The sequence below is a fragment of the Panulirus ornatus genome, chromosome 1 (assembly GCF_036320965.1).
Source record: "Panulirus ornatus isolate Po-2019 chromosome 1, ASM3632096v1, whole genome shotgun sequence".
In the NCBI taxonomy this organism is placed as follows: Eukaryota; Metazoa; Arthropoda; class Malacostraca; order Decapoda; family Palinuridae; genus Panulirus; species Panulirus ornatus.
The window spans coordinates 28,713,891-28,858,069 of record NC_092224.1 but is presented as its reverse complement, the minus strand read 5'-3'; the positions used below and the strand labels follow the sequence as shown (position 1 = coordinate 28,858,069).

The following is a 144,179-nucleotide window of genomic DNA, read 5'->3' as shown; positions in this document are numbered from 1 at the left end:
CTTTCAAAATTATTCGCCGTTTCCCACGTTAGCGAGGTAGCGCCAGGAACAAAAGAAGAAAGGCCGCAGTCGCGCTCACATCCATTCTCTGACACACCACTCTTCTTACCTACAGCGCTTCGTCTACATGTATATCTTCACCCTCGTCTCCACAAGGCAATGATCAGACGTCCCACCAGCTGTCCCCATCAACACATTTACATCCAAAAAGTCTCTCTTTCTGAACTCCTATCAATTAACATGTAATCCTATAATGCCTGCTGGCCATCTCTCCTACTCATATATATATATATATATATATATATATATATATATATATATATATATATATATATATATATACATACTTGTGTACGTCCCTCTTTTTGAACCAAGTATTCCTAACCACCAGCCCTTGCTCAGCACAAAATTCCACAAGCTGTTCACCAATTCCATGTGCTTTACTGAATACCCCAGTCTTCCCTCAGTTACAACCTCAACTGCTACATTACTGACCTTACCATTTAAATCACCCATCATTAATACCCTGTCTGTTGCATCAAGACTGCTGACGCAACCATCCGTTGTTCCCAAAAACACTGGTCTCTCATGAGCTTTATTTTCACCTTCAGGTCCATAAGCACTAGTACACCACCAATCTCTCACAATCCGCCTTCACTCTTACCCAAAACATTCTACAGCTCACTTCCATACACTCTTTCACACACTCCCATAACTCCTGCTTCAGATGTAGTGCTACCCTCTAGAACACGTAGATTTCTTTCTCCTCCAACCCCAGGAATATCATTAATAACAATAAAAATGATAATAATAATAATAATAATAATAATAATAATAATAATAATAATAATAAATATAATATAATAATAACGATAATAATAATAATGATAATAACAATAATAATAATAACAATATAATCATTACTCATAACACAACCATCTTCTGTTCTGGACTGCAGTATGTAATTCAAAGTCAAGATATAAATTCCATCTACTCCTGCTGGTCCAGCTTCATCCAGCATAGAAGCATACACCCACCAGCTCCACCTAAAATGCCGTGGCACCTGACATCTGTGTTAACATCATCTGCCTCTCCACAGCTACATGTAAAGTGTACATCTATTAGTCATCCATTCATATGGACGCTTTTCTGGCTTCAATAACCTCAGAGTTTCTGATCTCTTCCCCAGTCACCACAAAGTGCCTCAAAAAAGGATCCACTGGTCTGTTGTTCACATGAATTCCTTCATGTGCCTTGGCATATCTGTGGTGGACATAGGTGCTGGTGTGCACCCTGGCGACCTTGCTAGCCTTCTCTCTTACTGCTGGAGGGGTCAGGAGAGAGCCAATCTTTCCAGCACTGAACACGCTTGGTCTAAATTCCATTCTGTGGCTAAAGCTGTGTCATTACCAGTGCACTGTACTGGGCGAGCTGCCTCTCTACCACCCGGTACACTAACCTCTCAAGGAGCACAATACACACTATACATCCTCGAGTTAGAATCACCAGTGTCCGGGTGTAGCTAGCTCTTTCAGTACCACTCCATTCTCTTTTGACATATTCCATCAGTACGTCAACTCTCACGTCCCGTGCCATAACTCATGTAGGGAAAGCCTCGCGCTTCCAATATTCGAAAAAAAAAAATATATATATATCAACTGGAAGAGAACATCTGTCATCGGGTAAACGGCCTCTTGAGCGCCACCAACCCCAAGTCCTATAATTTGGAAGGTGGTGGAGACAGTGGGGCGGACCGACCCCGCCGCCACATGAGCCCAAGTCCTTAATAGTGCGTCTGTAGCGTGATGTGTGTGTGTGTGTGTGTGTGTGTGTGTGTGTGTGTGTGTGTACTGCCCCTCAAGCCTCGGGAGGGTGAGGCATGGCCAGCGCAGCCCAACTCACTCCAGGTGAAGTCTACTGACCCTCCCGCCCTTACAACCACGACAACACCCGCCACCTTCACAGTAAATCCATCATCACATCCTCCAGCTAACTTACCCACCTGTCTGTTGCACTGGACAGTTATCTTAACCTGCATCACACATCACTGTGCTGCTTGGGCTCCTCTGTGTCCCCGAGTCTGCTAGTTATTCCCGTACGAGGAGCTGCAGCCAGGCTAAAGCAGTGCCCTTTTTTACACAATCACACCAGTAGATTAGGGTTATGTAATAACTATATTTGGGCCGTCCAGTAATATCCACGACGAGGACCTGCACCAGGCTTCCTGGTGGTGTACTTCATCACTGGAGCAAACAGCCTCCTGTTAACCTATCCCCTTTTAAGGACTGGGAAAAGTGTTGTTCATCAAGTACTATTACTGTCAGATTCGTAGAGCCGGGTACAACACACACAGACAAGTAAAAGTTTACCGTTACCAGTTAATCAACCTGATTGAACCCTGTGAATCAAAGGCTGTAACCAGTTGAGACTGGACAAAAAAAAATACTCGAGTACAGAATTGATTAAGGCGAGGTCAGGATACGAGGGGAGGTGAGGGTTGGTGGGAGTGGCTAGACGTGGCTACTACCGAGACGAACCCAGCCACGCCCTCCAGCTGCCTGCCCCACTCCGTCCCTCACACACACACACACACACACCTCCACTTCTCTCCTCACTAACAAACACACCCCACCTCGCACAAGCTACGATGAAACGTTAACGATAAAACTGATATAACTTTTCAGGAGAAGGTGCAGCAGGTGCGCTCCAAGACCTCTCAAGCTAAGGAGAAGGTGCAACCTTCAAGTAGGACGGCACAACCCTTGAGCACGACGGTACGACCCATGAACACGACAATACGGTCCTTGAGTAGGACAGTACGACCCTTGAGCACGACGGTACGATCCTTGAGCACGACGGTGCGACCCATGAGCACGACGGTACGACCAATGAGCACGACTGTACGAACCATGAGCAAGACGGTACGACCCTTTAGCACGACGGTGCGACCCATGAGCACGACAATACGATCCTTGAGTACGGCGGTACGACCCTTGAGCACGATGGTACGATCCTTGAGCACGACGGTACGACCCCTCAGGATAACGGTATGACCCTTGAGAGTGAAAGCCTGACTTCTGAGCCCTGATCAAGTGAAAAGACCAGGCCATCATACGTCGTGCTAATGAGATGACGGCATGGCACTGGAAGTCCTTCAGCCATGGATGGATGGAATGTAACCATCAATTAAGTGGTTGATGTCATCAGGTAAAAAAAAACATGAACAACAATTAATTCAGTTCCCTCCATTGTTTGCATCCAGGAACTCACCACTTTGCAGTAAACATCATGACCATTACATATAGCCTCCAAGAACACCAGCAAATTATCCTCGTTTCACAAGTGAACGTTAGGTAAACTAACTGCTACCTTTGTGACGCTCGATAAGTGATCGTGAGCCAACAATGGTTGCTATCTTTGTGACGCTCAAGCTAAAAGTCACTTACACATGAAACTCACGTCTATACGTAGCGGTGGATATTCTCAAGAGGTTGCTAGTGAACAGCAAGCGTCCGTCCGTCCCTCCGTGGTAGATTCAGTAGACGCCGACTCGTCTCCAGCTTCGTATAAAGATGCAAGGTAAGGTGGGAGACGCGCAGAGGCATACTGGGCCGTAGATGAGTGTCTTAGTTACGGAACTGACACACACACACACACACACACACATACACAAGATGTCCATAAAAAAAATACCAACACGTATCTGACCCAAACAAGAGCATGTGTCATCAGTTCAAGACTTCTTTTTATGTCACTTTGTAGCCTTTCAGCATCCTCTATTGATGAAAATCCCATCAATGGAGGATGCTGAAAGGCTACAAAGAGACAGGAACGATGTTTTTAACTAGGCAGCCCAGAACAACATGCTGCTCTTCAATGGGGCTAAGTTTAAACTCCTCCGGTATGGCAAAAATAAAGAAATCAGAAGCAATACAGATGACCAGACAGACACAGACGCTACCATAAACCAGATGAATAATGTGAAGAAAAAAAAACTCGTCGTAATGATGTCTAACGAACCTAACCTTCAGCGAAACAACGGATGCCTTAACCTTCAGCGAAACAACGGATGCCTTCTTGCAGAAGGTTGGTGGGCTCGATCCTGCGGACTTTAGAGTAATGTGAAGAAAAACCAATGTTCACATGATTCAGGACGCAAATTCTTTTACGACCTAAATATCGCTGTATTCTAACATCAGCCAACACGGAGAACGAAATTTCAGACTTATATGTTCTGAGATCTTTTACGGCCCATGTCAGAGTTGTGAAAGCAATAAATTACTACGAACGGCTGGAATCTCTGAGGCTATAGTCCCTGGAACGTAGACCGGAGAGGAATATCATCATCTATACCTGCAAAATCCTTGAAGGTATAGTTTCCAACTTACACTCGAAAATAACATCCTACTGGAAAGCAAAAGTGCGATATGCGCGAAAACAGAAAACACCTTAAACATACGAAGCCAAAGACTCTTCAACACCTTGTCTGCAGTCATCAGAAACACCATGGCATGAACGACTGAGGAGCTTAAAGGTGCAACTGGACAAGTACCTACAAAGTGTACAAAACCATTCAAGCTTTGAGGTCTATGGAAGCCTCCGGGCTACGGCATCCAACAGCTTGATGGACAAAGACCCAACCTAACCCAACCCAACACCCTGGGGCCCAGCCCGGGATACAGGGGTGAGAAGACCTCCGGATAATTCAACAAGTATTCATCAGTTTGGCTTCCTCACTTACGGGAGTGTGTGTGCTGCTTCCACGTTACACGAAAGTAACGCCATGCTACATATATACAAGGTTACAGGACGACATAACACGAGCAAAACTTTCTTTGTGTATCACATAAACGGGAATCACACACACACACACACACACAAACTACTGAAATATATCCACCAAATGGCTGAACCTACAACAAAATACAAGCAGACGCTGTGTCACCCCCTCACAACCACTCGACCTGTGAGGGTCCCCCAAGTGTTCCAGATAAACACGATGCCCACATATATATACGCACCACTCTTGGCGGAGGCTCTTGACAAACTGATAATACTAACAAGGTTCATTATACGTCTAATTGTACAGTGTACATCTTCGCTCACGGGAAAAACCATTGCACACACGCAAACACAAACACACACTAGTGTGATATCACTAGTCAAAGGACACCTTTGGCAAAGTTGCTTCATCGTCAATAGACTAAAATGAGTACAATCTCGTCGCAAATCTTCAATCTAAAGAAAGAAGTCCATCGTTTCCCTGCTACTGTTGGTAGCGCAGCCTTGAAAAAATGCACGCGTCCTGGGGTTAAATATTGGAATTACTCATTGATTGGTTGACAGACGAAGGATTGACAAGACTCCAATTCGCTTATTGTGTCGTATCTCGATGGCGATTGACCACTCGCCAGCAGCTCCTTGGCAAGATATCTCACATCTGATAGTCTTGAATAAAGGAAGGTTTGGGTGGGGACTCTACCCACGCTGCTGCACTGCTTCCACATCACAGTGCCTGACCGGCAGTGGTGTGAAAAAAGGACCAATGTTATCTTCACCTTTCTATTACATGAATGACCGGAACTCGGCCACTACGAACAATTTTTTTTGTTCATTACTGTGAAGAGCTGAAATCTCTAAGGGCCGATATACTCCCTGGAGCGCAGACGGGAGAGGTATATCATCATCCACACCTGGAAAATCTTCTTAGACTGTATGGCTCCCAGCTTGCACTCGGAAATAACATCTTACTGGCACGACAGGCATGGAAGACTTTGGAAAATACGACAGGTCTCTGAAACGCAAAGGTGCGATATGCACAAAAAAAGAGAAAACACCTTAAGCATCCGGAGCCAAAGACTCTTCAACACCTTGCCAGCCACCATCAGAAGAAACAGGATGGGATGCACGGTGAAGAAACTGGAGGGTGCAATGAACAAGTGTTACACACAACCTTAAAGAGGCTGGAGGTATACATACAATTATATATATATATATATATATATATATATATATATATATATATAAAATCCGCTGCCAATGAGATGAAGGGCTCAGGCGGTATAGTAACAGGCGCCTCTCTCACGACCCCTGCAAATTTAAGGGAGACTCCTTTGGCTACATTCTCTCGTGTGACTACTGCCAGTGACAGGGAGGGCTCATGTGGTAGTGTACTGGACCCTCCCAATATCCCACCCAGCTAACGTAAGGAATATCCCGTATCTCACCTTTGGAGCATTCTCCAAGTGAGTGGGTTGTTGACATCAGCATCCCAGGGTGGTACTACCGTCCTGACTGAGGAACGTTGAAGTGGTGGCCGGACCATCTTACACCCTCCATGTCAGGACTGCTGGTCTAACTTTCTGTCTCGTCAACACGGGACTACCGGATTAGTCCTGCAAATCTTCTTACAAGCACTACACGGCTATCCAAACTTCACTTCTTTTCGTCGCATGAGTTTCTCTTGCCGTCTCCTGTCTGCACAACATGTTTTTAGATGTAATCATGACCGAGTCCAACAAACCTATGGCCCTGAGACCTCCGCATCATGGGGTGCTAAGAATAGCTAAGTCCCCGCCTGACTCTACTGCCAATGAGAGGGAGGGCTCAGACAATAGTAGTTCCAGCCCCTCCCACGACACCTTCCCTCTCCAATAGACCTATCCCTCTTTTTTCTATTCACTACACCAACATTCATGGTCTCTCTAGTAACATTTCCCCTGTCCAGTAACTCTTAATATTTCTCTTTGAGACCCAGTCATCTACTGGTGTTCTCACTCGTCCCTCTCTCCTATCTAAACAATCTCCACATAGGATTCCCGTTCAAATGTACTGTCCGAGCTTATTCCAACATCAAAACACCTGTTACACGCCTCGATGACTTCAAGTCCCCGAATTTTGATGTTATCCGGTTCAAGGTCCCGTCTCTCAACAACCACTGTTTTCCTTTGTTTTGCCTACTGCCTCCCTAAGACTACAAGTAATCTTATATCTTAACTTCGACTCCATAAGATGGCCGAGTCATTGACGAAAACGACTGTTAGCCGTGGTGAACCTTTACACACACACACACACACACACACACACACACACACTTGAGAACAGTTTCTTAGAAACCTGTAGACACTGATTGTATATCAAACCACATCAAGTTTCCATGATCTACGAGTCCCTGCTACTACAACGAGTCTCCGCACTTCATTAGTTTACTGTGAAATGCTCTGTGCACGTGCAAACCCTCGTGCTCATTACGTAGTCATGTCAAGGCAGTTCTCAATATAGGCAACAGCATGTCAACTATTACTGTCGTCATGCGAACAACCAAGTAGCTAGAATGTAAGCTACTCCAACATCCTATAATGTGTCAACCAATTTTCTTCTGGCTATCAAGCGCCCAGGTAAAACAGTCCTCTTTCTTGCTGTATCATCCCTACTATTGCTTGTATACACGTCGTTACTATCATCCCTACATCACCTTACATTACTGCAGTGAAGTACAAAAAAAAAAAAAAAAATGAAAGGCTACAAATGAGACAGCAGAAGAAAACCATCCATTCATGGAGGGTAAATCGATATACCCGTGGTATGCCTTCAGTGTTCGCTAGGCTAGCAAAAAACGGCATTGCAGTTTGGATTTAGTACTAATGACGTTCGTTACCTATACAGAGTGTGCCTTGGTTATCCTTAGATATGGAGTCCATAGAATATAATATATATATATATATATATATATATATATATATATATATATATATATATATATATATATATATATATATATATATATATATAAGCATCACTCTCCGGTACGTCCTTCAGCTACCCAAACACCAAGAGCACAGTACAGAGAACACTGGTGGCTGTCTGTCTGTCTGTCTGTCTGTCTGTACTGCCCGCACGTCTCTACACCACCACAGACTGGCAGCGCCATGGTCTCTGATGGCTCCCATGTTTTCCGACCATACACACTCAGACGTGGGTCTTCCTATAACTACCGCGTCAGAAACAATGCGACCACGAACCACACGTTCGACAAAATCGACTTCGAATTAGTTTTAGATGTGACGAGCTTTTGGTTATCACGTTAATGACATGATGAGGCAGCCAGGAGCCAGTAATGACGATCCTAACATCACATTACAACCCACTGACATCCCAGCCTGGCTGAGTTGCCACGGCATAAATATAAACTACTTTTTTCTTGCTTCACCTGCTTCCTGTTGCTCCCACCGCCGCCACCCACCTGTCCCCCACCACATGAGCTAGGTCTCGCCCATCCACCCATCGCCACCCACCTGTCCCCACCACATGGGCTAGGTCCCGCCCATCCATCCACCGCCACCCACCTGTCCCCCCACCACATGGGCCATCTCCTTCCCACCCACTGCCGTCACCCATCTGAACCCACCACATGAACTAGGTCCTTCCCAACCTGTCCCCACCACATGGACCAGGTCCTCTCCAACCTGTCCCCACCACATGGACCAGGTCCTCCCCAACCTGTCCCCACCACATGTGCCAGGTCCTAAACCACAGCTGCCCACCTGATCCCACCACATGGGCCCGGTCCTTCCCGCCCTACCCACCTGTCCCCACCACATGGACCAGATCCACCCCACCCACCGACTCCTACTTGTCCACACCACCTCTCACCGTCCTTCCGCATAACAATCAAAATACCTCAAGTTTCCTCCTCCTCTTCTTCTTGTTCCTCAGAACACGACGCACCAACATGACTCCCACGCAGATAACTGAGTCAGCCACCTCCATGTTTTCACAGGCCATTATAAATCTCGACGGCGAACAACAGGATACAGTCATTAGCTTCCCTGTGACCTGATTCATGTCCGTCAACAGACTCGTTCACTTCATTCTTAGCACGACTCTACCATAGTCCACATTCCTTATACTGCGGCTTCACTACACCACCGCAACATTAACTGATCGGTTATTTTTTTTTTCTTTCGGCGGGGTCTGTCCCATGCGAGGTGGTGTTCGGGTTTATCTAAACTTTAAGGCGACCTCAACACTGAAGATGGTCACATGTACTTGCTGGTGGGGTGGGTGCTCGAGCTGCTGTGAAGGCGGAGGGAGGACACGCCCAGCTCTCCTGCGTAAGGGAGGGACACACCCAGCTCTCCTTACCAGTCTGCCCAGCATTTAACATATTGCAATTTTTACAAGGTATTCTGTAAACACATCCCGCACAATTTTCCGGCGAGCTTTTGATTAAAATATTCTTTATAGTATTGTCATTGCTGAAGTCCACATTTACATTAAAGGATTTAAGCCATCTAGGAAGTAATGTAGAATCATCACGAAAAGGGAGAACTAAAAGATTCTTGGTATCAAGGGGAGGTTTGGGTAACTCTATAAAATGATTTCTTTGCCAACTAAAGGGATTGATCAATAGAAAATCTAGGATGCTTCCTTTAACTTGGATCCAATAGAATATATCTTCTCAAAATCATCATTAATTAATTCCAGGTTGCATGAACGTAATGCCCTAAGGAACATTGATTGGAGTGATATTCTAACTCAGTCATGTTGAGCTGAGTAATAACGAATGTGCGGTGTGTGTGTGTGTGTGTGTGTGTGTGTGTGTGTGTGTGTGTGTGTGTGTGTGTGTGTGTGTGCGATAATTATTCCTCTTATCTACTGAAACCAAGAACACTCAATAGGCTTTCGTAACCATTTCAACGTTTTGCTCATTCAAAACTGAAATCATCCGTTACACGAACTTTACCCAAACGACATCTATAAATCATTCCCAAGTTAGTGCTGAGCTGACGCTGCCCAGGACCCTGTGCTACTAGGATGAGAAACGAACATGATGCTCAGTTCAGACGAGTGGTGAGGACTGTCGTGAACATGACAACTTCAGACTAGAGGTGAGGCCCTGTGGTTCACACGAAAAGTTCGGACAACTGGCGAGGCCTAATTTCTACAAGCTAAGTTCAGACGAGTGGTGAGGCCTGTGCTTTACATGCTAATTTCAGAAGAGTGGCGAGGCTTGTGCCAGACATGCTAACTTCAGACGAGTGGTGAGGCCTGTGCTTTACATGCTCATTTAAGAAGAGTGGTGAGGCTTGTGCCCGACATGCTAAGTTCAGACGAGTGGTGAGGCCGGGTCTTTACATGCTAATTTAAGAAGAGTGGTGAGGCTTGTGCCCGACATGCTAAGTTCAGACGAGTGGTGAGGCCAGGGGTCTACATGTTGATAGTTCTCGGGTTTATCCGATGTAAGCTGGAGCCACGTTCAATCTATTTACACAGATGCTTCACTAGAAGGTAAAAAACTCATTTAATATTCAGTAACGCAAATGAAACTGTATATTCGAAGATGGCTTGATGCCCCCGCCTTCACCCACCCTCACGCAATCCTCCGGACAAAACATCTCCCGCACGTTTAAATAACGATAAGTTAATTCCAATCTGCATTTATACACAAGATGTGTGCTACTGTTACTTCTAAAACGCAGACCTAACATAGGGAGGTTTATCCCTCGATACAAAGCCGACGGTCGTGGGGAAGGTTAAGGCGCTGTTGTGCGAGGACAGAGCAGAGCGGGAGGGCTGGGTGGCAGCAGTGAGGGTGGGTAGTCAACACAACTCAGATCTCCTCCTCTCCCTCCCTCCCTAGTGAGTGCCCCCATCCTTCCGCCAGTCACAGCCACACCTCCTCAACCACCTTCGCTCGCTCCCCTGTTCACACCTCATTACACAACACTACGAGGTTCCACTTAAAACTTTAACCTCAATACCTTTCTTTTTTTTTTTCAAGTTTCAATCAACGGTTTACTTCAGAGAGAGAAGCGATCCTTTCGTCCCACCACCTGTTAATAGACGGGGATCCACCACGGCAATGCTGGGGTCTCTCTCTCTCTCGCTCCCAAAGGTCCTCCCCCTTGCACCGTGTTAGGCTGGTATTATATCAACAGAGATCTGGGGATTACCTTAACATCAAGGCTCGGCGCCCTGACGAGCTTCGCAGATGTGAATCGTATGGGGGAAGAAATCTGATCTTTACCCTTTGCTCTTGAGGACCAGTTGTTTCCGGCCAGACATGGAAGAAGCGATGACCCGATCCAAAGTCAACGGCCCAACGCGTCGGTTGAATCAATATCTTTATTTACTAACCCTCGCGCTATGAGTGTGGGCACGTATCTCCAGACGGCAGTAGTAGCTGTGCCGAGCTACCATCATCATGAGCCAGCTACACGTGGTGAACAGATGGACGCCCTTGATCGAGTTACTTGTGTACAGGAGAGCATGAGAACGCTATAACGAGAACCTGACACAGCGTCATTAACCACATGTTACAAAGTGTGTGTTGCTGTACGGAGCCTGGTTTATATATATACGCAGGTCACAAGTGTAGCTGTATCAACTGGTTACTAAGGTCTCTGATGTCTCTATGTTACTTATAAACAAAAAAAAACTGCATATATGGCTAACACTGTTATAACATTTATACACATCACTGTCTCACACATGCGAGTGTGTACAGACGAAATCTTAAGCTTGCTCTTGTATAACAAGATATCAGGTCCCAACTTCTTGGCTGACTACCTTATAACAACGAATCCCAATAACATACACAGAGTCACTTATGCTCTGCTCACCTTAAAACACATTAATCCTGGACAACCAAAGCCATTTAATAGTTACGGTGAGCATTATCAATTCTACGACTCACCTTACGTATCCTAGCATTAACTTTAACAAAAAAGGATCACTGAAGTGTCTATCGTACGCTATCAAGTTGCCCTAACTCTACATCCAACGAATCTATGGGATCAGCCTCAGGCAGGACAGGTCAGTGTAAGGAATGGGAAACCTCTTGTTTCACCCACACACGGTTCTCCTCTCATTCTCGACCACCTGTTCGAACAGCCATTTCGATGCTTCATTGTTTTTAGTTCTCACGATTTCCAAGTCCCCAATCTGCGAACCCAGGCATCAAAGCACACCATGTCATCTATTTGAAAGCATTCTTTACGCCTAAAAAAAAAAGAAAAAAAAACAATTCACGAACCTGATCCATCATTCAAGATAGCCTGGGTTCGACTCCCGAGCGCTGAAGAGTGAATTATTTGCATCAACTTCATGCGTGCAGTGCATACTAGAGAAACACATAATCCTCCAAATCTTTTAATCCTCATCTAAATTCCGGGTAATGGCTAACACACATATACCAGGATTGTTACAACAAAGAATTCATTGCTGAGATTTACCATCTTTTAATCTTTAACTAAACTTCTCTCACATATGAATTACAGTAATGTCTATGAAGTACAATACCGTTTTCTCATTTGGGTCTTGCCTGTTCAGTGCACATCTCTACCACGACTTATCATATACCCTGACACAACACCAATCATGTCACACAACACTTTCACCACTCGTCATATGTATCACAAACAACAGCTGGGTTAGGCCAGTATTAGAAGCGCAGTGAAGGCAAAGACCAAGAGGAGTGAAAAATCAATAATAATCACGAGATGTGCAAAGCCATGCCCAACTATCTATATATATATATATATATATATATATATATATATATATATATATATATATATATATATATATATATAATATATGAAATAAAGAAAAAACAGAATGCTTGGCTTCAGAGCAAGATATATCAAATCATGAAATAAAGAATACTATACTTCCTATTTTCAACGTTCTTTGTCAGATCTCAGAATGTTCTTCTCTGTTCATTTCTGATCACACAACTATAGACGGAGAAAAACTAAAACGAGCTCAAAGAACAGCGACAAACCTAATTTCGTAGCTCTGAAATATGCATTACCAGAGAGAAAACGATCTAAAATTCTATTCTCTGAAAAAAAGGAGGGGGCAGACTCCCCGAAGTTTAGAAAAAAAAAGTTTTCAAAATACTAAACAATTTGGGCAACATATCCTAAGGAAATCTCTTCATTTTAGAAAGACTTTCAAGACTAGAAATAACAAAGTAATACCAAGGCGAAGAATTGTAATCCTAACTTGGATTAACCTCTTTTTTCTTGGTTGCAGAGATGCTAGACACTAGAATAAACTACCAGGTAGATGATGTCAATGGTAGGATTATCAATACCCTTCAATCACAGGCAGACAAATACGGCAGTGAGATCAATTACGTGTATCTAAATAAGGTTCTTCGAGAAGAGAGAGAGAGAGAAAAAAAAAGTGCTTAAAATACCTGTCAATATATAACCTTAACTTTTTCTTTCATCTCAGATCTGAGTCGTGTCTAAGAAACTTCCCTGCAAACTATCCATGGCAGTATACCTGTCCATACTACATTGTGATCCTTGGCTTTTTTTTTTTTTTCCTAGCCGGCTGTTGTGCCGGAGGGAGAGGTGGGTGGGTCGGTGCCTTTAGCTTTACTACCCTGTGCCTGTCTCTGATAGATTATCTTCCTCCAGCAGGAAACCTCATGTTGGACCATCTTTTCTTCTGACATCTGTCTGTCCTTCCCGTGTATTACCATCCTCCTCTGGCATCACTAATACGGCCAACACAGACACCATTCCTCCAACGAAGATTGCAACAATGATATCACACCAACCATCACCATCACTGTATTAATACAATCAGATTATATCTAATACAATCAGATTATAACACCAGGCCATTAAAACGTCTATCAGTACCGTACCAAACAAACACGATCATACACTAGCTCTTAAAGTCATTAGTCCCAATGAACACGACTGTACGACCCTACAGCACGACCGTACGACCCTTGAACACGATGGTGCGATTTAGGGAGGCGGCAGAAGTAAGTAAACTGTGAACCGTGTGAAAGCTGCTGACCACTTGGGAAGAGACAAAACCAAGAGAAAATAACCAGTTCCGCGTCAAACGCTGACATCATCATCATCATCATCATCATCGATTGAGCCAACCTTGTCCTCTCTCCCACGACCGTTCCTGCGTCACTTACCTAATAGCCATGACTAAATCCCCTCCCACGACAAGCAACACAAGACAATAATAGCCTCAGCGGCGCAACAGGGCATCTCTGAAGCATTCCGAATGACAGCTTTCGTCCACGGCAGTCTCGCTGAGGTAAAAGAGGGAGGGCGACCTCGCACTTGCCCAGGGGAAAGGGTTTACGTAGCCAGAGGCTCATTCTGACCAGAGTCCAACACGAGGTCCCCTTTGGAGACCAATCCAGTACTAGCGTTGCAACCCAGGTCCTCCACTCAGCCACCACATTTCCCCCGTCTTTACATACTCTGCACTCACTATAAAAGACCCACTATAACCTTGACCTATTCTAGCCCTGCCCTAAAAGACTAGAACAAGTGCAGAACTCAGTGATGCAGCATCATCAGTGGTACAAGATTAATCGGTCGATATCCACTCCGCCAGTCGGGAGGTATCGTATAGACAACGTTGGGACGCACAGAAAAATGGCACGTGCAGGGACAAACGAATACGTTCCTCTGCTGTGTGAGTGAAAAGGAATTATAAAGCTAATCTTAAAGAAGTCTAAAAGAAACAGCGTTCGCCAGGAATCCACCCCACCGTTGTGGAAGAAAGTAGAACACGGTATGGGAAAAAAAATAAAATAGGTTTCTTGGAGATTATTAAACAAGAGAATACAAAATGAACAAACGTAACAGCAGGTTGACCCAGGGTGTGAGCACACACAGCCCGACGGACGGACGGACACACATGACCTTTACACGATGAAAAACGTACATAAAACAATGCGTTTCTATGTCATCATTAAACTCATTAACTGATTTGATGGTTGGCATGTGTGTAATTACTTATTTCTGCTGCGCGGGGAGGGAGCACGAATTTCTAAATTTTTGTATGCATTTCACATTCACAATCTCCTCTGTGTGTGTGTGTGTGTGTGTGTGTGTGTGTGTGTGTGTTATGGGAAGAGCTTTACGCCTGTGGTGCCTCGTCTCTTAACCTTATATATATATATATATATATATATATATATATATATATATATATATATATATATATATATATACACACACACACACTCCACCTTGCCCCCGGTACCCCTTCACAGACTAGCCCTAAAAGGGTGGATGCACAGCAGTACTGGCTGCAAGCTGGGTTTTCCTTTCCGGCACTCGAACCCACTCCCGTTAGATTGGTGGGTCGTACCACGGAGCCTCAAGTATGTGTGTGTGTGTGTGTGTGTGTGTGTGAAACATGCATGCAGGGCCAACTATAATTGTATACAAGAAAACTGGTATTTTCTTAACATTTACTTAACAGTGTAAGTGCTGCGTGTATGTAACTGTGTCGTGACCTTCATTGCTGCAAAGCATGTCAGCAGTGTCATACGTCAACATGCAAACGCGAGAAAAGGTCAGCTCTAACATGACCGTTTCCCAACCCTAACGCCATATCTTCTCCAGTTTTGTTTCTATAACCTTATCTTCTTACGCCTAGTGCACACGACTGACAACACGTCGCCCCCGATATATCACATCGATCCAATTAATTCTATCCTAAGCACGCCTCTCACCCTCATGAATATTCATATCCCTACTTCTGACTCTTGGATCTTTCTTAAAAGTTCTTCTTCGCTCATCCTCTCCATAAATCCGAACCACTTGAACATACAACTTGGTCAGCTCTCTCAGTCTGACTCTGACTATCTCCACAACTCTCTTACTCTGGTATCCCTTATATGATCAACTCGCCTCACAACACATATCATCCCTGGCCATTTCATTCCCACTTCCCCTCCTATATTTAGAGATCACCGTCCAGAACATCCCTACAACACTGACGAGACTAGAAGGCCTTCAAACATTTTTCTTTTTTATCCTAAAGGACGTAAACATGTTTACCAAATAGCATCCTACCTTCGTCTCTTCGATGTATATCAACTGACTGTTATATTTCTCTCTTGTGTCTCCCCTGATGATGTGATTATTACACGAAAGTGCACTTGGGAACTTTTCGTGTTTCATTTTCCCCGTGGACTCATAGGAATATATATATATATATATATATATATATATATATATATATATATATATATATATATATATATATATATACCTGCTCGCCCTCACCCATTCCCGACGCCATCCCGTGCCACAGGAAACAGCAAATGCATGAAGGAAATGAAAATATAACATACACTCTCCCTTCCCCCACACCCAATCGCCGCATATATATATATATATATATATATATATATATATATATATATATATATATATATATATATATATATATATAACAACAATGAGAATGACAGCATCAACCTGAAAAAACTAATAGCACTCAAAGACCACACTGCCAACAAAGGAGCCGATGAATATTGAACGGTCACAACGAACTGTAAATAAGGGAAGGTCAAGTCCAGCCTGTCTCTCCTTGTTTGTCTCGCTCCGCCGAATCATCTTATTCACTTTTAAAATAAGAGCATATTGCATGATTTTCGTAATATCAAAAGGAACCCATCAATCTCTACATCCGAACAAGCGATCGTGGTTGGTCCCAACACCACCGCGGCTGGTGAGAGCAAGCGGGCGGACGGGTACGAACTCGTTGCTTGGCAACACTTGTTGCGTAGCTGGACTAATGGAGACATCGGCACGTTCACCAGGACTCGCCGTTTAAGCCCGTCTTGCCCTCCACAAGCAACACCACACACTTAACACTATAAATCTGCTATAATCTGTACTTTAAGAGAAAAGTCTTGAAATTATTCTCTGGATACGATCGCTGCTCGACATAAACTGGCATGAATATTTTGCACGATGTGTTGTCCATGAAAGCGGTTTTCAAGACCCTTGCTCATTTAGTTTACCAATTTTTCTTGTCTATCGTTGGCTGATTAACCCCACTTTCCATCAAAGGGCTCTCATTTCAAGAGATAGAGATCTGGTCAGTGGTAAAATCAGGTGTCATGAATTCGAGTCTCTGAGAAAGGCGACTTGATAAAAATATTGGTGATATCTTTTTATACCACCAGCTCTTTGTCTACACCGTTGCATCCCGTTAGGTCAAGGTATGGACTAGGCAATACGCCCACTTTGTAAATATTCTGAAAATGAAAATACAACTTATAATTCTTGTTAATTCTATGGAAAACTGGGATGAGAATCAAGTTATGACGGCAAACTCTGCATTTCTTAATTTCCAAGCACTGTCGGCTACCTAAATACTTCAGCCAGATGACCAAACAAAATCATGGATGAAATTCGACGCGTCAGTCCGCCTGCTACCAGGGAAGGCCATGTATCTTGAACATTGTCAGGCGTTGTTTTATTTGAATTAACAGTAATGCTTTAACGTTATCATCATCATCATTATCATATAAACCTAGGATCCCTTCTCTATGGGCTCCTTCCTACAGATTCAAAGGTGCACTACAATCAGTAGCATGTAAAGGATAGATTCCCTTTTGAGAGAGAAGTTCTTCGACGAGATCGTTATCCTTTAATATACACTAAGGTGCCCTTTTCCTTGCAGCGTAACCAAGAGCAAGCGGAGTCCGGTAACGCCATGCCTTGACGTTGATGGTCTTCCATGGCCCTGGAGAGCCTAAATAACCAAACCAACTAATAAAGCGGCTAATTACCTGTCACATGGCTCGGTAGACACTAGGCTACCCAGAAACATTAGGCACTAGGCTACGCAACCAGTAACAGACTGATTGCCAATAGCATGATATGGTTACAGTATCGCTAGATCGAATGGGATAAACATTTCTAATATCGGTTATAATACTAGTGAAATGAATAATAATAATACCCACTATAAAATAGGTAGACTTTGTATGTAGGGATGTGCGAGACACTTACTACATTTCTAATACAAGTAGACACAAAAAAAAAAAATTCTCGAGACGAAAAAAAAGTTCAGCGGCAACAGGTACCTAACTTTCATTTCTTGCAGTTTCCTAAAAACACAGCCAAAAACTTTCGCTGCAGAGATGCCGGCTTTAACTCTCTCTGCAAAGCGGGTCCCATCTATAAGTCAACATCTTACGAAATGTGCCTTTTGCTATCACTTTATAAAAGAAATGAAAATTTATCGTAAAATTTGTTTGCCTGATATTTTCACTGGTTATTTCACCCAATGGTCTGTCCGCAAAGTATATTTCTATAAGTAATTCATTTACGTTTCATCCTACTTTAATACATATGATTGACCAACTGAAGAAAAGCTTTGGAAAATAACGAAATTCATGCAAATATTTATTCTGGTAAGCGAAGAAATCAATGTCAACCAAGTCCAAAAGCCGATCAACCTAGCCTAGCCACCGAAAAATTCCGCATTAAGCAAACCGTCTACACACACACTTCAGTAAAACCTACACCACAATTACACATTCTATAACTAAGTTCCATTTCTCAACTGTATCGTCTTCCTTCCAACCCATTCCTTATCTCTCCCTCCTAACAACCTAGTTAAGAAAAATCATACGAAATAGAGAGATGAATGATGATTGTATCCCTAACCACAGAGGGCTCCGACCCCAGCTCCCTAACCTATCCTCCTCATGTGAGACGCAACGGAAAAAAAGAATTCGAAACTAGTCAATATATATATATATATATATATATATATATACATATATACATATATATATATATGTATATTCCTCCAAAATTCGTAAATTCTTTCCCTTGTCTTTTCTTTCTCCCTTCATATTCCTCTCTATACATCAATTCAGGTCCGTCCTTGATTTAGACTTCTGTCCGTGACTGAAGCCTCCAATATATATATATATATATATATATATATATATATATATATATATATATATATATATATATATATATTCCTATTACGAAAAGTTATGCTGTTACATGATGCTCAGAAATCCTATAAGTTCAAGACTCCTTTCTAGGCTAAGTATGCAGTTTCTAGATTGTATTGTTCACGCGTTATCATGCTGACAAGAATATTACCACAGACAGACTGCCAAAAGTAGGGTTGACGACACGTCCCCCATACATTTACGGTATTGGCAAGACATGGAAATAGTAATGGTAAATGCAGGAGGGTGTGTGTGTCGATAAGTATTCAAAAGTAGGCAGACAAAAATTGAAAAGACAGCAAGAGAGAGATAGATCATCCTTACCTGTCTTTCGAAAGTGAAAGAAAATTGGTTGCATGACAGTGTTTTATGAGCTGGACAATTCCCACCTCAGTGACAGTTATCATAAGACGGCAAAGTCATTGATGAAGTCATCTTTGGGAATGGTCTCTTGAAAACCTGCACGGATAATGTTTGGTCGTTTGTCAAGGCACAAGTTTAAAGCATGAACTTACTACTAAGACGAGTCTTCATACTTCATTGTACTTTTGTGCCCGTTGAAACCACATTCCTAAGTGTACGGCCATGTCCACGCAGGAATCATTGGTAATAACACATCAATAAGACAGCAATGTTATGTCATAATACTAACAACCAATCAGCTGGAATGCAAACTACACTATCCCTAAGAGTAACAATCAATATCATCAATCAAAAATCATGTTTGGATGATGATTCTTCAACTGTCATTCCTCTCCTACTTTGCATAATTACTGGCATTTATGAAATAATCTTATTAAAATATTGTGAACCTGCTGTGGACAGAAGTTTAAACTGGAAAGTCCGGGAGCACAGGTTATAATCAACAATAAATGTAGTCAGCCTTCAACAAGTAATAACTAATATCCTGTAAGTAAAGTGAGCCTGAGCTGTGCCAAACTACTTCATATCAACTTTTGTTAACTGTACGATATCCTTTCAAAATACCCTGTCGCAGAAATTCTTTACACAATACAGGAAAAATTCGATGAAGCAGGAAGTTACAAGCCATGATTGCCTAATTCTAATCCACCCTCGATCTCCCAAAACAAGTACATTATCAACCCGCCGACATTCTTCATAAATAAAACGTACTCCTGTTTTGGTTTCGTGTCGGTGTCCTTATCCTAGTCTTCGGAGATCAACCCCACAGGCCAGGCTGGGCCCAGACTGCTATCCGGATAGGGTCGTTGGTCGACCAAGCTGTTGGAAGCCGCAGCCCTTAAGCCCTAAAAGCCCCTACAGCCTGGCTGGTCGGTCTGATACACTGTCCAAGTACTTGTCCAATGCACTCTTGAACTCTGCTGTTTCATCAAATGGTAGCTGCCAAGGCGTTCAAGAGTTTTGGGCCCGAGCGTTTAAGACGTTCTCTGTGTGCATAACGCACCTCTGGATTTCAGAGTTAGTATTTTACAATGTTCCCCATCCCTGTCGAGCCATTAGGATGTTATTTACGAATATAAGTTGGGAACCATACCTTCTAGGATATTCCAGGTTTAGATGACATCTCTCTCCCGTCAGCGCTCCAGGTAATACAGCCTCTGAAATTTCAGCAGTTACCATTAATCTAGTTCCATTACCACATTAATAAGGGCTGTGAAAGATCTCTGAACACTGGACTTCCCCGCCTCAGAAATAATACCAAAAAATGGTACAGTCACAGATGAAGATATCTATGAGAAAAAGCTCGTGGAAACCTTTAGACCATCCCAGTGGCGAACTGATGTAACACTGTCCAAGCTGGTCTTTCGCATATGTTCTGCAGTAGATCGATTTGTGCCAGTAACCCCGGCAAATTTACTGTGCACCCCATGCTCATCCTATGAGCGGTAGCGCAAAAGGAATACAGGGGTCACAAATGGTCTTAATCAGACCCCAGTGGGTTGATGCTACACAAGATATTACAATTCGTATTTCACTACATACATTACATGGTTTCACATAAATTTTACCGACTAGATGCAAAAAGTGGAAACTATAAAATTTCAGGTACCTTTTATTAACAAGGTGGGACATTTCTTGCAGGGTTCGTTTAGATCTATCCCTAAAAGCCTTTATTTTTTCACACTCTAAGGCATAGCGTTCTAGTTTGTGTCCAAATCTTTGACCACAAACTCTACAGTTCACATGATTAACACCTCTAGATAGGAGTCGAAGTTACCCATCCCCGATGTATCTACAACGAAGGTCTATGGGGGTCTGGTTTCGGAGCAGTAAACACGACAGCTGTAAAATGGAATGCTCCTGGCATTAACTCGACGAATGGCAGAGAGAGAGAGAGAGAGAGAGAGAGAGAGAGAGAGAGAGAGAGAGAGAGAGAGAGGGGTAACATCTAGTGTTATGCAACACAATTGGTCTATAACTCGAAGCATGATCTGAATTGTACCACCCGTTATAAATAAACCAGCATCGGCTCTCTCTCTCTCTCTCTCTATCTGAAATACGTGTTAGTATCACTGAGTTCAGTGCTACGAACACAAGCCATTCCCTCAACCACAGCAATCCTTTGCCTGTCTCTGTGTAGGAAGTAAGGCCAGCCGTCTCTACATCTCTGTTTACATATGAATGCCATCTCATCTCTGGCTCCGAATCATTAGTGGCATTTCACTCTCCACAAGTAGACTGTGTAATGGAACAGTCAAAAACCCCTTGTTCTTTTTCATTTATCTAAGCTTTTATCACAGACGTCCTTTAATCAACTTATAAAAAACACTTCCTGGATGATATGTTCACTCTTGCAAAACGGAAAAAAAAAGTCGTAAATACCATCCATCTTGCATGAAGTCCAGAAAATGTGAATAACCGACGATGGATAAGAACACCAATTTATTATTTAACTTAATATTCACTTACCTACTGTGTATGACAATACCTATCCTTCATAACATTAATCACACTCATCCCGGGTCATTACAAGTCTGTGTAAATATCCCCGTGATCATTATATTGTACACGAACAGGACAAAATTTTCTTATAAGGAGTTGAACTCACCTCTTATTGAGCTATTAACTGATAACACCAGTCACCAGCTTGGTACTGATGTAAATGGCACACGAGGGAAACAGCTACATCTTTTTTAAGCGTCAAGATTCACTTCTTCAAGTCATAACACTGCGAACTTCAACCGGCCAGGAGAATCCTCCATAACAATATACCACTGAGTAAATAATTCTTTTCGGTATTGTACTTCAGAACGAGAAAATTGAATAATTTAAGTCACACTGTCGCACACCTATTCCTGCTGCACCACACCTCCCAACACTTCGTAAGGTAAACTAACTTTCTGCCATCAGCCAACTCTTGAATTTGACAGACGATGCCGTTATTACATATAACTCTCTTACTCCTTCAGATATTTAGAAAACATAATTCTATAGTACAGATAAATAACTACTGTACATACACATAGGCTTAATAACTCCCTATGAACAAAGTATATAACTTCAAATGAGCGCATTTCTGTTTCCGCCTAAGTTGTATCGTACGCCCGCCACCTATACATTGTCGCACCGGCACAGCACATAATTCGTTTACTTTAAAATACTTTATACCCTAAGTACATACACACAAAACATTTCAATGATAATGTAGGTGAAGGACACATAATTATAGGTCCATGGAGGGAAGTACAAAGAATAGAGTAGGTACAATATGTCATCATAAGAAAATCCTACAAGTGGGCCCAGAAAAAGGGATTTTCATCTCTTCGGAAAATGGGAAAATGAGTATCAGTGCACATTCGGAGACAAGACCGATAATACACAAGAATACGTTCATATTAGCATATAAGTATATACTACCAGTAAACATTTAACTACATTATATTGTATCAAGAAGACGATAATGGATATTATGGATTACATAGCGATACAAACTCTATGGCAGCTAGATCTCCCATTCTGTCATACAGTGTCGAAAAGAACCTACCTTATGACGGGTTTTCAGCAATCCAGACTCATGCTCTCCTTACAAGGACACTTGATTACTTCAAGTTTAGGAGAATACACCCACTGAATGCGAATGAGGATGTGCATGGTACAAACACCCAGATAAAAAACTTGCGCGCACACACACACACCGTAATATCTCAACTGTGTATTTCCAGCCGAATGGCTGCCTAAATTCAATAAACCATCTCTATTTATTTATCTATTTGTTTATCTACTGCACACACAAACAGGATGGTAAGCGAAGCTGTCAAACATAAACTTTTCAGAGATAGTAGACCACTAATAATCAAACAATTGAGATTTTCAATTATAAAGAGATTGGACTCTTTTGGAGACGAATAGTCCTGGCGACAAGTTCTGAGTGTGTATATAGGATAATTCCTTAAGCAGCGCGTTAAAGAACACGCTAGAATGAGATGGACTGACGCAACATCATACTAGATCGTATGAAAACAATACCTAAGGGAACCGAGAATACACCAATGGAAAAAAGTGATCGTGTAATGCTTCGGTTTTATTAAGAATTATATGAGTATGTAAATGGAGCAGTGATGAAACCAGATTCAAAGATAAAGGTATATATACATAAGTGTGGAAGCTATGCAGAACTACAATTTCTAAACCAAAAACAGAGATATGGTGGCCAGTAGCCAGGAACCTGAACATGGTGATGGAAACTGTGAAATTCACAGTGAAGAAGCATGAATGTGGTGACCTTTAACCTGTAATGTAGAGGTGAGGTTGAGAAATTGAGTATTAGTAGTTCGATGAAAAATGCCAAAGGGCGAAGGGGCTTCGAAATTTGCTGTGAAGATATGGGCGACGCTCCAGCCAGCATGCATATATGTAAATGGAACAAGAAATCAGTTGAGCAGGATGAAAAAAAAAAAAGAACATAGAAATTCAACTAAGGAAACTGACCAGAGACTGATACGCTGTTGATGAACTTCATCCCAGTCAAGTGTAGGATAGCAATGAAGGGACAAAGAGAAAGAGCGTCTCAATATGAATTGATATCATCTAGTTGGAAATAAGCTGCAGGAATATATATATGCGAGAAGGACTCCGGAGTTCACATTGTCCTTAACCTGTCGTCAGAGTCCCACGTTAGGATAACTGCAAATGAGACAAGTCTGTCGTCTGGCAAATATCAGAATATCATTCATATATATATGGACTAGGAGATATTCAACAAGCTGCTCACATCCTGCATAAGGCCAAAAGTAGAAAATGTTTGTCAAGTTTGGTAACAGCGTTCACATAAACCCAAGGGACTAATAAAAGTGTTGCAGAGAAGGGCAACAATGATATTAGAATTATAAGAGCTGAACTGCAGGGAAAAGCTTAAATTTGTCCACCACGGAAGAGAGAAGGGCAAGGGGTGACCTGATCACAACCTTCAAGTTTTTAAACCAGCTAGATGAAGGAGAGAACAGTTCTTCGAGAAATGCAAGGACGGAGAAACTGGAGGCCAAAACTTGTAATCAAAGAAATTATTTTTCAGAAAAGATGTAAAAATGCACTTTTATACTGTAATAGTTGAATAATGTAATATACTGAGTTATGAGCCAATGAATGTGGGCATCATCCAGAAGTTTAAAAATCTGTATGATCGAGAAACGTCCAGAGATGAGACTCCACGGATGTAGAAGTCCCTCCGCGTGTACACTGCAGATAGGCAAATACAATTAGGTAACCACACACACATGCTCGCACGCCCATGAACACCTGTGAGCTCTCACACTGCTAAAGGCAGGCACAAACGTACACGGACAGAGGCACAGAGAGAATCAGCTTCTACGTAACTCGTTCAGACAACGAAGTAAAGAGAGGGAGTTACTACATAATCCATTAGACATTCGCAAGAAAGAACTGAACCACTCCTCCCACCCCCTTAGTGTATGATGACTATCCCACCGACCGTCCAAAGTAATCTTTACTGGACCGAACTTTCCCCGGGAGTAAAAATACGAGGCTTTCGTCAAATGTCGGAGGTTAGTTGGAGAAGGCGGAGCGGACAACTGGGCTAGGCTGCATAACGTTGCCATGGTAACATTGGACGGTCACCTCCACAAGCACACTTTTACAGAATGTAATAAAGCTGTTGTTGCTGGACTGTAGGACTAGTGCCCGGTTATATTACTTACCTCGTAACGTTCTATACCGAGTCCTGGCTAAAAGAACTTACAATAACGCACCGTAAGCTGTGTCCACCGACTTCCTAACGGTTAACACCGCAGTGCCTTCCCAGTAGCCATGGAATAATATATATATATATATATATATATATATATATATATATATATATATATATATATATATATATATGAGATGAAGAGACCGGCAGTTTACTGTTACAGGACCAGTGTAATAATGTTTATGTTATGGGAGGCCGGCAGTGTTGTTTATGGCATCGGGTAGTGTCACAGGTGTTGTCAGTAGTATTAAGCTGTCACCAAACCATATTTCTATAATCAGTGTAATCATCATTATTACTATTATCATTATTATGTCTGTAAACGATTGGTTTCCGTGCTTTAACTCAAGTTTCCGCGGACTCATCGTTCTGAAGTTTTAGAAGTGACATTTGTCCAAAATTACAAACCGGGTTCAATTTTTGGTGTTCTGGCCAAGTTTCAAATTTGATTAAAGTATTTGCGATATATTACGTGATTCGTTTTGGATAGCGAAAGCGAATATTGATATACCACCTGGCCCTAAAGACTAAGAATAAAAGTACGTCACTTTTCAAAAGTGTACAAAATTAAGGTTGCAAAAAATATCATATAACCTCGTGTGTGATAGAAGTGGTAGTTATCCATAATAACAAAGTCTTTACTCCTAAGAGATAAAGATCAAATAAAGAAAATAAAGGCCTATTTTTTTTCTGAAGTTGCTTAAAACATTGTGTTGCGTCAACGCGAGTCCAGTGAAAAACAAATTACAGCTTCCACACTCATGTTGGGAATCCGGCAAGCAATTGTTTGTGCTGACTTGCTGCGACAGTAACATTCCCCCGAAGGCAAAGCTGTTTACTGTTCATAATCTCCTGTGCTGACTGTAGTCACCACAGGAGAGTGTAATTGTTTACCGCATGGGAGGACAGCATCAGTGAACTGGATTATCACATATACCAATGGAGCTGTTTCTGGAGTGGTGATATCAGGCTGTCAGGTTTTGGTGTTGTGATGTTCATTTGTTTATAGGGACGAAGTGATCAGGAGAATTGACTCGCTTGTCCTGGCTTTGGAAACTTTTCCTAACAGTTGAGCATTTAACTTCTATTCTACTTTAATTTGCGTGTTCAGAGAGGCAAGTGTTGTCTGGTTATTACATAAACGAGACAAACTAACAAACAATTCTCATGATCTGTCACATTATAGGTATGGTGGCAGTTTCCTGATGTGCGACGTACGAGGATGCAATAAGGCACAGAACCCAAGTACCAAAGGAGCGATATCGACTGCCACATTGAGGAAACTACAACACACACACACACACACACACAATGTTATCACAGCCAAGCTCAAGCTCTCCGAGAGGAGGAACCATCATTCGACAGTATACACTCCTGTCTTAAAAGACACTTCCCCTATGCACCAGTTGACCCAAGGGGTTCATGACGCAGTCTCATCCTCCCCATCTGCGCCTGCGTCAGGTTATGCAGGTGTAAGAACCCAGATTAACGCCGTTCTAGATCCTGTTACCATGAATTTTTCGACCGCGTTTACCAAATCTTGTCAAAATCTTCTATGGATAGTAAACTTTAATCGCCCATCACGCCCCTTTTCTAAGGTGCTTCCATTACAGGAGAAATATGGTGACGTCAGACCCGAACGACGGCACACCTTCGCCGTTTGGTAGTCAGTCAGAGTCGGATGTCAAAATCGTCTGCTGCGAGACAGCCACGATGCTAGGACGAATCCAGCTACTAACCTTCATCATAGTTCTAGGCTTTACACAGCCTCGAAGCAGCACCTGCGCTGTGAGAACCCAGGCTCGTAGCCTTGCTGGTGATGAAGCCATGATCAAACTGGATCTCTATATAATGCTGTCAACCTGGTAAGAAACGTCGCTGTTATTAGACATGCTAATAAATCAATTCCTTCCGTCCTCTCATATGTATACACATGCACCGCAGCGCATCATCTACTCTCCTCTACTGGTAACCACAATATCAATTCGGCTGAAAGTGTCCCGTAAAACGACATCTTTGCCATTCGTCTGTTCAGCTTAATCTTTAAACAGCTTGTCCAGTGAAGTGATCAGTCAAGTTCTTAGAAGATAGCATCTCGTAGGTGCTGTAGAGTTCCTTCCTGCTGACCAAGAATCCTGCGATTGAGTTTGGGAAATCATAGGGTCTCCCCTGTAACCCCTGTAACTCAAAACATTGCGGACAACTTACCTGATAAACAGATACAGAAGGGCTTCAAGCTATTAACCCTGGAGACTAAGGTTTGTTTGGTAGGGCCCCCGAGTTCCAGGGTCAGCGATCTGGTCAGTTTGGATGGATAAGTTGGAAGGACTGAAAGATGAAGGAAGAAAACCTGGAGTGATGGATTACGGCAGGTGGTGGTGACGAAGGGCAGCAGCTGCTGCTGTGGAGGGTTCCGACGACGCCTAGACGACGACGTTCTTTTAAAGACTTCGATCTAACGCTCATTCATCTGTGGTGATGACCGGTGACGAAGCTGTGGCAGACGACGTTCGGACACACGACACTGCTGTAGGAGACGACGACGTTCTAAAAGATGACGTTCTAGTGGACGACACCACGGGAGACAAAAACGTTCTGAAAGGCGATGGACGCTGTAGGAGATGTCTTCCTCACAAACATTGTTCCGGGACGACGTTTAAACACGCCAAGTTCTAGCAATCACCAAGGCGGATGATACCGCAGTGGGCGGCCGACACTCTAACAAACACACATGCTGACGTACGAAGTTCGAGAACACGACATTGATAGCCCAGCGAAGCCCCTACCGAACGACACCGTTACCGGGCGTTGCATTCTGCAGCACTGAAGTAGACGACGCTGCAGCAGACGACGTCCTAGCAAGTGAAACTCTCATGGGCGTCACACTGACAGACGACTCTCCAGCAAACATGACTGTAGCAGACGACTCCAGCAGACGGCGTTATAGCAGCCGACTCAAGCAGACGATGTTGCGGCAAAAGACTCCAGTAGACGGTGTTATAGCAGACGACTCCAGCAGACGGTGTTATAGCAGACGACTCCAGCAGACGGTGTTATAGCAGACGACTCCAGCAAACGATTTTGTAGCAGACGACTCCAGCAAACGATTTTGTAGCAGACGACTCCAGCAAACGATTTTGTAGCAGACGACTCCAGCAAACGGTGATGTAGTAGACGACTCTAGCAGTCGATGCTGTGGCAGAACAAGAGCTCCAGCAGACGGCGAATCAGTTTGCTATGTGGTTGCCAAGGGTGGGATGATAATGTTGGCTTATATAGGTGATGACTTGCATGTCACTACGGCTCGGGTCTCCCCAGCCATGGCGTTCTCACTACCCCTCACGTCTCAGGATAAGGCCTCTAATCCTCTATTTCTAGAGAACACTTTTATTAAACGCTGTATATACATGAAAGACCCTTGCAGCGAGCCTAAGCAATGCTTAGTTTAGACTAAATTGGTGTTTAAGTTCAAATATGAACCTGGCATTGAGAACAATCTCCCATTCATCAGTGGTGAAGACGAAAGCATTTTCACTTCAGTTTGCGGAAAGTCTCTTAACCTCAGCCGGTCCTGCAGGTGGCCGGCGAATGCCCTGACCCTGCAAAGCGAGTCCTTCATTAGAATAGCCTTTATAAACTGCTCAAGCTGGGGGAAATCCAGCGTCAGGCGGATACTGTAAAACACCGACGAAGAAGCCGAGATGAAGAAGCACTTTAAACACAGCCATGAACAACTCTATACTCTACTTCCATAACCATGTAAGTAGACTCCTGCTTACTGAGCTGATGAGTAGATATTTCGTCAGAAGCTTCAGTGAGGACGTCACTGTTGTCGATCGTGACGCCTGATCACTTACTGCAAGAACACCAAGATCATCGACCTGTTTGTGAAAAGCTGGAGGTTTCATGGATCACATTGCTTTCACCACCACCACTCCTCTCTCTCTAAGAGACTAACAACACACCTGAGAGGGGAGGTGCTCCTAAAGCAGCAACATATGCTCCAGCAACACACAAGGAATCTGAGCAGAGACGACCTGACAACCAGAATCATAAAAGCCTTGAAAGGCGTTCAGCTACGTAACAGCTGAACGTCTCTGGTACTGATGCAGACTGAGAAAGGGAGTGGGAACTACGAGTAACAACACAGTGCTTTACATTACCGAGTAGTATAGCGTCGGAGCGAGATTCTGCTGCTGCTGCTGGTGCAGGAGTAGGTATGAAGGCAAGATGATGTAGGCAAGTGTGGCACGAGTCCCGTTGTGCTCATGTAGTAGCAGGTGTGTGCCAGGAGTCCCGTAGGAGGTGCGTCATTGCCTGGGTCCCATGGTGCAGCTGCAGAAGCGGTGGCCTGCCAAGGTCTCAACGAGGCTGGCTGTGACAGGGGAAGGGAGGCAGTTGAGGTTTCGTAGTTCGGAAAATAGTCGGCAGTTGTTGGGTTGCACCACGGGTGGTAAGGCATGTCCATTGTCTTGTAGGGACTGCGGTGGGAGGCGTTCACGATGTGCCATCATGGAGCTCTTACCAGCACAGGAAGGAGTCAGAGTCAGGTACGAGGGATGCTACTGAGGAGAGAAAAGCTCATAGGTGCTATTAACGTTTTGGCCCATCTGGAGAAGTTCATCATGCGAATTATAAAGTTTGTGGCCATAAACTAAAACACTATGTCAGAATATGAAAATATAGAGTCCTTTAGGGACAGATCTAAACAAACCCTAAAAGAAATGTCACATCACCTTATTACATCTAGTCGGTAAAACATACCATATGAAACTGTAATGTATGTAATGAAACACCTGTTGTCAACTGTAACATCATATGTAATATCAACCCACTGGGGTCTGACTAAAACACTGTGTGACCCCCGTAATCCTTTTGCGATACCGCTCACAGGATGAGCATGGGGTGCGCAGTAGATTTTGCCGAGGTTACCGGCATAAATCAAATCAATGGATTCCCGTGGGGGAAGATGAGCCTAGAGTTTCATGGCCCAAACTGCTCAGGCTGCAGCATCGCACTAAGCTGTCTGAAGCCAGTGACTGACTGACGCAAGTGGCTGCTGCAGTGGTATGCACGAGGCTAAGTTAAACAAGCCTGGCAGCCCATCCCATTAGGACAGACCACGGGAGGACCATGACCTCCCGTAGCAGAGGTCAAGACTAGCTACCAGCTCTGAGGTACCTGGGTGGTTCTGCTGGATCCTACGAGTCGACATAGGGCCGCTATCAGTCGCCTGATAACCACCGTGGGCCAGGTGCATAGCGCAGGTCGTGAATGATGCCACCACTACCGTCAGGTCGGTGTCAGAGAGGCTAAGATTTATGGACCGACATCGGGGCTACAAACCAGTCGAGACAAAAAGGAAGCTAATGATTATGGAAGCCAGAGCTCTTGATGCGGGAGTGGTCATCTGTCCTTAATAGGTGGGTGAACTGTTAGCCTTTAGAACCAGCCAGCAGCAGCAGCTCTCACCTCAAGGATACAAAGAATGCACTGGGCAACGACAACTCTAGGCCAATAAGAATACTCCGTTTTTCTGGCCTCGTTCATCATCCCACCGCAAAGATGAAGTCTTACGCCTGCAGACATCGAGGAGTATCTGAAGCTGACATTTATTTGCCTGAGGACGGGATAAGGTTCCTCAGTTGTTGCAATACAGTTTTCTATGTTCATGATCTAAAACTCTATGAAATATAACGAACTCACAGGCAGCTTATTTTCAGCTTCCTTCAGGAGATTAAAACCACTATTAAAGTACTGAAGAAACAATGAGGAAGTTCAACAATGCTAAATATGCTCTTGTCTTTCACAAGACATGTTTCCAGAGCATACAGATCAAACACACACACACACACACACACACATATACCGTCATATATCATAGTCAGACACATACACACAAACACACACAGCTGCCCACACAAACAATGAACTGAAAAGTTCAATGCGTGTATGTTCAGAGAAACAACGGCTTAGCCACAAGCTTACGCTTCACCAAACACACCTGGTTCGTTCAGCTGAAAACCCGAGTGATACACGAGTCTCCTGCAGAAGAGATGTTTACACAAGAATTGATCCTGTTTACCGAAGGAGGTACATCGTCAGTACTGCGGTAAGCAACTCGCCCGGAATGTCTTGTTTTATGGTCATTTCAAATCGACATGAAGTCTGCATAAGAAATAGCGATTATGATTTGATGTAAGCTTATTCTTTACTCCCACTATTTATAATATACGATGATAAGGTTAACATACCTGAAGAGAATATTCTAAATTCACTCAGGTTCTCAGTATTAACCCCCTATGTAATTTGTCTCTCTTTCCACAGGGCTGACTTTATACTGGCTTCCCTGGAGAGCTGGTGATGGCAGACGGAGGGACCCTCGAGCTCATGAATATTTAGTAGTGATTACGGTGTGGTCTTTGTGGGTGGGGCTTGTGTTCCCCCAAGTGGCGAGGCCAACACCCACCCCTCTTGTGAGGCCCGTGCTGGCCAGAGGTGAGGCCAACACCCACCCTCCAGGTGAAGTACATGCTGGCCAGAGGTGAGGCCAATATCCATCCTTCCTGGTGATTAGAGCTGGCCAGTAGTGAGGCCAACACCCACCCTCCTGGTGAGGTTCATGCTGGCCAGAGGTGAGGCCAATACCACCCTCCTGGTGAGGCTCGTGCTGGCCAGAGGAAAGGCCAACACCCATCCTCCTGGTGAGGTTAGAGCTGGCCAGAGGTGAGGCCAGCACCCACCCTCTTGGTAAGGCTCGTGCTGGCCAGAGGTGAGGCCAACACCCACCCTCCTGGTAAGGCTCGTGCTGGCCAGAGGTGAGGCCAACACCCACCCTTCTGGTAAGGCGAGATTAATGCGTACATCTGGACGTAAGGCAAGTCAAAAACGTACTGTCATCCATACAAAGATTTCATGATAACAGAAATTCAGTTGTGATCCGTTCCAGTTTATCAAGCTGTTTGAACATGTTCTCCATCTAGGAATACGCCTCCATTTAGGTAGAGTGCATGGACTTCTCACTCTCCTCTTCCACAACAAAGACTTTTCATACAAGTGTGGAATAAAACATTATAAACCAGGTAGTTCTATGCGGCCACGAGGATCACAACTTCCATACCAAACTTGGCTTCCCTGACTCCTATTTAGAGCGAGCAAAGTTTCGGTACATGTACTCAGATGTAATATAATTGTCAGGAAATATTTGACCGTAGCCTGTAGGCTTGTTAAACTGTAGCTTCGATGACTGTAGGTTTGGTAAACTTTCGGTTCATTGATTCAAAATTTGATAAGCTGCAGCTTCGGCGACTAAAAAGGTTCGGTAAACTGTGGCTCAGTGTTCTGGAAAACATTGAAAAAACCGATATGAAGGAAGGTTCACGTAGGATGAGCAAGAGAAACCTATGTACACACTCATCGATTACTGAAGACTGCAAACACGTTTCGTTATGCTTCTATACTGGGTCGTAAGAGGAAATCTGCTATCAAGCCAAATCATTTACTGGTTCTAAGTGTTCTCATGTCATAATTTATCTCCATGGTAGGGAATTCTTCCTTTATAATGGGATCACTTCTAAAGATTTGATCAACTGTAGATAAAATGGACACGGACCTACATGCTGATAATACGCATCTGCTTACACACACACACACACACATATATATATATATATATATATATATATATATATATATATATATATATATATATATATATATAATCGTACTCTGAAAAATTAACTAAACATTTCCACTTACAAACGTTGCAAAAACTAGTATACGACTATCAGTTCTCCATGTAAATGACCATGTTAAGTTACCCCACGAATTAAATAAAAAAAAAAAAATGAAGACAATTCAGTATAAAGAATAATGAGCCATTGAAATAGCTGTACGGAAGATTATACGAATGTATGTAAAACAGATAGTTAAAGGAAGCAGTGACGAGGTTTTTACCAGAAGGCATGAGTACGAGTGATGATGTGGTCTTAAAAAGCACGAGTAACGTATGTAGCCTAACCGAATTTTTAAACAAGCTTGCTTAGTAAGCATTTTCAATATATTATACAGTATGATTTAAGGGTCCCACGCTCTCGATATCTCGGCAATAGGTATGTAATTTCTTGTAGCAATGGTCGTGAAGATTTAGTATAGATGGCGCTGAGCAGAAGATTCGAGATAGCAGAAGGGAAAAGGAGACAAAGAAGGAAAAGTTATGTATGCAGATGGCGGACGGATCGCCTTGGTTGAATTGTATTTTGGAAAGGTTTTTGACGAGATCTTCCGGGGAATCTCTTTATATTTCAATCTGATCGTTAAACTAACAATTATAGTGCCTCACAATAGAATTATTTTACAGTATTAGTACAATAAGTACAAGGCAGAAACTTATAAATACAAAGTTCAGTGTCAACTGTAAACTGTATGAAACAGGTGAATATAAAGAATTTATGAAAATCTATGGAGAGAGAGAGAGAGAGAGAGAGAGAGAGAGAGAGAGAGAGAGAGAGAGAGAGAGAGAGAGAGAGAGAGAGAGAGAACGTTAGCATCAAGAGAAAACCGTCAACTCATTCTAGGGGTGACTACACACACTTAACACCCAAGATCCGTTCAAAACAACCCTAACTGCCATCGAGTTGTCGACGGCTTTAGTCACGTTTCATATGCTCACGTTTTTACGTAAGACATACATACCATTTCAATATAGATGCTAGAAGAGTTGGAGAAGTTTTAAGCAAACAAGGGCCATCCTGGTACTGCTCAAGAATGGATTAATGATCCCAGTGGCCAATACCAGGTGCAAACACGAGATTTGAAAAAGCCAAAACAAAATATGGTTACGCTATTTCAAAATATCAAAGTCTGATATATATATATATATATATATATATATATATATATATATATATATATATATATATATATATATATAATGAGACGAAACTGCCCCACACACAAAACACCAACAGCAGAGCAGAATACGCAGGGCTCGCCTCGCCTCGCTCAGAGGATATCTAAATCAAATGAATTCCTGCATAGGTCATAAAATACTTTTTCTTTCAAACTATTCGCCATTTCCCGCATTAGCGAGGTAGCGTTAAGAACAGAGGACTGGGCCTTTGAGGGAATACCCTCACCTGGCCTAATTCTCTGTTCCTTCTTTTGGAAAATTAAAAAAAAACCGAGAGGGGAGGATTTCCAGCCCCCCGCTCCCTCCCCTTTTAGTCGCCTTCTACGACACGCAGGGAATACGTGGGAAGTACTCTTAATCCCCTATCCCCAGGGATACAACCAAAATAAATATGCGGGTCAATTTCCATTCAAGACTAAATGAAACCTTATTCACAACATTAAATACAATATTTCCAAAAGTTCACAAATTGCTCACATCCAGAGTGTTCACTATCAGCACAATCCCAGAAAATTAAATTAAATCGCAGCGCAGGTCAGTGAGGCCAAATTTACTATGCCAACGTTTAAGTTCCATAAACTTCTTTACACATTAACCCTTAGCACTAGCACTACGTATTACACTCCAAGTACTGCTCTAACACTAGCTCAAAACATAACTGCCTAACTACTTTATGGTACTTCACTTCTGGATGCCAGCCTAAATACTTGGTCAAACCGACCCTTCCTCGTAAGCGCGTGTTCCCCTAACTTAGCACCAATATCCGCCGAGTCTAGATACAGTTTTTAATATTCTATGCTACTCCATAGAACCGGTAGATCTTAACTGGGACATTTCCGCTCCATAGAGCGGCCGTAACAAGCGAGAACCTGCTCTACAATCCTTGTACTATGCGTCCACTCGCGGCCAGCGTTCCTCAGACCACGCCACGTTAACAACACTAATTCTTAATTAACGTCAAAATTTCCACCACACGTAATGGACTTGTTATAGTCGCCTTGTGCGTACTCCTAGGATACCAACCCGACGGACAGGGTCCCCGCCAATACGGCACGCGCAAGCCTACCAAGCTAACTTCCCTCTCTCTCTCTCTCTCTCTCTCTCTCTCTCTCTCTCTCTCTCTATATATATATATATATATATATATATATATATATATATATATATATACATTGTGTGTGTGTGTGTGTGTGTAATGAGGTGAAACTGCCCTCACACAAAAATAACACCAACAGCAGAGTACACGAGGCTTGCCTCACCTCGCTTAACGAGAAAATTTAAATTGTTAAATTCCTGCATAGGTCTTCGAAACAAAAATATGCAGAGTTATTACCATAAATATCACAAGACTAACCTCTGCCAAATACAAGACAATAAACACTGGTCAAATTCCTTTCAAAATTTCTCAATCTAAATCACATCGCAGGTAGTCAAACCTTACTAAGCCATTGGTCAAACCTTACTATGCCAGTCAGTTTAACAGCTCTCGTACTTTTACCCTAATTGCCTCTGTACTTAAACTTCTCCATATATTAACCCTTAACACTAGCACAGTATACTAAGTCACACTCCAAGTCATTTCTCAGCAACATATTAATATAACTCCATATCAATATGCCTCCACTCGAGCATTATTTACTTCTGAATCCTAGCCTCCAGAGTACTTCGTAAAACCGACCCTTCCTCTTACCCGCGCGTTAGGCCAGCATTGCGCCGAAATCAGCGCAGTCTAGCTACAGCTTGCAATATTCTATGCTATACCACAGAAAGGGGTACATCTCACCTGGGACATTTCCTCTCGCTAGGGGATCCCTTGGCCTCACTGCGACTATCCGTGACAATTACACTCACGGCCAGCGTCCCTCAAACGACGCCGCTGCCCGTTCGCAAACACTGATTCCTGTCAAAAATACACAATATCCTCACTGCCAGGCATTCCCCATATCACCACAACAATCTATGATTCTCTATGCACCATATATATAACCTTGTTCCACAAACTCTACATACCTGCTTAACGACAAAATTTCCACTGCAGGCAATGGATCAAGTGGCTTTACGGTTGACATGCCCGTTCTCAAGTCTACCAAAGTACTACCAACCGTCAGGCCGTCGGACAGACCGAAGACTATATGTACAAAGATTAGGAAACTAGAACCTTAGGCGTGCGAGTGTCCGCTGTAATCACAAACTCTTGCAATAGATGACGCTGGTGTCGGTAAGAAATATTGTCTGTTTACTGAAAATGTCGATAACTGTAGAGCTTCGTTTGCAAACACCACCATGTCTCACCCATGTTACCTGTGTGGAAAATGCAAATAAATGCTTCCTAATTTCACGTTTCATTGATTTCCTCAAGAGAGACGGTGAAGTAGATAGATCGTCCATATATAAAACAATTCAGATGGTGTATGAATATACAGTAAAATAAAAACCTAACTTTCGAGTTGCTCGAGAGTCAAGTATAACTTTGTTATATATAATACAGCAGAGGGATCTACAGAGTGGGTAAGGGGGATAAGATCCTGGGTGAGTTGAGGGTGTGAGGAAGAGGGTAAAACTGGGTATGTTCAGGGGCATAGGAGTCTGACGGTGTGTGGGTGCGACCTGCCCGCCCGAAATGATAAAAAAGGTATGTGTTGGAAATGAAAAATAAAAGAAATATAAGGATTCCTGAAGGTAATGCGTAATGTGAGGAGAGTCACATTAGGAATGACACTGCCAGGAATGACAGTGTGAGAGTCGTAGGCAAAATTTGACAGAGAGGAGAGCAAGTGGTGGTGAAATGGATCGCACATTTGGAGGGAATGAGTGAGGAGAGACTAAGAAGAAACAAAGGGCAGGGAGGAGAGGGGGTGGGGTGGGGGGAAGCAAGAAAAGATGGAAGGATGGAGTGGAAAAGCCTGTGAGTTATCTGGGCCTGAAAATTCTCTTCGTCTGTTCCTGACGCCACGTCACTGACGTGGGAAACGGCGAATGAGATGGATAATCCGGTGATATCTGGCCTTAAAAGTATCTGTCTTTGTGCCATACCAACAAATTTTGTTCAGCATATCATTAGGACCTGATAGTCTTTACATAGCATTAGGTGCATACTTCCAGCCTTTACATAGCATTAGGTGCATACTTCCAGCCTTTACATAGCATTAGGTGCATACTTCCAGCTTCATCGCTGGAGTAGTTGAATGTACCTAAGAACGGTCGTCACCATCAGATGAAAACACTGATGTTGAGCCGAATTGCTCTTAAACTATCCGTGGTATTAACACTCGGTTATGGACCAGTAACATCACGACTATCATATGGACCAGTAACATCACGACCATCGTACCGACCAGCAACATCATTTCAAGCGTATCTGTCTAGATATCGCGTAGCTCACGCACACTGCATCAGACACCACTCGCCTTTTATCATAATCGTTCGCCACATCACCACAGGAGACAAAGAGCGTTTTCTTTGAAATGTACTCGTTTTCTATTTCCAACTGTTTAGATATATTTCAAGAAGCGATTTCAGTCAAGATATACATTCCAAGCAAACCACCTGAAGTAATAATTGAATAAAAGGACAGGGGGGGGGGGGTAAAGAGAGAACAGCTTAGTTCTAATCAAAACTCCGTGTTGGCAACTTCGTATGGTGAAGCAGCTATCACAGTGGGTGGAGGCTCAGTCACACCCGGCGAACGGGCTCCTCAGTTGCTTGTGTATATTTCAAAGGTGTTCTACTAGCCACTTCCGTTACTGAAAACTCTTACTACTGTCTTGAGTAAGTTCATTAATAAGTGTTTTAGCAAATGAGATGCGTTATTTGACTTTCTTTTACATGTAAGGCGATAAATGGACTACAGTCAGTGCCTAATCACGATCAATGTGCAGAAGCACGACGCCAAGGCACGATGCACTGGCTCACGTAAACACGGCTCATGCAGGCAATAGCCACGAAACTTAGGCTGCTTTCAGACGCATCAGCCATCCGTCGTATACAGCACGGAGGCCGTGTATTTTAGATAGCCGCCCCTTGCGCGTATGACTAAAATCGTGAATGACACGGCACGACCGCGAGACGTCCCTAACCGTCAGTTGGTTCTAGTCGGTCAGTCGTTTAAGGATGCTCACGAACAATAGCTGTAATTGTACTATCTAAATAAAAAAAAAGTTACGGGGCAGAAAAAGGGGCTCATCTTTAAATATTGCGAGACCAATGGTTGGATGTTTCGTCACCTTGTATCAAGGATTAAGAAGTGACGAGGAAAAGTTTTTCAAATACTTTAGAATGTAAAAAGCAAGTTTTGATGAGCTCCTGAATCGACTGAGCCCTCTACCTCTCCAGTAGAATAACAAGGTAAGAGATGCCATCTCATCAGCTGAAAGACTTGCTGTGACATGCTTACCAAATGGCGTCCTAGCTACGTCCCATGTTGTATAATATTTCTCTCTAGTGTCTCCCCTGATGATGTGATTATTACACGAAAGTTCACTTGGGAACTATGCATATATATATATATATATATATATATATATATATATATATATATATATATATATATATATATATATATATATATATATATATATATTATTTTTATATTATACTTTGTCGCTGTCTCCCGCGTTTGCGAGGTAGCGCAAGGAAACAGACGAAAGAAATGGCCCACCCCCCCCCCCCCATACACATGTATATACATACGTCCACACACGCAAATATACATACCTACACAGCTTTCCATGGTTTACCCCAGACGCTTCACATGCCCTGCTTCAATCCACTGACAGCACGTCAACCCCGGTATACCACATCGCTCCAATTCACTCTATTCCTTGCCCTCCTTTCACCCTCCTGCATGCTCAGGCCCCGATCACACAAAATCTTTTTCACTCCATCTTTCCACCTCCAATTTGGTCTCCCTCTTCTCCTTGTTCCCTCCACCTCCGACACATATATCCTCTTGGTCAATCTTTCCTCACTCATCCTCTCAATGTGCCCAAACCACTTCAAAACACCCTCTTCTGCTCTCTCAACCACGCTCTTTTTATTTCCACACATCTCTCTTACCCTTACGTTACTCACTCGATCAAACCACCTCACACCACACATTGTCCTCAAACATCTCATTTCCAGCACATCCATCCTCCTGCGCACAACTCTATCCATAGCCCACGCCTCGCAACCATACAACATTGTTGGAACCACTATTCCTTCAAACATACCCATTTTTGCTTTCCGAGATAATGTTCTCGACTTCCACACATTCTTCAAGGCCCCCAGGATTTTCGCCCCCTCCCCCACCCTATGATCCACTTCCGCTTCCATGGTTCCATCCGCTGCCAGATCCACTCCCAGATATCTAAAACACTTCACTTCCTCCAGTTTTTCTCCATTCAAACTCACCTCCCAATTGACTTGACCCTCAACCCTACTGTACCTAATAACCTTGCTCTTATTCACATTTACTCTTAACTTTCTTCTTCCACACACTTTTCCAAACTCAGTCACCAGCTTCTGCAGTTTCTCACATGAATCAGCCACCAGCGCTGTATCATCAGCGAACAACAACTGACTCACTTCCCAAGCTCTCTCATCCCCAACAGACTTCATACTTGCCCCTCTTTCCAAAACTCTTGCATTTACCTCCCTAACAACCCCATCCATAAACAAATTAAACAACCATGGAGACATCACACACCCCTGCCGCAAACCTACATTCACTGAGAACCAATCACTTTCCTCTCTTCCTACACGTACACATGCCTTACATCCTCGATAAAAACTTTTCACTGCTTCTAACAACTTTCCTCCCACACCATATATTCTTAATACCTTCCACAGAGCATCTCTATCAACTCTATCATATGCCTTCTCCAGATCCATAAATGCTACATACAAATCCATTTGCTTTTCTAAGTATTTCTCACATACATTCTTCAAAGCAAACACCTGATCCACACATCCTCTACCACTTCTGAAACCACACTGCTCTTCCCCAATCTGATGCTCTGTACATGCCTTCACCCTCTCAATCAATACCCTCCCATATAATTTACCAGGAATACTCAACAAACTTATACCTCTGTAATTTGAGCACTCACTCATATATATATATATATATATATATATATATATATATATATATATATATATATATATATATATATATATATACACACACACACACACACACACACACACACACACACACACACACACACACCATTTCCCGCGTTAGCGAGGTAGCGTTAAGAATAGAGGACTGAGCCTTTGAGGGAACATCCTCGCTTAGCCCCCTCCTTTGTTCCTTCTTTAGGAAAACTAAATACGAGAGGGGAGGATTTCCAGCCCCCGCCCCCTTCCCTTTTAGTCGCCTTCTTCGACACGCAGGGAATACGTGGGAATTATTCTTTCTGTCCTATCCCCAGAGATAATAGCAAAATATTATGAAAAATTTAACACATATATATAGCATTAATCAGATGGCCTTGATAAAGGCATGCCGTTTCCACTAACAAGAAATATACAGTTCTCCAAAATGTTTATACTTTCTATATATGAAATTTATTTCCTCACGTATGTAGAAAACATTATCTTAACCGCTCCTTGTAGATATAGATATCATTGCATCCATTTCGTCTGTACTTTTTATCACCTCCTTGCACTTCTTCCATCTCGTATAAAGCTCTAGGAATATTCATCGCTATTATATAAAAGATTGTGCATTGTATTCAACACTTTTAGTCTCAGTTGGAGTTCATCTTGGTCAGTCTGAGGCCAAACCTTACCATCTTGATCATATCAATACAATCTACTGCCTCGGGGAACTTTTAAATGACTTCTGGAATTACTTTCTACCAAACTTTACAAATTACGTTGCATTTCCATGGCTGGAAGCTGTGAATTGATGCGTACAGTTTTATGTTGCTGATTATTTGCTCTAAATACAGTTTCATGGGATTTTTTTTTCTTTATGCATATGTGGGGCAAATACAAGTACAATGTCAAACATTTAAGGCTTTTTCGATCATCCCGAGTTTTTTCTACACTTGTTGAATATTGAGTACGTTGACATATATATATATATATATATATATATATATATATATATATATATATATATATATATATATATATATATATATATATATATGTATATATATATATATATATATATATATATATATATATATATATATATATATATATCATCATTGTTTTGATAAAGGTTTAACTAATGTTTATCTTTTCTCCAATTTAAGTGGCTGACCAAACGGTAACCCCGCCTAATTCTGCTAATGTAGAGTCTTCAGTGACTACGTGTTGCCTAACCCCGTCTTCCTACATAGCTGTGAAAGAATCGTTAGTAAAAGAAGTCCTGCGACTTGACAAAGGAGACGGCGCTCGACTGTTATCATGGACGGTGGAAGACGTCAGTGATAAGGGTAGCGGCTACATCAGCGACATCACCAGTGTCAGAGTCAAGTACTCCAAATCTACGGGAAACCACGAAGTGACCTACATCGTCAAGTTGAAGAAGAAGAGAGAAGATGGCATCGCCACCGACATGGACAACATCACGTTCAACAAGGAAGGATATTTGTTTACCGAATTCCTGCCACTAATGAATGCTGAGCTTACCAGTGCTGGACTGACACCTCTACAGAGTGCTCGATGTTATCTCCCTCGGTGGGAGGAAGGTGAAAATCAAATATTCCTTGAAGATCTAAGAAGTAGAGGTTTCAAAGTGCCTGATCGCACGAAACCAATGGACATGCCTCACGCAACCCTAGTGTTGCAGGAGCTGGCAAAACTTCATGCCGCCTCCCATCTCCTGCAGGAGAGAACACCTGAGCTGGATCTAGCCGAAAAGTTCAAGTTCCTTACTTGGGAATGGTACAATTATACAGAGAATTCGCGAAAGAACTTTCACATTCTAATCACGGGTTCCCTGACAGTCACATCAGGGCTAGCAAAAGCTGCTGGTTATGAAAATGCATCAAAATGGTTCGAGGAGACGGCCCAGCGAGCTACGAGCGTAGTAGAAGAGCAGTTAGCCAGCAACCGGCGCTTCGATGCTGTATGCCATGGAGACTGCTGCGTACAAAACCTTATGTTCAGGTTAGGAATGACACATTAAGTTACCGTCTTGTTTTCATCACTTTGATTTTCGATTAACGTATTGTTGTAAAGGAATGACCTGATCTAGAATCACTCCTTGTGTAGTAATGAGCATCTTTTAATCACAAAGAAAAAAAAGGCTCAACTTTTGTTTGTTTACAGAGCTGCATTTGTGAATCATCCTTTCAATTTGTATAAGGTACGCATCCACCAATACGTTAATCCAGTGGTATAATGTGCTATTGTGAAGAGTGAAGCCTAACTAAATAGATCCACATGGATATGCATTCATGTTGTCTGGGATGAAAGTTATGAGGGTAAAATCGCCCTTCAGTAGTTCATACAATTCTATTTAACGTAATTTTTCTATACATGTGGCACATGTTTCGTGGAGACAATCCTCGTATCAGGTGGCAGTACTTAACAAAGTTATTTAACTTCCAACATCACACTTGAGTCCCTCCGTCCAGCACCAATCATTACAGACCAACCAGTGTCAGATTTGTCTGGCAGTAACAGTTGAAAGCGAGAGTGATTAAGGAGTTTCACGTAACGGGGGTTGATCTGGGTAGCTGGGTGTGTCTTGAACAAAAACAAAAGTTGTTCAAGGCACACCCAGCCTCGAAAGACCTCAGTGATCTGTTGCTGTTTGAATATTGTTTGTATTTTGCCCTTGTACGTGACCGGCCCATCCATACATATGTAACTACTGCCTCTTAGATACACGAGAGGGTTCATGTATGCTGGAGTATCAGAATGATTCAACGTAAGTATACAGATAAGGCCCTGAAGGAAATTAAGAGGAAAAGTGTGAGCTTATAGGTGCCATAATGTGTGCTGGAAGATGCACAGCACTGTGCTTGGAGGTTGTATTTAGATGATGAAGTGTGGACTCGGGAAGTCAGACTGATAACTGAAAAAAAATGAAGAGAAAGTTGAAGGGTAGAGTTCTAGGATAGCACTATATCACAGTATGCACAGAGACCGGATTAAGGAAGAATGATGGACGTTGTGCATGAATGAGGAGAGAAGATTTTGAGTAAGGTAGTAGGATAGACTGATAGGGTGAAAGAACTTTTAGTATGGAGATAATGTGAAAGACCGGAGTGCTTTTGTCTCAGTTTTATTTGCTTTTGTGATAGTTAATGGAGATATAGCAAGAAGTAGGTAAACAATGTTATGAACCAGAGTTGAGCATAGACATCGGCAATATTACTCTTTATTGACTAGGGCAATATACACTAACACTTCTATATAAACCCACAGGTACAATGATGAAGGCGAGCCTGTGGAGGTGATGCTCTTAGATTTCCAGGTATGCCGCAAGTCATCACTCGCCACCGACTTAGTCTACTTCATCCTAACTAGTCTTGACGAACCGGAGAGGACTGCCAATTTGGACGAGTTACTCCTCACCTACCACAATGCCTTCAAGGCGGTTGTGGAAGCTGGTGGTGTAGCCATGCCCTATACACCCAATGAGATCAAACAAGAGTATCATAAGAAGAGTGTATTTGGCGTGATGATGGCTTCCATTCTTATTCCTCTCTTGGTGGGTCAGACTCAGGAAATTCCAGATTTCGATAGCGCGACGGGTGGCCGCTCTGGAGAATACGTTAAACAGTTGCAGCAACATTATGCTAAAATGTTAGAGGACAATCCGTTGCTGCGACCTAGGCTTGGTAACCTGTTTGAGGCCATGAGTCGTTTTGGAATAATTGACTAAATTAGTTGTCTCGGGAGACCGAGCTACAAGGAACGCTGTTGCTTATACTAACAAAGTAAATTTCGCCTAACTTGAACTAACTTGTTTGACGTAGATCGTTAATTAGTCCTCATTACCACTAGAAAAGTCTTATTTGATTGCTTGTCATATTACACGAACTTAGACTTCCATCCCACTAAAAAGTGTTGAAATGTGCCTTAAGAATTTTATGAATCAAAAGGTGTAGTTTTTTCTTTGTCTTTTTCGTTGCTTAAAGATAATTTTTCAATGTACGTGTACATTTAGTGTTCAGAAAGTTATATTCAATCTTTGGTTTGTATAAGGTTATTACACCATAATTTTCTAGAATATTTCTAAGCTCCTGAAAGCACTTGCATAAAAGCCGCAGTTTTATGAGTTGTCTCAAAGCAACAGCTTTAGTGAGATTCCCATCCATGGTCCATGGTGTTAAGACACAGTTTTGGAATGATATGTCAAATCTAATGCCTTATCTTACTTTAGTGATCTATGCACAACCATGTGTTTGTATTCAATATTTATGCATATAAATTTGTACCAAAAGTAACATTCAGTGGAGAAAGGTTACGGACTGACGGTATTGATATTGGTTGAGCGGTAAACTTTGGTTGAGTGTGAATAAAGCTGGATGACCGGGTTAAGTGTTTCTGTTCAAACCTAACACGATATTCTGAAGATTAAATATCGGCTTTCACAATACTATAACTCACATGAACTCCTTGTTGATACAGGTATTTGATTAACTGTATGTTTATTACATATACAATATCAAGAATTCTACGTTTTCTTTTTACGGTACATGTACTTTAAGCTTCAGTTGTTAGCCACTTTAATAACTGACAATATACGACTCAGTATTATGAGAACTGTACATCGAAGTTAATTCACATTAGCTCTCTTCGAGGTGTAACTCCGGTAAGGTCTCTTGATAGACTGAATATATTCCCTTGCTATATCATATGTTTTCTGTATATATTCCTACTGAATATGTCCTCTTGAAGACCTTACCGGAGTTACACCTCGAAGAGAGCTAATGTAAATTAACTTCGATGTATCTTCTCCTGGCCCTCTTCTCTGTTCCTTCTTTTGGAAAATTAAAAAAAAAAAAAAAAAAACGAGAGGGGAGGATTTCCAGCCACCCGCTCCTTTCCCTTTTAGTCACCTTCTACGACACGCAGCGAATACGTGGGAAGTATTCTTTCTCCCCTATCCCCAGGGATAATATATATATATATATATATATATATATATATATATATATATATATATATATATATATATATATATATATATGATACATTTCCTAAAAAGAAAAGTTTTCCGTAACCGTCATTGCTGTGACGTGTTGCTTCCGTAACCGTCACTGCTGTAATTATATGTTATTGTGGTCAGGCTGTATCAGTTAAAAGATTCATGTTTTTAATTGATAACTAGAACGAGGTTTTTCTCTACCAAAGTTTACGCTGAATCTCATTTTAGTTCAATCACTTCTCACCATGCTACTATAACCACATTCCCATGAATCTTAGCAGTTTTACGTAAAGTTTGCATACGTTTCTGATGTTCCCTTTAAAATCTCAGTTGTACTTTGTTATTAGATCAAAGACAAATGATGAAGTGAGGCCCCTTATCATTGTCGTAGCCAGTGAGGGGGGAGGGGGTAATGCAACCCCCCCAATCATAACTACTGCACCTTCGTTAGTATCGTAATACTTTAAATATTATCAGAAGTGCACAACCGAAAAAAAATATTTTTTTCATAGTTGATCCCTGTTTCCTGTGTCAGCAATATAGCGCCAGGAATATGCAGAAGAAAGGCCGCATCCGCTCATATCCATTCTCTATTATGTGTAGGGTACCGAAATCAAGCTCCCTATCACAACCAGGAACCACAGGCCTTTCCATGGTTTACCGCGAACGCTTCTCATGCCCTGATTCAGTCTATTTGACAGCACGTCGATCCAGTATACCACATAGTTCACATTCACTATATCACTCCTGCATGTGCAGGCCCGTCGCTCAAAAACCATCCACTTTTGACACGTATCCTCATTGTCAACTTATCCTCACTCATTCTCTTCATATGCCCAGAAGATTTCAGCACACCTTCTTCAGTTGTCTCAGACACACTTTAACATACCTCTCTCTTACCCTTTAATAATTTACTGGGACAAACCATCCCACACCACATAATGTCCTCAAACGTTTAAGGAGGATATGTTTGTCAGTAATGGATGGAACAATGGGAACAAGGAGACCAAATTGGAAGTGGAAGGAAAGCATACGACAGTCCACCACAAAAGTTGGAAAGATTATTCCCTATAATATCAGAAGAAATAAGAAAATGCATGGGGCAGCTACATAAACATCTAACAAGAAACTCGGTATGCGGTTGGATTTATTCCTTGATAAATCTAAGGCAGACCATTATTGTCTGTGCCAAGTAGCGAAAAGAAACAAGACTTATTAATTATGCAAAGTGCGGAGTGAGTCCTATGTGCGTCTTTTTTTTTTCATTGTAGGAACTTGATGGAAATAGGTTCTCGTATCTGCGTGGTCTCGGTGGATCGGCCATGGGCCCACCGCTGGACATACCTGCCGCAAGCAGAGCTCAAATGTAAGAAGAATGGCATGGGAATGTCTCGGGGGTAAAGTCAGAGGTGGAGCAAGGGCATGAACCGAGAGGCAACACTACTGTGGCTGTGTTGCTGATTGGTTAATTAGGATTATCAGTGTAAGTATGGATCATGATCGGGTGCCCAAGTATTGTTGGAAAGCATATATAGTGCCACTGTATAAGGGCAGATGGTACAAAGATAAGTTTGAACTATAGATGTATAAGTTTATTGAAATTACCGAAAGTACCCGTACGTTGTACGAAGTGGTGATTAAGGTTAAGGCATGTACAGAGCATCAGACTAAGAAAGCACAGTGTGGTTTCAGGATTGGTGGAGGATGTGTGGATCAGGTGTTCGCTCTGAAGGATGTGTTTAAGAAATACTTACGAGAAACAAAAGGATTTATATGTGGCATTTATGAATCTGGAGAAAGTATGTTAGGGTTCACAGTAATGCTTTGCAGATTGTTACAAATATATGATGTAGAAGGAAAGCTGCTAGAAAGAGTGTGGTGTTTATCAAGACTAAGACGTGTGTGTAGATAGGTAAAGAGGAGGGTTAGTAGTTCCAGGTGAGTGAGAGAGTATGCAGCGAGGGTGTATGTCACCATAATTTAATTTATGTTGGATGGTGAGCGACGTAAATGTAAGGTCCTTGGAGAAAAGGGTGGGTATACAGTGTTGAAAGTGTGGGAACCTGGGAAGTCAGTCAGTTAGTTGTTTGCTGGTGCAGATTTGAATGAGAAACTGCAGGAGTTGGAGTCTTTGTTTGGAAAAATGTAAGAAAGGAGATAGTTGAGATTAAACATAAATAAAATTGGTAAGGTTACTGGGGTTAACAGTGCTGAGGGACAGATTCTTGGGGGTTTGAGTTTGGATGGAGAAAATTAAGAGGAAGTAGAGTGTTTTAGATATCTGCGAGTGGACATGGTAGCAAATGGAACCATGAAAGGAAAGCGAGTAATATGGCTGGGGGGGGGGGGGGTGAAGGTTCTGGAAGCATTGAGAAATGTGTGGAAAGAGAGGTCATTATCTGGGAAGGCAAAAATGGGTATGTCTTAAGGTATAGTAGTCTAGATGAAGATGTATAGATGAAAGTCAACGGTTATAGATGAGAATGTATGGAGGTGGTGGTGATGTGTTGGAAATGACATATTTGAGAGTAACATGTGTAAAGGAGGGTTGATCGAGTAAGTAGTACAAGGGCAGAGAGAGAATTGTGGTAATAAGAAGTGTATTTTTGAGGGAGCAGAAGAGGGTGTGCTAAAATGGTTTGGATATATGGAGAGAATGAGTTAGGATAGGTTTACAAAGAGGATATGTGTCGGAAGTGGAAATGTGTGGAAAGGGAGGTCGTTAACTGGGAAGGCAAAAATTGGTATGCCTTAAAGTATAGTAGTCTAAATGATGTTGTATAGATGAAAGTCAAGGGTAATAGATGAGAATGTATGGAGGTGGTGGTGATGTGTTGGAAACTATATATTTGAGAGTAACATGTGGTGTAAAGGAGGGTTGATCGAGTAAGTAATTCAAGGGCAGAGAGAAGTGTGGTAATAAGAAGAGTATTTTTGAAGGAGCAGAAGAGGGTGTGCTCAAATGGTTTGGATATATGGAGAGAATGAGTGAGGATAGGTTGACAAAGAGGATATGTGTCGGAAGTGGAGGATACAGAAGAAGGAGACCAAATTGGAGATGGAAGGTTGGAGTGAAAAAGATTCTGAGTACTTAGGGCCTGAGCATGCAGGGGATAGAGTGAATTGCATTTATGTGGTACTCATGGGGCGACGTGCTTGTCAAGGAATTACACCTGGGCATGGTTAGGTTAGGTTAGGTATTTTACACATGACGGCTACAGAATGGATGAGCGAATGAAACCTTTTCTTCTATTCTTAGCGCTACCTTGCTAACGAAGGAAACAGAAAACAAGTATGAAATTAAAAACTAATAAATCCCATGGTATTTATTGGTATTCAATATTATACTTCATCAAAATAAAAACTCTAAAATATGTATGACTCATGTAGCTGCTTGATACAAGTGCAAATTTTTGAGGACAGAGTTATCAACCCTCATACATTCTTATTCTCTTAAAGAAAGGGACTTCATTACAATTCCATGACTCATCATGATTACGTGGTATAGAAAAGCTCCTTTCAATTATGTTTTCACAAATTTTTTTTAACAAATGTTTCTTCATTTGCACTACCTAACAAACATGGGGAGCAGCAATCTGCACTTCAGATATTCACAATGCTATGACATTTGTACAACTAGAATTGAGATTACTCTCAAAATATTCACAAACCCATACAAATGGAAAAGTCCATCGAACCTATCCACACAAATGCAAGGAAAAGTAAGCATGTCAGATCAGAGTAATTCAAAATCATAATAGAATCTTTAGATATAAGAAATACTCATCATTCAAAATTCTATGTGATCAATACCTGACTATGCTTCTGTATAATTTTGATATATCTTATGAAATAACCATATATGGCAAACAATTATAGGGAGGAGGGAATTTTCTCTTTTTAGTAAAATCTGTATATGCCGAGATCTGTCCCAAAATCTTTAGATATTCAAGTGTATTCCAAAAGTCTCATAATGCATGAAAATTTTTGCATATACAAATAAAAGTGATAATCAATGATCTATAACACTCTAATTCTACAGTGGAAATTGTTTTTACTGTCTCTTCAGCAAGTTTCATTTATTTGCCACTACGTATTTACTACCGATATTTAAAAAAGAAAAATCCATTGATACGCATTATGCTATCCCATGTACTAACTAATACAAGGAAGAAATTCCTGTAATACAATACAGCTTTCACAGCAACTACTCTTAAGAAATACTGATGTTGTTTTGAGGAAAGACAAACCTAATTTTGCATAGTAACAATATATGAACACAGGAAATGCTTGGGTCACAAGTCAGGGAGGCTCTATTGGATACTAACATAAAAAAAAGTCCTCAAGAAAAATACCTAACAATATATGACACGTCCCAAAGATAAGAAAATTATAACGCTGACATCCAGTATAACACATCCTATGGATGTGTTATACTGCTCCAGATGTAAAGACCACCTACTCAATAAACCTCATATACTCACACTGCAAAAATAAGTAACTTGGTATGGTATTAAGATAGCAAGCTTATATGATAGACAGTAAAAATCCTAGTAGAATCAGTGGTAGTATTTCCCTTTGTAGTAATCATTTCACAAGCAAACTGCTAGAGACAAGTTTCTCCCACATGCTTACAATTTGCAACTGGCAAAACTTTATTTTGGTTGGGGGGTCCATCATTACCCATTTCCCTACTCCTGACTGGAGTGCAGCCCTGAAGCTACAGGAGCTCCCTAGAAAGGGTTCCGGAGTTGAATGATTATGTACATTTTCTCTCAAGAGTGACAGAGGTTTGAACAAGCAGGAGGGTGAAAGGCATGCATGGAATAAAATGAACTGCACCCAAAAGGGGTGCAGCTTTAAAGCTACACAAGCCCCATAGAAGGAATCCTGGGGTTGTATAAAATATATGGAACAGTCCCTAGGGCTTGGCTGTGAAGGGTAGGCTCTGGTTTCAGTTATAAAGTGGATGTGTGTAGGAAAAGCTAGTGTTCATTTGATCCATAAAATAACTCTAATCATTAAGGTGGGAGCAGCAATCAACTATAAAATACATATATAATCATTACATAATCCCACGGAACAGACATCACAGACATAGGTAGATAGATATACAACCCTAGAAGCCCTTGTCCAGGGGTTCCAACAGCTTCAAGGTTGCAGGACAATCAGAAGCAGGGAGAGTGATGGATTCTTTTAGAGCGAGTTCTCCAGTGAGGTTGTTTTTCAATGATAAAACCTTGCTGTACATGACTTCACTCACAGAATAATAACAAACAGATAGAGTCCAATAACACCTTTATACATTTTTTTCATACATATTTGCCATTTCCTAGTGATTGATATACCATCAATATGTGGTATACAAGGGGCAATGTGCCATCAGGGGACTAAACAGGGCATATGAAACAGCTGGGCAAACCATAAAAGAGGCTGTAAACCTAGTTGTTGATGGGGGTGCTCTAGTTCCAGGGCATCATTGATGCCAGCTAGAGTGGATGTGAACAAATGAGGCCATTCTTCACCTGTTCCTGGCACTAACTTGTGAACAGCAAACAAGTAAAAAAAAAAGAAAAAAAACAAAATTCTATCCCTAGGAGCAGGGAAGAAAATACTGCCCACGTATTCCCCTCCAGTTTTACTTCTCAAAAAGAAGGAACACAGAAGGGGGTCGACTGAAGATTTTTCCCTCAAAGCCTCAGTCATCTGATTGTCCAAAACATATGTCTGTCTTGGACAATCACATGTTTACTAAATGGCATCCTAGTTACATCTCTTCGCTGTATATCAACTGACTGTTATATTTCTCTCTTGTGTCTCCCCTGATGATGTGATTATTACATGAAAGTGCACTTGGGAACTTATCGTGTTTCATTTTCCCCGTGGACTCATAAGAATATACCTGATCATGTGCAAAATTGTGATCCTTTCCAACATGTATATATGTGTGTATACGAGTGGACGGGTCTTTCTTCATCTGTTTCCTGGTGCTACCTTGCTGATGCGGCAAACGGTGATCAAGTCTAATAGATACCAAATATATAAGAGGATATATATGTCAGAAGTGGAGGGAACAAGGAGAACCAGGAAACCAAATTGGAGACTAAGGGATGGAGTGAAAAAGATTTTGAGCATTCAGGGCCTGAACAAGCAGGAAGGGGAAAGGCATGCATAGAATAAAGTATACTGGAATGATGAGGTATACTGGGGTCAATGTGCCATCAATGAACTAAACCACGGCATGTGAAACGTCTGGCATAAACCACTGAAAGGTCTGTGGGGCCTAAATGGGGATAGGGAGCTGTGGTTTCGGTGCATTACACATGACAACTCGTATATAGATGTCAGCTAATGTCGACTTTCTTCACCTGTTTCTTGGCACTACCTCTCTAATGCAGGCGGTAGCAATGCCGTGTCTATGTGTATGTGTATATATGTGCATATATCTGTATGTGAGTGTCTTTCTTTGTCTGTTTCCTGGCACTACCTTGCCAAAGTGGGAAATGGCACTCAAGTATGAAAAAAACATACATATAAGATAGTGGACTCCATCGATTTCAAAATTTCATATCATTGGTTTGTTAAGCACTTAAAGATCAAAATCAGTTACTTTTCAAGTTCTAATATTTCAGTGATAATGCTGAGATGTCTGAAACAGAAAGCCTACATTTGTTTTTTCATTTTTGTTCAAAGGGAAAATTTTCAAATGACATTTTCAACAAAAAAAAAATCTCTGATGAAACCAGGGTGGGCTATTTGGGTAAAACACCATAACATAGGAATTGCATACCAAATAAACACCATGCTCATTTTGGAATAAAGTTGAGACAAAAGACAGTGGGTTTATATGGCACCTGAAGAGGATTAAGAGGTGGTTGTGATCCTGCCCATGCAAGAAGAGAAGGGCTTAGATATAATTTGGTTGAAAAGGCTTCAGCAGTGTGGCCTTCTCTGTCAGGAACACCATCTGGGAGGTGATAATATTTCTCTCTTAAGCTTCTTCTAGACTTGTATGAAAAGACAATGGAAACTGTCAAAGTCAGGGTAAACAAGATGGGAGTTTCATCATGTTTACTACTTACATAAAATTATAATTTTTGTCTTCCTCTATCAGATATCTAAAAGCTTAAACCAAAATTGCAATAATGTATATAATAAGGCTAGGTAGTGGTTGGTAAGCAACAAATGACCAAGGAGACATACAATCAGTACTACCAGCCTAGGTATCGGAAGGGTTAAAGTGGCTGTTCAGCGAGCCAGCACTCCAGTTGTCAAGTTGAACTCTTCTGACCCAGGTAGCTGTCTTTTCTTTCCGCCTTATCCACATATGGACTACTAGCATAACGTCCACAAATATACAATCTCTCCTTGTCATTCATAATGCTTGACAACACTAAACTCACACAACTCATTCTTCATAACTAAATTTTCCTGTGATAAGCATCATGCACTAACCCTACCTTTTAGAAAAATGGTAGGAGCAATAGATATAATTAGTTGGTAAGATCATCTATGCATGAGCATTTGGAAGAAGTTTGTAGAAACAATAAGCAGGATCATTAGGTAGAAGTAGTCAGTAAGAACATTAGGTAGGAGCCTCTGCGAACACTGTGCTAAAGATGCCCTCTGCCAGTGGCGTGTTAAGGGTGAGGCACTAAAGGCAAGAAGCAGCACTACAGTTCCTTACTTGTGGATTTCCAGTTGGGAACAGGTGTCAGAGATACAGATAGATAGATAGAATAAGGCTTTCCTGTGTTAGGTTTTATTTGAGGAACAAATCTTATTACTCCCTTATGGTGGGGATATCATATATCTGTCAGCTCGGTACAGTCTTAGATGCCACATGACATAAATAGCCGCCTCAGTTTTCCTGTGGTATTGACAGTGAAAGGATTCAGTTTCTGTTCATTGTCCTAGTGCTTTTCCTCTACCAATGACTAACCATGAGCCCTAAAAAGTTGTCCCAGAAAGAAAAGACTGTATTCTTGCTTGGATGCAAGAAAATACATCCAAAAGTAAGGTTTCAAGTTGTAATGGAAAGGCCAATTTAATCATCTGTACACTTTGTCTCCTCTCTGATGTCATCCCTTCCTGAGCAATCTAGGAAGACCAGACCAGACCCAAATTTTTAGAGAGGGATGACCTTCAAAGGAAAGAAAAATGGCCTGTATTCTTGTTGGGAAGCAAAAAAGTGTTTGGATAGTGAACTCAACTCTGCCATTATATCATGAAATCTTGTTTTTAGAATGAAATCTTGTTTTTAGACAATCGTTTCCAAGTTTTTTTTTTTTTTTTTTTGCTTTGTTGGTCTCCCGCGTTTGCGAGGTAGCGCAAGGAAACAGACGAAAGAAATGGCCCAACCCACCCCCATACACATGTATATACATACGTCCACACATGCAAATATACATACCTACACAGCTTTCCATGGTTTACCCCAGACGCTTCACATGCCTTGATTCAATCCACTGACAGCACGTCAACCCCGGTATACCACATCGCTCCAATTCACTCTATTCCTTGCCCTCCTTTCACCCTCCTGCATGTTCAGGCCCCGATCACACAAAATCTTTTTCACTCCATCTTTCCACCTCCAATTTGGTCTCCCTCTTCTCCTCGTTCCCTCCACCTCCGACACATATATCCTCTTGGTCAATCTTTCCTCACTCATTCTCTCCATGTGCCCAAACCATTTCAAAACACCCTCTTCTGCTCTCTCAACCACGCTCTTTTTATTTCCACACATCTCTCTTACCCTTACGTTACTTACTCGATCAAACCACCTCACACCACACATTGTCCTCAAACATCTCATTTCCAGCACATCCATCCTCCTGCGCACAACTCTATCCATAGCCCACGCCTCGCAACCATACAACATTGTTGGAACCACTATTCCTTCAAACATATCCATTTTTGCTTTCTGAGATAATGTTCTCGACTTCCACACATTCTTCAAGGCTCCCAGAATTTTCGCCCCCTCCCCCACCCTATGATCCACTTCCGCTTCCATGGTTCCATCCGCTGCCAGATCCACTCCCAGATATTTAAAACACTTCACTTCCTCCAGTTTTTCTCCATTCAAATTCACCTCCCAATTGACTTGACCCTCAACCCTACTGTACCTAATAACCTTGCTCTTATTCACATTTACTCTTAACTTTCTTCTTTCACACACTTTACCAAACTCAGTCACCAGCTTCTGCAGTTTCTCACATGAATCAGCCAAGTAAGTACACATGCCAATTCTTCCTGGGACAACTCCTTAGAAGACCTATGGGTAGTTACTGACAAGAGGTAAAGTATCACAGTATAGATACAGCAAGCACACATTGCATCCCCCCATTCTCAACATCATGAGGTAAATAAGACAGAAATTCTTGTTGTTGACATTTAAGACTATACATTGTTGCCAGACATACTATACATCTGGTAGCCTTAATTCAAAGGGTAATTGTCAAATTTTTCTTTTATAGAGACTGTAGTAGTCTATCTATCCATCAATCTATATCTCTGATGCCTGTTCCCTTCTGGAACTCCCTCAAGGGGATGGCCATGACATTTGTCTCCATAACTAGTTAACTCTAGTGCCACTTCTTAACCTTTTGTGGAGATTATAGTAATTCAAAATAATATTTCTCTAAATATAATACTTTCTTGTAATCTGATAAAATCCCTTGATAAGCCTAAAATAAAAATATCAAAATTAATTTACTGGATAACTAAAAGACCATGATGAGAGTTATCAACGAACAACACACCCCTAACACTTCTCCTTAATCATTTAACAAGTACGGATGAAGAATCAGGATCAAGTTTAAGGCAAAAAATACAATCAAATTCAAGGCAAGCCTTATCTGTCACCTGGCAGAGGGCACATGATAATTTGTTCACCAAACATCACTAACAACAGCTGAGGTCATTTTAAATACTGGTCACTCTAAATCATCCTTCCGATTATTTAACCAAAACAACATGAATACATATCTATAAAGTCATCAATCAGGAAACTAACAAGAAAATGAAAGACCTACAATTCCCCCAAGGTCAAGTCAACCAAAAAAATCTTTATAAGACACCCAGTCTAAGTGAATTACAATTACCTTCACAATATACTTAAGTATTGAAGAAAAAAATACAAGCATATTAAAATTATGGCAACCTTGATGATCAGTATGTTATGCCATTCAGTACTTAAAAAAGCTGAATCATATACAGCCTCAGTAAAAAGCCACTTTCAAGTAACAAAGTCAGCTGAGCCTCAAACCCTGCTGCTCCGCTGCATGTTCACAAAATCTTTTTTCACTAAATGATCTTCATCAATCAAGATAAATTCAAGAAAAATATAACTTTCCTCTGTATACTCACCAAAGCAAGAATTTGCCTACTGTCTATCGATGTCTAAAGATCTATGAGCAAATTTTTGAATTAACAGTTTTTTACCCTTTGTAAAGCAAACCACAGGGAAAAAAAATTCGACTTACTACAAATTATATGATTTTTTTTTCTAAACTAAAAGGGAACAGAGTGACCAACTAATCAGATTATTGGAAAACTGGAGGTTACAGGATGTGCACAATGGACCCTAAACATAAGTCTCTTACTGACTTCAAGGGGCTCATGGCTTCAGGATAGACCTAAAAAACTCTTTAGGCGTAGTGGTAAGTAGGTGTCCTATCAACCCTCTTAAGACCATTAGATATGTAGTTCCTTAATTCAATAGTACAATGCGGAAAATGCATAATAAGCATTACATAGAATCACTTTCCCAAATATCTTATACACTGATGCCCATGATTTCACTCCTAAGTTTACTTTTAAAACATCTCTGCCAAAAAATATAAAAAACTCATTTTCATCCAAATACCTTTTACGATTTTTAGAACTAATATGAAGGTAATATTTGCAAAACACTGTATGAATACCTTTACAAACTTTGATACAATTTAAAAAACCTTAAGAATAAGTTATATCTTTTGGACCTCCTCAAGAGTATCACTCATCCCTCCATTTATATTCTACATATTTACATTATTTGATTTTCTTGCTTTTACTCTTCCTCTTCGTGCTCTGTTTATCTGCACTCTTAGCACTGAGTCTGCTGAATGAAAGATCATCACATACAAGATTTTTAGCTAATGCTGAAGGATTATCTACATTAAGCTTGCCATCACTTTTTGGTCCCTTTAATTTGTTTCTGCACTCATTTTCATGTGCACCATCATCCTCTTCTTGTAAGTTTTCATCATCATATTTTGTAGTATTCTCTTCATTACTGCTTTGCTTCTTTAAAGGTTCTCTTAGTTCTCCATTTTTATCCTGTTGGTGAAAAGATACATTCATATCAAATTACTGGTCAGCTGTATGTTTTGATGATACTTGTGTTGGAGAAAATGGACAGTACAAGTTTGTGTATCTCAAGAATGAAAAAGTAACTAACTAGTTTAAGGTTAAGATTGGGTAAGACAGTAATAAGTCACTAAGACTTAAAAAGCTTTACCCAAACAGAAGTGAAAAGCAACGTCTAAAAGAAAAAAGTAGCATAACTAATGTATGCTGAAAAACAGCAGAATCTTAGTATAAAGTTAAAACTATGCTGATACTATCATTCTGGTATAGTTGTGCAAGTTAGGAGGATTGTGTTATACAAATATGAATTCTAACGCAAGCAATAATGAGACTAAAACACATGGAAATGGGGAGTCGAAATTAAAAATATGGTCAAACAGAAAGGTTCAGAAGTCACACATTTCATCAGTATATCTTGGATCAAACGTGGGATATGGGCTAAGCTAACTGATTCAGTGCTTATATCACACTATAATCATTCTCCCATCATTAACCATCTATGAACTGAAGGTAGCAGTTGGTAGGCAACCAACAACTTGGGAGATACATTACAAGTACTACCCACCTTGGTATTGGGAGGGTTAGTGATGGCTGTGTTTTGTGCCATTATTTCAACGGTTGTCAAGATGCACTCCTCTGACCCAGATAGCTGTCTTTTCTTTCTCCTTCACCAACACGTGGACTATGGGCATTACGTCCACAAACATACAATCTCTCCTTGTCATACATAACACTTGACAACACTTTACTCATACAGCTCATTCTTCATAACTCTATTTTTTCCTGTGGTGAGCACTATGTGCTAGCCTTACCTTTTGGCAAAATGGTAGAAGTAACAGACAGAAGTAGTAGGCATCAACATTTAGGTAGAAATATGTAGGAATATCAGACAAGAGCATTAGGAAGAGGTAGTTAGTAGGAACTTTTGGTACAAGTCTCGGCAAATCAGTGAACACTCTACTTGAGTTGCCCTTTACTAGTGGCCTGTTAAGGTTGAGGTGCTAAAGGCCAAGCAGTGGCACTGGAGTTCACTAGTTATGGAGACTTTATTGCTGTGGCCACCCACTTGAAGGAGTTCCAGGGATTAGGGAAAAAGATCGATCGATAAGATATGAATTCAATCCAATCAGTGACCTATCATTATCATTATTAAACCAGGATCCCTTTTCCAGAGGCTCCTACAGGCAAATCAATTTAGATGATGGTTATAAGTATAAATGAAAGGAATTCTGTGTACTGTTGTAAAAAAATGTCACAAATATTGCAGCTACCTTATTCTTATGAAAAGGATAATCATGATGCTTTCAAAATCCATCTATTACAAATACCAAGGCTAATTAGGAGTTGCAACCCATTAAATAATGTCTAACTGGTGAATATTACATCTCAAATCTTCAATTATACACAGTAGCCAGAAAACTATATGGATAAAGAAAGCTATCACGTTCATAAAACAAAGCATAAAAATGAAGGGGTGGAAGGAGAGGAAGAATGTGAAATTCCTACGGAGAAGCAGTTAAATTGATGTAAATTTTTTTTTCATACATATTCGCCATTTCCTGCATTAGCGAGGTAGCTTTAAGAACAGAGAGCCAAGCCTCAGAGGGAATTAGTAGTATAAAGTATGTGGTGATGTGAACCTTAAAATTATATGTAAAGATTAATGGCTAAATGTGCATGACTAGAGTGGATTATTATGACAGAAAAAGTTGGCTTTGAACTTGAGAAAAACTCATTTTTAAACCACCCTCCATGATGTACATCTAAAGAAGCCCAGTACTTTTGCTAGCAAGTTGGGGAAAATGCTTCCCTTAACAAATATAATGTGTCCCAAAGACCTGAGTGAAACATTCTATTCTATCTAACCATCATTTACTGTCATTACTCCATTCACAATTTGATAGATGTTTTGTACATACAGCCTCTGTAACATCACCCACATGTCCTCAACCCAAGCACAGAGTGTAACAGTGAACATGGACTTCCTCCTATATTCAAAAGAATTCATACCAATCCTACTCACAAAATTCCTCGACTGTATTCAATTCCTGTTATTCCTCAAGCATCTTCATCTTGAATATCTCACCACTAGTCAATTCCCTCATTGCAACGATCCTCCGTTTTAACTTTCAGTCCTGATATACATCTTTTTGGCTAACCTACCCCCTACCATACATTCTACAGGATCAAACCATCCTAAAAACTTCCTTCCATGTGCCTTTCTAATACTGTAGCTTCTAGAGATCACATAACCTTCTCACTTCATTGTTCATTCTACCCAACCACCTAATTTGGACAACACCATACAAATTATTAACTTCTTTCTTATATTGGACTTATCCTGACATACATACACTTAAACTTTACTTTCATACATCAGTGTTGGGAAAAGTACGACTATATGAGGGATTCTTGAACACACTATACTATCTTTCCCATTCACCTCAACTCTCGGTGCATCTCAGTTTTTCTCTCTTGCATGACTGTACTTTCAACTTAAGTTTTCCAACCACTGGTCTTACTAAACTTCATTCCTAAGTATCTAAACTCATCTACAACTTCCAGCTCTTCACCATGCAAACTGATCTTACACTCAGATCTCCCATACCTTTCAAAAACTAGCATCTTAACTTTTTTTGACATTCACTTTCATCCTCCTCCTACATGTCTTACTGCAATGGCCTCACCATTCTATCCAGTTCTTCTCATTTTGCTAACAACACAGCATCATCTACATAAATAAAAACAAAATCTTTCATTCCATTTCTTGATGGCTATGTACTGCACAATAATCTTCCTAATTTGCTCTCACCTCCAATAATGTTCAAACAAAAAAAGAAATATTAAATAACCATAGTGACACTGCAAAACATTTAACCACTCCCACATCTATTGCAAACCGCCATCTCATACCATCACTTTCTTTAACAAATGCATTTCTTCCTTTACAAAAGTTCTCAACATCATTCAAGTCTTCCTTGACCAAAATAGAGTTAGAAATCATATGGACACTTTTCAACTCACATTATCATGTGCCACTTCCAATTTCATTAATGTTGTATAGACCCTTTTCTTTTTCTGTAATACCTAACATCTTTTGTGCAAGAATCTGGCTTAAACATCCTCTTCTCTTCTTCAACAATGGTTCCAGTAATCGTTTGAGTACAATAATCATTATCTTATTATATATCATAACAACTATACAAAGGAGACATCCCTCCTTAATTCATTCAATCATTTACTCTTTCCTTTATACAATGAAACAATAAGCCCAGTCATCAGACACTCAAACACTTTTCCATGCTTCTAATTAGTTTCACCTCCACTCTTCAGCATTTAACTCAACACTTGACATATATCACCAGTATTTCCCTTTTTTTCAAATCAAGAGCCTTACTGTTCTTCTTTCCTCCCTTGCAATGTCTTCCTCTCCCACACATCTGTTGCTTTTATAATGTACTTCTTGTTATACAAATAAACACATCCTTTTTGCCACCATTACCATCCTGTTCTTTGAAATACTCTTTCTACCTCTGATCCCTTTATACCATGTCACTAGCATTCTCCTTGACTTGTCTAATACTGTACACTCTTGTTCCCTACACATACCTCTCCTGCTTTTATTACCATCTTCCAATCCTCCTCTTACTTCACAAGAAGGTAAATATGATTCAAATACAACAAATATGGGAAAATACCAGTAACATGAACTCCTCAAGCAGCTCATCCTCATCATCTTCATCTTCCTTCATCTGTAATCCCTTAAGACGATTTTCTTCAGCTTTAATATCTTGCCAGAGGACCTCAAACTCATCATTTACACTTATACCCTTATGCAGGAGTTCCTGTTGACTTTCATATTCCTCAATCTGCATCAAGAAAAGAAAGCATATGAGTTACTGATAATGACAAGCTCAACATACCTGCTTACTTCTCCCATTTAAAAATGCCTAAATATTATATAATCACTTTAACAGTTGGCTATGTAGCTTTCCTATATACCTCTCTCCATATTCATATTCCAGTCATTTTTGAAACATAATAAAAACAGCGAAATAATTTTCTAAATATTTTCATACATAACTGCTTCTGCATGAGCAAGGCAGCAACAGCTATAAATGAACAATGGCCTCATTTGCATGCATCCACTCCCTAGCCGTCATTTGTAATTCATTGAAACCAGAGCCTACCATCAACAGACAAGCCACACAAACTATTCCACAGTTTACCTTAACTATCTCACGAGCCCTGGTTTACACCAACGACAGCATGCTATTCCCCCTCGCCCTTTTTTCCATATAACAATTGCATTTTGGAAAATAAAATCATATATCATCAGACAATTCAAAATGACACAAATAAAGACTGTGAGCAAATAAGGCTGATTTTGGTTTGTTCCTGATGCTTACTTATTCAGGACAGAGATGCAACTGTGTATAAAAAAAATCATGAAGCTGTATATATTTCATCACTTTGGGAGTGAATGAAAGGAGACTTTAAGAGCAATAAGAATTAAAGCAAACTTATTAGGTTAAGCAGAAAAAAAGACGCAAGTTATTTTTTGGAGAATTTGTTTACATGGAGAGACCTTGAAGTGGAGTGTTTTGTATGACTTGGAGTGATGTGGCAGTGAAAGGAGCCAAGCGAGCTGAAGGGAGCCACACGACTGGTGTGGGGCACAGTTCTCGGGTGTATGTGGAAAGAGAGGTTACTGTCTTTCAGGGCAAAGATGGGTAAGCTTGATGGTATAGTAGTCCTATCAGTGCTGTATGGATGTGAGGCGTGGACCTCTGATAAAGATGAAAGGAAAATGGTGGATGTGTTGGAAATGAAATACCTGAGGTCAGTATGTGGGGTGAGGATAGTTCATTGAATATGATAGGGTAAGAGAAATTTTCGATAGTAAGAGAAGTATGTGTACAAAATTTGAAGTGGGTGTGCTGAAATGGTCTGGACATACGGAGAGGATGAGTGAAATAAGGATGACTAAGAAGGTGTATATTTCAGAAGTGAAGAGAACCCAGAAAAGAGGCAAACCAAGGAGGTGGAAGGATTGAGTGGAAGATGCTTTGAGAGTTCAGGAAATGAACATGCAAGAGGGTCTCAAGCATGCAAGGGACACAGCAAATCCAAGCAATGTGGTATACAGGGGATAGGGAAAACACAGAAAGGTCTGTGGGACCTGGTTGTAGACTGGGGGCTCTAGTTTCAGTGCATTACACATGACATCTTACTAATAGATGTGAGCAAATGAAGCCATTTCTTCATATGTTCCTGGTGCTATTCACTAAAATGGTAATGGAAAACATGTATGAAAAAATGCACAATGATGTTTATAGGACCCTTTCTCTACCTAATATCCCAACATTATTTCAAGAAGCTTCAAACATTTTTTTTTTTTTCATACTATTCGCCATTTCCCGCGTTAGCGAGGTAGCGTTAAGAACAGAGGACTGGGTCTTTGAGGGAATATCCTCATCTGGCCCCCTTCTCTGTTCCTTCTTTGGGGGGGGGGAAAAAAAAAAAAAAAAAATTCAAACATAACAATATTAAATGCAAATTGTTGCATTTCTCAATTGTGCTCTGCTGCTCAAAGCAAATGAAAATAACTCTACATCATTAACTGCTTAACAAAATACAATCCTTTCCCTAAGCTTTTCAGACTATATGACAGAGTAATTTTCTTCACAAAAACTCCCAAGGTTTAAGACATGCTTACAATTACATTTTTTCACAAGACTTCTCTTGCCACATATAAGGAAACCCCAATACAATGAAGTCTCAGAGAGCAACATATCATGGATACGACTGTTGAGAATCTGAGTGCGATCTCAACAGGACACATAACCTCTTGTAACATAACCCCTTTGGAACATATTTTGGAAAAAAAAAAAAAAAAGTTGGAGGCAGGAACACTCAAATAGGAAAGGATATTCCTCAACCACATACCAATTTACAGTCAAAGGGTCAAGAGAAGTCTTCAAAAACAGGGAAGCTGGTGGCCTTCACTAATATTATGGACTCCAACAGTTAATGTGCCTTGGTGTTCTCTTGGGGGCTTTCATATCTTTCACCTAGCTACAGGGAGATTCACAGAGAGAGGAAAACAAGCATGCTACACAATTAACACTGGGTAGCTTTTTTGACAGGCCCAGGAAAACTTCTCTTCCTGCACCTCTATTTGAAATAGCTGTTGAATGAGAGAATTCAGGGTCAGGAAGTGGTGCATTGTAACCAATGAGGTTTGAAGGTGCTGCTCCTGAACTATAAGCTAGAAAGTTGGGAAAACCTTTGAATTTCAATGCCTTAAGGAAATACTCTAATCCTCTGGAGTATTCAGGTCTCACCCCACCTTCTCATGGTTTCCTTATAAATATTACATCCTTTGGGTTGGAACAGAAGGAGGGGGGGGGGGGGGTTATTGCCCAGCTCCATCATGGTAATAGAAGTTCTTTTTTTCATAGCAAACACTTGAGGTGTGCTGGAGTTTTAATTCTGATAATTCAAGAGCCCTGCTGTCTCTGGGAAAAACTAAGCTGAAGTTGCCCTCTGACAGTGGCCTGTCAGGTGTGAGGCATAAAGGGCTCAGATGCGGCACTGAAGTCGATCAGTTATGTTGGGGAATATAAGGGACAAGTGGTTGAGGGTGATGGTTCTGAATATGTGTATGGGATGACAGTGAAAGTAAAAGGAGGGAGCTTGTGGAGAAGTTCAAAAGTTTTAGTTTGGATGTGCTTGGGAATGGAGTGTTTGGAGTGAAAATGGAAATGATATATGTAAGTTGAGGGAATGCATGGAAGGACAAGTGGTAAGGACAGGAATGAATGAAAATTATCGAGGAGGAGGGAAAGAAGGATGTCCAATACTGCTATCACTGAAAGCATGGGTGGGTGATACAGAGCATGGATGGAATGGACCAAGAATAGTGTGGGTGAAAGGGAAGTCTGGAACTGTAAAGTATGCATGGGTATATATATGCATATGTGCCTGTGAATATGAAGACCATGCAAGGATGAAATGATGCAATTCTGAAGAAATTTGAATGGCTGTATAAGGTGATTGTAATGGGGGATATGAATGTGAAGGTGGAATGTGATGAAACTGGCAAGATAGTTGGTAAATGGGGAGTGCCTGGGGTAATGAGAATAGGAGTTAACTTGAGGGTTTATTCCTTGTAAACACCTTTACCTAGCAAAAGATGACCCATAAGTGTACGTAGATGATAAATGATGGAGGAAAAAATAGAAGGGTTTGACTGGTTACTTGGCAGAGGATGAAAAGATGAGAAAAGGTGTGGATGCTTGGATTGAGAGGATTCTTCAGAGGCCCTGACCTTTTGTGGTTCTTGTGGGAACGGGGATCAGGAAGAAGTGGGGGTATTGTGTAAGGAAGAATGGAAAATAAAAGTGTTGAATGAGAAAGAATACAAGGAGGAGTATGAAAGAAGAGTAACTGAAAGTTAAGAAAAAAGTAGAAATATGTACAGATGCAGCAGTCATGTGTGAATATGTGCTTAAAATGTTCAGAGAAAGAATGTTAAAAGTTGTAGAATTAGTAGTTGGATACAAGGTTGTAATATATAAGAATAAAAAGGAAAATGCATGGTGGATGGATGAAATTAAAAATGCTGTGGATTAGAAGAAAAGGACAAAAAAAAAAAAATGCTGCAAACCACACAAACAGAGGCCTCCAAAAAATCATTGGCTGCCTAGCAACCATGAACATAACACCTGCATGATGAAACAATAGTACTTCAAATACAATGTCACTTCACCAACAATCATAACACTGACAAAACATACATGCCATAAAGCTTAATAAGTATTGAACAACTACCCTCCCAACCCAATCTTAAAGTCCACTCCACCATACTTGCCACAATCTGAAACCACAATCCCAAGACATGTAGACTAGAAATCAAGGTTCTGTTCCTGGGATTTGGTGAAAACATCTTGTGAAAGGCAAAATTCTAATGCATGCTTCTTCTCATAATACAAATAGCTTAGTATCTCTAACCAGTGTTACATTACACACATTACTTAATTTTCTGATATATACACAAAAATTTCTTTTTTTATTTTTTCCATGTATTTACTTACAAAATTCCAACTGATCTAAAAAGATTCTATTTCATTAATATGAACAAATTAAGCATCAGGTATGGCATCGACCAGGAGATCATTTGAATCATGATTTGAACTAACAAGACAAATGAAGCTTCTCTGTAGTCAGGCTTGCTAAATCTCAAGATGTGCTTGAAGACAGGCTTTCACTGTTTTACCAGATATAAATATAATGATTGGACAAAACTGGAAACAGACTTTTGCTTTTCACTATACAAGTTATACTTATTTATCTGTGTTCTGACCACCACCTATTATTCAACATTACAAACACTAATTCAAAATATCATGAGAACCCTCATGCCTAGAATAAAACTTCTACAATGAAAATACTAAACTCAGTCTTCAATTATCCTACACTCAACCTACACATACACACCATATCACCTAACTTCTTGACAGCAGTACTGCTAAAGGATGTGGACAGCTTTCTGAGCACTGTGGGATCCCCATAGAAGGAAACCCTGAAGAGGGAAAGAAAGAAATTCATGTTAAAGATAATCATAAACAGTTCCTATTGGAAGCTAATACCCACCATTCTCGGAGCTGATTCCTCTGGCCCTGGAAGTGATATGCCGCTGACTTTTTCAAAGAGTTGAAGAGGTGTTGGCAGTTCTGGAATCCTTTTAGAACGGAAGAACCTGAAATATTATTCAACATTCTTATAACTAAGTCATACAGAAAAGAAAGTCAGCTATCTGAAAACTATACACAAATACTGGTAAAGGTAATATTCCTTAATGAGTTGTTCAGTTTCACCTTTTTCAGGATTTTATATACATCTCACAACCATTCCAACACAATGTGCACCTCTACATGTGCAATTAGTACCTCTGATAACGTAATTGCAGCCATTCCACTTTCTCCATTGAATATTCATAAAGTATGATGCAGTACCATTCACTCACATTTATAAACAATTCAGACCTCTGAAGGAAAGTTTCAAATATATGATATATGTCAGCTGATTATTAAAAAAGAGGTACAAAAAGGTTCAAAATCCATGGATTCTGGTCACCATCTCATATGTGAACATCAAAAAACATCAGCCACTCTTTAAGGATTAAAGTTCAATCAAAACCAGTGAATGACCAATGAATCCATCTCGCACATCAATTACATTAAATGTTTACAAGCAAGACAGGGATCATGTTTATGTCTTCTCTAATCAAAAATAAACTTTGCTATTAAGAGACTGAAGAAGTATGAATCTTAAATGTCAATATAATCAGAAAAAGTCACACACTTCAGTAACATTAAAAAGGTGTATCTCATATGATGTTAGTAACTGCCAAAAAGTACTGCAACTAAAAATACACATTACTATTATTATGATTACCCCAGGACTAATTCCTATGAAAGAGTCCTAATGTTACCCAGGACCTTTCTAAATGTTCCTGTGGTCCAAGGCTGTGCTACTTCCCTTAGCAAGGAAATACAGACTATCATGAAATGAGAAGTTCTTTGATGAGACTATATTCTCAATGATAAAGCCTTGCCAAAGATGACATTTCACAAGCAATGCAACCTCATGCAAGTGGATTCCAGTAACACAAATATACATACATCAAAAATTTACCTTTAAAAGTTCAAAAAACTTTTTGCTGATACCAGCATTACAGAAAGAGCCATTTTCTACTAAACATAGAATAAAAACTGATGAACATGCTTTTACCTTAAGGGCTACTGTCATCACGATGGACTATCTTCCTTAAGGACCATGGTCATTGTCAGAACAGTTGCAAAAAACATGTAATAAAGACATTTCCATCAATGCAGGGTTTGTATTTATACAGAAGGCATCAGTGAAATCTCCAAACACCGAAATGATGGGTCAATGACCTACCTCATCACTTGATATAACAATAATATCTTCACATCAATCATAAGATTAAAAGCCCTTCAGATCATCTCATGGAGTTGGCAAATTTATTCATAAATACATAACTGTTCACCAGAGTTCTCAATAATTCCATCAGAACCAACATGACAACTGTAATGTTGAGATAGCCCACCTTTAATGACTACTGAACATAACACTGATCAACAAATTTGAACTTTTTCCTCACCAACAATGCAGTATAACTTTTCTAGACCATTTTCATGAGACTAAGCTTTATGTGGAGTGAAGGAACAAGAACATTTTGTGGAACAACCAGAGGCTTCTCCTGGAAACTCGAAATTCCTGGCTCAAATATTGATCAGCCTGACTCCACGTAATGCCTGGATGTTGCTCGACTATCCCAGAGGCATAAAAAACAGCAACATTTTATGAATCCTGACTCCATTTCCATCAGCATGCCAATCACTTTCAAGTCTCCACACATTTTCCAGTTGCAATTTTTGTATCGTACAGTATCTAGGAGTGCCTGCACGTTCTCATAACACTCTTTCATGTGCAATGAATGCCCTACAGGAACAGAGAGTTTCTTGTTCCCATTGTGGAGCACCACCATTTTCTACTTCTCTTACATGAGTCGATGAACAAGCGCCATTGAGATGGAACATCCTCCTGGGAAAAGTAGTGGAATAATGCATCAATGGTGTTGCAAAAGCAGAGCAGACCATCCACGGAAAAATGAGAAGCAAGAGTCTGACTCCTTTTCCTGAAATAAGTTATGTGAGCATCCTTCTTCAGCAAGCATTTTTCTTTTAGAAGAGATGCTAAAACTTCAGTTTTATCTTTTGGAAGTACCAAATCTCTCATGAAAAGCAGATGTGATACAACAAAACGGATTATATTTTCAAGATCTGCATCCAACACTACATCAAGTACACCACAAGCTGTGACAAAAATTAGTTGTAGACCAGTGAATCATCTGCCATATAAACTGCTAAGCAAAATATACTTATGACCTAAGGTTTCCTGTAGTTGGTTGACTGTTGGATGTGACTGTGAATGAGTTCTCTACGTGTTAAAGCTACAAAGGACAAGTAACATAAGACTGAAGTATGACAAGGAAGACTGAAGTATGACAAGGAACAGCACACGCTGATTTGACACCATTGGTAAGAATCTAGAAATTAGTAATGTCTTTTTGAGAAATTACAGGTTTTGAGCTGAATTTCATACAGCTATCCAGGACTCAATACAACTACACCTTTTTGTGTGCATTTAGTGTGATGTAGCTAGTTTGAGGGGGAACTAAATAATAAAGGGCAGTTGATGGTTTGGCTCAAATAAATTGTTCTGAAACTATGCCTTCTCTTTTCAAGGGGCTCATTCTGCACTAATAAAATCTTAGCCTTACTACATACAATCCTTAGGTACTTTGAAGAAACCATCCTCCTTCTCCGACTTCTCTCCTTAATCTCTCACAAGCTTCGAGTTGACAAAAAACCTCGATCTGTACAGGCACAGACTTACTTATTTCTAAAGCCTTTGAGATCATATCAACTAAATAGGATTGCAGTAAAGTGCAAAAACTTGTATTTTGCCTTACTAATTAAGGTTTTCATTCTGCATTTCCTTCTTAATTGTAGGCTTGACATCAAAGCTTCCTTACAATGGTTCAACAACTGTTTAGAGCTTGCTCAAAAACCCTTTCGATCATTTCCAGTTTAACAGACTGCTAATGATGGACTGGAATTCCTTAACTTTGTGAAAGAGCTGTCTTTATCTGAAAACTTTCACACAATGTGTTACTGAAGACATTCACATCCAACAATCGTCTTGCCAAGTGTATGCATCAGCTTCCCTGTCTGATGAGACAACTGAAACTCTTATAAAACCTATAAGAAGAATAGTCAAGACAAGTCCACAGCAAACTAATGATAAAGCTAAATCTTTATACTGGTATCAAAGGAGTGCTAGATAATTGGCTTGATGGGTTTTTTTCTTTGATGGGATATAAAACATGAGAACTTTTCAGGAAAGAGCAAAAGGTAATAAGTGGGGTTCAAAACTCATAACTGGAACACTATGTTCACATGTGAATTCTGTTTCTGAAACAGATATGGCTAAAGTCTCTCCCAACAAGAAAAAATCATTCTGGCTGGTTAAAGAACAGCAAATCCTTCTCACACATAACTGGCTTCCTTTTTTGGATATAAAATGTCTTTCGTAAAAACATAATCTAACTCTCATTTCATGAGTGTTTGTTTAAAGTCAAAAGACTTCTTCCTAAGCTTGAACGAGAACAGTCAGAGAACAGGGCATGAAGACAAACATCCAATTCAAACATCTTACTAGGCAGGCACTCTTCACTTTGTAATAGGAGCCACAAACCTATCTTAAACAGAAAGCTTAATGGAGGATCATCTGTCTGCTGATTACAGGCAGCTCCCTTTTCAGGATCAGACAGACCCAAACCTTCCAAGCAAAAAGATAAACAAACATTTTAAGGATCTTTCAGAGACTTACAATGGTCATACTCTCCTTCTATATCTCTGACACACATACTACTTGGAACTTCCTCAAAAGGGTGGCCAATACAATATTGTACAAAGGCAAAGGGGATAAGAGTGAGTGCTCAAATTACAGAGGTATAAGTTTGTTGAGTATTCCTGGTAAATTATATGGGAGGGTATTGATTGAGAGGGTGAAGGCATGTACAGAGCATCAGATTGGGGAAGAGCAGTGTGGTTTCAGAAGTGGTAGAGGATGTGTGGATCAGGTGTTTACTTTGAAGAATGTATGTGAGAAATACTTAGAAAAGCAAATGGATTTGTATGTAGCATTTATGGATCTGGAGAAGGCATATGATAGAGTTGATAGAGATCTCTGTGGAAGGTATTAAGAATATATGGTGTGGGAGGAAAGTTGTTAGAAGCAGTGAAAAGTTTTTATCGAGGATGTAAGGCATGTGTACGTGTAGGAAGAGAGGAAAGTGATTGGTTCTCAGTGAATGTAGGTTTGCGGCAGGGGTGTGTGATGTCTCCATGGTTGTTTAATTTGTTTATGGATGGGGTTGTTAGGGAGGTAAATGCAAGAGTTTTGGAAAGAGGGGCAAGTATGAAGTCTGTTGGGGATGAGAGAGCTTGGGAAGTGAGTCAGTTGTTGTTCGCTGATGATACAGCGCTGGTGGCTGATTCATGTGAGAAACTGCAGAAGCTGGTGACTGAGTTTGGTAAAGTGTGTGGAAGAAGAAAGTTAAGAGTAAATGTGAATAAGAGCAAGGTTATTAGGTACAGTAGGGTTGAGGGTCAAGTCAATTGGGAGGTGAGTTTGAATGGAGAAAAACTGGAGGAAGTGAAGTGTTTTAGATATCTGGGAGTGGATCTGGCAGCGGATGGAACCATGGAAGCAGAAGTGGATCATAGGGTGGGGGAGGGAGCGAAAATTCTGGGGGCCTTGAAGAATGTGTGGAAGTCGAGAACATTATCTCGGAAAGCAAAAATGGGTATGTTTGAAGGAATAGTGGTTCCAACAATGTTGTATGGTTGCGAGGCGTGGGCTATGGATAGAGTTGTGCGCAGGAGGATGGATGTGCTGGAAATGAGATGTTTGAGGACAATGTGTGGTGTGAGGTGGTTGTGGTGTGAGGTGGTTTGATCGAGTGAGTAACGTAAGGGTAAGAGAGATGTGTGGAAATAAAAAGAGCGTGGTTGAGAGAGCAGAGGAGGGTGTCTTTAAGTGGTTTGGGCACATGGAGAGGATGAGTGAGGAAAGATTGACCAAGAGGATATATGTGTCGGAGGTGGAGGGAGCAAGGAGAAGAGGGAGACCAAATTGGAGGTGGAAAGATGGAGTGAAAAAGATTTTGTGTGATCGGGGCCTGAACATGCAGGAGGGTGAAAGGAGGGCAAGGAATAGAGTGAATTGGAGCGATGTGGTATACCGGGTTTGATGTGCTGTCAGTGGATTGAATCAAGGCATGTGAAGCGTCTGGGGTAAACCATGGAAAGCTGTGTAGGTATGTATATTTGCGTGTGTGGACGTATGTATATACATGTGTATGGGGGGGTTGGGCCATTTCTTTCATCTGTTTCCTTGCGCTACCTCGCAAACGCAGGAGACAGCGACAAAGTATAAAAAAAAAAAAAAAAAAAAAAAATCAACATTCAAGGTGGAACTTCAAGATCCATTTCTAAGATCTCAAACTCTTACCTTAGAAACAAAGGCCTTCTATTGGGCCCAAAGAGGGAAACACTACCGAGCAGCCGTTTATCAATATTTTCTAATACCTTACTTAAACTCATCTTGGTCTCGTGAAGAAAGGTTTTTCTTGTCTGTAAACTTTAAAAGACCCCATTTTTTTCTGTTTGAAAAGTTAGGAGAGACATACTTTACTTCAACCATTGACTGATCAAGAAAGGGAGGCTGCAATATCATGCAGCTTCTGCAAGCTAGTTATGTACAAGTCATTTCAGTGTAAAAATCTGTTTTGGAGTAAAGAATTTTGTTTTTGGCAAGTATTTGGTCCATGAAATATTTAGCCACAAGAAAAACATCATCTACAACTCCAGCTCTGTGAAGAAAATACCCCAAAACTGCAACTCCATAAGAAGTTAATTCATGTTCAACAACATAAGCGAAGGCACTTGTACTGTACATAAATTGTAGCCATGTCTGCTATAAGGTGAAGCAAACCTATTTGGGAGTGGTAACTAATCCTCAGCCAAATGAACTTCGATGAAAAAATAATTCATTTTTTTTGCATATTCGACTGAAACCCACTTTCTGCAAAAATATCGATGATGAAGTAACTTGACACACTCATTCAAGAATCAAAATCTTCTATATAAGCAAGCACTTTCACTTTAGTAATGTCAGTTGAGTTACAAGAGCTGAATTTAATCTGATAAAAAACTGGTGGTACTGGGCTAAACCTATGAGGCATCACTTTGAAATATCAAGTATCCTTGCCTCCCTGGAAACAGAACTCCCCAACTTGGGATGTATCAGTATATGCCAATAAGCAGCCTTAAAATTATCACTTACCATTCACATTTCTTTGCAGAATACTTTGTGCACTTCCACCGTGGTAATTTTGTTTTCATTGTTATAGTTGCTTGTTTAAAATCAAAAGAACCAGAGCTATTCTAAATAAAAATAATAAATGCAAAACAATAAAAGAGTATTTGATAGGCTGATCATCTTGACAAATACCTCAGTTGCCATCAAATAGTGCCAACTGAAACTGACAATGTTTCTAAACAGCAGTTATCAAGACACAACAATATACTTAAAATTAATGACATGGAAACCCACAAATAAAAGACAGTGATAAGCATCTGCCATCAGTGAAGGACACAAATGAAATTAGTGATATCGCAAGCCAACATCAAAGAACTCTCGGCAGGTCCAAGCTGTGCCACCAAACAAGTGGAAATGACTGAGGGAAAGTAATGGCTCTGTGTCATCTTATCTTAACACCATGATATCATAGGCCAGCAGGTTGCTGTGCAGTCACAAAATTCTGTGAACAAGCCTCTGCCAGTTTACGTTTCATGATTCTTGAAAATGAGTGAATCTTTGTTGGTATGTCTTAACACCCACTGAGCAAGAGCTCTAACAGACGCTTATATGCCTCTGTCCACCAATGATAAAATTCAATCAACTGAAAACTTTGAATCAACCAGCCCCTGATTACATTAAACAATGAGACATTTCAAGTTCTCTGATACTCTGTTAACAAGATCTAGAGTGCAGAAACAAATGGACAACCAAACACACACACTGAGAAAGAAGCAATGTAATATGCTTCTCAGAACATAATGGAGGAATGAGAAAAATCAACACTGTAAATACATGTTCTGTCAAGAAAAACACAAAAATAATGACCACGATATGAAATATGATAAAATTATATTTTCAAAGCTTACTTGATGATATTAGTGCAGTCACGGTGCAAAAAATGCAGAGCATGTGGATGAGCAGGTTCTACAGCTTGACCCAAATCAATAATCCAACATTTATTTTCATACCATAAGATGTTGTATTCACTTAAGTCAGCATGAATTAAGTGGCACCCATGGAACATCTTCACCATGGCCTAGAGAGAAATTGTTCTATTAATGAATGATGTCATACTAGAGTGCATCACAAAAGGTGATAAAACAGATACATGGAAATGTTGGAAAACATAGAAGCATGAATACAATAATTCTCAATATTGTAATAAAAATTCTGTAAAGAGAAGAAATAATTGTAAAGGGGAGGATGTGTTTGGGGGTTAGTTCTACAAACGACACCATGTTCTGAAGGTGGCAAACTGCACCTGTAATAAAGATAGGATGGATACTGAAGATAACTTAAACCTCAACAATTTTCTTTACGCTATTCAGGTGGCAATGGTGTGCCAAAAGCATAGTTTTGCACAGGTATGTCATCTGAGATCTCAGGGTGGTTTTTGGATTCTTCTGATTCAACTGTTAATATAAGAGCAGTTGGTGTTGCTGATACAACTGCATTAAACTCTGAACAGTTTTAACAACTTCTAGAGGTTTCCTCGAGTTTTCTAGTATCTGCTTATTTGCTAGATTCTTGTCTTCTATGCAGGAAAGATGACTGAAACCTATGCAACCACATAACTTCTTGTATAAAATAGTATGGTTTCCTCTCATCAAAATCTACAAACTATTTCAAATAGCCTGCATCTTGAGCCTGACTTTTTTCTTCTTTGGCTAAATGGTTTGGGATGTACATCCAGCATTATAATTAGAGCATCCTTTAAAACGTAAGTAGTCTATGAGTTTTTATAAGTATCAAGCCATTCTTAAATATCTTCATCTTGTAGATCAGCATATGGTTTGAATGAATAGGTATTTCTGATGAAAAGAATATATGAAACATGTCTCCAGGGTCAAGCACTTAAACCTTCAAAATCTACCTCATCACGAAACACTTTTGAACATAAGGCTAAATTGTTCTCCTCCTCTACTCAACATAGGAAAAGAAAAAAGTTGTGATCTGATCTTAAAGTGATGGCTATAAAGACAACATACCACTTAGTTTCTGCTAAATCCTGAACACTGAACTGCATTACTCAGCACACAATGATGCTGATATGAAGTGCGAATGCCAAAGTCAAAGAGAAGCTTAAACAGACTTGCTGAAGCCTCCTATGATTTTAAGTGTATCCTGTAGAATTCTTTAGAGAGTTCCTTTAATCAAAACAAAATCTTTCCTCATACCTAAATGTCTTTCCTGATTTTTTGAGGCAGCCTTAGGAAAAGAGAACAGTAGCATCATTTACATACATCAAGCCTCTGGCTGTCATTTATGATGCACCAAAACCAGAGAATATCGTCCACAGACAGACCCCACTGGCTACTCCACAGTTTACTTTGCTCACTTCATATGCCCCAGTTCTGCCCATTAACCACAAGTCACACACCATATACCACATTGCTCCTGCTCATTCTAACCCCAGCATGACTAACCCTTCTGAATGTTCAGGTCTTAATACACCAAGGTGTCCTTCCTCTCCTCAGTCTTCCTTTACCCCTTGCTCTGAACACTTCTGAAACATAGATCGTCTCTACTAGTCTCCCTTCACTTATCCTCTCTATGTGACAAAATCAATTCAATATATCATGGTCAATGGAAGTAATATGCAATTTATAAGAAGACACATATCAATAAAATGGCAAAGAGATTCAGTTCAATTAAGTAATTCAATGAGGTCTATATCTGAGACACACTCATACAAAAGGAATCTGTCAGTTAGGTACAGTCCTGAAAGCCAAATGACTTGTGTGCATTTTAACCTTGTTACTCTGGGAGGAAAGACCTTCTGTTATCTTTCATAGTTTTTGCCATTTTGAAAAGGCTTTTACTTTTGTTACCATACCTGGCAAAGAGGCCACTGTCATGAAATCTTTATATGAAGAAATAAAACTGACAAGGCATCTTAGTAAGTAAAACCACACTATGTACAATGATACTGTCCTGTAAGTATCACATATAAAGAAAGCAAAATTTTAGTACCTGCCATATCTGGATTGCAGTAGATATGACAATATGCAAGTTCATAAGTAGATATAACAATTTTGCGATATATCAATGCTCTAAAACACAATATTTCTAAGGCCATCTATCATGATAACAGTTGTGAACAACAGTACAAATGGAAAGAAAAAATGTACTGATAAATCAACATGTAAATTGGTGCACCTCCAGTTTGCTCCAGTTTCAGCCATTCATATAGTATGGTGTCTCGTTGAAGGAAATGCGAGGAAAATTCATTGTGGAGTGATAGAGTGGGTGAAATGTAATACTTTGAGGTAATTTGGGCATGTGGAAATAATGCAAGATTGAGAGTTTACAAGGAGAGCATATGACAGTACAATTAAAGGGGTTGGTGTGAGGGGGGGGGGAACCTCCTATGACATGGGGAAAAATAAAGGAATAATGTATGGAATGGTGTGTGTGTGAGGGAGGCATGTAAGGACAGGAATAAATGGAAACTCTTTTGCTATGGCCACCACCTTGATGCAGTTCCCGGAGGGAATGGGCATTAGAAATACGGATAGAGAGATAGATACATAGTGTCCGTTTGCTTAAATTTAGGCTTGGCTATATTTGTCCACTTAGCAAGCATTTTTCTGATGCCGATTCCAGAGCAAACTTAAACAACTGTATTTTCTAAACCTTAAACAGTTGATGAAACCGCACTGTATAATCATCAAATCAGTATGCCTATCATCTTTTTGAAGTCATTTACAAAATGTCTGTCTTTTGTAGAAGTGGTATTGCAACCTATTACATTTTACACCTTTGCGAGAAAAATATGTCTGTCCAATATCTTGCTGGTATTTTATGCCATAAATGCAGAATGTAGAAAATATCCAAACAGAAAATCAACCTATGTATTGAGTGTGAATCACTGTAATGCTGAATAGCATCTGAATGATGTTGGGGTAGACTGTAAACAATACTACATAGTAGCAGCAATAGGAACTAATGCAGTAGTGCCTGCTTTCAACAAACATCTGGAGCAGGCCAAGACATGCTGGATAATTTCATAAGAGTATCATTTACTACAATGTGCCTTTGGTTTAAGAGACTGAAAATTCTGGATATATAAGTTTTCCAGTTGGCTGAGTGCCTGATAATAAAGCTTTTTACGGAGATTACCCACAGGTTTTTATCGTGTAATGTTCCCCTAAAAACTCCTTTGTTAAAGTTTCCAACTTTTCATCTACCCTGTCTGTACAGTAACCCCTCAAAGTAATGTACCCCAATAACACAGATTTCAGATTTAACGGACCGGACAAATAATAGTACATTACATTAATTAATAATAAAAAACAGTATTTATCTCCTAAAACATCACTATATCTCCCTAAGATTTAATGATACTCTCTCACCCCAACTCTCATTCGCCCTCTCTTTCAACCCAAGCACCTTCCTCTTGATCTCCTGCTGCTTTCTCTTATACTTCTTCTGATCATTCGCACTCATTCCTTGTAAGGACTGCCCAAATGCCTCTCTTTTCTCTTTCACTAAAAACTTTTCTTCTTCAACTAGAACTTCAACTAGGTTACATTTGATTTCATGGACTTTCAGCACTAATGGACACCCCTTCCCCCCATTAAATTGAGGGCTTACTGTACCTCTGTACATCCAAACCCCATCATTAAATCAAGGGCTTACTGTACCTCTGTACTGTACATCCACACCCCATTACTTAGGAGATTAAATACCTTACCTCTACAACCTGCTCATATGCCAAGCAAAGATCAGAGAAAGACAGGCATGCTTCTTTAAGTTTTGGGGCAGCCTGATGATTGCTGCCAATGAAAGACATCAGCAAGATGTGTTTCTTTATGAGAATTGGTTCAGGCGATGGGATTCCAGCACGCTGAAGACGACGAAGATTATGGTACTCTTTCTCTGCCCATAAACGAATTAGCTGAAAAGAAACAACAAAGTAATCATAATATCAAACATTATCATAAATTCTGAAGTCAAATTTCATAGATATTCACCAATCTAAATCTAAAGAGCAATCTCCAGCCAGTACAGTCATTAATAAATGGTCCATTCTCTCTGTCAGACTCCAGATTATTCAGGGAACATGGAATATGAAGGTAGGGTGCTTGGATAATGGTTGGTTTCAATCATATGATTCCTACTTACACACAGTTTGTTAAATGTTCTACTGAAGGTGATAATTCATTTGGATTTAATGTTCTGTAATATGTAAAATAGTCACAAGGTCATAAAGAAACCTGCTCTTGTGAAGTCTGATATGTTGTAATGTACGCCTATATATATAAACAAATGTCAATATCAGTGAAGTGTCAGAAAGTAAATATAAATAAATTGTCAAAAGTTGTTCTGACTGTACTGATTTCTCTGTTTTGTATGATGAAAATTGTGAGACTGATTATAATGTCAATGTTTTTACTAGTTACACATTTTTGTGTGAATATGTTGGTACCAGTCAGGACTGTCACAATATATTCAAACAAATAAACATTGAGCAACAAAAAAAATAAAATTCTGTTTACATGAGAAGAAAGTAACTGTCATCTGGGATTAGGAAAGCAATAAACAACTCAACATTAAGATCAAATATGCTACATTACTATATAAAAATAAGGTTGAGAATTTATTTTGCACTAACAATGCTAAAAATGCTTGGACTATGGTAAAGCAGCTGTGTGGCTATCACATGAAAAATTCTGTATCTGACCCAAAGGACACAGCTGTGCATGTGAAGGAGCTTAATTTTTTGGATGGCAGATTTGATGATAAGGATTTTTCAAAGGAATGATCTGATGTCCTATCCATCATAAATAATGTAAATAACCTGCCAATTGTAATTTCTCAAAAAGGCAAAAATTGGTAAGGCAAGTGGTCCTGATAATTTTTGTGCCAAAATAGCAAAATTTTGCTGTGTGCAATTGTATAAACTTTAAAATGTTCTATTTCAAGCTTCTCTTAATCAATGTAAAGTTCCTAATTCATGAAAAAAAATCAGAAATTATACCCATACCTAAGATTCCATCACCTACTGTTAAGAATGACCCAAGACCTATGGTTCTCACATCAGTTGTGATGAAATGCTTTGAAATCATTGTTAAAAACTGTATGTAAATGAGTTGATTCTATTAGAGATACTATGCAGTTTGCATACTGTAAAGGGAGAGGTTGAAAATGCAACCATAATGTTATTCCATAATATTACAGAACTTCTTGACATGCCTAACACTAATTCAAGAGTTTTATTTATTAATTTCAGTAGTGCATTCAATACAATAGAACCTCATATTATGTCAAAGAAATTACATTCTCTGAAGGTAAATAGCAACCTCATTTCTTGGATATATAGTTACCTAATAAACAGACCACAATTTGTAAAATTTAGAAATGTTAAATCTTATACCAAATTCACAAACCATGATTCTCCACAGGGCTGTGTTTTATTGCCTGTATTATTCATTTCATATACAAATGATTGCACTAGTATATACAGAACCTGTTTTATCAAATATGCTGATGACAGTGACTCGGAAAAATAAGGGATAAATATCGGGCTCAAGTTATGACTTTGTTCACTGTAGCGATGAAAATTACTTGAACGTGAATATTAAAAAGACCAAAGAAATGGTGCTTGACTTTCACAAGAAGGAAATAAGCATTGAACAACTAATTATCATGGGAGAGCAAGTAGATATGGTGCACGATTACATCTGATTATTGAAGGAAGTCTAAATAGTGATGTTAACACTAAAAAGGTTTAAGGAAAATGTAGGCGAAGAATTCATTTTTCAAGTCTTGAAAAACCTGAAAGTTGATAGGACTATTCTTTCTATGTTTTAGAAGTCATTCGCACAGTCAACACTTTGTTTTTATATATCATCACACTATGGATGTTTGAGAGTGAAAAATAAGAATAAACTTAGGAATACTGTAAAAATAGCTTGTAAATTAGGTGCTAATGTAACTGCACTTAATGTATTACATTCAAAATAGTTGACAGAATCATGAGAGATTCTCACCATCCTCTGAATAATTACTGTGTTTTTAAGATCTTGCAAAAGATTGTGTTTATCATTGCAAAAATCATTTGTAACAGAAAGTCACAATCATGTAAATTCAAAAATATAATTGTTCATTGTGTGTGACAGTATTGATGTTAGTGTGCATATGATAATGACACTCAACCAAATCTGTATACTTTTACCTACTGCACTTTTACATTATTTTCTTTTTCCTTGTGTATGAGACTGAATGTGTATCATAACATGGCACTAGATCCATGCCTTAACTCTCACATCCTCAGACACCTTGAATCTCTCAATCTTCTCTGATCACCAGTATGGCTTCCATACAATGAGATTCACTGGTGATATTCTTTCCTATCTTACTAATGAGTGGTTATCATCCCTGAAATATTTTGGGGAGTCCTGTTTAGTTGCCCTTGACATATCAAATGCTTTTGACAGAATGTAGCATCAGAGTCTTATCTCTAAGCTCCTTTCTTTTGGCTTCTGTTCCTCACTTTGCTCCTTCATATCTAGCTTCCTCTCTGGCCGATCTATCTCTGTCACTGTTGATGGATCAGCCTCCCTCCTTTTCTCCACCAAAAGAAATGTCCCTCAAGGTTTTGTCCTGTCCCCTACGCTTTCTTTCCTTTTCATCAATAATTTTCTCTTTTCCATATATAAACAAATGCACTGATACACTGATGACTCAACAGTGCATTCATCCAAATCCTTCAATTCTGCTTCTTCTTTCACCCAATCTGCATCTCATCTTGAAAAAGCTTGCTCAATAAACTAAGACTTGAATACGATATCTCAGTAGGGAAGACAAAATCCAGTTAAGTTTAATGCATCCAAGATCCAGTTTCTAATCATCTCTAATGAAAATTCCTCAATTTCTTCTCTCCTTTGACAGTTCTGTAATTCCATCTCTTGACTCAATGAACATACTTGGAATTACTGTAACATCTACTCTTTCTTGGAAAACCTACATTCAGGAAAAAGACAAATCTGCCTTTAAGAAACTGAGTCCTGCTTAGATGCTGAAATTTCTTTTCTTCTGAACAGTTGCCCCATCTATTCAAAGGAATGATTTGTTCTTGTATGGAGTGCTGCTCTCACATCTAGGGTTTATCAACTCTCCTAGGTTAACTTCAAAACTTGACACTCTCACCCTACGCTGCAATGTTGGTTCAGTTTCTCTCTTCTGTAGGTAATACTTTGGTCTCAGCTCCTGAGAACTGGCTGCTCATGTGCCCCAACCACTAACTAGATCATGCAGTACCTGGCAAACTGCCGTGTTGCATGATTACTGTCAAAAAGTTGGCAACTCAAGGGTGGGCCATTTTGATAACTGTTTCTTTCCCTTCACCTCTTATCTTTGGAACTCTCTACCAGCTCATGTCTTTCCAGTAACTATTTCAACTATGACACATTTTACAAGACAGGTTTTCATTACCTCCAAAATTGGTAAATGCTTTTACTAATCTCTTGCTTTCCCTTTCATAATCCTTTATTTTTGATTATGGCCCAGCCTTGATGTGGACTTTCATCCATGACTGGAGCCTCCAATGAAAAAAACGTTGTCCAAGTCAAAGAGCTCATTTACCTCCAGTGTGTAAAAATTGCACTCTCTTTCAACACCTTAATGTTATATCATGTGTTGTATCCATTTAATGGGTTTTTTCATCCTTGCAAAATCAAAATGCTATCTGGTCAAAATCATGAATTCACAATAAATATACCCGATCGTAAATACACTTTCCCATAGGAGAGACTTGACCACAGCCAAACAATGACTTGTAGACCAAAAACTCCTCCTCTAATATCCCTCCAACTTGAAAAAAGATGTCTCTAATCCCAAACATCAAACAATGTTATTACTGTATAAAAAACGCCAAACCTTCACAGTACTGTTCTTAGACATCCTATCCTTAAAACGATAATCTTCCCTAATGTAGCGTTCCCTAGTCTTGAATCCTGTCAAAGTTGTTTTAAACACCTTTACTGCACAATCATCAGGAAGTGTTCGTTCCTCATACCTGTTGAAAGAATCAATATAATAACAATAATACATAATAATTAACAATAATAAATTATATCATAGCATTAGTAATTTTATTATCAATATAATCACTGTTTGCCGCATCAGCAAGGTAGTGCAAGGAAACAAATGAAGAATGGCCCAACCACTCATATACACATATATATACATCAGTGCTCATACATGCACATAAACATACATATACATTTCAATGTATACATACATATACATACACACACATACACATATGTATAGACATGTACGTATTCATACTTGCTGCCTTCATCCATTCCTGTCACCACACATGAAAATTAGTAATATATAATACGAATAATATATATGGTAAATTATGGTTATATAAGCCAGTCAGATTAATTAACATACTAATCTCTATCACAACTAAAGTATAAATCACAAGGTAATAAGATTCTACATGAATTTCATACCAGTTAGATTCTTTATAGGCCATTCTACGATATGGTGCATTTTACTGTATTAAAAGAACAGCGGGTTTGGATGGTATTGCAGCGGAATTTATATAAAAAAAAAGGGAGTGACTGTGTTGTTGATTGGTTGGTAAGGATATTCAATGTACATATGGATCATGGTGAAGTACCTGAGGATTGGCAGAATGCATGCATAGTGCCATTGTACAAAGGCAAAGGGGATAAAGGTGAATGTTCAAATTACAGAGGCATAAGTTCATTGAGAATTCCTGGGAAGGTATTGATTGAGAGGGTAAAAGCATATACAGAGCATCAGATTGGGGAAGAGCAGTATGGTTTCAGAAGTGGTAGAGGACATGTGGATCAGGTATTTGCTTTGAAGAATGTATGTGAGAAATACTTTGAAAAACAGATGGATTTGTATGTAGCATTTATGGATCTGGAGAAGGCATATGATAGGGTGAATAGAGATGCTTTGTGGAAGGTTTTAAGAGTATATGGTGTGGGAGGTAAGTTGCTAGAAGCAGTGAAAAGTTTTTGGATGTAAGGCATGTGTACAAGTAGGAAGAGAGGAAAGTGATTGGTTCCAAGTGAATGTCCGTTTGTGGCAGGGGTGTGTAAGGTGTCTCCATGGGTGTTTAATTTGTTTATGGATGGAGTGGTTAGGGAGGTGAAAGCAAGAGTTTTGGAGAGAGGGGAAAGTATGCAGTCTGCTGTGGATGAGAGGGCTTGGGAAGTGAGTCAGTTGTTGTTCACTCATGATACAGCGCTGGTGGCTGATTCAGGTGAGAAACTGCAGAAGTTGGTGACAGTTTGGTAAAGTGTGTGAAAGAAGAAAGTTGAGAGTAAATGTGAATAAGAGCTGTCATGTATAATGCACTGAAACCACAGCTCCCTTTCCACATCCAGGCCCCACAGAACTTTCCATGGTTTACCCAAGACGCTTCACATGCCCTCGTTCAATCCACTGACAGCACGTCAACCCCAGTATACCACATCATTCCAATTCACTCTATTCCTTGCACACCTTTCACCCTCCTACATGTTCAGGCCCCGATCACTCAAAACATTTTTCACTCCATCTTTCCACCTCCAATTTGGTCTCCCACTTCTCCTTGTTCCCTCCACCTCTGACACTTATATCCTCTTGGTCAATCTTTCCTCACTCATTATCTCCATGTGACCAAACCATTTCAAAACACCTTCTTCTGCTCTCTCAACCACACTCTTTTTATTACCACACATCTCTCTTACCCTTACGTTACTTACTCGATCAAACCACCTCACACCACATATTGTCCTCAAACATCCCATTTCCAGCACATCCACCCTCCTGCGCACAACTCTATCCATAGCCCACGCCTCACAACCATACAACATTGTTGGAACCACTATTCCTTCAAACATACCCATTTTTGCTTTCCGAGATAATGTTCTCAACTTCCACACATTCTTCAACACTCCCAGAAATTTCGCCCTCTCCCCCACCCTATGATTCACTTCTGCTTCCATGGTTCCATCTGCGGCCAAATCCACTCCTAGATATCTAAAACACTTCACTTCCTCGGAGTTTAACTCCATTCAAACTTACCTCCAAATTGGCTTGTCCCTCAACCCTACTGTACCTAATAACCTTGCTCTTATTCACATTTACTCTCAGCTTTCTTCTTTCACACACCTTACCAAACTCAGTCACCAGTTTCTGCAGTTTCTCACATGAATCAGCCACCAGTGCTGTATCATCAGCGAACAACAACTGACTCACTTCCCAAGCTCTCTCATCCACAACAGACTGCAACATGCACCTCTTTCCAAAACTCTTGCATTCACCTCCCTAACAACCCCATCCATAAACAAATTAAACAACCATGGAGACATCACACACCCCTGCCGCAAACCTACATTCACTGAGAACCAATCACTTTCCTCTCTTCCTACATGTACATATCCCTTATATCCTCGATAAAAACTTTTCACTGCTTCTAACAACTTGCCTCCCACACCATATATTCTTAATATCTTCCACAAAGCATCTCTATCAACTCTATCATATGCCTTCTCAAGATCCATAAATGCTACATACAAATCCATTTGCTTTTCTAAGTATTTCTCACATACATTCTTCAAAGCAAACACCTGATCCACACATCCTCTACCACTTCTGAAACCACACTCCTCTTCCCCGATCTGATGCTCTGTACATGCCTTCACCCTCTCAATCAATACCCTCCCATATAATTTACCAGGAATACTCAACAAACTTATACCTCTGTAATTTGAGCACTCACTTTTATCCCCTTTGCTTTTGTACAATGGCACTATGCAAGCATTCTGCCAATCCTCAGGCACCTCACCATGAGTCATACATAAATTGAATAACCTAACCAACCAGTCAATAATACAGTCACCCCCTTTTTTAATAAATTCTACTGCAATACCATCCAAACCCGCTGCCTTGCCAGCTTTCATCTTCCACAAAGCTTTTACTACCTCTTCTCTGTTTACCAAATCATTCTCCCTAACCCTCTCACTTTGCACACCACCTCAACCAAAACACCCTATACCTGCCACTCTATCATCAAACACATTCAACAAACCTTCAAAATACTCACTCCATCTCCTTCTCACATCACCACTACTTGTTATCACCTCCCCATTAGCCCCCCTTCACTGATGTTTCCACTTTATTTACCTCCTTCCAAAACATCCTTTTATTCTCCCTAAAATTTAATGATACTCTCTCAAACCAATTCTCATTTGCCCTCTTTTTCACCTCTTGCACCTTTCTCTTGACCTCCTGCCTCTTTCTTTTATACATCTTCCAGTCATTTGCATTATTTCCCTGCAAAAATTGTCCAAAGGCATCTCTCTTCTCTTTCACTAATAATCTTACTTCTTCATCCCATCACTCACTACCCTTTCTAATCTGCCCACCTCCCACGCTTCTCATGCCATAAGCATCTTTTGCGCAAGCCATCACTGCTCCCCTAAATACATCCCATTCCTCCCCCACTCCCTTTATGTCCTTTGTTCTCACCTTTTTCCATTCTGTACTCAGTCTCTTCTGGTACCTCCTCACACAAGTCTCCTTCCCAAGCTCACTTGCTCTCACCACTCATTTCACCCCAACATTCTCTCTTCTTTTCTGAAAACCTCTACAAATCTTCACCTTCGCCTCCAACAAGATAATGATCAGACATCCCTCCAGTTGCACCTTTCAGCACATTAACATCCAAAAGTCTCTCTTTCACAGGCCTATCAATTAACATGTAATCCAATAACACTCTCTGGCCATCTCTCCTACTTACATACGTATACTTAATTATATCTCTCTTTTTAAACCAGGTATTCCCAATCACCAGTCCTTTTTCAGCACATAAATCTACAAATCACCATTTCCATTTCCAACACTGAACACCCCATGTACACCAACAATTCCCTCAACTGCCACATTACTCACCTTTGCATTCAAATCACCCATCACTATAACCCAATCTCATACATCAAAACTACTAACACACTCAGCTGCTCCCAAAACATTTGCCTCTCATGATCTTTCTTCTTATGCCCAGGTGCACATGCACCAATATGATCTTTCTTCTTATGCCCAGGTGAATATGCACCAACAATCAACCATCTCTCTCCATCCACTTTCAGTTTTACCTACATAAATCTAGAGTTTACTTTCTTACACTCTATCACATACTCCCACCACTTCTCTTAAACAGTCCCTTCATTTTCAACTTCCCTCAACCACTTCTTTGAATGCATATGCTACGTTGCCTTACTCTTCGTTTTTCACCTTCTAGGCCACCATAATTAGGATCACAATTCATGAAATTTTTAAATTTCTACATATTTCATAATTCAACTGTAATCTATACCTAAAATTCATTCCTCTGAAGCACAGCCAACTACTTTTAGATGGAACAGAATACATTACTTTCTCTTGCATAGTATTCCAAATTTATGTCAGATCCTTAACTGCCTTCTTTTGTAGCTGATAAAAGAATGCACCAAGTCCTAAGATTTCAACAGTTCCTAAACTGAAGTGCTGTGGGTCCAAACCAAATCATTTTTATACTTCTATCTAGTCACCTCTACCATTTACTACTTGACTTGTTTCATCTTTCTCTGTGTGTACAAAATGAGCACATAACACCTCAAAGTTGCACCACACAACCGACACTCTGAAATGAGTTTACTATCTCTTATTCAGAGCATGATTTGTCCATGAATGAATGGAAATAGTTCACACCACTATCTTCTATCACCATACTGCCCCTACAAGCTCTAATCTATGGTTTAGGTAATGCCAATTAATAATATCTGGGCACTGCTCCTCATGTTTATTAGCTACTAGTAAATGTTACAAGATGCTGTTTCACACAGGAATCATCAAACCGCATTTCTTGAGACATTCAAGATGATACTTTGCTACTGAATAGTTTTTTGTCTTAAAACATGAAATGCATCCCATCCTCCTTGTCCTTTCTTTTTTTCCAAACTTGAACACCATTTCCTGCATCAGCAAGTTAGCACCAGTAACAAAGAAAGGCCACATCTGCTTGCATTCATGCTCTAGCTGTCATATGAAAAGCACCAAAACCAAAGCTCCCTATCCACATCCAGGGCCCAAAGACCCTTCCATAGTTTACTCCCCATGCTTCACATGCCTTGGTCCAGTTCAGTGACAGTACATTGACCCCAGTCTACCACACTGCTCCGATTCACTCCATCCCATGCATGACTTTAACCCTCCAGCATGTTTATGCCCCGATCACTCAAAATCTTTTTTCATTCCATCTTTCCATTACCAGTTTGGTTTCCCCCATTCTCATTGTTCCCTCCAGCATTGACACATATATCCTCTTTGTCAACCTTTACTCATTCTATCCATACATCTAAACAATTTTAGTATACCCTCTTAAGCGCTCTCAACCATACTCTTTTTATTACCACACTTCTCTCTCAAACTCTCATTACCTGATCAAACCACCTCACACCACATATTGTCCTCAAACATTTCATTTCCAACACATCCACCCTTCTCTACAAAGCATCACCTACAGCCAATTCCTTGCATCCATATAATACTATTGGGACTAATATACCTTTAAGCACCCATCTTTGCCCTCCCCAATAAAATTATGTCTTTCCACACATTCTTTAGTATTCTCAGAACCTTCACCCCCTCACTCACCCTATGACTCACTTCCATGGTTCCATTGGCTGCCATGTCCACTCCCAAGTATCTAAAACACTTCAGCTTCCACCATGTTTTCTCCATTTAAACTCATATCCCAAATAACCTGTCCCTCTACTCTGCTACACCTAATAGCCTTGCTTTTATTCAAACCTACTCTCAACCTTCTCCTTTCATGCATTCTTCCAAACTCAGTCACCAAATTCTGCAGTTTCTCACTTGAATCTGCCATCAGTGCTGTATCATCAGCATACAATAACTGACTCACTTCCCAGGCCTTCTCATCCACCCACAGACAGAATACATGCCCCTCTCTCCAAGGCTCACATTTACCTCCCTCACCATCCTATCCAATAACAAACAGAACAACCACCATGATATCACACACTCCTGATGCAGACCAACCTTCACTTGAAATCGTTCACTCTCCTTGCTTCCTACTTGTACACATGCCTTACAACTGTGCAATAACTTCTGACTGCTTCTTGCAGCTTTCCTCCCACACCACATATTCTTAGGACCTTCTACAAGGCATCATTATCAACCCTATAATATGCTTTCTCAAAATCCATAAATGTCACATAGAAATCCATGTGTTTCTTTACATATTCTCAAACACATTCTTTAAAGCAAACACCTGATCCACACATCCTCTACCACTTCTGAAACAACACTGCTCCTCCCTAGTCTGACGCTCTATACATGCTTTCATCCTGTCTAACAATATCCTCCCACACAACTCACTAGGTATAATCACCAAACTTATACCTTAGTAGTTTGAAAACTTACCTTTATCCCTCTTGTCTTTATATAATGGCACTATACATAAGTTCTGCCAATCCTCAAGCACCTCACCATAATGCATACACACAATGAAAATCCTTATCAACCAATCAACAACAGAGTCATCCCCCCTTTCCTAATAAATCTAACTGCAATAACATCCACTCCAGCTGCCTTGCCACATGTCATCTTCATAAGGCTTTCATCAACTCTTCTTTCTTCACTAAACCACTCTTCATGACTCTCATTTTGCACATCAAACCGAACCAAGTGCTCCACATCTGCCACCCCATCATCAAACACATTCAACAGTCCTTCAAAATACAAACTGCTTCTCTTTCTCACTTCATCACTACCTGTTACTACTTACCCGTATGCCACCTTCACTTATATTCTTATATGTTCTCTTGTTTTTTGCACATTATGAAGCTCCTAAAACATCTCATTCTCCCTAGAGTTTACTGGTACTTGCTCAAACTCTCATTTGCCCTCTTTTTCAACCTCTGCACTCTTCCTTATGACCTACTTTCTCTTATACATTATCTTATCATTTGCACTCCTTCCCTTTAAGTACTGGCCAAAAGCCTCTCTTTTCTCTTTCTACCAGCATCTTTACTTTATCCCACCATCTACTACCCTTCCTAATCTGACCATCTCCTGCCCTTTGCATGCCACATACATCTCTTACATAAGCCAGCGCTGCTTCCCTAAATACGTCTCATTTCTCACTCACTTGCCCTGCTTCACTTACTCTCACCTTTTGCCATTTTACACTCAATCTCTCTTGGTGTTTCTTAAGTCTCTTTTTCAAGCACACTTACTCTAACCACTCTCTTCTCACCAACATTGTTTCTACATTTCCAAAAACCTCTATAAATCTTGAAAATGCCAAATAATTATATCTGGGTATTGCTCCTCAAGTGTATTAGCTACACCTGATTTAGTGCCTAGCATAAAAGTCACTCTATGGTTTCATGTAGGAATCATTAAACCATGTTTCTTGAGACATTTTATGAAGATACTTTGCTACTCATTAGTTTTTTGGTCTAAAAACCTGAAATGCAGATCCTCCTCATTTTCATACTTCAGGTATGCCACAAGAGCATAATTGCTTCTTGGGTTTGCATGTTCATCAATAAGAATCAAAATTTTAACCTCTAATACTTTCACATGCTGGCAAGTTTTCTCCCTAACTTGGTAACTATAGGATCAATAGCTTCTGCAGAACTGTAGTGGGAATTCAACCCAATTCCAATTTCAACACCCTTTTAAGTTCCAACTAGCTAAAATGGTCAAGGTGTGTGTGGCGAGGTGGCGATGGGAATGAATAAAGGCAGTGTGAATTGTGTGCATGGGTATATATGTATGTATCTGTGTGTGTATATATATGTGTACATTGAGATGTACAGGTATGTATATTTGTGTGTGTGGACGTGTATGTATATACATTGTGTATGGGGGTGGGTTGGGCCATTTCTTTCGTCCGTTTCCTTGCGCTACCTCACAAACGCGGGAGACAGCGACAAAGCAAAATAAATAATAAATAATGTTCTGTTATTATGTGTCAAGCAGTATGAAAAATTAAAAAGCACATGAGCTGCCTTTACACGAGATGCAATCCTGCTGTCATAAAACTTTTCAAGTAGCTTCATTTTCTTTATCAGCAATGTACTGCACAGTGATGTGAGCTCTGAATGGTAAGTGTTCCAATATCTTCTGGTTTGATCCGCTGAATGAAACATGTTACGAATGCCATCAATTTAAAAGTCTCAATCCTTTGGACATAAAAATGGGAAGTTATCAATATTTGCACAGCCTCTCCACCCAAAGATTTCCATTTTTGCAGTCTGCCCAAGGGCAAGTCTCTTTTTCCAATTTCCATATTTCCTATATTCATGTATCTGAGCAGGGATACAGGCCTGACACTGTATTAAATTCAGAGATAGTATTACACTGTGTGGTCAGTATGGCAGTCCTACAAACCTACTTCCATGTACATGTAACCCCTCTCAATATGTTTACATCTAATAATGTCTCCTTCGCAAACCTGACAATTAAGACAATCAAATAATGCTCCATGACACCCCACCAACTCTTCATTTAACACACAAGGCTATGAACTTTTCTCTATTTTCATTTACACACAAGACCCCATGTCCCCAAATTATACACTCAACTGACGCATCAAACCATGATCTATAGTCAGTGCACAAACACTTAAGTTATCTACAATACTTGGTATATGTCATATTGAACATGGCATATCTAAAACATTTTCAGAACACAGTCATATTATTTTCCATCACCTTCTGGTAAATTACAGAAAAGAGTTGCAAAGGTCAGGAATTTTTACAGCTACCAAAACTAGAGTAAAATTACTATACAGGTATATCAGATTTATCATTATCACTTGATAATAGCTCCTTTTAATATAATGATGTGTTTAGTTTATAGATTCTGCAGTAAGACCTGTGCTGAAGGCAGGATGAAGACACTGCAGTTTCTAAGAGAGGGAGAATAAGAAACTAGTTAGAACTAGTGGAAGACAAACTATTTCATTAGGTGTCTACTATATAAAAACAATTCTGAAGGGTGTTATTGGACTCCATTTGCATGAGGTAACACCACACGTGAAAAGCCATCTTTGGTGTGGCTGTATTATTAAAAGTACACTCCTATCGATAAACCTCTCACCCCAAGGGAGTCCATCACTGCCCTGCTACTGTAAGTATGGTGGCCTTGGAGTTGCAAGGGCTCCTAAAAATTTGGGCCTTGAGTAACATCAGGATCCTTTCAACAAAGGGATCATAAGGTGATAAATGAAATAACACAATGAGTGGGGAATGCTTATATAATGTTTTGAAAAATGTTATGGCAGAAAAACATTAAAAACTGCAGATATTTTCCTTCACATTTCCTTTATGATGTTGCTACATTATGCAAAGTAATCTTTATCTAAATGAATGATGCAAAAATTTTGGTTTCAAAATTCATTCTTTAGAATCCGTAAACAACTATTTTTCACTTGTTTCTAAAATCAATATCTTTAGGGTAAAAAGCATACATGAAATTTTCTGACATGGATAACAATGAATAGAGTGTTGTTTCACAGTGTATAGTACAAGTAAACAACTTCAAAAAAAAAATTACACTTTAAATATTACTTACTCTCCTCCCTGAGCATGAAAGACAACAGATTCTTTGCCTGAGCTTATAACACCACTGACGGTCTCCAGGACAGCATTATTCACCAACTTGAATATCAGCAGACGAGTCCTAGGGTCAAGAGCCATTTCTGATGTTGCCTTTTCCACCTTTAGGGTAAAAAGTGAGTTAAAGACTTGTGACATTCTTTTATAAATACAACACCTATGTATAACACATAAGCATCCATAAAAAATATATATTAGCACAGTAAATTCATCTTCTGCTATATATCAGCTTTGAAAGGCATATGAACAAATGAAATTTCCATTTAAGACTTCTGTGTGCAGGTGTTACCAGACTCCACCTTCAAGCAGTTACAACTGAAACCAGGAATAACCTTCGCTGAGGCTGTATTCTCATCAATGTTCAGCATGGAAAGGAGTACAGCTACACTGAGGAATTTCTCACCTCAGAGAAGTCCTTCATTTCCCTGATTCTGATTGTAGCAGAGAAGCCCCATAAACATCCAAGGCTTATATATAGTAATAATGATAATAATTTTTTACACATATTCACCATTTCCCATGCTAACGAGGTAGCGTTGAGAACAGAGGACTGAGCCTTACTTGGCCCCCTTCTCTGTTCCTTCTTTTGGAAAATTAAAAACCTTTTGCCCTTCTGCATTTTCAGGCCCTGGTTGTTATTACTATAATAATAATAATAATAATAATAATAATAATAATAATAATAATAATAATAGTATAAAAGAAAGAGACAGGAGGTCAAGTGAAAGGTGCAAGAGAGGGCAAATGAGAGTTGGGGTGAGAGAGTATCATTAAAGTTTAGGGAGAATAAAAAGATGTTCTGGAAGGAGGTAAATAAAGTGCGTAAGACAAGGGAGCAAATGGGAACTTCAGTGAAGGGCGCAAATGGGGAGGTGATAACAAGTAGTGGTGATGTGAGAAGGAGATGGAGTGAGTATTTTGAAGGTTTCTTGAATGTGTTTGATGATAGAGTGACAGATATAGGGTGTTTTGGTCGAGGTGGTGTGCAAAGTGAGAGGGTTAGGGAAAATGATTTGGTAAACAGAGAAGAGGTAGTAAAAGCTTTGCAGAAGATGAAAGCCGGCAAGGCAGCAGGTTTGGATGGTATTGCAGCGGAATTTATCAAAAAAGGGGGTGACTGTATTATTGACTGGTTGGTAAGGTTATTTAATGTATGTATGACTCATGGTGAGGTGCCTGAGGATTGGCGGAATGCGTGCATAGTGCCATTGTACAAAGGCAAAGGGGATAAGAGTGAGTGCTCAAATTACAGAGGTATAAGTTTGTTGAGTATTCCTGATAAATTATATGGAAGGGTATTGATTGAGAGGGTGAAGGCATGTACAGAGCATCAGATTGGGGAAGAGCAGTGTGGTTTCAGAAGTGGTAGAGGATGTGTGGATCAGGTGTTTGCTTAGAAGAATGTATGTGAGAAATACTTAGAAAAACAAATGGATTTGTATGTAGCATTTATGGATCTGGAGAAGGCATATGATAGAGTTGATAGAGATGCTCTGTGGAAGGTATTAAGAATATATGGTGTGGGAGGCAAGTTGTTAGAAGCAGTGAAAAGTTTTTATCAAGGATGTAAGGCATGTGTACGTGTAGGAAGAGAGGAAAGTGATTGGTTCTCAGTGAATGTAGGTTTGCGGCAGGGGTGTGTGATGTCTCCATGGTTGTTTAATTTGTTTATGGATGGGGTTGTTAGGGAGGAGAATGCAAGAGTTTTGGAAAGAGGGGCAAGTATGAAGTCTGTTGGGGATGAGAGAGCTTGGGAAGTGTCAGTTGTTGTTCGCTGATGATACAGCGCTGGTGGCTGATTCATGTGAGAAACTGCAGAAGCTGGTGAATGAGTTTGGTAAAGTGTGTGAAAGAAGAAAGTTAAGAGTAAATGTGAATAAGAGCAAGGTTATTAGGTACAGTAGGGTTGAGGGTCAAGTCAATTGGGAGGTAAGTTTGAATGGAGAAAAACTGGAGGAAGTAAAGTGTCTTAGATATCTGGGAGTGGATCTGGCAACGGATGGAACCATGGAAGCGGAAGTGGATCATAGGGTGGGGGAGGGGACAAAAATTCTGGGAGCCTTGAAGAATGTGTGGAAGTCGAGAACATTATCTCGGAAAGCAAAAATGGGTATGTTTGAAGGAATAGTGGTTCCAACAATGTTGTATGGTTGCGAGGCATGGGCTATGGATAGAGTTGTGCGCAGGAGGATGGATGTGCTGGAAATGAGATGTTTGAGGACAATGTGTGGTGTGAGGTGGTTTGATCGAGTAAGTAACGTAAGGATAAGAGAGATGTGTGGAAATAAAAAGAGCGTGGTTGAGAGAGCAGAAGAGGGTGTTTTGAAATGGTTTGGGCACATGGAGAGAATGAGTGAGGAAAGATTGACCAAGAGGATATATGTGTCGGAGGTGGAGGGAATGAGGAGAAGTGGGAGACCAAATTGGAGGTGGAAAGATGGAGTGAAAAAGATTTTGAGTGATCGGGGCCTGAACATGCAGGAGGGTGAAAGGAGGGCAAGGAATAGAGTGAATTGGATTGATGTGGTATACCGGGGTTGACGTGCTGTCAGTGGATTGAATCAGGGCATGTGAAGCGTCTGGGGTAAACCATGGAAAGCTGTGTAGGTATGTATATTTGCGTGTGTGGACGTATGTATATACATGTGTATGGGGGTGGGTTGGGCCATTTCTTTCGTCTGTTTCCTTGCGCTACCTCGCAAACGCGGGAGACAAAAAAAAAAATAAATAAAAAAAATAATAATAATAGTAATAATAATAATAATAATAATAACCAGGGCCTGAAAATGCATAAGGGCAAAAGGTATGCACTGGACAGAGTAATGTGGGTTGATGTGCTGTTAAGGGACAGAACCTGGGTATGTGGAGTGGCCAAGGTAATCTTTGGAACTGCCTGAAGGGTCTGGTTGTGAGCTGTGGTTTCAGCGCATTGCCCATGACAGTTAGAGAACAGATATGAGTAAATGTGGCCTTTCTTTATCTGCTCCAAGCATTACCTTGCTAACACAGGAAATGGTGATCAAGTATGAAAAAAAATTACAGCTTCTTACTCTGAGAGCCAACTACATCCACTGGGTAGGACCACAGGTCATAATGTGTATATAATGTTTATATTTGAGGAGAGTGCATGGCATCTGAGCAATAAATGTCCAGTGTTTTTATTGTACTTATTGCACTGTCAGTAAACTGGGTCCTAAGAAATGTTGAATTGGTGTGTTTAGATAAAGAAGGATAGGTGGTGTCCAAAGCATAAACAGGAAAGTGTCTTGTGTCTTTCTGGGAAGTGTGGGTTCAGATGGATGTATCTCTGGAGGGGAGGTATTTTGGCCGAGTTGGAAGGATTGTTGTTTAGTGTTTGTAGGATCATTACACTGTGTGTAGAGGCTGCTAAAGCACGAGGTAGGGACAGGCTTTTTATTTCTACTTGGAGGTAAGCAGTTAGCTCTGGGGTGGAAAGGTCTTGTGTTGTTGCAAAGAACTGAGTGTCAAACATATCGAAGAGGGATTGTAATGGGAGAATCTTTGTTTCATTGTGAAAGTGTTAAGTTGTTTTGGTTGCTAAGCAGCCAAAGACTATTCTGAGCATTCTATTTTTTGTGGTGTGCTGCTCTGTTATATCTATTTTTAAGAGGGTGAAGCCCAGACATGTGAAGCATACTTTAGAGTGAAGAGGATGAACCTGGGACCCTACGGGCCAGAAGTCCATTTTCCTTTAAAATGATTCTGTGGTCACTTCATCCATGTTTCATATTTCTCCAAGTATTTCATTAAATAATTTCTCCATCTCTGTGGAGGAATCACTTAGTTTTGTCTGATGCTTCTTCAGTATGTTCCCAGGAATTACTCCCCAACTGATAATTCTAAATCTAATTGGCTTCAATGTTTTCAGAGCTAAAAAAATATTCTCCATGTCCTATATCTGTTGTCCTGCAAATATTAACATATATCTCTCAAATTACAGAGGTATAAGTTTGTTGAGTATTCCTGGTAAATTATATGAGAGGGTGTTGATTGAGAGGGTGAAGGCATGTACAGAGCATCAGATTGGGGAAGAGCAGTGTGGTTTCAGAAGTGGTAGAGGATGTGTGGATCAGGTGTTTGCTTTGAAGAATGTATGTGAGAAATACTTAGAAAAGCAGATGGATTTGTATGTAGCATTTATGGATCTGGAGAAGGCATATGATAGAGTTGATAGAGATGCTCTGTGGAAGGTATTAAGAATATATGGTGTGGGAGGAAAGTTGTTAGAAGCAGTGAAAAGTTTTCATCGAGGATGTGAGGCATGTGTACGTGTAGGAAGAGAGGAAAGTGATTGGTTCTCAGTGAATGTAGGTTTGCGGCAGGGGTGTGTGATGTCTCCATGGTTGTTTAATTTGTTTATGGATGGGGTTGTTGGGGAGGTGAATGCAAGAGTTTTGGAAGGGGGGGCGGGTATGAAGTCTGTTGGGGATGAGAGAGCTTGGGAAGTGAGTCAGTTGTTGTTCGCTGATGATACAGCGCTGGTGGCTGATTCATGTGAGAAACTGCAGAAGCTGGTGACTGAGTTTGGAAAAGTGTGTGGAAGAAGAAAGTTAAGAGTAAATGTGAATAAGAGCAAGGTTATTAGGTACAGTAGGGTTGAGGGTCAAGTCAATTGGGAGGTGAGTTTGAATGGAGAAAAACTGGAGGAAGTGAAGTGTTTTAGATATCTGGGAGTGGATCTGGCAGCGGATGGAACCACGGAAGCGGAAGTGGATCATAGGGTGGGGGAGGGGGCGAAAATTCTGGGGGCCTTGAAGAATGTGTGGAAGTCGAGAACATTATCTCGGAAAGCAAAAATGGGTATGTTTGAAGGAATAGTGGTGCCAACAATGTTGTATGGTTGCGAGGCGTGGGCTAGGGATAGAGTTGTGCGCAGGAGGATGGATGTGCTGGAAATGAGATGTTTGAGGACAATGTGTGGTGTGAGGTGGTTTGATCGAGTGAGTAACGTAAGGGTAAGAGAGATGTGTGGAAATAAAAAGAGCGTGGTTGAGAGAGCAGAAGAGGGTGTTTTGAAGTGGTTTGGGCACATGGAGAGGATGAGTGAGGAAAGATTGACCAAGAGGATATATGTGTCGGAGGTGGAGGGAGCAAGGAGAAGAGGGAGACCAAATTGGAGGTGGAAAGATGGAGTGAAAAAGATTTTGTGTGATCGGGGCCTGAACATGCAGGAGGGTGAAAGGAGGGCAAGGAATAGAGTGAATTGGAGCAATGTGGTATACCGGGGTTGACGTGCTGTCAGTGGATTGAATCAAGGCATGTGAAGCGTCTGGGGTAAACCATGGAAAGCTGTGTAGGTATGTATATTTGCGTGTGTGGACGTATGTATATACATGTGTATGGGGGGGGGTTGGGCCATTTCTTTCGTCTGTTTCCTTGCGCTACCTCGCAAACGCGGGAGACAGCGACAAAGTATAAAAAAAAAAAAAAAAAAAAAAAAAAATCTCTCCAATCCTGAGGATTAGCGGAAAGCATGTATAGTGCCATTGTACAAAGGCAAAGGGGATAAAAGTGAGTGTTCAAATTACAAAGGTATAAGTTTGTTAAGAAGGGCAAGTATGAAGTCTGTTGTGGATGAGAGAGCTTGGGAAGTGAGTCAGTTGTTGTTCGCTGATGATACAGCGCTGGTGGCTGATTCATGTGAGAAACTGCAGAAGCTGGTGACTGAGTTTGGTAAAGTGTGTGAAAGAAGAAAGTTAAGAGTAAATGTGAATAAGAGCAAGGTTATTAGGCACAGTAGGGTTGAGGGTCAAGTCAATTGGGAGGTAAGTTTGAATGGAGAAAAACTGGAGGAAGTAAAGTGTTTTAGATATCTGGGAGTGGATCTGGCAGCGGATGGAACCATGGAAGCGGAAGAGAATCATAGGGTGGGGGAGGGGGTGAAAATCCTGGGAGCCTTGAAGAATGTTTGGAAGTCGAGAACATTATCTCAGAAAGCAAAAATGGGTATGTTTGAAGGAATAGTGGTTCCAACAATGTTGTATGGTTGCGAGGCGTGGGCTATGGATAGAGTTGTGCGCAAGAGGGTGGATGTGCTGGAAATGAGATGTTTGAGGACAATGTGTGGTGTGAGGTGGTTTGATCGAGTAAGTAATGTAAGGGTAAGAGAGATGTGTGGAAATAAAAAGAACGTGGTTGAGAGAGCAGAAGAGGGTGTTTTGAAATGGTTTGGGCACATGGAGAGAATGAGTGAGGAACGATTGACCAAGAGGATACATGTCTCGGAGGTGGAGGGAACGAGGAGAAGTGGGAGACCAAATTGGAGGTGGAAAGATGGAGTGAAAAAGATTTTGAGTGATCGGGGCCTGAACATGCAGGAGGGTGAAAGGCGGGCAAGGAATAGAGTGAACTGGATCGATGTGGTATACCGGGGTTGACGTGCTGTCAGTGGATTGAATCAGGGCATGTGAAGCGTCTGGGGTAAACCATGGAAAGTTGTGTGGGGCCTGGATGTGGAAAGGGAGCTGTGGTTTCGGGCATTATTGCATGACAGCTAGAGACTGAGTGTGAATGAATGGGGCCTTTGTTGTCTTTTCCTAGCGCTACCTCGCACACATGAGGGGGGAGGGGGATGGTATTCCATGTGTGGCGAGGTGGCGATGGGAATGAATAAAGGTAGACAGTGTGAATTGTGTGCATGGGTATATATGTATGTGTGTGTGTGTATATATATGTGTACATTGAGATGTATAGGTATGTATATTTGCGTGTGTGGATGTGTATTGTATATACATGTGTATGGGGGTGGGTTGGGCCATTTCTTTCGTCTGTCTCCTTGCGCTACCTCGCAAACGCGGGAGACAGCGACAAAGCAAAATAAATAAAATATAAATAAGTTTGTTAAGTATTCCTGGGAATTATATGGGAGGGTATTGATTGAGAGGGTAAAGGCATATGCAGAGTATCAGATTGGGGAGGAGCAGTGTGGTTTCAGAAGTGGTAGAGGATGTGTAGATCAGGTGTTTGCTTTAAAGAATGCATGTGAGAAATACTCAGAAAAACAGATGGATTTGTATGTAGCATTTATGGATCTGGAGAAGGCATATGATAGAGTTGATAGAGATGCTCTGTGGAAGGTATCAAGAGTATATGGTGTGGGAGGTAAGTTGCTAAAAGCAGTGAAAAGCTTTTATCAAGGATGTAAGGCATGTGTACGAGTAGGAAGAGAGGAAAGTGATTGGTTCTCAGTGAATGTCGGTTTGCGGCAGGGGTACGTGATGTCTCCATGGTTGTTTAATTTGTTTAAGGATGGGGTTGTTAGGAAGGTGAATGTAAGAGTTTTGAAGAAAAGGGCAAGTATGCAGTCTGTTGTGGATGAGAGGGCTTGGGAAGTAAGTCAGTTGTTGTTCGCTGACAATACAGTGCTGGTGGCTGATTCGGGTGAGAAACTGCAGAAGCTGGTGACTGAGTTTGGTAAAGTGTGAGAAAGAAGAGAGCTGAGAGTAAATGTGAATAAGAGCAAGGTTATTAGGTTCAGTAGGGTTGAGGGACAAGTAAATTGGGAGGTAAGTTTGAATGGAGAAAAACTGGAGGAAGTGAAGTGTTTTAGATATCTTGGAGTGAATTTGGCAGAGGATGGAACTATGGAAGCGGTAGTGTCACAGAGTGGGGGAGAGGCCAAAGGTTCTGGGAGCGTTGAAGAATGTGTGGAAGGCGAGAATGTTATCTCGGAAAGCAAAAATGGGTATGTTTGAAGGAATAGTGGTTCCAACAATGTTATATGGTTGTGAGGCATTGGCAATAGATAGGGTTGTGCAGAGGAGGGTGGATGTGTTGGAAATGAGATGTTTGAGGACAATATGTGGTGTGGGGTGGTTTAATCAAGTAAGTAATGAAGGGTAAGAGAGATGTGTGGTAATTAAAAGAGTGTGGTTGAGAGAGCAGAAGAGGGTCTATTGAAATGGTCTGGTCACATGGTGGGGATGAGTGAGGAAAGATTGAAGATGTATGTGTCAGGTGGAGGGAACAAGAAGCGGGAGACAAAATTGGAGGTGGAAGGATGAAGTGAAAAAGATTTTGAGCAACTGGGGCCTGAACATGCAGGAGGGTGAAAGGCATACAACGAACAGAGTAAATTGGAACAATGTGGTATACCGGGGCCGATGTGCTGTCAATGGATTGAACCAAGGCATGTGAAGCGTCTGGGGTAAACCATGGAAAGTTTTGTGGGGCCTGGATGTGGAAAGGGAGCTGTGGTTTTGGTGCATTATACATGACAGCTAGAGACTGAGTGTGAACAAATGTGGCCCTTCTTGTCTTTTCCTAGTGCTATCTCGTGCACGTGCAGGGGAAGGGGGTTGTCATTGCATGTGTGGCGGGGTGGCGACGGGAATGAATAAAGGCAGCAAGTATGAATTAGGAACATGTTTATATATGTATATGTCTTTTCTTTTCTTCTTTCTTTCAAACTATTCGCCATTTCCCGCATTGGCAAGGTAGCGTTAAGAACAGAGGACTGGGCCTCTGAGGGAATATCCTCACCTGGCCCCCTTCTCTGTTCCTTCTTTTGTAAAATTAAAAGAAAAAAAAAAAGTGTATAGGTGTACAGCTATGTATATGTGTGTGTGTGGATGTGTATGTTTATACATGTGCATGTGGGTGGGTTGGGCCATTCTTTCGTCTGTTTCCATGCGCTACCTCACTAACGCAGGAGAAAGCGACAAAGTATAATGAATAGATAAAAAATGAATATATATGTGTGTATATATGAGTGGAAGGGCCATTCTTTGTCTGTTTCCTGGCGCTACCTTGCTGGCGCAGGAAACAGCAATTACGAATAATAATATAATAATCTCTCCTGGCTTTATAAGCTGCACAGTTTGAGATCTGTCAGCACTTTGAGGTAGTTTATGTGCTCAAGCCCATCCGTTTTGCTTGTGAAGTGTTCTGTAACCTTTCTAACCTGTTTATCACCATCTGTTTCAATGTTGACCAAACAACACAGCAATATTCTAGTTTACTTCTTACATAAATATTAAACATTCTAATCAGTTTTCTGTCTTGTTGCTAAGGTTCTCATTATCATCCTACTCATGACTTGGCTAGAAAGCAATTTCTTTGCAATGTGCTCCATGAACAAAAGCTTTTCAATGATTGTGACTTTCAAGTATTTGGCATTTTCTTTACTCTGTTTCTGTAGGGCACCTGTATGAAGGTGCCAGTACATAATCAATTGCTCTGCAATTTGCCCAAATTAATCTTCATTACATTTCAATGGATTCTTTTCTGCCCATTTGAAAACAGTAACCAAGTGTCTCTAAAGCTTCACACAGTCTTCTTTACTAACTGTATTACTTATTCTCAAATTGTCTGTAAAACACCTCGTTATATTCTCCCTTACAACCTAATCTACATCTGAAATCTCAATTACGAACTGTACTGAAGCTAATACCATACAAAACCATTTCTTGTGGTATATCAGTAAGTAGTCCTTAACCAGACAGTTCCTTTTGCCACTACTTTAACTTTTTTGCTGGTTAGAAATTTTTTGATCCACTTTCCTATTTTTTCCTGAATTATTCTGTCTAGCCACCTTCTCTAACAGCATTCCATAATCCATTTCATCAATGGATTTTCTAAAATCCATAAAAATGGTGTCCATTCTCTTTCCTTCCACTAAAGTTACATGTATGTCATAATAATGAACTAACAGTCACAACTGCATTCTTTTACCTGGTATAACTCCATGCTGGTCTTAATTTATGCAAGAATTGTTATCAAGACTTTAAAATGTTCTTTATCACTATTTCAAAAACATTAATCATGTGCAATTCTAAGCTGACTATATTGTTTTGTTAGTAATTCTCATCAACCTTTGTGTACTGGTGTAATAGATGCTATTTTCTGTACCTCTACAATAATGGATCGGCCAATGCTGTCTTAGTAATATCATAGGGATCCTGCTATTGTTTTCTTATTCTTTTCAAAAATAGCTGGAATTCTGTCAGGTTATAGTGCTGAGTTCAAGTTGATAAATCATTTCAACTGTCTCTTTCTGTTAGATTTATATCAATAAGGGATTAGTCTTCCTCTAAAGTAGTTGAATATCTAAATAATTTTTTGAGTTGAATACAGAAAATAATTTGGGAATGAGGAAGTTAAGATGCTTATGAAAAAGTACTGTAAGGAGAAGTGAATGGGCAATACCTGCAAGCAAGGAGTGCAAGTGACTGCAATATGTACAGGCAAAAGTGGCAGGAGGCAAGTGGAAGGTGAAGAGGCTCAAAAAGAGGGTAAATGAGAGATGGGCAAAGAAAGTATCAGCAAACTTCAGAGAGAATATGTTTTGGAATAAGGTAAATAGTGTAAGGAGACAAATGTAGGGTATGTGAGTAAGTTGAAAGAGAATAGTACCTACTTTTGAGTGCCTATGACAAGATTTTGCCATGCTACCAGAACTAGCATTTAGCACTCACCACTTGTCTTGCTTGCTGGATAACACCACGTCTCTCAACTGCCAGTCCTATAATCACCACAGGTTTCGCTTTTGTATAATGCTATTTTTCTTGGCAGACACTCCTTTGGTGTAGGTGTCAAATCAAGGTTCAGGATGGGAGGTTCCAGGTGAAGGTGGGACTGCATCAAGGGTGTGTGATGCTACCTTGGCTGCATATTTTGATTATGGATGGATAGGATGATGAGGGAGGTAAATGCAAGGGTCTTGGAGAGATGGGTAGGTTTGCAGTTTGTTGGGGTGGGGAGTCTGTGGGATGAGTCAGCAGTTACTTCACATGGTAAGGCTCTCTTGACTGACTTGTGTGAAACTTAAGTGACAAACATAAAAGCTGGTGACTGAGTCTGAGACTGCATGTGAAAGAAGGTTGAAAGTTGATACAAAAGAGTAATCTCATAGGATTCAGCAGGGAGGGAGAGACAGGTTTCTCTGAGTGTGAGTCAGAATGAAGATACCTTGGAGGAAATAAGAGTGTTTTAAATACATGAGAGGACATAGCAATAAACGTAATTAAGGGAGCCTAAAGGAATCAGAAGGTGGGGGAGGGGATTAAGATCTTGGGTGTACTGTGGAGCGTGTGGAAAGAAATCACTGTAAGGGCAATGATGGTATGTTAAACAGTCCCAGGGATGCTGCATGGGTGTGCATCATGTGCCCTAAATACAAAAGAATGTAGGAGATAGGATGTGTTGGAAATAAAATGCATGAGGGTAAAATGTGGTGCGAGGTATGGAGACTGTATGAAATTACACTATAAGAAAGAGGTGTGGAAGGAGGCCAAGTATGATTGAGAGAGCTGAACAGGGTATGCTGAAATGGTTTAGACAAATGGAAAGAATGAGAAGAAAAAATCACTTAGGATTCTGTGTCAGAAGTGGAGGGATCAAGTGGGAGGGATAGACCAAGAAGATATAAAGATGGAAAAAAAGAGGCTCTGAGTTATTGGGGTCTGAGTATGTGGGAGGCAGAAAGGTGTGCATGAGATAGAGCCAACTGAGTGATGTGGTATGTATGGGGCAATGTGCTGTCAATGGGCTGAACTAAGGCATATGAAGTGGATGGGGAGACTACAGCTAGAGTGGATGTGAGCACATGAGGCCATTCTTCATCAGTTCCTTACACTAACTTTCTAAACAGGAGATAAGAAATTGGTAGAAAAACTGTGAAGGCAGAACATCATATTCCTATAATAAACATTTAAAAAGAATAACTATGCAACATAAAATGAGATAAACTACCTTGTCATGTACACGATGTTTCCTTCGAATGTCTGTTATAGCCGAGCGGTGAAGTCTGTTGAAAACCTACCACACAGAGAGATGAGACTGTTAAAACTACTGTCAGTAAAATGGACTTTAAAAACAATGTACTACATTCTTAATTCTTCAATTTCAAAAACTTCTCAGTGCATACAATTTCTCACAAGAATATGCTATATTCTTTTCTTCTTCATGGTCATATCTATAAAAAAATTTAAGGAGTGTACACACCTTATTAGATAACTGCATATCAAATCCTCCACCATCACCCGTATTAATCCCAGGTGGCAAACTCATAATTCGCTCAGCATTTTTTCGTCCAGATATGTTTAGATCATGCTTGGTGACGAGCCTTTTACCATGTTTCACATAACCACGTGCAGGGATCACTGGATCTTCACGCTCTCGTGCCTGTATCACAAAAGCTTACATTTGTATCAACACAATGGTTAAGTTTATTACAAGCTGCATAATAAAAGTGACTGCTGATAAATCATATCATTATTCTATGACAGATTGTATCACTATTCTAAGTCTTACTGGATTTCACCATTAATAATGCACAAGAAATATGATTTAAATCTTTTAACCTCAAAGGAGTCAATGGCTCTGTTCTCATCATCTAGTTCTGGAAGCTCATCATCACTGTCAGGACCATACCATGATGGACAAATCTTAAACTTGTTGAACGAAACAGCCACTGTAACAAGAACATCACTGAAAGTCAGTGACAACCAAGTTTCTCCATTATGTTACACAGTCAAATAATGCTAAGTGCTTGGTGATTCAACAGGCAAGGTTACCTTAAAAGAAAAAATCCAATCAGTAAACATTATGGAAAAATCAGAAATTAAACCTACTCAAGCATGCAAAATGGTACACATGGTTAGGCCATCTCCTTACTCTTATATCCAGCTGCCCCTTTCAGTTCATAACAGGCTTTGGGCAAGTAAAACAATTTTTAGGCAGGTGGGAGGACACTTCTGTTGGTTACTCAAAAATCAACAAAGAGCAGAAACTAGCCCTTCAATACTGTCTGTCACCAACAGATGCCTAGCCATAAATAGCATATTCCTTACACAGATAAAAAAAAACAAATGATAAACATGGGGGTAATCCCCCTAAGAATGTTAAAAAGTATATCAAGTTGCCCAGAATGGTGCGAGTTTTGTGGCCTGAATGACCGACCATTTGGGGTAATGGGAGCATGCTAGTTGAATTCATGTCTGGCAATGGCTAGGAAAGTGACAGTAAATCTATGCAGTGATGTATAGATTCTATTATGAGAGAGGGAATGATCAAGTTGCAGAAAGATGAATTGCATTTTTTTTTTTTTGCATAGGTAGAATAAGGGTGCTTTGGTGTGACTATGAGATCATCTATGTATGAAAGGATTTTCATACTGTGGTCTGCAGGAGGTGATGGGAGGTTATGTAGAAAGAGCTGAAGAAGGTTGGAGAATAAATGCAGTAACATATCCTCATAGAAAAGATACTTACTAGGCCATATCCTTTTCAAATTCAGATGATGGATACTACTGTTAGTGTTTAAAATGTCTATTAGCAGACACAGTGGAAAGTGAAATTCTTAACACAAAGCATTCACTTGAGAAAATGTGGCATTGAGTATAAATTGGTCAAGAAAGTAACTATTTAGTATGTTATTTATTTATCTATCTATTTTGCTTTGTCGCTGTCTCACGCGTTAGCGAGGTAGCGCAAGGAAACAGACGAAAGAATGGCCCAACCCGCCCACATACACATGTATATACATACACGTCCACACACGCAAATATACATACCTATACATCTCAATGTACACACATATATACACACACAGACATATACATATATACACATGTACATAATTCATACTGTCTGCCTTTATTTGTTCCCATTGCCACCTCCCCACACATGGAATAACAACCCCCTCCCCCCCATGTGTGCGAGGTAGCACTAGGAAAAGACACCAAAGGCCCCATTCGTTCACACTCAGTCTCTAGCTGTCATGTAATAATGCACCAAAACCACAGCTACCTTTCCACATCCAGGCCCCACACACTTTCCACGGTTTACCCCAGACGCTTCACATGCCCTGGTTCAATCCATTGACAGCACGTCGACCACAGTATACCACATCGTTCCAATTCACTCTATTCCTTGCACGCCTTTCACCCTCCTGCATGTTCAGGCCCCGATCACTCAAAATCTTTTTCACTCCATCTTTCCACCTCCAATTTGGTCTCCCACTTCTCGTTCCCTCCACCTCTAACACATATATCCTCTTGGTCAATCTTTCCTCACTCATTCTCTCCATGTGACCAAACCATTTCAAAACACCCTCCTCTGCTCTCTCAACCACACTCTTTTTATTTCCACACATGTCTCTTACCCTTACATTACTTACTCGATCAAACCACCTCACACCACACATTGTCCTCAAACATCTCATTTCCAGCACATCCACCCTCCTGCGCACAACTCTATCCATAGCCCACGCTTCGCAACCATACAACATTGTTGGAACCACTATTCCTTCAAACATACCCATTTTTGCTTTCCGAGATAATGTTCTCGACTTCCAAACATTCTTCAAGGCTCCCAGAATTTTCGCCCCCTCCCCCACCCTATGATTCACTTCCGCTTCCATGGTTCCATCCGCTGCCAGATCCACTCCCAGATATCTAAAACACTTTACTTCCTCCAGTTTTTCTCCATTCAAACTTACCTCCCAATTGACTTGACCCTCAACCCTACTGTACCTAATAACCTTGCTCTTATTCACATTTACTCTTAACTTTCTTCTTTCACACACTTTACCAAACTCAGTCACCAGCTTCTGTAGTTTCTTACATGAATCAGCCACCAGCGCTGTATCATCAGCGAACAACAACTGACTCACTTCCCAAGCTCTCTCAACCACAACAGACTGCATACTTGCCCCTCTTTCCAAAACTCTTGCGTTCACCTCCCTAACAACCCCATCCATAAACAAATTAAACAACCATGGAGACATCACACACCCCTGCCGCAAACCTACATTCACTGAGAACCAATCACTTTCCTCTCTTCCTACACGTACACACGCCTTACATCCTCGATAAAAACTTTTCACTGCTTCTAACAACTTGCCTCCCACACCATATATTCTTAATACCTTCCACAGAGCATCTCTATCAACTCTATCATATGCCTTCTCCAGATCCATAAATGCTACGTACAAATCCATTTGTTTTTCTAAGTATTTCTCACATACATTCTTCAAAGCAAACACCTGATCCACACATCCTCTACCACTTCTGAAACCACACTCCTCTGCCCCAGTCTGATGCTCTGTACATGCCTTCACCCTCTCAATCAATACCCTCCCATATAATTTACCAGGAATACTCAACAAACTTATACCTCTGTAATTTGAGCACTCACTCTTATCCCCTTTGCCTTTGTACAATGGCACTATGCAAGCATTCCGCCAATCCTCAGGCACCTCACCATGAGTCATACATACACTAAATAACCTTACCAACCAGTCAACAATACAGTCACCCCCTTTTTTAATAAATTCCACTGCAATACCATCCAAACCTGCTGCCTTGCCGGCTTTCATCTTCCGTAAAGCTTTTACTACCTCTTCTCTATTTACCAAATCATTTTCCCTAACCCTCTCACTTTGCACACCACCTCGACCAAAACACCCTATATCTGCCACTCTATCATCAAACACATTCAACAAACCTTCAAAATACTCACTCTATCTCCTTCTCACATCACCATTACTTGTTATCACCTCCCCATTAGCCCCCTTCACTGAAGTTCCCATTTGCTCCCTTGTCTTACGCACTTTATTTACCTCCTTCCAGAACATCTTTTTATTCTCCCTGAAATTTAATGATACTCTCTCACCCCAACTCTCATTTGCCCTCTTTTTCACCTCTTGCACCTTTCTCTTGACCTCCTGCCTCTTTCTTTTATACATCTCCCACTCATTTGCATTTTTTCCCTGCAAAAATCGTCCAAATGCCTCTCTCTTCACTTTCACTAATAATCTTACTTCTTCATTCCACCACTCACTACCTTTTCTAATCAACCCACCTCCCACGCTTCTCATGCCTCAAGCATGTTTTGCGCAAGCCATCACTGCTTCCCTAAATACATCCCATTCCTCCCCCACTCCCCTTACCTCCTTTGTTCTCACCTTTTTCCATTCTGTACTCAGTCTCTCCTGGTACTTCCTCACACAAGTCTCCTTCCCAAGCTCACTTACTCTCACCACTCTCTTCACCCCAACATTCTCTCTTCTTTTCTGAAAACCCCCACAAATCATGGCCCATGGCAACTTACTGTTACCATATCACAGATGCTGTTAAGATTGCCAGATTTCTCCCCTATCCCTGGGGATAGGGGAGAAAGAATACTTCCCACGCATTCCTCATGTGTCATAGAAGGCGACTAAAGGGGACAGGAGCGGGGGGCCAGAAACCCTCCCCTCCTTGTATTTTAACTTTCTAAAAGGGGAAACAGTAGAAGGAGTCACGCGAGGAGTGCTCATCCTCCTCGAAGGCTCAGATTGGGGTGTCTAAATGTGTGTGGATGTAACCAAGATGAGAAAAAAGGAGAGATAGGTAGTATGTTTGAGGAAAGGAACCTGGATGTTTTGGCTCTGAGTGAAACGAAGCTAAAGGGTAAAGGGGAAGAGTGGTTTGGGAATGTCTTGGGAGTAAAGTCAGGGGTTACTGAGAGGACAAGAGCAAGGGAAGGAGTAGCACTACTCCTGAATCAGGAGTTGTGGGAGTATGTGATAGAGTGTAAGAAAGTAAATTCTAGACTGATATGGGTAAAACTGAAAGTTGATGGAGAGAGATGGGTGATTATTGGTGCATATGCACCTCGGCATGAGAAGAAAGATCATGAGAGGCAAGTGTATTTAGTATGTAGATGGATATAATCATTATCAATGATATAAGCAGTGAGCATCAAAAGTACATTCTTACCTTTTGAATTACCATTATAGTGCTTCTCCTCTTGATTTAACTGATGATCATACTCTCGATCAAATTCATACTGTAGTGTCTGAGCCAACATGAAATCATCTGAGGTATCTTCTAAGTCAGGAATTTTAAGAAGATTACTAATGTCTGTCTCATCATCAATCAAGGTCTTGCAGTATGTTGCATTCTCTCTGCAAACAGATTTAAATTCATTCAGATATACGAATCAATTGGTGACAGTCTGGGAAAGTGTGTGAAAGGAGAAAGTTGAGAGTAAATGCGAATAAGAGCAAGGTTATAAGGTTCAGTAGGGTTGAGGAACAAGTTGATTGGGATGCAAGTTTGAATGGAGAATAATTGAAGGAAGTGAAGTGTTTTAGATATCTGGAAGTGGACTATGCAGAGAATGGAACCATGGAAGCAGAAGTGAGTCACAGGGTGCGGGAGGGGGCTAATGTTCTAGGAGCAATGAAGAATGTGTGGCGGGAGAGAACATTGTCTCAGAGCAAAAAAATGGGCATGTTTGAACGAATAGTAGTTCCAATAATATTATATGGTTGTGAGACATGAGCCATAGATAGGGTTGTACGGAGGAGGGGGGACGTGTTGGAAATGAAATGTCTAAGGACAACATGTGGTGTAAGGTGGTTTGATCGAGAAAGTAAGGAAAGGATAAGATATATGTGGAAATCAAAAAAGTGGTTAAGAGAGCAGAGGAGGGTGTGCTGAAATGGTATGGACATATAGAGAATGAGCGAGGAAAGATTGACAAAAAAAAGGATATATGTGTCAGAAGTGGAGGGAACAAGGAGAAGTGGGAGACCAAACTGGAGATGAAAGGATGGAGTGAAAAAGATTTTGAGTGATTGGGGCCTGAAAATACAGGAGGGTGAGAAGTGTGCAAGGAATAGAGTGAATCTGAACAACGTGGTATACCGGGGTCGACGCGCTGTCAATAGATTAAATCAGGGCATGTGAAGCATCTGGGGTAAACAATGGAAAGGTCTGTGGGGCCTGGCGTGGAAAGGGAGCTGTAGTTTTGGTGCATTACATATGACAGCTAGAGATTGAGTGTGAACGAATGTGGCCTTTTTGTCTTTTCCTGGCGCTACCGTGCTGGAGGGGGGATGCTATTTCATGTGTGGTGGGGTGGCGAAGAGAATCAATGAAGGCAACAAGTATGAATATGTACATGTGTATATATGCATATATCTATGTATACATTGAAATGTATACGTATGTATATGTGCGTGTAAGGGCGTTTATGTATATATATGTGTGGAAAGTTCTGTGGGGCCTGGATGTGGAAAGGGAGCTGTGGTTTCGGTGCATTATTACATGACAGCTAGAGACTGAGTGTGAACGAATGGGGCCTTTGTCATCTTTTCCTAGCTCTACCTCGCACACATGAGGTGGGAGGGGGTTGTTACTCCATGTGTGGCGAGGTGGCGATGGGAATAAATAAAGGCAGACAGTGTGAATTATGTACATGTGTATATATGTATATGTCTGTGCGTGTATATATATGTGTACATTGAGATGTATAGGTATGTATATTTGCGTGTGTGGACGTGTATGTATATACATGTGTATATGGGTGGGTTGGGCCATTCTTTCGTCTGTTTCCTTGCGCTCCCTCGCTAATGCGGGAGACAGCGACAAAGCAAAATATATATATAATAATAATATCCCTGGGGATAGGGGAGAAAGAATACTTCCCACGTATTCCCTGCGTGTCGTAGAAGGCGACTAAAAGGGGAGGAAGCGGGTGGCTGGTAATCCTCCCCTTTCTTGTTTTTTTTTAATAATAATAATAATAATAATAATAATAATAATAATAATAATAATAACAACCCGGCAAGGCAGCAGGTTTGGATGGTATTGCAGTGGAATTTATTAAAAAAGGGGGTGACTGTATTATTGACTGGTTGGTAAGGTTATTTAATGTATGTATGACTCATGGTGAGGTGCCTGAGGATTGGCGGAATGTGTGTATAGTGCCATTGTACAAAGGCAAAGGGGATAAGAGTGAGTGCTCAAATTACAGAGGTATAAGTTTGTTGAGTATTCCTGGTAAATTATATGGGAGGGTATTGATTGAGAGGGTGAAGGCATGTACAGAGCATCAGATTGGGGAAGAGCAGTGTGGTTTCAGAAGTGGTAGAGGATGTGTGGATCAGGTGTTTGCTTTGAAGAATGTATGTGAGAAATACTTAGAAAAGCAAATGGATTTGTATGTAGCATTTATGGATATGGAGAAGGCATATGATAGAGTTGATAGAGATGCTCTGTGGAAGGTATTAAGAATATATGGTGTGGGAGGCAAGTTGTTAGAAGCAGTGAAAAGTTTTTATCGAGGATGTAAGGCATGTGTACGTGTAGGAAGAGAGGAAAGTGATAGGTTCTCAGAGAATGTAGGTTTGCGGCAGGGGTGTGTGATGTCTCCATGGTTGTTTAATTTGTTTATGGATGGGGTTGTTAGGGAGGTGAATGCAAGAGTTTTGGAAAGAGGGGCAAGTATGAAGTCTGTTGGGGATGAGAGAGCTTGGGAAGTGAGTCAGTTGTTGTTCGCTGATGATACAGCGCTGGTGGCTGATTCATGTGAGAAACTGCAGAAGCTGGTGACTGAGTTTGGTAAAGTGTGTGAAAGAAGAAAGTTAAGAGTGAATGTGAATAAGAGCAAAGTTGTTAGGTACAGTAGGGTTGAGGGTCAATTCAATTGGGAGGTAAGTTTGAATGGAGAAAAACTGGAGGAAGTAAAGTGTTTTAGATATCTGGGAGTGGATCTGACAGCGGATGGAACCATGGAAGTGGAAGTGGATTATATTGTGGGGGAGGGGGCAAAAATCCTGGGAGCCTTGAAGAATGTGTGGAAGTCGAGAACATTATCTCAGAAAGCAAAAATGGGTATGTTTGAAGGAATAGTGGTTCCAACAATGTTGTATGGTTGCGAGGCGTGGGCTATGGATAGAGTTGTGCGCAGGAGGATGGACGTGCTGGAAATGAGATGTTTGAGGACAATGTGTGGTGTGAGGTGGTTTGATCGAGTAAGTAACGTAAGGGTAAGAGAGATGTGTGGAAATAAAAAGAGTGTGGTTGAGAGAGCAGAAGAGGGTGTTTTGAAATGGTTTGGGCACATGGAGAGAATGAGTGAGGAGAGATTGACCAAGAAGATATATGTGTCGGAGGTGGAGGGAACGAGGAGAAGTAGGAGACCAAATTGGATGTGGAAAGATGGAGTGAAAAAGATTTTGTGTGATCGGGGCCTGAACATGCAGGAGGGTGAAAGGAGGGCAAGGAATAGAGTTAATTGGATCGATGTGGTATACCGGGGTTGACGTGCTGTCAGTGGATTGAATCAGGGCATGTGAAGCGTCTGGGGTAAACCATGGAAAGCTGTGTAGGTATGTATATTTGAGTGTGTGGACGTATGTATATACATGTGTATGGGGGTGGGTTGGGCCATTTCTTTCGTCTGTTTCCTTGTGCTACCTCGCAAACGCGGGAGACAGCGACAAAGCAAAAAAAAAAAAAAAAAAAAAAAATAATAATAATAATAATAATCTTTCTTCTCATGCCCAGGTGCAAAGGCACCAGTAATCACCCATCTCTCTCAATCCACTTTCAGTTTTACCCATATCAATCTAAAGTTTACTTTCTTCCACTCTATCATATACTCCCACAATCCCTGTTTCAGGAGCAGTGCTACTCCTTCCTTTGCTCTTGTCCTCTCACCAACCCCTGACTTTACTCCCAAAACATTCCCATACCACTCTTCCCCTTAAACCTAGAGCTTCATTTCACTCATAGCCAAAACATCCAGTATCCATTCCTCAAACAAACTACCTATCTCTCCCTTTTAGACACATATATACATGTATATGAGTGGATGGGCCATTCTTTGTCTGTTTCCTGGTGCTACCTCCCTGACGCAAGAAATGACGATCAAGTATAATAGATAAATTAATAATATGAATGAATACCATACACTAATGGGAGATATATTCTATGGCCTTCATATATTAGTGAGAAAGACTGTATAATCTTATTTTCTAATTATTCACAAGTACTCTAAATCCAAGTTGAAATTTCATCATAAAACATTGAATACTACAGGTCACAAGAGAAAATTAGACATTTCTAAAATGTGCTTTTTCATCCAAAGTATTTCATAATACACTACTTGTCTGTTATGTAGAGATTACAGGAAAAAATGTTTTGATTAATCCACTCAATTTGTAAGCCTAGGCAGGTTAAGTTGAAGATACCAGTGCTCAACCTTCACTAACTGAAAACTAAACGACACACAATATAAATAATGGTTCCTCATCCTAGCAACATCTATCAACAAAAAGACATCTGCCCACCTCCTTTCTTAATTTCCAGCTACCTTACTCTGCATTAAGCCATGGGATAAGGGATACTAAATATGCCATTAGCTCACCCTTTCTAGGCCAAATAAAAAGATCTACTTAGATCAACCCACATTCCACATCTAGTACAGAGCTCAAAAACTATGGAGACTTTATGACACATTCTGCTCAAGACATCAAAAAACACAACCCATTTGAAAAATAATATATGAGATTTGCTCTTTGCAAATACATGGACTTAATAATACAAGACCTCTACCTCAAATACATCACACTCATATCAAACCCTAACAGATGTAGAGACACGGTACAATCACAGTGCAACACCATGGAGATGAAGTCAGCAAATTCTGTCAACAGCTTGCACATAAAACGAGTAGTAAATAACAATTTGCCTTCTGATGTGCAACAGGAATCACTTCTAAATGGTAAAACACTTGAGGAGTATGTGAATGGATGACTGTTGAAGCACTCGAAAGGTGTGCCAGACAAATGCAAATGAGGGAAAAGTACTAAAGCCCCAGACTAAATAAGAAGGATATTCCCTTTGTAAATGGCAGAAATGTTACAAAACTTCTTAGAAAAATTACAGCTCACTCAACAAAAGGAATGAAAGCCTGACGAATGAATTGAAAAACAGAGTACAAACTCAAAAAATAGGAGGAAAGAGGGGAAGAGGCAATCCATCAGCAAGAATAGAACCCAAAATTCATCCACAATACAAATCATAAACCAGAAGCAAATCATCAGCCAGCTAAGACAAGAACAAATATACATGAATGCCACCAAGGACCAAGTGCAATACTAAGGTATCAACATCAACTGACGTTCAGTGAGCCAAAAATTACCCTTGATATTTGATACATTATTTTTCCTAAACAATAATCCTCCCACCTTAACTCCAGCTAATTTCATTACTACACCAAAGGAGTGTGAAAGGGCCACTGACAGCATGCCCATGTACTCTGCTCCAACACCATACTTTTAGAACAAAAGGCGAAATGTATGGCCATTAATACTTGCTACATCTCATGTACAGCCTGACAATACAGCCAAAAGCTTTTCCTTACACTGGTCAATACATGTGGAGATGCCAAGGACATCCGTATGAGACCTGTGGCTTCATGTTATATGGATATGATAATTTTGTTGTACTACTAAATTCATAAGAGAAATTACCAATGTAAAATAAAAACATGCAGGAGGGTGAAAGGAGGGCAAGGAATAGAGTGAATTGGAGCAATGTGGTATACTGGGGTTGACGTGCCGTCAGTGGATTGAATCAAGGCATGTGAAGCGTCTGGGGTAAACCATGGAAAGCTGTGTAGGTATGTATATTTGCGTGTGTGGACGTATGTATATACATGTGTATGGGGGGGGGTTGGGCCATTTCTTTCGTCTGTTTCCTTGCGCTACCTCGCAAACGCGGGAGACAGCGGCAAAAAAAAAAAAAAAAAAAATAAAAAAATAAAAACCAATTGTAACCATCTTTGTGACAAAAACACTTATAAAAAAAACATACAACTCATATCTGGAAGCACTCCTGTTGTAAAGCATATGCCTAGCAGGAATTGAAGCACATTAAAGGATGTTAAGTACTTGTAAACAATGACTCACCAGATTAATAATAAAAAATATCTAAACTCCAGTCTAACATGAGAACAAACTTAATATATGCATTTTTCATTATTTCGAAACTTTGCCTCTGGCAGGCAACAAAATCAAGGCAGTAGCTTCAACAAAGAGTTAACAACCTACCAGGCAAGTGCTCTTAGATGATTATAAGGCTCTGGGGATAGATGAGAAATCTTTTCCACACTAATGAATGGTACATAAATCTCTTTTACAATTTCTTCAATAAGTATCATTAAATTTTAGAGAGAATAAAAAGATGTTCTGGAAGGAGGTAAATAAAGTGCGTAAGACAAGGGAGCAAATGGGAACTTCAGTGAAGGGCGCAAATGGGGAGGTGATAACAAGTAGTGGTGATGTGAGAAGGAGATGGAGTGAGTATTTTGAAGGTTTGTTGAATGTGCTTGATGATAGAGTGGCAGATATAGGGTGTTTTGGTCGAGGTGGTGTGCAAAGTGAGAGGGTTAGGGAAAATGATTTGGTAAACAGAGAAGAGGTAGTGAAAGCTATGCGGAAGATGAAAGCCAGCAAGGCAGCAGGTTTGGATGGTATTGCAGTGGAATTTATTAAAAAAAGGGGGTGACTGTATTGTGGACTGGTTGGTAAGGTTATTTAATGTATGTATGACTCATGGTGAGGTGCCTGAGGATTGGCGGAATGCGTGCATAGTGCCATTGTACAAAGGCAAAGGGGATAAGAGTGAGTGCTCAAATTACAGAGGTATAAGTTTGTTGAGTATTCCTGGTAAATTATATGGGAGGGTATTGATTGAGAGGGTGAAGGCATGTACAGAGCATCAGATCGGGGAAGAGCAGTGTGGTTTCAGAAGTGGTAGAGGATGTGTGGATCAGGTGTTTGCTTTGAAGAATGTATGTGAGAAATACTTAGAAAAGCAAATGGATTTGTATGTAGCATTTATGGATCTGGAGAAGGCATATGATAGAGTTGATAGAGATGCTCTGTGGAAGGTATTAAGAATATATGGTGTGGGAGGCAAGTTGTTAGAAGCAGTGAAAAGTTTTTATCGAGGATGTAAGGCATGTGTACGTGTAGGAAGAGAGGAAAGTGATTGGTTCTCAGTGAATGTAGGTTTGCAGCAGGGGTGTGTGATGTCTCCATGGTTGTTTAATTTGTTTATGGATGGGGTTGTTAGGGAGGTAAATGCAAGAGTTTTGGAAAGAGGGGCAAGTATGAAGTCTGTTGGGGATGAGAGAGCTTGGGAAGTGAGTCAGTTGTTGTTCGCTGATGATACAGCGCTGGTGGCTGATTCATGTGAGAAACTGCAGAAGCTGGTGACTGAGTTTGGTAAAGTGTGTGGAAGAAGAAAGTTAAGAGTAAATGTGAATAAGAGCAAGGTTATTAGGTACAGTAGGGTTGAGGGTCAAGTCAATTGGGAGGTGAGTTTGAATGGAGAAAAACTGGAGGAAGTGAAGTGTTTTAAATATCTGGGAGTGGATCTGGCAGCGGATGGAACCATGGAAGCGGAAGTGGATCATAGGGTGGGGGAGGGGGCGAAAATTCTGAGGGCCTTGAAGAATGTGTGGAAGTCGAGAACATTATCTCGGAAAGCAAAAATGGGTATGTTTGAAGGAATAGTGGTGCCAACAATGTTGTATGGTTGCGAGGCGTGGGCTATGGATAGAGTTGTGCGCAGGAGGATGGATGTGCTGGAAATGAGATGTTTGAGGACAATGTGTGGTGTGAGGTGGTTTGATCGAGTGAGTAACGTAAGGGTAAGAGAGATGTGTGGAAATAAAAAGAGCGTGGTTGAGAGAGCAGAAGAGGGTGTTTTGAAGTGGTTTGGGCACATGGAGAGAATGAGTGAGGAAAGATTGACCAAGAGGATATATGTGTCGGAGGTGGAGGGAACGAGGAGAAGAGGGAGACCAAATTGGAGGTGGAAAGATGGAGTGAAAAAGATTTTGTGTGATCAGGGCCTGAACATGCAGGAGGGTGAAAGGAGGGCAAGGAACAGAGTGAATTGGAGCGATGTGGTATACCGGGGTTGACGTGCTGTCAGTGGATTGAATCAAGGCATGTGAAGCGCCTGGGGTAAACCATGGAAAGCTGTGTAGGTATGTATATTTGCGTGTGTGGACGTATGTATATACATGTGTATGGGGGGGGGTTGGGCCATTTCTTTCGTCTGTTTCCTTGCGCTACCTCGCAAACGCGGGAGACAGCGAGAAAGTATAATAAATATAAATAAATAAATAAATATAAGTATTCTAATGATACAAGTTTGATGTATCTTAACCACAAAGCATAATGTCCAACCTAAGATCTCTTCCAAACATGCATTAGAACCCTATATTCCTCTGTCTTTGTTCTACCTTGATGTGTGCACTCTTAGTGTCTCCCACTTTATCTTTGTTTACAAATAACTATAAACTTTTGTTAAATATTTTTACCTATTTTTTCCAGTGAAGTGCTTTCATAAGCAATGGACAAGCTATCTACTAACAATCTTTTAGTAGTACAAAACTGACTGACAATACCGATACTCATTACTATACTAATAATTTCTAAATATGAAGTAATACAGAGACAACAAACAAGACGATGATACTGATTCAGGCATAAATCAACTTACTTTTCCTGCATGTCCTTAGCAAGGTCTTCTGACATGAGGTCACGGAATGAGATAGGTGCTTCTTTCTGAAGTGAAACTTGTGAGGCAGCCCCCCATGGATTTGAAACCACAGAGGATTCACTGGCTATCCCAGCATTCCCCCATGCTGGTTTTGAAGCAAGCAAAAAGTCTTCTGAAGGGGTAGCTGGGAGAGGCAAATGATCACTTATCGGTTGTTCCACGTCTGCTGAGGAAGCCATTTTTTGGTTTCTTTTATAGATATGAGCGCAAATTAATTTTCTTGGTAATATCCTGTACAGGTGAGATTTTGTTTGTCCTTTGTGTCTTCAGTGCTTTAAACCTGCAAGACAAGAATAATAACTCCAGAAGCAATAAATAATTCTCATTTTCTATACCATCAACATGAAAAAATTTGAAAAATAAACAAAATCTCATAATCAAACAAGATCTAATTTTTTCATACTTGATCACTATTTCCCATACTAGCGAGGTAGCACTAGGAATAACTGAAAAATTTGCTCACATCCATTCTCTAGTCGTCATGTGCAATGCATCAAAACTACAGCTCCTTATCCACAACTAGGCCCCTAACACCTTCCCATGGTTTACCCCAGCCACTTCACATGCTCTAGTTCAGTCCACCGACAGCACGTAGACCCCTGTATACCATATTATTCCAATTCACTGTATCCAATGTACGCCTTTCTCCCTCCCGCATGTTCAGGCCTTGATCACACAAAATCTCTTTCATTCCATCCTTCTGTCTCCATTTGGTCTCTGTTTCTCCTTGTTCCCTCCATTTTTGACACATATAGTCTCTTTGTCAACCTTTCCTAACTCATTCTCTCCATACGTCCAAACCATTTTAGTACACCCTCTTTAGCTCTCTCAACCAAATTCCTTTTATCATCACACCTCTCTAGTACCCTTTCATTACTTACTTGATCAAATCACCTCACACTGTCCTCAAACTTTTCATTTCTAAGACATCCACCTAATGAAAAGAAAAAGAGGAAACAATGTTAGGGATAACAGAGTGAGCTTGGGAAAGAGATCTGTGCGTTGAAATACCAGGAGAGGTTGAGTGTAGAATAGCAAAAGGTGAGAGCAAATGCAGCGAGGGGAGTGGGTCAGGAATGGGAGGCATTTAGGGAAGCAGTTCTGGCATATGCAAGATGCATGTGACATGAGAAAGATGGGAGGTGGGTAGATTTGAAAGGATAAGGAGTGGTGGGATGAAAAAGTAAAGGTGTTAGCAAAAGAAAAAAAGAGGCCTTTGAGCAGTACTTACAGCAAAGGAGTGCAAATACTTGGAGGATGTATAAAGAAAAGCAGCAAGAGGTCTAGAGGAAGGTGCAGGGGTTGAAAAGGAGGGCAAATTAGAGTTGGGGTGAGTGAGTATCAGTAAACTTTAAAAAGAATAAAAGGGTGTTTTGGAAGGAGGTAAATTGTGTGCAATAAAACAAGAGAACAAACGGGATCATCAGCGAAGGGGCAAAAGTGGAAATGATACAAGGCAGTGATGAAGTGAGGAGGAGGAGTCAATATTTTGAAAGACTGTTAAATGTGTTTGATGATAAAGTGGCAGATATAGGGTGTTTGAGTAGGGGTGGTATGTGAAGAGTCATGGAGAGTGGTTTGGTGAAGAGAGAAGTGGTGAAAGCCATGTGTAAGATGAAATATGGCGAGACAGCTGGAGTGGATGGTACTGCAGTTGAATTTATAAAGAAAGGGGGTGACTGTATTGCTGATTTGTTGGCATGGATTCTCAATGAATGTACAGATCATGGTGAGGTGCCTGAGGGTTAGTGGAATGCTTGTATAGTCCACTGTACAAAGGCTGGAGAGATGGGCAAGTATGAAGTCTGTGGGAGATGAGAGGGCCTTGGAAGTTACTCATTTGTTGTTTGCTGATGCTATACAGCATTGTTGTTTGCTGATGATCCAACACTAGTGGCAGATTCAAGTGTGAAACAGAAGTTGGAGACCGAGTTTGGAAGAGTGAGTAAAAGGAGAAAGATGAGAATGAATGTGAATGAAAGCAAAGTCATCATAACCAATGAGGTTAGGAAATGCTGCTACTGTGATAGACTCAGAATTAGGAAAAGTTTGAATTTCAGTACCTTAAGGGGATACTCTAGTTTTCTAAAATATCCAAGTTTCACCTAGCCTTCTCTTGGTGACCTCATTACTACACCCTTAGGGGTGGAACTAAAGCGGGAGGTGTTGCCCAAAGGGCAACAGTAGTGGTAGTTTTCCCCTTAGATACAGATAAAAAAATCAAGATGTGCTGGGATTTTTAGCTTTTCAGGCAATTTTGGAACCTTGCTGCCTAAGAAACACTGCACTAAAGTTACTCTCTGCCAGTTGCCTATCATGGTCGAGGCACAAAAGGCTAAGATGCGGCATTGGAATCTACCAGTCATTCCGAGAAATAAAGAGACAGGTGATTGATGGAGATGGCACTGAATGTAAATGAGATGACTGGTGAGAGTAAAAGGAGGGAGCTTATTGAGAAGTTTAAAAATTATAGCTTGGACATGCTGGGGACTAAGAAAATCCATATCCTTAGGCAGGGTGCACGGAGTGAAAATGGAAATAATGAATGCAAGTTATGGGAGGGCATGGAAGACGGAGTGGTATGGACAGGAATTAATGAAAATTATGAGGGTAGTGGGAAATAAGGATGTGCAATTCTACTATTACTGAGAGTATGGGAAAGTTATAAAGCATGGATGGAATGGATCAAGAATAGTGTGAGTGTAAGGAAAGATTGGAATTGTGAAGTATGCATGGGGTATGTGTACATGCACCTGTGAATGTAAAGACTGTACAAGGTAAGGATGAAATGAAGTGTTTCTGGAGAAATTTAAATGACTGTATAAAAGGTTTTGAAAATGATACAAATGAGGTTGTAATGAGTGATATGAAAGCAAAAAGGGAAATGATAAAAATGGCAAGATAGCTGGTAATTGGGCAGAGCCTAGAGTAAATGAGAAAGGAAGTTATCTTGTGGATGTCTGTGCAGAGAAAGGTTTATTCCTTGCAAATACCTATTTCAGCACAAGATGATTCACTGGTATACATGGATGAGAAGTGATGCAAAAGAAGAGCAAAATGCTTTGAGTGACTATGTGGGAGTGGTTGACAGACTGAGGAGGCTGTGCTAGATGCTACAGCTCGAGTTATGAGAGGATTCTTTGGAGACTGATCATTTTCTGGTTCTTTTCTTGTGGGGATGAGAATCAGGATTAAGTGGAGGTATGGGGTAAGGAAGAATGGAAAGGCAAAAAGTGTTGGCAAGCAAGAAAAGCAACCAGAATAAAAAGCTGGGTGTATGATAGGAGGATAACTGAGTTATGGTAGAAGTGCAGTGAAAGTCGGGATGCAGTCATATGTGAATGAGGTGTTTAAAATGTTTAGAGGAAGACTGTTAAAGGCTGCAGAATTAGAAGTTGGATACAAAGTCATGAGATATAGGAATAAAAAGGCAATGCATGGTGAATGGAAGACATAAATGCTGAGGAAAAGAAGAAAAAGGTTAATGGTAGGTTGCTAAAAAGGAATGTACCAGTGAAAGTTCAGCAATGGAGGAGGGAAGAATATAAGATGTGCAAGCAGAATGTTAAGAAGCTGATAGAGGAAAGCAAAGAAAGAGCAGATGAAGATTTTGGAAGAAAGTCGAGTGAAAATTCTGGGAAAATAAGAAATTGTATTGAAAGGAAGTGAAAAAGGATAAAGGTGGATTTAAGAAATGATGAATGCAGAGGGTGAGACAGCAGTTGTTACATGCATGGGCATGGAAGATGGAAGGAAGAGGACACAAGGGCAAGGATGCAATTACAGCTGAAATGCTGAAGTATGGTTGAGAAAGTGTGATAGAGAGGATGCATCTGTGATGTACTTTAGCATGAAAAAAAGAAGGATGTGCCTGAGGACTGGGCGAAAGCTATTACTGTTCCTTTATTCAAAGGAATAGGTGCAAAGGATGTGTAGAGCAATTATAGGGGAATAAACTGCACAGTATTTTTTTTTATGTCGAAGCCTCCACTCACGGACTCAAGTCTACATCAAGACTGGGCATTGATTGAAATACAAAGAGAATCATGAAAGGGAAAAAGAAAAGACATGGGACAACAGAAAGTACTTACGAATGTTAGAGGAAGTGAAAAACTTGTATCTTAGAATAAGCCAGGTTATAGTTATAGTTATACGAGGAGAAGTGGGAGACCAAATTGGAGGTGGAAAGATGGAGTGAAAAAGATTTTGAGTGATCGGGGCCTGAACATGCAGGAGGGTGAAAGGCGGGCAAGGAATAGAGTGAATTGGATCGATGTGGTATACCGGGGTTGACGTGCTGTCAGTGGATTGAATCAGGGCATGTGAAGCGTCTGGGGTAAACTATGGAAAGTTGTGTGGAGCCTGGATGTGGAATGGGAGCTGTGGTTTCGGGCACTATTGCATGACAGCTAGAGACTGAGTGTGAACGAATGGGGCCTTTGTTGTCTTTTCCGAGCGCTACCTCACACACATGAGGGGGGAGGGGGATGGTATTCCATGTGTGGCGAGGTGGCGATGGGAATGAATAAAGGCAGACAGTGTGAATTGTGTGCATGGGTATATATGTATGTGTCGGTGTGTGTATATATATGTGTACATTGAGATGTATAGGTATTAGGTATGTATATTTGCGTGTGTGGACGTGTATGTATATACATGTGTATGGGGGTGGGTTGGGCCATTTCTTTCGTCTGTTTCCTTGCGCTACCTTGCAAATGCGGGAGACAGCGACAAAGCAAATTAATAAAAATATAAATAATAGTTACTGGGAAAGACACGAAAAGGAAGAAAGTTCCAAAGCTTCAATGTGAAGGGAAAGAAGCAGTTATAAAACCCACCCATCCTTGAGTTGCTGATGGCCACACAGTAGTCATGCGATGCAGCACCTTGCCGAGTGATGCGTGGTCTACCTAATGGTGGGGGAACACAAACAGCTAGCTCTTAGGAAGAGAAACCAAAGCAATACTATTTGAAAAGGGAAAGTGAACCAACAGTGCGGTGTAGGGCAAAAGGGTCAAGTCTGGAAGTTAGTTAAGGACAGTTTATAAGTCAGCTTTCAATTCAACTAAAACTAAGTCAAGCATACATGTGGGTGTGAGGCATGGCTATGTGATGTCACCGATGCTGTTTTCATTGGGGTGCTAGGAAAAGACAAGAAAGGCCACATTCGTTCACACTCAGTCTCTAGCTATCATGTGTAATACACCGAAACAACAGCTCCCTTTCCACATCCAGGCACCACAAAACTTTCCATGGTTTACCCCAGACACTTCACAGGCCCTGTTTCAATCCATTGACAGCACGTTGACTCCAGTACACCACATCCTTCCAATTCACTCTAATCCTTGCATGCCTTTCACCCTCCTGTATGTTCAGGCCCTGATCGCTCAAAATCTTTTTCACTCCATCCTCCCACCTCCACTTTGGTCTCCCGCTTCTCCTTGTTCCCTCCACCTCTGACACATATATCATCTTAGTCAATCTTTCCTCACTCATTCTCTGCATGTGACCAAACCATTTCAATACACACCTCTTCTGCTCTCTCAACCACACTCTTTTTATTACCACACATATCTCTTACCCTTTCTTTATTTACTCGATCAAACCACCTCACACCTCATATTGTCCTAAAAGATTTCATTTCCAACACACCCACCCTTCTCCGCACAACCCTATCTATGGCCCATGCCTTGCAACCATATAACATTGTTGGAACCACTATTCCTTCAAACATACCCATTTCTGCTCTCCGAGATAACATTCTCACCTTCCACACATTCTTCAAAGCTCCCAGAACCTTCACCACGTCCCCCACCCTGTGACTCACTTCTGCTTCCATGGTTCCATCCATTGCTAAATCCATTCCCAGACATCTATATCTATATATATTAATTTTATCTTTTTACTTAGTCGCTGTCTCCACATTAGCAAGGTAGCGCAAGGAAACAGATGAAAGAATGGCCCAACCCACCCATATACACATGTATATACATAAACGCCCACACATGCACATATATGTACCTATACATTTCAACGTATACATACATATACATACTCAGACCTATACATATATACACATGTACATATTCATACTTGCTGCCTTCATCCACGCCCGTCACCACCCTGCCACACATGAAATGGCACCCCCTCCCCCTGCATGCATGCGAGGTAGCATTGGAAAAAGACAACAAAGGCCACATTCGTTCACACTCAGTCTCTAGCCGTCATGTGTAATGCACTGAAACCACAGCTCCCTTTCCACGTCCAGGCCCCACAAAACTTTCCATGGTTTACCCCAGACGCTTCACATGCCCTATTTCAATCCAGTGACAGTACATTGACTCCAGTATACTACATTGTTCCAATTCACTCTATTCCTTGCATTCCTTTCACTCTCCTGTATGTTCAGGCCCCGATCGCTCAAAATCTTTTTCACTCCATCCTTTCATCTCCAATTTGGTCTCCCACTTCTCATTGTTCCCCCACCTCTGACACATATATCCTTTTTGTCAATCTTTCCTCACTTATTCTCTCTTTTTATTACCACACATCTCTCTTACCCTCTCATTACTTACTCAATCAAACCATCTCACACCACATTTGTCCTCAAACATTTCATTTCCAATACATCCACCCTCTTCCACACAACCTTGTCTATAGCCCATGCCTCACAACCATATAACACTGTTGGAACCACTATTCCTTCAAACATACCCATTTTTGCTCTCCAACATAACGTTCTCGCCTTCCACACATTCTTCAATGCTCCCAGAACCTTCGCCCCCTCCCCCACCCTATGATTCACTTCCGCTTCCACAGTTCCATCCGCTGCTAAATCCACTCCCAGATATCTAAAACATTTCACTTCCTCCAGTTTTTCTCTATTCAAACTTACCTCCCAATTGACTTGTCCCTCAACCTACTGAGCCTAATAACCTTCCTCTTATTCACATTTACTCTCAGCTTTCTTCTTTCACACACTTTACCAAACTCAGTCATCAACTGCAATTTCTCACTCCAATCAGCCATCACTGCTGTATCATCAGCGAACAACAACTGACTCACTTCCCAAGCCCTCATCCACATCAGACTGCATACTTGCCCCTCTCTCCAAAACTCTCGCATTCACCTCCCTAACAACCCCATTCATAAACAAATCAAACAACCATGGAGACATCACTCACCCCTGCTGCAAACCGACATTCACTGGGAACCAATCACTTTCCTCTCTTCCTACTCGTGCACATGCCTTACATCCTTGACAAAAACTTTTCACTGCTTCTAACAACTTGCCTCCCACACCATATACTCTTAATACCTTCCACAAAGCATCTCTACCAACTCTTATCATATGCTTTCTCCAGATCCATAAATGCTACATACAAGTCCATCAGTTTTTCTAAGCATTTCTCACATACATTCTTTAAAGCAAACACCTGATCCATACATCCTCTACCACTTCTGAAACCAAACTGCTCTTCCCCAATCTGATACTCTGTAAATGCCTTTACCTTCTCAATCAATAACCTCCCATATAATTTCCCAGGAATATATATATATATATGTATCTATTTCATCATACTTAGCCGCTGTCTCCCACGTTAGTGGGGTAGCGCAAGGAAACAAACAAAAGAATGGCCCAACCCACCCACATACACATGTATATACATAAACGCCCACACACACAACAATATATGTATAGCTGTGGTTTTGGTCCATTACAAATGAGAGCTAGAGACTACTGAGTGTGAGCAAACGTGGCCTTTTTTTGTCTTTTCCTAGCGCTGCCTCGCGCACGCACATGCACATGGGGGAATGCTATGTCATGTGTGGCGGGGTGGAGACAGGAATGGATGAAGGCAGCAAGTATGAATGAGTACATGTGTATGTATGTATATGTCTGTGTGTATATATGTATGTATACGTTGAAATGTATAGGTATGTATATGTGCATGTGTGAGCATTTATGTATATGCATGTGTATGTGGGTGGGTTGGGCCATTCTTTTGTCTGTTTCCTTGCGCTACCTCGCTGATGCGGGAGACAGCAATTAAGTATAACAAATAATATATAAATGGATGTAGTGATAAGAGGTATGAAAGCAGAGATGGAGTTTAGCAGTGGGATATGGGTCTTGTGGCAAGCCTGTTTGTGGATGATACTGCATTATTTGCTGAAAGTGAAGAGGAGTTGCAAAAGGTTATAAGGATGTTTTGTGTGTGTAAGTGTAGGTAACTGAAGGTAAATGCAATTAAAATGTAATGGTGTTTGAAAGGAAACAGAGTGAAGGCACACATATTGAAAGGAAACAGAGTGAAGGCACACATATAGATTTTGCAAAACCATACACAGTGAAAGAAGAAAGTGTACTAAACTGAGCTTTAGCCATGGGGGGAGAGAAAGACTGGAATAGGTGAATTTAAATGTTTAGGACCTGTCTTGTGTATGTCTGGTGATATGGATGGAGAGATAAGGGAGAGATCAGTAGAGGGTAGAAGAGTCATTGGGTCCATTAATAAAATAACGAAGGATAGAGGTGAAAATATGAAAAAGAAGAGAGGATTAAGGGAAAGCATAGTCTTCTCAACCCTCACTTATGCAGTCAAAACACAGACATAGAATGAGTTACAGAGGTCAAGAATCCAGGCCTTGGAAATGAACTATTTGTAAGGAGCATGACGTATAACTTAATGAAATGAAGAAATAAAGGGATGTGTGAATGATGTGGTATGATAGGGAATACAAAGGGAATGAATTGTGGAGTGGCAGAGTGGGTAAAACATAATACTTTGAGGTGATTTGGGCATGAGGAAAAAATGCAAGAGTGGGAATGTACAAGGACAGTGTATGATAGTACAATTAATGTGGTTGGTGTGAGAGGAAGACTACCTGTGACATGGGGAAATAGAGGGGAAGAATACTGAAGAGAGAGAAATGAAGGAAGAATGTATGGCATGGTGTATGCAAGAAAGGCATGTAAGGACAAGGGTAAATGGAGACTTTTGTCATGGCCATCCCTTCGATGGGAATTCCCGGTAGAAATGGGAGTCAGCTATAGATAGATAGATAGACAATAAGTTTTAGCAGGATTAGGGGATAGGTTAAGTGGGGTGTGAGTTTAAATAGAGAAAAATTGGAGGAAGTGAAGTGTTTTAGATATGTGGGAGTGGACATGGCAGCAAATGGAACCATGGCAGCAGAAATGAGTCATAGGATGTGGAAGGGGCGAAGGTTCTCGGAGTGCTGAAGAATGTGTGGAAAGAGAGTACATTATTTGGGAGGGTAAAAATGGGTATGTATGAAGGAATAGTTGTCCCCAAAACACCATAGGCATGCGAAGCATGGGCTATAGATAAGGCTGTGCGGATGAAGACGAATGTGTTGGAAATGAAATGCTTGAAGACAGTATGTGGTGTGAAGGGGTTTGAAGGGGTATATCATGAAAGTGTAAGAAAGATGTGTGTAGTAATATGAGTGTAATTAAGAGAACAGAAGAGGGCATGCTAAAACTATTTGGACATATGGAGAGAATGAATGAGGTAAGATTGACTAAGAGAATATATGTGTTTGAATAGGAGGGAACAGGGAGAACAAATTGGAGATGGAAGGATGGAGTGGAAAAGATTTTGAGCAATCAGGACCTGAACAAGCAGGAGGGTGAAAGGCGTGCGTGGTACAGAGAGAAATGGAACAATGTGGTTTACAGGGGTCTAAAAGCTGTCAAATGACTGAACCAGAGCATGTCCAGGGTAAACCACAGAAAGGTCTGTGGGGCTTGATTGTGGACAGTGAAAAGTGGTTTTGGTGTATTACACATGACAGCAAGAGAATGGATGTGAGCGTCTGTTCATTACCTGTTCGTGGTATTAACTTGCATGTGAGTGTCTGTTCATGGTCTGTTCCTCGTGCTAACTCAAGAATGAAAACCCTTTTGTATTTCTTTATACTTATAACTTTTGTTGCCTTAATATCATTCAATAAAACAGAAGTAGTGCCCTGAGGCTGTTACTGCAAATTCTGAAAACTTCCCTGCCATTGTAGAACACATTCAGTCAATATTCAAAGGTAACAGCAGTGAATAGCTATTCTAGACAATTATCGCTTGTTTTTCTAGGTTCATCAGTAACATGCATCTCAAAAAGTTTGAGTTAAACATCTAAAACTGAAATAAATCTCAAACTTGATGAAGTTAGGCCAGATTTCCAAAGGTGTCTCTTGATTCTGACAAGTGTTTCACCTCCTTTGGTGGAAACTGAACTCGTAGTTTCTATGATCTAACCACTTCCTGTTATCACTTGTTGTAGGATGAAAAATATTGCAACACAACATGCAACAAGTTTCTTCTGAATCCTTACGTTATTTTCAGTGTTCCTATAGTAATATCTTCAGAGGTTTCTGTTAGTCCTATCAATTTTGTTCGAGATTCGCTTACTTATACAATATACACTCATTCTTCCCTAGTCTTCATAACCTTCACCATTATCACTTTATCTAACATTATTAAAATCAGATGCTCCAAATTACGTTCCACATCCCCCACCTCTGCTTTCAAAACACAATCATAAATAGACAATGCTTCCTACATGAAATCATATGACAGTAATCATATTACTCGATTACCTGTAAACTACAATTACAAAAAATTCAAACTATCCAACGCTAATAAAGCAGAGGAGCTATATTCACAAAATTACCAGTTTGAGTTCACTCACACACGTACGCCAATGTAACACCCACCAGCATATAAGATATTAGTAGCTCAGCCGACGTGGAACAAGCGAAAGAGACTATCAGGATAATGGACCAGCTTATGTCTGAGGTCTCCCCAGCTGGTCCTGGCTCCTCTGTTGTGTTTATTCCTAGTCAAATGTTCGAATAATACAACTTTATCCTTATACTTGTCATTGACCTATAATGCCTCGGAAATAATTCTTTAAGGTATCTATACTTCATACAAATTATGTTTATACTTTTTATATACCTTTTATTTTCAATATATTCTTGACATTTATAAAAATCATGCTAAAAAGGAAGACTACTTTACTCATTCAGTCGTTTCGGATACAAGATTTTTTTTGACACAACATTTGTGAAGGTGGTGCAATAATTCACTCATTTTGGTGGATAATGTAAATAGAGCATCCGTATTACCAAACAGTTAATTTTGTGAAAACTATGAAAGTATAGAACAACTTTTTTCATATTCAGATTTTCTACGATGAAAATTGTTGCTATGGTAACTGTTCGTTGTCTTGCTCCTGGTTCACATACCTCAAAATTATTCTATTATCATTATTATTATTATCATTATCATCATCATCATCATCATTATATTCGTTTCTCTTTCCCATCATATTGAGTAGCACCATAAACTGATCCTTCGAAGAGAAATATTTCAATTGGTTTGCAGCCACATCCCAATGTTGCTCCAAATTGCTCCTAGTCTTTATCCCACATGAAACATTCGTTGTCTCAGACTTTAGCTACCTAGATGCCTGAATTTAAGAATCAACTATCATTTTTTTTTCAAGGCACTCTAAAGACCGTAAACTACCTTTATACCTCGCACATTATCCTTGCTACAAATCACCACTTATCGCATTGTTTCTAGACCCTTTTCCATGTAAGTTTTGATTCACGCTCAGGCTCGAATTACCCACGTGCAGGTTTTCGCGATCATTTACGTCACTTACCACCGTCTAGAGAATTAATTAAGTCAAGTTGCTAGATCAGCTACATATACCACCAACTTGAGCAGTAACGCAATTAGGCTCCGGCAGTTAGACTCGACATTGGCCCATCTTCAGCGAAGACACCTCCCTCCTTTAGCTTGCGCAGTACCATGGGAATTGAACAAGCCTTCTCCCTCCTTTAGACCGATTGAGTGAGTTTGATAAAACTATACGTCTTAGATTCACCGAGGATAGTTAATCAAGTATAATTAGCATTAATCACGGTACCATGGCAACGGTCCTCCCACCTGCAGAACAGCAATGGGCTCTCGGCAACATTTCCTCCACTTTACAGCAAAATTGTGGCTAGTGAACCAGTTCAGTGCTTACAGAAGCTTGGCATATAATCCAGATCTGCAAATATGAAATTTGTCCTTATGTAACTGGTTACAATTCACTTTCGGGGGAAATCCCCCAAAATGCCCCTAAAGTTTGTCGTGGTTAAGTTAGGTACAAAACCTGACGACTTAACCAAGCCTAGAAAAATTGAGGGGAGAGGCCGACTCTTATGGTGATCCGCTTCCTGTCTTTTAAGGTATATATGTCTGTCTGTGACTGCCATGATAGGCACACATAATGAATACGAAAAAGAGAAGCCAATTCTAACTAGTTAGAAGGATTCTGTTAGTGTTATGCATGCCAACGAGGTGATTATCATCTGCACTTTTTCTTGAATTAACATCCGGTGCATGTTAGTATCTTATTTAAGGAACGCTTCGTCTCGGGAAGTTGACTACGAGAATCAAATTCAAGTTCAGAATACCTATAGATATGTAAGTAATACATCAAAGGGAATATACAAGACTGCTTCCATATCCACCCGGCAGTGCCAGGCTCTAAGATAAACTTTCAGATACGAATTACAAAATCGCAATAAACATTTTGTAATACAAATTCCATTATTATGGACATCAAATATACTTAAAATCATACATACACATTACCAAAACTAAAATCTAGTGTAATTTTTCAACATCAAAATTCTCTTAACTTATTTCATTCATTCAATATCAGATGTTTCCAAAATCTCTAAAATCTTTATTTCTAAAAGCTTCAATTAACTGCATTCTATAAGATAATATAGTAGTGCACAGGACTTAAATTTGTTAAACAACTTACTGGGAATTCCATCATGACTTTCAGAATATACCCAATAGTACATACTTGTACCCTAATCTCATACGCATAAAGTGAATAAATTCTAACTGTATTCTACCATGTTCGTAGAAATATTCTCATACGTGGATTCTCACTTTTAAAGAGTCCGCCTACATTTCGCACAGCAACTTCGCTTCACGCGAGCCGTGAAAGAAAATTTGAATATTGAATATTGATTTTTTTTAATCTTGCAGCTAGTGAAGTAAGGCTTGTGAATGAAAATCATCTAAATATCGTCAGTTTTCGTACCGTATGTCAGGAAGAATTTACCCCAAATAAGACTTCCACTAACATCTACTTGATCAGTTAGTATCATTGAAAAAAAAATTAAAATAGACAAAAATATATGTAAACAGGGAGGGAAGTTAGGTGTTTGACAGGCCACGTTGTGTTGGCGGGGAGCTTGTTCGACGGGTTGGACTTGAGGCACAGTGGATAGGCGACAGTAACCATAGCAGGCCATTACTTGTGGTGGAAATTTCGCTGATATCTAAGCAGGTGTGTGGCTGAGTTGTGGAACGAAGTTGTATATGGTGCATAGAGAGTCATAGATTGTTGTGATGGTATGGGGAATCCCCGGCAGTGAGGATATTGTGGATTGTTGACCCAGTGGAATCTGTGTTGTTTACTTGACGTTGTCCGAGGCCGCGAGTGGACATGAACATCAAGAGTTGTACAGCAGGTCATAACATATGTTACGTTGTGTTACGGACGGCTGCATTAAGGCCAAGGGATCCTCCTGGGAAAGGAAATGTTCCAGGTAAGACCTATCTGATTCTATGAAATGGAATAGAATATTACTAGTTATGGCTAGGCTTCGCTGATCACTCGGTTTCGAGGTTTTAAATGGTCGGTGGGGAGGTGTCTTCTGCTTTACCATCCTGTCTCTTCCACAAACAAGATTATGGTCTCAGAACAATTCCTCAGCAGATGAGCCCTTTTTGGACCATTAGGACTCAAGTTCCTTTTTCTTTTCACGTCCTCCCCAAAATCCATTCCCTTTTTCTCAGAACCCCCCCCCCCCTCATCCAGTACCCTCTCATCCTCAAGGATTATTTTTAACTGGCCAAGATGGTAGGAAGTATGAGGGCAAGTTTGACATCCAGACAGACCAACCGTCCGTCAACTGACGCTTGTTAACAAGTATTTAGTATGTCCTTGTGACGCATGCAAAGTCTGCCGTACGCCTCCACCCAGGTTATGGCGACCATACGTTTTCCCTACCTACTAACCCAGCGTCCCAACCCTTTCCACCCTAGTTCCACACCTTTCTCCTTTCCAGGTCTCAAGCCCTCTTTACCCCAGCACCCAACTATCCTAATCCCACACCTTCCTCTTTCCCGAGCGCCACAATCCTCTACTCCAGCACCCTACAACACTATCTCCACACTTTCTTCCCTAGCGCCACAATCCTCTATCCCAGCAACCAACTACCCTAGCTCCACACCTTCCTCCTTCCCCAGCGTTATGTTGTCTATATACTCCAGCACCCCACTGCTTTAGCTCCTCAAGGTGGTAAGAGGGTTTACAGTTCTTTGTGCTAGTGTTCAGAGTTGAAGTTAAGTAAATTGTTTATACTTGGTGAGGCAGATTTCTTCCAGGAAACATGTAGCGTATTGTAAATTTTCAGTGAAATTGATTATCTGAACTCCGACATAAAATCTTAACTTTTTACAGTTCCTTACAGCATTTCATGTCATGAGTTCCATTTGGTCAGTGGTACCCCTGGATCATGGCTGCTATCCTTGGTATGGCTAGAAATAATAGTATGTAGGCCTGTCGGAAATATGCACGATCGATAAATGATACCTTTGCATTTCAGATATGAAAACATTTCTACCGAAATGAAACCTACCAATCCACTGTTATTTTTATGGAGTACAGTCAGCTGACCTTGCCAAATATCCACACACTACTGAAACGGGCATGCTCCCTCTCGGTGGTTTCTTTAAGAAGACTAAGAAAACAATATAAGGTCCCCTAAGGGCCAGGAAAGACTCATCACCTGCCCTTTTACTATACTTCGTAATGTGACACTACATGTACACCATGCTGTAGACATTTTTTTCTCACCTCTTTAAGTAAACTACAGTTTGTCATTTTTTTTTAAATGATTGGCAAATCTCAAGCTTTTGATCATACTTCAAAATCATGCCATTGTAGATGTGGTGTTGGTTGTACTTGTAAATAACATTTTAATACATATCAGAAGATAGTGAGAGAATTATATATTTATTTTTTTTTTTATTATACTTTGTCGCTGTCTCCCGCGTTTGCGAGGTAGCGCAAGGAAACAGACGAAAGAAATGGCCCCTCCCCCCCATACACATGTATATACATACGTCCACACACACATTGTAGATGTGGTGTTGGTTGTACTTGTAAATAACATTTTAATACATATCAGAAGATAATGAGAGAATTATATATTTATTTTTTTTATTATACTTTGTCGCTGTCTCCCGCGTTTGCGAGGTAGCGCAAGGAAACAGACGAAAGAAATGGCCCAACCCCCCCCCCCCCCCATACACATGTATATACATACGTCCACACACGCAAATATACATACCTACACAGCTTTCCATGGTTTTCCCCAGACGCTTCACATGCCTTGATTCAATCCACTGACAGCACGTCAACCCCGGTATACCACATCGCTCCAATTCACTCTATTCCTTGCCCTCCTTTCACCCTCCTGCATGTTCAGGCCCCGATCACACAAAATCTTTTTCACTCCATCTTTCCACCTCCAATTTGGTCTCCCTCTTCTCCTCGTTCCCTCCACCTCCGACACATATATCCTCTTGGTCAATCTTTCCTCACTCATTCTCTCCATGTGCCCAAACCACTTCAAAACACCCTCTTCTGCTCTCTCAACCACGCTCTTTTTATTTCCACACATCTCTCTTACCCTTACGTTACTCACTCGATCAAACCACCTCACACCACACATTGTCCTCAAACATCTCATTTCCAGCACATCCATCCTCCTGCGCACAACTCTATCCATAGCCCACGCCGTCGCAACCATACAACATTGTTGGAACCACTATTCCTTCAAACATACCCATTTTTGCTTTCCGAGATAATGTTCTCGACTTCCACACATTCTTCAAGGCCCCCAGAATTTTCGCCCCCTCCCCCACCCTATGATCCACTTCCGCTTCCATGGTTCCATCCGCTGCCAGATCCACTCCCAGATATCTAAAACACTTCACTTCCTCCAGTTTTTCTCCATTCAAACTCACCTCCCAATTGACGACCCTCAACCCTACTGTACCTAATAACCTTGCTCTTATTCACATTTACTCTTAACTTTCTTCTTCCACACACTTTACCAAACTCAGTCACCAGCTTCTGCAGTTTCTCACATGAATCAGCCACCAGCGCTGTATCATCAGCGAACAACAACTGACTCACTTCCCAAGCTCTCTCATCCACAACAGACTTCATACTTGCCCCTCTTTCCAAAACTCTTGCATTTACCTCCCTAACAACCCCATCCATAAACAAATTAAACAACCATGGAGACATCACACACCCCTGCGCAAACCTACATTCACTGAGAACCAATCACTTTCCTTCCGTCCTACACGTACACATGCCTTACATCCTCGATAAAAACTTTTCACTGCTTCTAACAACTTTCCTCCCACACCATATATTCTTAATACCTTCCACAGAGCATCTCTATCAACTCTATCATATGCCCTCTCCAGATCCATAAATGCTACATACAAATCCATTTGCTTTTCTAAGTATTTCTCACATACATTCTTCAAAGCAAACACCTGATCCACACATCCTCTACCACTTCTGAAACCACACTGCTCTTCCCCAATCTGATGCTCTGTACATGCCTTCACCCTCTCAATCAATACCCTCCCATATAATTTACCAGGAATACTCAACAAACTTATACCTCTGTAATTTGAGCACTCACTCTTATCCCCTTTGCCTTTGTACAATGGCACTATGCACGCATTCCGCCAATCCTCAGGCACCTCACCATGAGTCATACATACATTAAATAACCTTACCAACCAGTCAACAATACAGTCACCCCCTTTTTTAATAAATTCCACTGCAATACCATCCAAACCTGCTGCCTTGCCGGCTTTCATCTTCCGCAAAGCTTTCACTACCTCTTCTCTGTTTACCAAATCATTTTCCCTAACCCTCTCACTTTGCACACCACCTCGACCAAAACACCCTATATCTGCCACTCTATCATCAAACACATTCAACAAACCTTCAAGTAACAATAAAAATAAACCTACAATAGTCCTCAGACTGAGAGAGTTTATGCGTTCATAACGTTGGTGTGGAAACCCCTCAGTACTGACCACATCAGAGAGCAGCAGATATATTGTCCATGAAATATTCAGTAATGAGGAAGCTGAACACTGCAGTGACCCCAGACAGAGAACTTTAGTCCAGGGACATCAATATCTCTCTGTGTTTACTTGCGCAACCTTCGCTCAATAGCTCTGTGTTTACGATCAACTTACGCTACCTGTGATCAATAGCTCATTGTTTACGATCAACATAAGCGATCTGCGATCAATAGCTCTTATGTTTACGATCAACATATGCTACCTGCGGTCATACTGGTTTCGTTGTCACTATACCGTTAAAGTAACTCTTATCTAAACGCGCTGAAAACAGTTGTCTAATACGAAAAAAAAAAACAAGCCTCATGATACGTAAAAACTGAGGTGAAGCTGACCAGGTCTGAGTAGTTATAAAACCACTTTAAGATCATTCCTATCCAGAGATTAACACTGTAATGGCTATTGTGTCCCGGAAACCTTCGAATGGGATCAAATGATATCCCCGCCGTCCCTGATCAAGGCTTAAACCATCATGCTGTGGTTTCAAAGACGACTGTGTGTGTGTGTGTGTGTGTGTGACGTCACTGACGCTTCAAACAAGACATGTTATAGGTTACTTCACGACGAAAGTAGTTGGTTGCTGCAGACCTTCCTATAAACCTTCACTGTTGCAAGAAAAAACAACCACTCAGTTCAGGCCGGGAGTGATTAAATCGTTCCACACTCGTGAAGTGTAACTGTTGACTTGAGGGGCAGCTATTTCCTCAGACACGCCTACCCGTAGTAGTACCACCACAGGGAAGAGGCGGAAAAGAGATGTGCAACCACGAAGTCCTTGACCGCAGCGGGGAATGGAGAACTCGGGTGATTGGGACTGGCCTCTGTCGCCTGTCCAGGTAACTGAACCCATTCGGAGCAGTCGACGAAGATTTCTTACTACGTTTACATCTGTTGTTTTCCAGCGTGGATGATAACACATGCTTGAGGAAATGTATACTAGCCTGATGACGCATTGTTGGCAACGTCGAGGCATTAATGTAATGACGGCTAACGTGAACACGGGATTTATGGCTGGTTCTGGCTGACGTGAAGACGGGAGGTAGCCGAGAATGGCTCATGTGAGGATGGGAGGTAGCCAATCCTGGTTCACGTGAGGACGGGAGGTAACCAGTCCTGACTCACGTGAGGACGGGAGGCAGCCAGTCCTCTTGGCTCACGTGAGGACGGGTAGCCAGTCCTGACTCACGTGAGGACGGGAGGCAGCCAGTCCTGGTTCATGTGTGGACGAGAGGCGGCAGCCAGTCCTGGCTTACGGGAGGCAACCAGTTTTGTCTCATGTGAGGACGGGTTGCCGCCAGTCCTGGCTCACGTGAGGACGGGAGGCAACCAGGGCCAGGTTAACGTTGCTGACCTTGACGCATTCACGGGCCGCCCAGGGTCGAGCGTATAGGTTCGAATCCTGATTACGGCACTCGGTCCATAGTCCACCCAGCTGTTCATCAATCCCTAGGGATTGGTCGATAAAATGGGTACCTGACTCAGACTAGGATATATATATATATATATATATATATATATATATATATATATATATATATATATATATAGAGAGAGAGAGAGAGAGAGAGAGAGAGAGAGAGAGAGAGAGAGAGAGAGAGCTATATAGCCTTGATTAGGGCCCCAGTTGCCCGTGCCATCTCAGAAAACAAAAAAGGTTTGTTTTGTAGTTTATATTATTGGCTGTGAAACCTAACATCCTGTTGGTTTCATTGTATGCAAAGAGGCAATGTTTATCGTTGTTAAGGTAATGATCATAACTTTTTTTTTTTTTTTTACGGCGGTTTGCCACACATTTCGTGTCCGTTTCTTATGTTTTTGACGTTAAAGTGTATTATTATGCATTTGTCCACGTTGAAATCCGGTTGCCTTGACTCTAACCACACCTATTTTATTTTTTTTTTTGTCCAATTTCTTTCGAATCTTCAGTAATCCTTCTTTGACTAGGCAGTGTTGCCTAACTTCGTGTAGTCGCCATATTTCTAGATAAAAGTGGCGGGTCCTGCGGCCAGGCCGCTGTTGATGATGAAATGTATGGGTCCCAGGACTTAACCTTGGGTTACCCACCCTCCCGTCACGTGAAGCCAGGTCGGTGGAATTCCACGATGGAATATCGCTCTGTCCCCCATACGAGCAGCAAGACAAGAAGTTCCACACGCACATTCGTTCCTCCGCAGTGCGCTGATTTTTTTATTTAGTATTTTTTTGTGATTATCATTATATGATATCAGAGGGTATTTTGAAGTCCTAATTATTATATTACTATTATTATTATTATTATTATTATTATTATATCACCAAAATTCGGTTAGATTCGCTAATTTTTCAGATGCCAAAAAATCGTGTTGATGGTCGGTCATCATATTTTACCTTCTAGAAATAGAACAATTTTGCCTCTTGTCATTCGTAACACTTACTTAAACCGAGATAAGGCTGTCTGGACGATTGTTCGAGACCCAGCGAGGGGCGGCATTTTTTTTTTTTTTTGATATGTTCAAATCGCAATTCAGCACAAAAGTAATAGCGATCATAATATTGTCTTCACTGAAAATGAACAGATATACACTTCACAATCTTATTCATATTTTCATTTCATACACGTAAACTCCTTATCATCAGTCCCAGCACTAGAGGCCTATTCAACGTCATTATATCGTCTGACACAATATTGCCCCCCTATAATCCAACTGCTCACCCCTCCCTCAAGCAACAGATACTTTGTCACGTATCACCACACGCATACAGTTTTGATTAGCGAACAAATTGCAAAGCAGTGTGAATAAAATCCCTTACACAATATTCAATGAAAGTTATGAGATAGAGAAAAAAAAATTTACGAACTATTATCATGGGTAATTTTTTAAAAGAATAAACAGATACTTTGTCACGTATCATCACACGCTTACAGTTTTGATTAGCGAACAAATTGCAAAGCAGTGTGAATAAAATCCCTTACACAATATTCAATGAAAGTTATGAAAAAAAAAAAAAAAAACAACCACTCAGTTCAGGCCGGGAGTGATTAAATCGTTCCACACTCGTGAAGTGTAACTGTTGACTTGAGGGGCAGCTATTTTCCTCAGACACGCCTACCCGTAGTAGTACCACCACAGGGAAGAGGCGGAAAAGAGATGTGCAACCACGAAGTCCTTGACCGCAGCGGGGAATGAGAACTCGGGTGATTGGGACTGGCCTCTGTCGCCTGTCCAGGTAACTGAACCCATTCGGAGCAGTCGACGAAGATTTCTTACTACGTTTACATCTGTTGTTTTCCAGCGTGGATGATAACACATGCTTGAGGAAATGTATACTAGCCTGATGACGCATTGTTGGCAACGTCGAGGCATTAATGTAATGACGGCTAACGTGAACACGGGATTTATGGCTGGTTCTGGCTGACGTGAAGACGGGAGGTAGCCGAGAATGGCTCATGTGAGGATGGGAGGTAGCCAATCCTGGTTCACGTGAGGACGGGAGGCAGCCAGTCCTGGCTTACGGGAGGCAACCAGTTTTGTCTCATGTGAGGACGGGTTGCCGCCAGTCCTGGCTCACGTGAGGACGGGAGGCAACCAGTTTTGTCTCATGTGAGGACGGGTTGCCGCCAGTCCTGGCTCACGTGAGGACGGGAGGCAGCCAGTCCTGGCTTACGGGAGGCAACCAGTTTTGTCTCATGTGAGGACGGGAGGCAACCAGTTTTGTCTCATGTGAGGACGGGTTGCCGCCAGTCCTGGCTCACGTGAGGACGGGAGGCAACCAGTTTTGTCTCATGTGAGGACGGGTTGCCGCCAGTCCTGGCTCACGTGAGGACGGGAGGCAACCAGTTTTGTCTCATGTGAGGACGGGTTGCCGCCAGTCCTGGCTCACGTGAGGACGGGAGGCAACCAGTTTTGTCTCATGTGAGGACGGGTTGCCGCCAGTCCTGGCTCACGTGAGGACGGGAGGCAACCAGTTTTGTCTCATGTGAGGACGGGTTGCCGCCAGTCCTGGCTCACGTGAGGACGGGAGGCAACCAGTTTTGTCTCATGTGAGGACGGGTTGCCGCCAGTCCTGGCTCACGTGAGGACGGGAGGCAACCAGGGCCAGGTTAACGTTGCTGACCTTGACGCATTCACGGGCCGCCCAGGGTCGAGCGTATAGGTTCGAATCCTGATTACGGCACTCGGTCCATAGTCCACCCAGCTGTTCATCAATCCCTAGGGATTGGTCGATAAAATGGATACCAGGCTCAGGTTGGGATATATATATATATATATATATATTTATATTTATATATATATTATATATATATATATATATATATTATATTATATATATATATAAAGTTCTGTGGGGCTTGGATGTGGAAGGGGAGCTGTGGTTTCGGTGCATTATTACATGACAGCTAGAGACTGAGTGTGAACGGATGGGGCCTTTGTTGTCTTTTCCTAGCGCTACCTCGAACACATTTCGGGGGAGGGGGTTGTTATTGCATGTGTGGCGAGGTGGCGATGGGAATGAATAAAGGCAGAAAGTATGAATTATGTACATGTGTATATATGTACATGTCTGTGTGTGTATATATATGTATACGTTGAGATGTATAGGTATGTATATTTGCGTGTGTGTTCGTGTATGTATGTACATGTGTATGTGGGTGGGTTTGGCCATCCTTTCGTCTGATTCCTTGCGCTACCTCGCTAACGCGGGAGACAGCGACGAAGCAAAATATATGAATAAATGAATATAAATGAATATATATATATATATATATATATATATATATATATATATATATATATATGTGTGTGTGTGTGTGTGTGTGTGTGTGTGTGTGGATCAGGTGTTTGCTTTGAAGAATGTATGTGAGAAATACTTAGAAAAGCAAATGGATTTGTATGTAGCATTTATGGATCTGGAGAAGGCATATGATAGAGTTGATAGAGATGCTCTGTGGAAGGTATTAAAAATATATGGTGTGGGAGGCAAGTTGTTAGAAGCAGTGAAAAGTTTTTATCGAGGATGTAAGGCATGTGTACGTGTAGGAAGAGAGGAAAGTGATTGGTTCTCAGTGAATGTAGGTTTGCGGCAGGGGTGTGTGATGTCTCCATGGTTGTTTAATTTGTTTATGGATTGGGTTGTTAGGGAGGTGAATGCAAGAGTTTTGGAAAGAGGGGCAAGTATGAAGTCTGTTGGGGATGAGAGAGCTTGGAAAGTGAGTCAGTTGTTGTTCGCTGATGATACAGCGTGGTGGCTGATTCATGTGAGAAACTGCAGAAGCTGGTGACTGAGTTTGGTAAAGTGTGTGAAAGAAGAAAGTTAAGAGTAAATGTGAATAAGAGCAAGGTTATTAGGTACAGTAGGGTTGAGGGTCAAGTCAATTGGGAGGTAAGTTTGAACGGAGAAAAACTGGAGGAAGTAAAGTGTTTTCGATATCTGGGAGTGGATCTGGCAGCGGATGGAACCATGGAAGCGGAAGTGGATCATATGGTGAGGGAGGGGGCGAAAATCCTGGGAGCCTTGAAGAATGTGTGGAAGTCGAGAACATTATCTCGGAAAGCAAAAATGGGTATGTTTGAAGGAATAGTGGTTCCAACAATTTTGTATGGTTGCAAGGCGTGGGCTATGGATAGAGTTGTGTGCAGGAGGGTGGATGTGCTGGAAATGAGATGTTTGAGGACAATGTGTGGTGTGAGGTGGTTTGATCGAGTAAGTAACGTAAGGGTAAGAGAGATGTGTGGAAATAAAAAGAGCGTGGTTGAGAGAGCAGAAGAGGGTGTTTTGAAATGGTTTGGGCACATTGAGAGAATGAGAGGAAAGATTGACCAAGAGGATATATGTGTCGGAGGTGAAGGGAACGAGGAAAAGTGGGAGACCTAATTGGAGGTGGAAAGATGGAGTGAAAAAGATTTTGTGTGATCGGGGCCTGAACATGCAGGAGGGTGAAAGGAGGGCAAGGAAAAGAGTGAATTGGATCGATGTGGTATACCGGGGTTGACGAGCTGTCAGTGGATTGAATCAGGGCATGTGAAGCGTCTGGGGTAAACCATGGAAAGCTGTGTAGGTATGTATATTTGCGTGTGTGGACGTGTATGTATATACATGTGTATGGGGGTGGGTTGGGCCATTTCTTTCGTCTGTTTCCTTGCGCTACCTCGCAAACGCGGGAGACAGCGACAAAGCAAAAAAAAAAAAATATATATATATGTGTGTGTGTATATATATATATATATATATATATATATATATATATGTGTGTGTGTGTGTGTGTGTGTGTGTGTATGTATGTATATAACATACTAACCTTCGACAGCCCGGCTTGAACCCGGGTCCCCTGCACAGGGGACCCGGGTTCGATCCTGGCTGTTGGAGGTTAGTATGATATATGGTAGTGCGCATTCATGTGCACTATTTACATATATATATATATATATATATATATATATATATATATATATATATATATATATATATATATATATATATATATATATATATCGTTTAAAGGATGGCCCTGATTAGTGCCTTAGCTGCCCGTGCCATCTCAGCAAACATCAAAAAAAATTAAACTAAGAGCCTTGAAGCCTAACTTAACCAAATTTAGTAATCTAAGTAAAAGGACGTCGCGAGATAACGCTTGAAATCGGGTCTACCGGTTCCGGAAGCCTGGAGGAATGAGGTGCCGGAACCAGTTCCGGTGACGCTCCTTAATATTACTGTCCTCTATCTTATGAAGTATAGATTAGACTTTTCATATCGTTAGCATGACGCTTAGACACGATCGTGATAGAAATGCGATTAGATAATACGCTTTTGTAATCATTTTATTGTATAGGATGAAAAGATACGAAACAAGTAGTTTAATATACATACTTTGAAAGAGCCCAGAAAGTACTAAGATTAAGTGAACCATTCTGCTGACCGTTGCTAAGTTATGTTCACTTACCCAAGTAATGAAATATCATTATACATATTTGCCCATATAGCAAACCACATAAACGATTAGTATCATAAAGTCTTAAGTAGTAAGGGTTTTGGACTAACCCATCTCTGCTAATTGATTACATCATATTCTCAAGCTGATGAAAAATATGATGTCATTTGGCAACACGTCTTTAAAGTACCAAATGTTGCTATATTTCACATTTATCCATCATAAGCAAAACAATAACCGAAAAGTTTAAATCAGCTGGAAATCAGTAATTCAGTTTTCTCCCCATCTATCTGTCTCTCTTTGTCCAAAAAGAAGAAATGATATGCTTAATATGTCATGGAATCATTCCCAGGCACATTTGAAATACTGACGATTGCCGGAAATACTGGGATAAAATACACGTATTTTCCAAGCACTCGGCGTCTATACTTTTCCTTTTCGACATTCCTTTAATGGCCATCGTTTCGTTAACTTTTCCACGTAACCTAAATGACTTTACCATCATTATATAAAACTTACCGAGCCTGCGAGAACTTCGTCAGCTTCAGAGAATACTACAAACTGTTGACACAGCTGCTGCCTCTCTCCCGGGACTTCCGCGAAGTGGGGTGCACATTACCCGAAGCCTACGTCACACATCCTTTCCCATATTTGTCACCTAACGTTAGTCGATATCTTACTTCTGGGAAAGCCCCCTTGTTACTTTTAACAACTGTACCTTCTACTGAAAGAAAGGAAAACGTGCTTTCTAAGAATAATTACGTTTCTGTTGGCTCTGTTAGCACCCTTATGGTGTGTTTGTACGAAGCCAATTCATAGACTAGGAGATACATTATTCGGATAGATTATCAGTATGGTTCCATCTTTTTTTTTTTTAGGTTCTAAAGCATAAATCATGGTGGCGTCTGCACAGCATTCTAACGCAGGATAATGTTTTATATTTTTTCCCGTCAGTGAAATATTCTATCAACCAAAAGCAATCTGTTGCCATGTCTCGGTGATAGTTTAGCATAATGGAGGTATGATGATTGGGTGTTTTGCTGCAGTGGAGGCTGGTTGCATTGGTTTTAGCCAGTGGTGATTTGTGGTGGTGGCGTGCTGCAGGGTTGGCTTGCTGCAGTGGTGGTCTGACACATCTGTAGTGTAATACAGTGGTGGCTTGTATAGTTGTGATTTGGTGCAGTGTGGTATGATAAAGTGGTGCCCTGACGTATACAATGATGACCTAATATAGTGGCAGCCTCACACAGTTAATGGTGGTCACATATTGCCAGTGGTGGTGTGGAACAGTAGTGGTCTGATATAGTTAGTGGTAGTCAGATACAGCTATGGTCTGGTACAGTGGTGGTCTGTTACAGTAAGTAGTAGTCCGATACTGCGGTGGTCTGGTACAATGGTGATCTGATACATTCAGTGGTAGTCTTGTACATCGATGGTCTGGTACAGTAGTGGTCTGATACAATCAGTAGTGGTCTGAAGCAGTGGCAATTTAATAGTGTTAGTTAATACATCGGTGGTCTAATACAGTGGTAGTTTGATACATCGGTAGTCAACCAGTTGTGGTTGGTACGGCGATGGTCATAAGCAGATGTCTGATACAACGGTGGGCAGATACAGTGTGTGATGTAGCGGTGGTCTGACACAGTGGTGACCAGATACAGAAGGGGTCTGATACCGTGGTGGCCTAACACTGCGGCAGTCTGATACAGCGATGGTCTGATGCAAGATGTGTGTGGGAGGGGGAGGTGATACCGTTGTGGTTTACTACAGTGATGGCCTGATACAAAGGGGGGGGTCTGATACCGTGGTGGCCTGATACAGTGGTGATTCAATATAGCGGTAGACTGATAAAGCGGTGGTTTGACACAGTGGTGGCCTGATATAGCGATAGTCTAATACAGCGGTAGTCTGGTGCTGTGATATCCTGATATAGTGGCGGTCTAATACAGTGGTGCCTTGATACATGAGTATCTTATGCTTAAGTGGTCTGATACAGAGTAGGGGTCTGATACAGTGGTGACCAGATAGTTGGTGGCTTATATATAAAAGAATTGGCTTTCTCTTAACGCAATCGTGGGGTAGTATTGAGTACCCCTGTATCCGGTGGATGTGTAAAGATATACCGGTTTCATGTCTGGCATGAACTGTTGTCAGTGACAGCCCCGTCCCCTCGGTGTTCCATTACTGATTGGCACAGGTCGGGTGTGTGTCTGAATATTTGGGGCGTATTTAGGTGTGTGTGTGTGTGTGTATGTGTGTGTGTGTGAGGTGTGGAGAGGAGAGGGACGTCTGTGGTACTGGAGGGAGAGCAGTGTGTTTGGATTCGTGAGAGGCGTAAGCTCAAGGTTACGAGCGTGGGAGTTGGGTAACCCCAAGGAGGAGGGGGTGGGTTGGTGGTGGTGGTGTGAGGCAACCCGCGGGGGTTGGTTAACTCGTGATAATTGATCCATCATTCTCGCCTACATATGTTGCCTTAGGATTCCCGAGCACCGCACGAGGCTCTGACGCGTAGCGTCGGTCTGTGAATAACAAGATGACGAACTTTGATAGCCTATGAGGAGCGGCGGGAGCGTGGGAGGTGAGGGATTGATTTGTTCCGGTAACCCCGGCAAATTTATTGTGCACCCCGTTGCTCATCCTGTGAGCGGTAGCGCAAATGGATTTCAGGGTCACTAAGGGTCTTACTCAGACCCCATTGGCTTGATATTACATAAGATGTTATAATTCGGTGAGGGAGTACGTGGGAAGGACACGGGGAACACGGGAGACGTGGCGATAATAACGGTCATAACGTTCGAGTGAGGATGGTAGAACACGGTAGCGTAGAGGCTAGGCGGCTTTGGATGGACGAGGGAGGGAGGTGCAGAGGCATAGATTGGGCGAGTACGAATGAAGCTGTTGTCAATGTGAGGAAGCATCACCACATAAGACAGTGATTTACCCAAGAAAGACAGGAAAGAATCTTCTTAAGTTATTCTAGTAAGGTTTGTTGAGGTGCCAATATTTGCGTTTCAAGGGGCAACTGGAGGGGGAGATGCCATCAAAATTGATACATTTATGAGAGTGTGGTCAGATGAGCGTACTAGGGTAGAGATTGTGTACTTATAGCGCGAAGATTATAGATGAAAAAAGAAAACAGATCCAGAATATTAGGAGAGTGATCACAGCGGTCAGGAATATGGTTGGTGAGGGATGATTTGGTGTAGATCAATGAGAATGCAGAACGTGAGGGCTTCAATCTCCAACCTCCCTCCCCCCAGTCCTTATGGGAGGAATTCAACCATTCCCTGTGGTGAACGTTGAAATCCCTTAAGCAGAGGATCACGGCTTGCGGGTGAGAGGATGCCACAGTCCCCTGGCAGGAATTTGAATAGTGAAAGAAAGATATAATATTTGAAGAATTAGAAAAGCAGCAGGCGAAATAGAGGAAAATTGTGGTAGTTGGGGGACAGACCTTGAGCCAGATGAATTCAGAATTTGGGGACTCAAGGTCCCCGAGACTTGCAACAGGTGTGTTGATATTGGAAAAAAGCACAAACACTACCTTTGAGCCGGAATCATGAGTAGAGATCATACAGGCTAGTGAGAACATCATTAAACTATTGGGTCTTCGAATTAAGATATGAGGAGAGTTACTGTACACATGGTGTCCAACAGAAGAGAGGTTGCTTGGGAGACCCTGAATGTTGGTATAATGAATAGAAAAAGGAATAGGTGTATTAGAGAGGGGAAAGGTCGTGGGAGGGGCCGATAGTACAATGGTCTGAGCCCTCCCTCTCATTGGCACTAGAATCAGACGGAAACCCAAAGATTCTTAGCACTCCATGATACCGGGAACCAGGGGCCATAGGTTGGATGGATGCTATCATGATTAGGTTTAAAAGCGATTGTGCAAACAGGAGATGGCAAGGGAACGTATGTGAAGTAAATAAGTGAGGTTTGAGTAGATGTATGATCCTCGTAAGGAGAAAATGGATGGATTAGCCCGGCAGTCCCGCTTCGTTGAGACAGTAAGACTAACATGCAGAAGGGTGACATGCGTACACGGCATAGAGTGAATAGGAACGGTGTGGTGGTTTATTGGGGTCGACGTGTTGTCAGTGGACTGAACCGGGGCATGTGAAGCGTCTGGGATAAACCATGGTTGCGTAGAAGGCTTTACGACAAGGAAGGTTGAGTTAACGTTGGAGAAACTGGCTCTAAAATGAAAACGTCCTTGTGAGGGACAAAAATAACCCATACTATCTGGACGAAAAACAAGGCAGACGAAGGTATGCCAATGATGTTTTCTGACGAACTAGGTAGAAAAGATGGTAAAAAAAAAAAAAAGGGAGAGGTTTGGAAGAACATGTGTGAGAAGTTGAGATAGCCGTGGAACACTACGAAAACAGTGATCGTACTCTGCAAAAGAATGCTGTTTCTACGAATTATGGACACCACCGCGACAAACTCCGCCCCAGAGGTCATACCGAGAGTGGTGACACGAGGGACGGAAGCAAGAGCTGGCCATTTCATTAAGAAGAGTTACTGGATTCAAAACTGGATGTCGAGAAGAAAAATTTTTTTGGTCTGCTGGTAAGGGTATTAAATCA

The 144,179-nt window shown here is 40.9% G+C and overlaps 3 protein-coding genes across 6 annotated transcripts in view; 1 reads left to right on the top strand and 2 right to left on the bottom strand.

The window, feature by feature from the left end:
- The window catches only part of LOC139767267 (uncharacterized), a 606,901-nt gene extending 571,143 nt beyond the window's left edge, over positions 1-35,758 (bottom strand). Inside the window, exon 1 of one of the 2 annotated variants that reach the window (XM_071696579.1) lies at positions 35,654-35,758. The gene's annotated coding sequence lies outside the window, so the exon portion shown is untranslated. Of the gene's footprint in view, positions 1-21,803; positions 22,072-35,653 lie in introns of those variants that run through there. The other variant, XM_071696484.1, reaches the window with a different exon arrangement.
- Positions 35,759-37,501: 1,743 nt separating this feature from the next.
- Positions 37,502-44,360, top strand: LOC139767200 (uncharacterized). Its single transcript, XM_071696357.1, has 3 exons — positions 37,502-37,638; positions 41,121-41,979; positions 43,246-44,360. Coding segments are annotated over exons 1-3 (1,320 nt in total). The 5' UTR covers positions 37,502-37,637; the 3' UTR covers positions 43,706-44,360.
- Positions 44,361-54,351: 9,991 nt separating this feature from the next.
- Positions 54,352-126,270, bottom strand: LOC139767052 (serine/threonine-protein kinase RIO3). Of its 3 annotated transcripts, none has more exons than XM_071696140.1 (14): positions 126,134-126,241; positions 116,278-116,330; positions 115,337-115,676; positions 106,742-106,929; positions 102,342-102,451; positions 101,983-102,162; positions 101,731-101,796; positions 89,975-90,120; positions 80,231-80,369; positions 76,044-76,247; positions 72,214-72,383; positions 64,982-65,087; positions 60,022-60,192; positions 54,352-56,293 (listed from the first exon to the last, which is right to left on the bottom strand). In XM_071696140.1, exons 3-14 carry the CDS (start codon positions 115,573-115,575, stop codon positions 56,006-56,008), a joined length of 2,007 nt encoding a protein of 668 aa, XP_071552241.1. In that variant the 5' UTR covers positions 115,576-115,676; positions 116,278-116,330; positions 126,134-126,241; the 3' UTR covers positions 54,352-56,005. The 3 variants fall into 3 exon arrangements, with proteins under 3 accessions (XP_071552241.1, XP_071552321.1, XP_071552159.1); XM_071696220.1 differs by lacking the exon at positions 116,278-116,330 and adding an exon at positions 120,235-120,306 and having other exon boundaries at positions 126,134-126,228; XM_071696058.1 differs by lacking the exon at positions 116,278-116,330 and having other exon boundaries at positions 126,134-126,270.
- Positions 126,271-144,179: the final 17,909 nt, after the last annotated feature.

Bases quoted from the DNA above. Each gene is read 5' to 3' on its own strand.
- LOC139767200 (XM_071696357.1), top strand. The intron at 41,980-43,245 runs GTTAGGAATGAC...ATAAACCCACAG, and splicing joins GTACAAAACCTTATGTTCAG to GTACAATGATGAAGGCGAGC.
- LOC139767052 (XM_071696058.1), bottom strand. From the start codon at position 115,575: ATGGCTTCCTCAGCAGACGTGGAACAACCGATAAGTGATCATTTGCCT. The intron at 102,163-102,341 runs GTTAAAAGATTT...TTTGTGATACAG, and splicing joins GAGCCATTGACTCCTTTGAG to GCACGAGAGCGTGAAGATCC. The intron at 90,121-101,730 runs GTAGTTTATCTC...TTTACCCTAAAG, and splicing joins AACATCGTGTACATGACAAG to GTGGAAAAGGCAACATCAGA.